The sequence below is a fragment of the Mytilus galloprovincialis genome, chromosome 8 (genome assembly GCF_965363235.1).
Source record: "Mytilus galloprovincialis chromosome 8, xbMytGall1.hap1.1, whole genome shotgun sequence".
NCBI lineage: Eukaryota > Metazoa > Mollusca > Bivalvia > Mytilida > Mytilidae > Mytilus > Mytilus galloprovincialis.
Window position 1 is genome coordinate 77777317 of NC_134845.1, and position 134936 is coordinate 77912252.

Sequence of the window (134936 nt, forward strand, 5' to 3'; positions counted from 1 at the left end):
ATTGAATGAATACCTTTTGCAATGTTTAGTACACTGCAAAATGTCTATCCAGTAACGGCCTTGATCTGATAGTTTTGTTCGGATTTTTTTCTGCCAATTATCATGAGAACTACAAAAACTTTAGATGAATAAATGGACTACCAAGACAAGACATAAAAGAACATCAAATATATGAAATTGTCAGTTGACTCCTTACGGGAATGTTTACTCCTTGTAAATGTTTTTGCGGTTTATGTTTTCAAAAAGATATAGTTGACAGAGATATAATGTAAACAGCCAAGAGGAGAAGCAAATCACAATCGACAATCACTGGGGTAAAGCTGATGACCGTAAATCGATTCACGGTCATCCCAAGATATCAGATGAAAAATTAGTTAAGTGTCTGTATTGTCTGTTTAAGTGTTTCTATGTCAGTTTCTTTACAAAGCATACATTGGTATGATGTAAATGTAAAAAGAATTTACACGGAAATCACAAATTAGTACCGAGAAATGTGCATGAAACCGGCAATACGATTTGATAAAATCGAGATGACCGTAAAAGTATCAGCGATTTATTACAAGGGTGACCGTAATTGGTTAAAAGATGACCGTAATTTCTAAAGGATGACCGTAATTTAAAAAATTGACCGTCACTTTTAAAGGATGACCGTCAATTCTACGAAATATCCGTATTTGTATTACTTCCTTTTTGTATTAAGTAATTAGTATAAAACTTATTTCAAAAGAGTATTATCCTATAGGTAGAGGAAATAAATAGTACACCATATGTATCTTTTTTACTTTAGAGAATATATTTTTTTAAATGAACATACAACAAGACATGCACATGAACAAGTGGTGTAGACAAGCGCGATTAAACGGCACCTTACGGGTGCACAGCCTACAATTACAAGCCAACAGATTGTTTTAATCTGGGGTTCCTTTTATTGACATTTAATAAATACACCTTTAACAAATGCATGTATAGCCATTGATATTAATGCATGTCTGGGAAATTCAAAATACTATGTCAAAGAAAAAATTACTTTTTTCATTTCAAAAGAAATTAGAAGAGGAATTCATAAAATACTGGAAACAAGCTTTTTTTGTGACTCTAATAATGTTAATAGTCATGGTAATAAACTAAGAACATATCGCAAAGTTAAAAATAATTTTGAATTAGAAAAATATCTTCTACTGGACCTTATAAACAAAATTGTTATTTCTAAAATGGTAAAGATCAGAATTAGTAATAGCAAATTACTAATAGAAGTTGGTAGATATACTAGAACACCTTTAGAACAGAGAAATTGTCCAATTTGCAAGGATGCGTTAGAACTTAATAGAAATGTACTCTTTTGTAACTTAAGTGATATAGTTCCATCTTTTGTTAATATGTGTGAACAAGATAAGTTAAGTTTCATTTTGAAAAGTAATGATACGGACATTAGTACTGCATGTGTAGCTGGAATAAGCGATATGTATGATTTGAACATAATTTGAACATTCATTTAAAGCAAACATAATGTTGTTTAGAGCTTTTATAGTAAAAAGCTGATTGTAATAGCTTGAATTAATAATATTGTATGAACAACACCTCCACGCAATGTAAATATAAAATATATATCTTTTATCAGATATGTTTTTTTTTTATTTTTGTTAGTTTGTTTGTTTGTTTGTTTGTTTATTTTTGCATCTGTATTTTGTAAATATCGGCTGGTATCATTTCTGTATAGTAATTTGCACCAATAAAATTATTTGATTTGATTTGATTTGATATTATTACTTTTCAACTACCATTGCAAATGTCCTTTATTTCAGATAAGTACATGTGTTATCATTATACCACCCGCGAATTGACATCATCGAATATAGAGAGCATTTTGATACACAATATAGACAATCATGTTGGTCCACAAACATTTAGTTTTAGAAAGTTTTGGAGGAAAACACTGGTCATTCTCCTTACGATTCGGAGTTGTAGGAACAAAACTTAAACTGATGTTAGAAAAAGGTTATAAGCTAAAAATAAATATAGAAGAACAAACTATATCATTCGAATGAAGTCAGTGAAGGAGGAGCAAAAGATACCAGAGGGACAGTCAAACTCATTAATCAAAAATAAACTGACAACGCCATGGCTAAAAGTGAAAAGGACAAAGAGACAAATAATAGTACACAAGACACAACATAGAAAACTAAAGACAAGGCAACACGAACAGAGGGACAGTCAAACTCATAGATCGAAAATAAAATATTCATATGTTTGAATGATGTTTGATTTCCGTCAACTCGTCGTCGTATCGACGCTGTAAATTTGTCATGAACTCAAAATTCGGAAAAAAGTTCAAAAGAAATTGATTAAACATATTTATATCCGCTAACCGAGCACCTATTGAGATAAACCCAACAAAAGGCTATGAATTGACGGTCATCCTATAAAATTACGGTCATCCTTTTTAAATTACGGTTATCCTTTTCCTAATCTCGGTCATCCTTGTTATATGTTACGGTCATCTTGAAAATATTTTGACGATGATTAACGGTCATCTTAGCGATTTTTTCAAATCGAATTTCCTGTTTCATGCACATTTCTCGGTGGTAATTTGTGATTTTCCGTGTGAATTTTTTATAAATTTACATCATACAAAGGTATACTTTGAATAAAAAATGATATAGAAACACCTTAACAGACAATGCAGATACTGACCTATTTTTTCATCCGCCTTCTTTGGATGACCGTGAATCGATTTACGGTCATCAGCTTTACCCCAGTGAATTATGAAAGTCAACTAGCTTAGATGCACAGATGCACAGTAATACAGGTGAGTGACACAGCTTTTATTAAGAAAAAGTTTCAATGCATGCATGCCTTCAACCTTTTGATAATACTTTTCAATGCATGTTTAGAATTAAAATGACATTTTACATCATATCATATAAATATTGACTTCAAAAGTCGTGGAGTTGTATTTGTAACTTTAAATACCAATTACAAAAGAACATAAAGAAAGCAAAATATGCTAATAAATAGATTTACATGTGAACATGGTGACATAACATTTATCAACATATATGTATGTATTTTACAATTTACTTCCTTTTTTATCAAGTTGGCTATCGTTTCTCATTTGGTCCTATTTGGTAAGTCTAATTTAGTTTGCATCCAGGTCTAATTATATTTGAAATCATATAGAAAAAAGATGAAAGATTAACAAAATTCAATCTGAGTCATTTATTGACAGTAGTGTTTACCTTTACATGCATGGAACATGCTTATGTTTCTTGCTATTGTTGAAATTGAGAAAAGAACGCTTCGATGTAATTTCGATTTTGTCCTTCTAGAGGCAAAATACATATGTAGATTTAAAGCAATTTTTTTCATATATCCGACATTTACAAGAATGTGCTTAGATTGAGTTAAAGAAACTATCTTTAGATGTAGAAACAATACTGGTTTGTGATCCTTTGATAGAACTGTTAGACTTAAACCGTAAAAACTAAAACGAGCTTTCTTTTCTTATATTCTATGTAACTTGCCATGTATGCTAAAAAATATGAAAAAAAATTCCCAATTGATACAATATTCCCGTGCTTGCATTTCCTATCATGATTTTCTTAATAGAGGGCTGCTGCTCACAAGGAAGCTATTAAAACAAGAGTTCCAAATGGTGGATTTGAAATCATCACTTCGTAAAGTTTACGGACGCCATCACGAGTTGGTTGACCGTTATGGAATAACTGTTTCACAAATGATATCAGATATGTTCCTTACGTCGTTACTACAATCCCCTTCTCTTTCATGAATGTGACCTACCGAATTAGACTATTTACCGGATTTGTTATAACATGAGCAACACGACGGGTGCCACATGTGGAAAAGGATCTGCTTACCCTTCAGTTGCACCTGACATCACCCCTAGTTTTTGATGGGTTTCGTGTTTATTCTTTAGTTTTCTATGTTGTGTCATGTGAACTATTGTTTGTCTGTTTGTCTTTTTAATTTTTAGCCATGGCATTGTCAATTTATTTTCGATTTATGAGTTTTACTGTCCCTCTGGTATCTTTCGTCCAGCTTTCATTCAGTTAGGAAAACTGAAAACAAAGAGTTTGGCTCTATTTTATATTTTATATAATATTGAATAGCAAAGATATACGAACATATGGCACAGGAACTAAAAATATGAATAGGAAAAATAATTTTTTCAATCGGTCTGATTAAAAAAAAAGATTGAAGCAAAAGATACCAAAGAGAAAATCAAACTCATAAGTCGCACATAAACTGACTGTGCAATGACATACAACGAACAAACACAAAATCTAAACAACAGTTTACAAAACACAACAGAAAACTGAAGACTGATCAACACGAAACCCAAAAACCAAGGATGATAAACAATAATCATTCAATTTCAGTCCTAATCAGTGGAAAGAGTCAAACTAACTGTTTGTGATATTTTACATAGAATACTTCAAAATCAAACTTCCAACATTTTCCTTAGAGCTATATAATAAATACAGACGTGCATGTAGATACCCTATGCAACATACAGATATCACTAATAAAATGTCAAGATAAAAGAACTGGTGATATACGGACAACAACGCAGTTTAATATAGTTATGTGAACATGGTAAATGAATTAACACTTCCCTCTATAATATTTTCTCTTCCCGCAGGTTTATATGTACAGATAAGATTACTGTGGATTCTTTTAACGTAAAGAACATTTTATATGGATCAGAAAAGTATATGCTACAACTGTTAACAGATGGGTGCAATGCATTTTTAGCTTCACATGTGAATGTGGATCATGCATGTCTTGTTCTACAAGCAGCACACGACTTCAACATGGAAGACTTAGAAACGAAAGTATTAAATTTCATTTTTATCCACGGAAGTGAAGTTCTTGATTCAAAAGATTTCATAAATTTGTCAGCGGAATGTCTTAAATTATTACTTGGTTCTGATCAGTTCCGCTGTGAAGAGGAATACATTTACCAAAAAATGCTACACTGGGGTCTACAAAAATGCAATGACAAAAGTTTAGCGACAACGGACGAGAATATAAGAGGATGTCTCGGTGATTTGTTATATCTCATTCGTTTTCCAGTCATGAAACCACAGTATTTTACAGATGAAGTTTCTTGCAAAAGTTTACTAACCGCGACCGAGAAAGTAAAAGTGTATCAACATTTTAATTATAAGACCACCGATATTTTCCCTTCACACAAACGCAGAAGACGGAAACGGAAAACTGAATATACACCGAAACCGGAACAGAAACCGAAAACGGAAATGGAAATACACATATTTCTTTTCTTTATTTCGCTGTTATATTTTTTCCTAGCCATACTGTCTATAGTATATCTCATGTTTACATATAAATGAATATCTTAAAAAACTTTGAAAGCAGAAAATATTGAAATGAATGGCCCGAGATGATGAATCAATAAGGGCATGCATATTGAACTTAATTTTGCGTAAAGCAGTCTAGCAATTTTTGTATTAGTTCATATGCTAACCTTGCATTGGACGTACGGCGTTAGTTTGTGGAGAATAAAAAATATTTTTCTACATGTATCTATCTACTAGTCCGTTTGATTTTCAGCCGAGTTCCGCCTCTCCCCCCCCCCCCCCCAAAAAAAAATAGAAAGATATGATGGGTAAATATCAATATGATAGTAACACAACAACATGAAATTTATCTACGTACGGCCTAAAACGATTGCCATTCGCCTCGATTCTAGATAGGCGTAAATCATTTGTAGGGGAAATGTTTTTTCATTATCATTCTTTGTTTCGTTTTTTAATTGCTTAAAAAGATTAAAGATGTGGCGTACATGTATCTTGAGTTGTTCTGCAGTGGTGAGTTTCCTGCTATCTTTTTCTTGTATAATGAAAAGAAAGCACAAGAGAAACCCGAAGTGAGAACCAAGAGAAACAACAACAGATATGGGAAAGTAGACATTGAAACTTCACAAAATCAATCGTTTATCAGAGGATCATGCTCGACACTGAAGTAAATTGTTAGTATTAGCGTCAGAAAAGCATTACCATATGCTGTTCAAGTCTAAAAAAAAAAAAAAATTGTGGAAACCAGTACATGGATATACGATTTGCTCAGTGTACTTTTCAAGCTAGTCGTAGTCATCTCCTGGGATTTCTAAAAATCAACCTATCCACCGTGTGTTTTGAATATCATGCCGCTTAATTCTCTGCAAATTCATTCCAATTCAAGTAGCTGTGAAGTTTCAACGTTATTTTATGATTATACAATTGAAAATTTTGTCACTCATTTCGTATAATGTTTAATCATTACTGTATTGAAAACATTAATATAGACAAAGATTCCATCATGCTAAAGGAATATTGCAATTATAAATTCTTATTTCCATTTTACACTATGTATCAGATGGGTTTTTTGTGTATACGTATCTACTGACCCACAAAATCATTGATATGGAGATTAAATAAAACAGGACCTTGCACAGTGCATTGAGGTACTCCAGAATCAACGATGAACCTTCCAGTTGATTTTGTTAAATTTATCATGAATCTGTGCTTGTATTAAGCATAGACCTCAATAAGTCAATCCAACATAATGTTTCTCTTGATATCCACTAACTCTTTAATTCCGATTTAAGTACTGTGGATTCGTTTATTTTCGTGGATACCAATTTACGTGGATTAAATAAAACTTACACTTTCGTGCACATTTGATTTCGTGGTTCTGCCAAAGTCTGCATACAAGACCATGGAAATATTCGTGATTCGTTGAACATTTAAATTCGTGGTTCACCTGTACCCACGGAATTCACTAAAATTAGTATCCAACGTAAAATAATTAATCCGCAGTAGTTTATGTGGGATCATGTCGAAGGTTTAAAAAAAATCTTATACAGGTTTATATGTTTGGTGTCCTTTATCAATGTTTAAATCCAATCATCAATGACTGTATATAGTTGTGTTTTGCGAATGTGATATTCACGAATAAAAGTATAATGATCTGAGTGACTCATTATGCAGGAGTATTTCAGGTATTCGAGCACCTTGCAAAAATGCAAGTTGCTATGAAAAAAGTATCATTGCTAGTAAAACAACTATCAACAAGAGACCGAATGGCACAGAAATTAACAGCAACATTTACAGGTCACCGTACGACCTTCAATGAGGAGCAAAACTAATAAGTATACTTTATAGCAGTAGTTTATCGGTTTCGAATGACAAATATTAGTCCGATGCTATTTATTCATCAGGTATTGAGCTGGTGGAATTGTTGAAAAGGGTGGCTAATGATAGATTGTTAATCATTTGATAAATGTTTTAGTTTTTTAGGCCTTATTTCGTCTCACCAACATGCTCTTGATGTATTGTGTCCTTTTAACATTATTTGTTCTCATCGCTACTCAAATCATTTTAATGTCTTTCAATTTTGTATAAAATGTTTTTTAGTGGTACATCTTAAGTTCACGACTTCTGAGTGGATACACAAATGCATTTTTCTATAAATGCTTCTGGTCTGTCACAGCTGATCAACTCGTTTTTGGAGTTTTTGCTCTTTATAAAATTTTGCCCAATTTTTGGTATCTTGTTTCAACTACGGTACATGTATAGTACTGCTTTTTTTCATGTGCTGATTTATTATGTGTACCTCTTCTAATTTTGATTAAATTTATATTTATCAGTGAAATTTTGGTTGTCTTATACATTTCTCATTTTGATATCGTTTTTGAAAAACATGTCTTTTGATGTCTTACATTTTATAAATCTTCCACATAAACTGTGATCCATTATTATCGATCTTTTGAAAAGTATTCATATATTATTGTTAAAATTGAAATATTCATACTTGTTTTTGTGCTTTATTACAAATGTCTATTATCTGAATTTGCAAATGAATTGTCTAAAATAAAAATAATAAATCAATGTTCATAACTTAACAAATTTGTCTCATGCCAATAAAATATCTATATATTTTCACCGGGCGCTTTTTCTGTTTCCCGGGCGCTATATTGTCTTCTCCGGGCGCTTTTCTTCACCCGGGCGCATTTTCTTCACCCGGGCGCTCCCGGGCGCATTTTAGTAGGACCCATTTTTGTCAATTATTGTGAAAAATATAAAGAACAGATAGAAACTTTAAAACTTTTTTCCCAACGACATCCCCAAATGAGTCTTTCTACCGGAAACGTTATAACACATGAGCATTCTGTTAGATGACACACAAGGAGTGGCATCGGCCTTCCTATTCGATACACTTGAAATAACTATCCACTGGATTTTGGTTGGGGTTTCTAGTTTTCTATGTCGTTTTTAGTTGACTAACGTTTGTCTTTTAAAGGTTTTATTTTGCATTGCAATAACTTTATCAGTTTGTCTTCGACTTATACGGATGACTTTAAAAATATCAAATCATTTAATTGTATTTTCAGTTGCGTCTATTTCGGTTAATCCAGTAGTATATCCGGAACAGCGTCTTACTAAAACATTTTGTTTGGATTAGAACCATCCAATTCCGTGTTAATCTCTTAGATCATCCCTAGTTTTTGGTGGGGTTCGTGTTGCTTATTCTTTAGTTTTCTATATTGGGTCATGTGTACTATTGTTTGTCTGTTTGTCTTTTTCATTTTTAGCCATGGCGTTGTCAGTTTTTTTTTCGAACTGTTAAATGATGATGATGATGATGATGATGATGATTAAACGTTCTGAAAGTTTCTAGTTCAAGCACTGTTATTGCAAATAAAAGTAATGTCCTTAGCCTAGCTCGCCTTACATGTGTAAACCAAAACGAAATTAATTTTTTTTCTTTTTATTGTTAAGTAAACAAAAACCTACTTTAGATAAAAACTCCAGTAAAGAAAGTTGAGTAAAATAAAGACTAGAGGAAAGAGTACCCGAGACACTCTGTCAATTTGGCTGACACTGTTTCTATGCTTTCGTCTTTTGAATTGTCTTCGGTTCTTTATACGTAAGCTGGATAACCATACACGGAGACGACTTTCTCCTCGACAAAGGAACACTCGATTACTAGGAATATTTGTGTCTGGATGGAAAGATTGGTTGTGAGGTTTCCCATTCCCTGTGTACTAAAATTGATAAAAGGCAAGTACCAAATAAATGAAAGGTAAGTAAATACATTAACTTTTACTGCCACTTCGTATGGAATAATACATGGTAAGTGAAATATTTTTCATTTTCTTGTCCAATAATATTTTTCTATATTAGTTGATAAGTTGTATTTACCTGGTTCAAAATAAAGTGTGCCACACGATAGGTGCCACACGTGGAGCAGGATCTGCTTGACCTGCCGGGCTGTTGAGATCATCCCAGTTTTTGGTGAGGTTCGTGTTGCTCAGTCTTTAGTTTTCTATGTTGTGTTTTGTGTACTATTGTTTGTCTATTGATCTTTTTTTAAAGCCATTTCCTTGTCTGTTTATTTTGTACATATAAGTTTGAATGTCCCTATCATATCTTTCGCCCCTCTTAGTTTTCAGTAAATCATCTTTTGATCCAGGCGATGAGGAAGTAAGCAGATTCTGTCGAGGAGACATCATACTTGATATAATTTTCAGTATGAGTCGTGCAGTGTTTTTTTATATCTACAATCTGTTCTGTTTTGTTTGTGTGTTTTGTTGATTATTCTATTAATGTTGTTGATTAGTATTAAATTGAAACGCAAACGATTACGGGAACACATCTTTGTTATTGGACATGGCATTATGTATCAATAGGGATTCCAGATTACACTTTTTCAGTTCCACTATATATTATTCTTACTACAGTTTCGTCTTCAGTTTCCTCATCTTCATCATCGTTATCAGTTGGTGATGGCTCCACATCTCCATGGCCATGTTTTGTGAAACGATGAACTATTGCAAACTGCACTATTGCACTCAGAATAAATACAAAACATAAGGCAATATACAAATCTAATGCTGTAGCATATTTTACACGAGGTAGGTCACTACGACTGTCCAGCGCTAAGAAAGCCATGGTCAGAACTGTCGTCGTTCCTTCAAATTTAAGAAAACAATAATTTGCAGGTTCTATAATTCCTTGATAATATCATCATATATGATAGTAATCATCATACATATGTTCGCACTTTTGTCATTGTCTTCATAGTTTAGATTACAAGGGTTTATATTTGTTTGATATACTGTCCGTTCAGTCTTATTTAACGTCGCAATAAACATAGTTTTCTTGTTCAACTTGTCGAGGCAAGAATCCGGTTCCGCTATCCTCGTACATTTCTCTATAATTAGGAACACATTTATGAAACTGGAACTGCGTTACTTCCATATGACGTTGGTTTCACCTCTGGTTTTTGTACTAAAATGGATTCAAATGCTTGTTCAATAGTTTTTAGTGTTGAATGTAGAGCTAACATCACTTAAAAATTCTGTGTTGTGAATTTTTCTCTCCTGTTTTTTAAGTTATTCAGAGGGGGAAGGAACGTACAAATCGATAAAAGATATTATATGTATAATTAAAGTTTTAATTTTGATTTGAGCGTCACTCTATTGTAGACGAAACGCTCGTCTGGTGTAAATATAAAATTTTGGTCCTGGTATCTATGATGAGTTTATTTATCAAAAAAAAAATACATAAAACTAAATGTATATGATATTGGGATGCATTTTTAGTGTATAAAATCAGATCTAATAACGCGTTTCTTGAGATGAACGCGTTGGATTATATTAGTGACATGTATATAAACTCATCATAGATACCAGGACTAAATTTAGTGTATACGCCAGACGCGCGTTTCGTCTACAAAAGACTTATCAGTGACGCACGAATCCAAAAAAGTTAAAAAGGCCAAATAAAGTACGAAGTTGAAGAGCATTGAGAACCAAAATTCCTAAAAAGTATAATTCTATTGATACGGTTGTGATGTCGAAAAGCAATATCAATATTCTCTACCCTTTATTTGATATTACAAGTACACAGGACTGTTTTGTGTGTTGCTAAGCCAAGTTTTCTATGTATTGTTCTGTGTTCTGTTCTATGTCTTTTCTTCATTTTTTGTTTGTTTTGTTATTACTATGGCATTGTCAGTTTGCTTTCGACTTATGAATTGTAATATCCTTATGATGTCTCTTATCTTTCATTTACTTCACTTACCTAAGGCTATTCTGTCTGATGTCGCTTCTCTATTAATCCAAAATGATACCCATGATAAAATAACTAGTAACATACAGGGTACAAATATATTTATCACAAAGTAACCCGTATGTCGTCTTAGATTGAAATAAACTGTCAGCATGGATTGTCTAACTGAAATTAGATTCATTATAATAATAAATCTTGATACAAAGTTAGATATCACTGCATTCGATACAAACGCGGACATACGTATGGATTTATTTTGCATGATTGCGAAAGCGCCCCATACGTGTTACACTTAAAATGTGCACACAATCAAGATATAAGTAAAACCGGGTATTAAATTGCATTCAATCAGATAGTCTAATCAAACCCCAAGATGAAAACGTGCATGGTTGATTGAAAGCATACTTCGTTAAATTGCTGATTAAATTTTGTTATTATTGTATTTTGTTAATTTGTTGTATTGGTTAAATCGTTTTTGTTATGCCATAGAGTGTTTCTCTTTGGAATAAGTATAAAACTTTTGAAAAGTTAATGCATCGCAAGTCGCCAATTCGCATTCTCTTCGAAAATGAGTTTCAAGTTATACATTGCAGAGTATTCAAATGTACAGAATGCGAATATATATAATTGTTAAGCAATATGCATGATGTATTAATCATGAAAACACGATGAAGTGAAAACACAATGTCCGACCCTGTTCATTTAATACCGAAACGATAGTTTGTGTTTATTTTTTACAGAACATTGCCTTTGATTGACAGCTACCAATTTTATTACTGATATATACAACGCTGTAACATATTGAAAGCAATTCAAATTAAACGGATTGATGTTAAATAAATGCTTTGACTTTGTATCAAATTTCCTTGACACTATTTATTGATGATAGTAATTTTGTGGTCAAAACTAGTAGATATATCACAAGCATGCTCGTCCATTCATCATCGAACTGACTAATCACTTAACTATCGGTTATGCAGAGAGTTCCGAATGGATAACAGTTGACAGGCGCTTGTTATTGAATATATCAATACGCCAATAGTTCACAATTATTCAAAAATGATTTTTATGCATTGAATTATAAGACGATGATAAAAGTGTCTGACATTTTGTGAAATTAATAACAAGGCACTTTGTTTCTGTATTAGAGATAATATATCAATTTGACATCTTCTAGGCATAATGAATAAATGATATAGTTTCTGCAATTAATAGATAAATAGAATTTCAAATAACGTCTGTTTAATTCAGACCTCATTTTCTCATTGATAGAGATATGATCCTCCTAATGAATTGAACATTAGCAATGATCGTGTTGACTTTTACAATTATCAAATTCTATAAAATGGATAGAGCATTATTATGTTGGTTATCGTCAAGTTTTGTTTATTGTGGACTTGAAATTCATAGATGCTTATACAAGCTTAGCATATAAAAATATAAGTTTTGCCAGATACAGCTAAGGTAATATATTCCTGAGATAGAAAAACCTTAGTATTTCAAAATTCAAAAGATTTGTAAACAGGTAATTTATGAATATAACCATATCAATGATAATTCATGTCAGCACATAAGTACTGACTACTGGGCTGGTGATACCCTCGGGGAATTAAAATTCCACCAGCAGTGGCACGTAGCTACAATGAAAACCAAACCAAAATTGAGAGAAACTTAAATGTGTATTGAGTCATTTCATATTTCCGGATATGACCGGTTCCTGAAAAAGAGTTAAAAACACGCAACCAACCGGAAAAGAAAATTGTGTGATTGCTATGCTCACCATCTTTTCTGTATGTAAATGAAGTTTCTGCAGAGAAGTTGATGAGGTCAAACTGAGACATTGTCATGTCAGGCGCTCGAGCTACAGACGCATCTTTCCCAGAATTCCAAGTGTATTTCACATCGTCCTCAGAATAAGCAACTGAAAGTTAAAAGAAACATCACGAATCACAAATATTTTCCAATATGAAAAACAAAAGTGGTATACATCTATTAATAATAATAAAAAAGCTACAACAAATTGCTAGCAGATAACCTTGACCTAATAATGGTTTACTTTTGTTACTTAGATGGAGAGTTTTATCATTGGCACTCATACCACATCTTCCTATATCTAAGACAATTATAACGACTACATGTATCAAAGCGTGACGGGAACTCAAACGTTTATTAATTCATTTACTTCCTGTTTTGGTTGATAAGCTTTTAACTTACAAATTCAGTCTTCGGGCATCACAAAAGAGACATTGGTTGTTATAATGATGGTGTACAAAAAAAAGTAGTTGTTAATGTTATAACTTCTTTCAAAGCGTGGAGAAAATGACTGTAACGCAAATGGTGAATAAAACACTTGTAAAACGACATTCATGGCATAACGGGAATCTTTATAATTAAGTTAAATGATTGATAAGACACTAACGACATTCAAAATTTTACGGGAATCTAGGTAACTGTAAATTTATGGTTGATAAGACACTTACGACATTCAAAATTTTACGAGAATCTAGGTAACTGTAAAGTTATGGTTGATAAGACACTTACGACATTCAAAATTTAACGGGAATCTAGGTAACTGTTAAGTTATGGTTGATAAGACAATTACGACTTTCAAAATATAACGGGAATCTAGGTAACTGTTAAGTTATGGTTGATAAGACAATTACGACTTTCAAAATATAACGGGAATCTAGGTAACTACAATGGTTGATCAGACACTAACGACTATCAAAGAGTAACGGGAATCCCTGTAATTAACTTAAATGGTTGATAAGGAACTCGCGACTATCAAATCGGGACGGAACGTCTGGACCACAACTGGCTAATAAGACACGAACTTTGAAATTTTTAAAGTAAATTATTTATGATACTCAATAAGTCTTATGTACAAAAATGGCGGAATACATAATTTAAAAGGGGATAACAACTTTTTCTCTTTTTTTGGAGGGGAGGGGGGTTCCATTTTTCTCTATTCTTTGTTTGTTTTTCTGTAAACCCCAAAACACTGTAAAACATTAACTTGTCTAATTTTTGTTTATAAATTATTAGACACTTACAACTTCCAAAGTATAAAGGACATGTCTGAAAGTCTAGTGGATAATGGTGCAGTTCCATTTTGCATATTGCACGGACTGTTAACCTGCAAAATTAAAAAATAACCTCTTCAAATGATTTGTCATTTTAACTGTAACAATTATGTTAAAGATATTTCATAATTTATAGATAGTTTGTCTATGTATCGTAATTATACGATAGTAATCCTCGGCTTAACCTCACGACACAATGTCGTGTGAGGTTGCCGGGGAACTTCAACGAAAAAACTATGATATAATTTACGATAAACTGAAAAACTATCCAGAAATATCTTATTAAAATTTTTAACTTGTTGCCTTTTGTTGGCTGTTGTTCGTATGTTTCTTTGTCAATTGTATTCTCCAATTTATTTATATTGTAGTCTTGTGGTGATGAGTTGTCATCTTAATGTTATATTTCACATGGCTATAAAAGGGGAGGTTTGGCATGCCACAAAACCAGGTTCAACCCGCCATTTTTTTCTTTAAAATGTCCTGTACCAAGTCAGGAATATGGCCATTGTTATATTATAGTTCGTTTCTGTATGTGTTCATTTTAACGTTGCGTCGTTTGTTTTCTCTTATTTTTGAGTGTAAATTCACATTGTGATAAGACGTGTCACGGTACTTGTCTGTCCCAAATTCATGTATTTGGTTTTGATGTTATATTTGTTATTCTCGTGGGATTTTGTCTGTTGCTTGGTCTGTTTCTGTGTGTGTTACATTGTAGTGTTGTGTCGTTTTTCTCCTCTTATATTTAATGCGTTTCCCTCAGTTTTAGTTTGTTACCCCGGTTTTGTTTTTTGTCCATGGATTTATGAGTTTGAACAGAGGTATACTACTGTTGCCTTTATTTAACGTATTGAAACTTTCACTGTTATGATTTTCGGTTTTTGTAAGTTTTACTTAAGTCTGCTTTAAAGGTTAAATAGGTTAATATTTGTTATCTGTTTCGTTTTACTTTTGCGTGCCAATTAATCGTTTTTCTCTAATTATAAGAACAACAGAAAGTGCGAATGATTTGAATAGTATTTACACAGTATAAGCGAACATCTAATCTCAAATTCAATTTAGAGAATAAAACTCGAGTACTAAATATCCTTAACGTAAATGAAAATGTTTCCATGTTAAACCTCATTTATAGACAAAACTAACTGTTCTTCTATACATCAAACTTCTCTGAGGTTAACCTTAAACTAATTTACGAAAACTGTAAAAATTGAATTAGATTGATAAATGATCGTTTTATTTTCACGTCTGACTGAAGTCTTATAGATTCCCAGTTCGTGTTAGATAAACAATTCAATATAGACCAATATCAGCAAGACAAACCTTGTCATATATACTAGTATCCCGTTTTAATGGTTTTACGCTAGTAATTTTGCGACCATTTACATCTTGTTGTTCGGTGAGAGCCAATGATCAGTGTTAAAGATCGTACTTTGACCTTTAATGGTTTTTCTTTTATAAATTGTGACTTCGATGGAAAGTTGTCTCATTTTCCTCATATCACATCTTTTTATTTATTAACAGATAAAAGAAGAACAAAAATAAGGATGGAAAGGGTGGTTAGGTTGATGTCAATAGGATGAGTCTGAGAAGGGAAGAAGAGTCAGTTCAAGAACACTGCAGATTAAGTCGTTGCTAGGCAACAGAAAATGATGATGGGGCCATTGATTGCAGTGGAAGTCAAAACTGACTGTTGAATACTCGATATGTACTGCTGTCAGAGTCAAACAAGAAAAAATAAGTCAACAACGCTTCGGTACTTCATAAAATTGAGAATGGAAATTGAGAATATGTCAAAGAGACAACAACCCGATCAAGAGCAAACATTATTTTCTTGAGAATAGCTTCCGTAATTGAGATTTCGTGTTTTGGAATAATTGACCAAGTTTTGTAGAAATATTAACAAACTTTCGTATGATATGTCATAGTTACATTAATGTCAGAATTTGTTAGAGGAGAGAAAGACATATAACGATATCTCTTTTCTTACTTAGTATACTGCATACAAGATTGACAACCTACGATTTAACAAATGTATTTCGTCTGGTAGAAGTCATTTTTGATTTTTAAGTAATTGCAAATGTCTGTCCTCATCAGTGATGGAAATGACAAGTTTACTGCACACGATGGATTATTTGAGGGCACGGCGCGCTAAGTAGATATCTAAAAAATAAAATAACAAAAATACCGATCTATGCGGAAAGTATCTAAGAAATAGGCAAAATCAAAAATTCAAACACATCTTATTTCGATAAATCGTAAGCTTACCGTTGTGAGAAGTAAATAGATCCATTCCGACCAATGCGCACGAATCTGTTTGGCGTAGGAACCATATGTAAATATGATTTACGTCCGTTGTAAAAAACCGTGTCTGGAAACCATATTTTTTCAAGAATTTTTATGCTGACAGAAATATTTTCTTTTTCTGTCGATGAATTAGTTGCTAAGCGTTCGTCCATCCAACGTTGTCTGAAGTATATATCAATCGAATACACCTTTGAAAAATAAGTAGGAAATAATACGCTATTATCAACTTGACAAAGATATTTGTATATTGTATTGTTTTTGGTTTACCTGGAGTGTGTTGCCATGCGTTTAAAAATACCATTTAAAAAAGGGAGATGAAACATTCTGAAGGAATGCGTATACGAATGGTTAAAGTTTATATACAATTCTTCCATAACATGTTTGAGTTAGAGTTAATTATTTGTGTACATGATTAACTGTCGTTCCATTGAGTTGAATGTTACGTTACTCTTTACAAGACGGAAAACAAAATATAAAATATAAAAAAATATGTAAAGTTCGCAATGAAATTGTCTTCGTTAAATTGGAAAAAAAATCGCTTTCGTAATATATTCATTCAAACTATTGGCTTCAGAGGGGAGTTTTAAAGACATTAGGTGAAGAAAACCTTAACAGATCTTAACACTGCAACGCAGAGGTTTTTGACATAAACAGTTTGAATAAGCTAAAAATTTATCGTATTTTTAACTTAACAGACAAGAAAATAAATCAAAACTGTATTTAATTTTAATGAGATTAAGCATAGTTAAAACTATATTGTTACATCCGAAAGACGCAATGCCGTAAAATGTCTCAATAGACAACTCGAGCTAAATTAGATTTTTCCATATGATTGAAATTTTCGACATCGTCTTCTTAAAAAAATATGAAAAATAATAAAAGAGTGAAAAATCGCATGAGTTGTATTGTTGTTGGGAAGAACAAGGTATACTTTTAAGTTTTGCATGATGTCCATAAAATTCATATTCACTTCCCTAAGTGTTAATAAACTAATATTACTTAATCATAAAACGCTACTGATTTTGTTCATTGGTATATTTTTTAGCGGAGAACAAATACAATAGTAAAAAAGACAATATATGTACCATATCTTTTTCCGAAATTGGACCCATAGATCTCAAATATATGTCTGTCAACACCTCAACTGGATTTCCTATTAAAACATAAACACATTTTAATGTTTAAGAGTGTCAGATGCAATAATCTCGTGATAACCATACGAAGACTCACAATCATTCGTTCTTTCTTTAGTGTAATTGGTTTTAACTTTTTTTTCGTCGTCCCTTTCAGACGAAGAACAACAGTACAATAGCGGTTCCCGTGTATTGTATTTTGTCAACCGTGTGTAATTTTGTGACATGAATTGTCCAACATAAAAACAAGTTTTAATTAGAATTCATTATACAAATGGTTTTAAATTGTCAGACTTATATTCCGTAGCATCAATTATTTGATATATATTCTTTAAACAATATGTACATTTAGCACGTCTTTATAGAGAGAAACTGTAGGTGGATAACAACGCCGAGAAGGAAATCAGAATGAATCAACAATATTGCAGAGAAAAAGATAAAGGGAGTCATATCATAATCGTTAATGATAGTCTTGACAAGGCATAACATCCACAGGCACTTGTCTCAGAAAAAAATTTCCTATATACCTTAATATAACACATAAAGGTATATAGGGGAAATAAATTCTGAGACGAGTGCCTGTGATAACATCTGAATGCGACTTTGTCTGCCATATATTTAAAGCATTATTAAACTACAATTAAGTTGTCATAATATAGAGAAATCAGTAAGGAAATACCACAAATGCGTATTTTGTTACAGCAAGGTCACGAATCGCTTAACAAGTTGTGAAGTTGTGGGAAATTTTACAAACGATGATTTCACGTGTACCAATAATCATGAGACCAGAGAAAATGTGATTGGCTTCATAATACAAGTTGTATACGCCTATTTTATATAGATATTATTCATGTTAGTAGATCTCCACTTTTACTATTTGAATGGTTGATAATGAATCAACTGATTACGAGACATTGAATTGTTTTAAAATACTTATATTATAGTATTTTCTAGCAAAGAAATAGATTACCGTAGCTGTTTTTGGCAAAACCATTCGGAATTTTTGGTTCTGATTATCAATGCTCTCCCACTTCCTCATTAATTGTCTCTATTCAATTTACATGATACGAGCGCCATTGATGATCAATTTTTTTTTGTAGTCGAATTACTCTTCTGGCATACACAGTTTTAATCCTGGTACTTGTATCTAAAATGAAATTATTAATTTGTGTTTTTCTCTGTGCTGAGTGTTTTGTGTTTGCTTGTGCTGTATTTCAGTCACGTAGTGTTGTCGTTTTAGCGATATTTTTTTAATATTGCCTTATAAGCGGGAGGTTGGATAGTCATACAACCAGAGTCAACCCACTATTTGTTCTTTAAATGTCCTGTACTAAGTCACAAATATTGTTATTGTTTTCAAATAGTTCGTTTCCAAGTATGTATGTTGCATTTGCGTTTGTTTTTGTTGTACTTCGGTGTTTTTTTTTGTGTTCTGTTTTTTCCTCTTATAGATTAAATAAATTATGTCCGTCGGTTTTGGCTGGTAACCCTGATTTGTTCTCTCTTAATCAATGTATGACTTTACTACTACTGCCTTTATTTATAAGTATGATACGCTCTATAATTTAATTACCTCCAAAACTAGGTCTAAGATCTTTATCATACGTCGACAATATTTCGTCTAAAACTATGGAAACATTACTTTTATAGCTGTCTGTTCCCATACAAACCACCAGGAGATAACTAAAAGTAAATATAAATAGTACATGGTAGTATTGTTTTCTTCATTAAATGTAATTAGAGGACTGAATATACGAAAATGAAAACACCAACTTTAACAGTGTTGTTTCCATTTTGTTTACCTATTCATTTATATTTTACTTAGTTTATACGTAAGGGAAAACGTGTATTATATTTATTGTATGTACTATCTTCAACTACAACAATTTCAGTGCTGTCGTCTTTGTTATTTGTATGGGTTTAGTCAGTGTTGTATCCATATGTCAGTGATGTTGTATGCATTTGTCAGTGATGGTGTATGCATATGTCAGTGATGTTGTATGCATAAAAAATTATGTCAGTGATGTTGTATGCATATGTCAGTGATGTATTTTTACACAGTCATTACAATTTTGTCACTGATACTATAACTAACCGATAAGTCAATATTAGATATCTATGGTTTATAATTAATTTGTTAAATTATAACATTGTATGCAACTAGTATGGTATTAATACCATACTGTTCTTCCATGGGGTATATTTTGAATAAAACGTACCAGAATTGACTTTTGGTGCTTATCCAAAAAGTAAAATCACAAAAATACTGAACTTAGAGGAAGATCAATTGGGAAAGTCCATAATCACATGGCAAAATCAAATAACAAAACGCATCAAAAACGAATGGACAAGAACTGTCATATTCCTGACTTGGTACAGGCATTTTCAAATGTAGAAAATGGTGGATTAAACCTGGTTCTATAGCGCTAACCCTCTCACTTTAATGACAGTCAACAACATGTGATCCGCGCTACATACAAAATGTACTTCGGGCAACGCATTTACTTCATAATAAATTTACAAAAAGAAGCCTTCAATTCTTAATGGCATAGCAACCGCTTTCAAATACTATTTGCGTAGTTTCCGACGATATTCGAAGTTTTCCGAAGATACCCGAACTATAAGACAGTATGGTTTTATGTTAGCTGACTGCTCATGACCTTCTGGTACTTTCTGGTTTCCAAAGTTGGTTCCCAGTACCGATTACATAATAGAGAACTGCACACAGTTACATCACTTTCTATTAAGTATCAGTTCAGTATCTCCCCCCCCCCAAGTTATTTTATATGAACTATTTGTTTCCAATGGAAAAAAAATACAAATTTGTGCAATTCTTCTATCCTAAGGAAAAAATTATATATGCCGTATAAGCACAGTTTTCTGCATATGTTGTTCCCAATGCCTTACAACTTCGTCTTTGGTTTTATATTCAAATGTCTTTCAAGAGCCACAGATGTGTGTTACCTAGATGAAACGCACACTGCTTGAGTAAAAAAAGAAATTAAAAGCATGGTTGAATTAAGGAGGGTTTGTTTAATAATCATCAATCTCTATGAACTGTTGTTCTTGAATAAAGACGGATTATGTTTTATAAAATATTAAATGATATTAAAATGTGTTTTGTTTAAAGTTAATTCAACTAGAACTAATCATTACTAAAATGGTTTGTTCTTTATAATTTCATTGCTGGTATCTATGATGAGTTTATCTACTATTGTGCAACTACTAACTCCTTAATGTATAACTGAGGCTTATTACTTGGAGAAAAGGTATACCATTATAGCGATCTCATACATGCATTTCATTTGATATTTATTTCGTGCTGAATATTTATTATTATCAGATTAATAAGGTTATACTTAGAATAGGGGTCGACCAAATGTTTCGGAAATGAACCAATACGATTAATTGTAAATTATAATCATACACAAGTCGTTCAATTGTCAATATATCAGTAAAATACCACAACGTTAACAAGGAACTATATCCAGCTCATAAGCTATTGAAAGCTCTGAATTGTTTTAAATATATACACATAATCGGTCTCTTTCGGGACAAAACTGTTGAAGAAATTCGAAATTCCGAGGCAAAGTAAAGAGAGAGAGCTGAAAAACTATCATAAAAAATACATTTAAAACAATTTATGTACCAATTAAAACAAGATTCGGTGAATAGATTATCTATAAAGTGTCAGAAATATGACTGACAGTTGTTGTCCATTCGTTTGATGTGTTTTATCATTTAATTTTACCATTTGATTAGGGATTTTTCGTTTTGCATTTTCTTCGGAGTTCAGTATTTTTGTGATTTTACTTTTTATAAAGACTACAATTAGAAAGTGTATTAAGAGAAAATCAAACTTACATTAAAATGAGAAGAAAGTCCATCAGAAGCTCTCGAATGTAAACACCTACGCTGTAATATCATTTTAAGGATACGAAATTATATAATCAAGACAAATGATTGTTCATAATGGACTTCTAGATATCTTTTTTATAAACTTCATTTTATATTCTAATGGAAGCTTATGGTATTCGACATATACATAACAAATTAAGTGGTTTTCCCAGTACCAAATAGTTTATTCCGCTGCAATTTGCTTCAATAAATCCCAACAAATAAATCTTGAAAGAGATTATCTCAGAACTTAGGAACAAACTAAAACAATGTCAGCAAGCCATTTGTTTATGTCAACGTTAAACAAATCAACGTCCCCTTTGTACGTTAAAACAAGTTTTGAAGCAGAAAGCTCTTCAGAAATTACGCATAATTGGAACACTAAAACGCAATCGAGTAGAAAGATTGAACATATTTGATATAGTTAGTAAAATGGCATGGGAATTGTAAACGAACCGAGTGATGACTCTTTGTCGCAGTAGATGACCATGCTTATAGTTTTATAGGAAATAACAACACAACACAATTCTCCAAGAAGTTATAAAGAATCCTCTACGGTGGTTAAGATCACTATTTGAATGACAGGGTAACAACTTGTAATTATTACTATAATTTGAACTAATATCATATTACAAATGTACTGAAAAAGAATACTATTCATTACAGATTGAAATGTGCTTAACAATGCGTTTACTATTTCATTTCGCGTGAGGCAATATAAGTCAGTAGATTATTGTAACCAAGATTTTATTTTAAAAACAAATAAATAAATACGTACATCAATACAATATATGGTGAAACAAATGACAATTCAATTAAACAAATTCACTTCCTCCCTTATTTAGTCGGTTAGCATTGTAACGTCGTCATGGGATTATTCCATTGATTCTACTAATGCGCACGACGGATGGTTCATCAAAATCCGTTAAAAAGTCTATAATAGCATCAAAGACCAGGAGTTTATATAATTAATTTGACGAGAGCAAACGTCGGTTAAAATTAACTTTAATGTACTGGTAATGATACAATCACACAATTCCATGAATGAATGATAACAAACGTATAAACAAAATGTGAAGTTTTTACAATGTGCAGAATTTTTTAATATTTTGGAAGAAATTGTAAGCATAAAAGTTTTGATTAAATCATTTCGTCGACATTATGATTAACATGACAATTACACAATTGATAAACTTGATAGATTTCGAAGCCATTTTCCAGTTGAAGAAGAGTCAAAATGTAGGAAACTAATGGATTCGATGTAAAGTGCCTACAGGTATAAAATTACACAAAAAGGAAGAACATTTATGTAAAATACATTTGAATGCGTAAAGTTGTGTAATAAAGAAGACAGTTTGATGTAAAGTATTGGGCGCAGTATCTGTAGCAGTGATAAATGGCGCTAACTGCAATTAGATGGATAGGGATTGATGATTTACAACACAATAAATATATAAATACTGTTCAGTTTTGGACAGTTTCTGATGCAAAAGTGGTTGAAAAGAAGTGGTTAACAACAAATGACACAAAAACATTGACAGAAACCATGAAAATGCAAGACATTATTGTCCTATAAAATTCAGTTTTCAAACAATTTTTGCTAATAGTTTGAAATTAATGTAGATACATCAACGTATTTAACGACGATACCACGGAGGCAAAAATACGGCAAAAAAACTCTAATTGAAATAAACAAAATAATGGAACAAATGTTAAGAACATGACTTAGTAATTTACATTATTATCATTGTACACCTATGCATGGATGTTATAAGCTATATGGTTTTCAATGCACTTTAACTTCATATTAGAATAAATTTCGCTTAACAACTGATTTTTTTCGATCGTTACTGACGAGTCTTTTAATGGCATTACAAGTTATATAAACCTAAAATCTTAAATGCGTGTTTTCCCCTCCATACAAAAGATTATTCCCCACGTTTTGTAGGGGTTTGTGTTGCTCAGTCTTTAGTTTTCTATGTTGTTTTGTGTACTATTGTTTGTCTGCTTGTCATTTTTTATTTTAACCATGGCGTAGTTAATTTCGATTTTTAAGTTTAGAGTTCTATTTGTCGCCCCTCTATGATTGACGAAATTAAACATAACAACTAAACACGTTTTTATTGCAAATGTGTATAATTTGTTTTTCGTCTCTTTTTATATTTTACAAATATCGTGGAGAATAATTCTCTATTTGTTTCAATTATCATCTTGCTTTGTTCCCCTTAGTAAGGCTATATAGAAAACACGGGCAATAATCATAGTAATTATTTACCAAAATAAGTTTATCTATGTTATACCTTTGCTAACTATTTACACCACTGGGTCGTTGCCACTGCTTGTGGACGTTTCGTCCCCGAGGATATCACTAGCCCAGTAGTCAACACTTCGGTGTTGACATGAATATCAATAATGTGGTCATTTTTATAAATTTCCTGTATAAAAACTTTGAACTTTTTGAAAAACTAAGGATTTTCTTATCCCAGGCATGGATTACCTTAGCCGTATTTGGCACAACTTTTTGGAATTTTGGATCCTCAATGCTCTTCAACTTTGTACTAGTTTGGGTTTATAAATATTTTTGATTTGAGCGTCACTGATGAGTCTTATGTAGACGAAACGCGCGTCTGGCGTACTAAATTATAATCCTGGTACCTTTGATAACTATTATAACCAAATCATCATCAATAAAAGAAAAGCAGAAAATAAATCTAACGAAATAGACATATTGTGCTCGGTGAAACATTGTTAACAGACAACAGAATAACTATCATCGGGATATAAACGTAGAGAAATATCATTGTTAATATCACAGGACATCAGCAACATTTAATTACTTTTTTTGGCATGAGTGGTAAGATTGTAAATTTATTTATTCACAGCAATCACTTTGAGTGTCACTTAATAGGTATAATGAATAAACATTGATCACGATTGCAGAAGAGTCTAAATTCATCCAAAATAAATGAATTTATAACTTAGATTCTACTATTATAACCGTAGTGGATAGTGTGACAATCATACTACATCTCCTTTTTTATATTGTAATACAAGATTTTTCTGGGAGCGTTTGAACTTAAAATTATAACATCAATAGACAAAAGAATAAAAGCACAAAATGACACAGAACAAAGTAAAATGAACGTCTTTTCTTGAGTTTAGATAAAAATTATTATAAAAAACAAAGTAAGAGATTTTTGTATGATAAGTGGTACCTATTTTGACAGATATTTTTTTAATTTAGATAATTATGTAATCTCGTGTATTACATGACAAACCAAAACATTTCTAGTTGATAGAAAGGAGTGATTTTAGTACTTTACAAAATATTTCTTAATGTAAAATGCATGTATGAGTCGGTATGGCATTAAAAAAATTATTCATCATTCAAGACAATATACAGTAACGAACATACAAGAAGGACATCATTTATTGATTTGTTTATCGATGACGTCATAAACGGAAGCCAAAACTAATTGATCTATTTTCTTTCCGCAATAAAAGTGATTAAGGTTTAAACTATTTTAATATTGATCTCCTTAAAGAATGAAAGGAATCGGTTACTTAAAATGTATCGTTTGTTTATGTAAAAATGAGAAGATGTGGTTGGGTTTTTTTTTTGGTCAATGGCACAACTCTCCATCAAAGTCACAATTTGCAAAAAGTAAACCACTACAGGTCTAAGTACGGCATTTACACCGAACGGCGTTAAAAAGTCCCCAAAATTACTAGTGTAAAACCATTCAAAGAGGAAAACCAACTGTCTCATCTATACAAAAAAACCCAGGTTCCTGGTGTAAAACATGTGCAAACAAATGCAGCAAATTTAAATGTTTTTACAGGCGTAAATCCACACCCTAATGTGAAACATGCAGTAGTTTAACATTACAACCTCGATTGAAATTGCTAAACTCAAATCAATTAAATTGGCTAAACTTTATAAAAGACAAATATATCAATACAAGACACTAAACAAATAGATATGAGCTTTGACACAATATAAAAACAATATGTAAAACAATGTCAAATATAACCTGAGACAAAATGGCATTAAATACAACAAGGTACACACGTCAGGTAACTATGAATAAAATAACGTTGTTGTTCATAGAACTAGAACAGAAGTAAAAATATATTGAAATACAAACAATTCTAAACAGTGGTACATATACAACAAAATAGTGAGACGAGATATAACACAAAAACAAGCAACCGATAATTAACACAAATGAACTACACAGTTCAAATAAAACAATATCTGCTGATACTGAAAGCTTTTAAAAAGCCAAAAACAACTAATAAAAAAAATCATGCTTCAGAGTCTAATCAATCAAAACACATTCCATAAATTAAGTGTTTAACGCAATGTTTTATTCGAACGTCACTAATGAGTAACTTGTAGACGAAACGCGCGTCTGGTGCAGGTACAAAATTTTAATCCTGGTATCTATGCTGAGTTATGTGCCGTGTTTGTCACAACTTTTTCAGGTTTTTGGAATTTTTGGTCCTTAATGCTCTTCAACTTTGTACTTGTTTGGCTTTATACCTATTTTTATTGAACATCACTGATCAGTCTTGTGAAGACGAAACGCGCGTCTGGCGTATCAAATTATCAGCCTGGTACCTTTGGTAACTATCATTTACACGGATCACAAAGTGATTTACGCGATTTTAGTACAATATTACAGGATGTATAATACCGTTTTGATTGTCTAGTTTATTATGTACATATTCTACGTACTGTCACTCTGAGATGTATCTTTCATTGAAGTACAATGCTTTGTTAAAGAATTTCGATTCCAATGTCGGTTAAAGTGGTAAATATGGCCCAGGGGAAGAAATTCAATTAAATCATCAGATTAGTCTCATTTCAAGAAAATGAACTTGACAGAAGAAGTTGTCTGGTGCCACCCGTTGGATGCGTCTTTTCTTTAAAACTAGGTTAAGATTCATTTTTTACACGAACATGTCTATCAAATATTGACATGATTGATGTTAAATGATTTTCTTTTATAGTTCTTATAAGATAACATTTATTTAAATGATATTTAGCGTGTTATTTACAATTTGTGTGTTTTCATAGTGATTAAGATTATATCTTAGTGTTGACTGCTATCCCCTTTTTTTGATATTTTTACCTTTTGTGTCTGTTTGTTTTGTTCATACATCGATTGTTGTGAATAGAACGGAATTTATACAAATAAGATGTTTAGCTAGCTAAGACGAAAATACATGTACCATGGCCCAGTAATATACCAGTAATTATCCATCAGTTTTATATGTTTCAGCTTTCTATTTTGCCATTTTATTAGGAATTTTCAGTTATTAATTTTCCTGTATTTTTGTTGTCTTACTTTTAATTTATGAATACTATAATTGAAAACAAAGTATGTAAAATCGGTTGTGAAAACTTGCATCAGTATATACTGTCATGCTAACGTGAAGTGCACAGCTACGATGTCAGAGGAATTGTTAGGGATACAAAAATTCAAGATTTTGAATTTACATATTGTTACTTTCATAGAAACACAACCATTGATTTGGCAGATACACTGATATCCTTCTTTTTTTTAACTGTTTATCTATATTTTTTACATTTTTAAAACTAGATATCTTCGTATTTATAATTTGTTTGTTTTCATAGTGATTATGATTCTATCTTAGTGGTGACTGCTATCCCCTATTTTTTGATATTTTTACCTTTTGTGTCTGTTTGTAAATAGATAAAGCCTTATTACAGATAAATCAAACTTTAGATTACTTAAATCAAATAAATTGAACAATTTCGCTATGGTTTCTTAAAAAATATACATGGGGCTATTTCAAAGAAACATAGACATAATCCTGGTAAGTATGATGCGTTTATAGACACCTAAATAAATTGTAACATAATTGCCACCGGTTAAAATCAAATATTTGGAAATGGCAAGCCATTGATACTGATTCAATTATGTTTACTAGGATTTAAAATAGAGAACTATATTCATTGGTAACTAGTGTAATGTTAAAATCTTCGGTTAGCTTTATGCAAAAGATGTGACTGCAAATCTGTTTCGATGCTGTCAGGAAAAAAAACCGGTGGTTTTCATTCGTTTGATGTGTTTGAGCTATTAATTTTACCGTTTGATGTTTAAAATTTCCTTGGAGTTCGTTATTTTTCTTCTTCAACATTCTTTTGTTAAGGAGAATATGAGTAGGCAAACTAAGATATGAAAATGTCCGCAACGTGTGAGTAAGATACCATTGGTGTGACAAATGCATTTTAAATTGGTGCTTGTCAATGATGAGATGTCAAAGGTATGGTGACCGTAAATGAATCACGACTTGACTTTTTTAACACTGGAAGCCATTTTAAAAACAACGGTATATTGTCTTGTTTATATTTGATAATAGTGCGTTTTCGATGTTGAAAAGCACATTACTTGAAATCATAGAAATGGTAGCTTAAACAGAAAAGTCTATAGATTGCACTTTGTAAATACAGCTGTTTCTCAAACCACGCCTCTTTTGGGGGAGATATAGAATATTCATAAAATAGTTAATTTTGTTTACAAACTGGTTCCCATCTGTTTATGTTTCATCTTATAGAGACATAACTTAGGAATGTTACCAGTAAATATACATATGCATATTGTTTATATTGAAATCTGTGGTAATCCTACAGTTAAGGTAGGGGTAGTTAAGAAATTTAGTGTTAGTTTAAACTCTAAGTTAGTGGCATATAAACGTTGAACAGCCCTATATTAAAAAAAAATAGTGCATATGAACTTTCCATTCTAGGATGACTGTTTTTCTTAACTTCATAGTAAAAGTGGTACAGTTTTAGCCGCGAAAGGAGTTCCTACGGAAAATTACATTGTCAATATTTATAAAACTGCAACCTAATAGTCGAAAATACTTCCGGATCATATGTCTAGGCTTTCTCGTGAAAACGCTACTTGTAGGCAAACGGAATGGTAACTACGAATGTCCATGAGACATATCAGTGACCCCGAATGTAATAATACAGGGCGCAACCTTTACAGCAATAGCAAGACTAAGCATCAAGTTGAACTTGATAGATGCATAAGGGATATTAGTTTCAAGATGTAAACGGCATAACAAAATAGGTGATTTTGTTCATTCATATTCTAGCTTTGTAGTTATTTCAATTATTCGGTACAAATAATAGATTGCAACATATCCTAAACATTGCAAGTTTTTGATTATTATAATATAAAGGGATTATGAGTCATCCTGTACAATAAATGCATTCCGAAAACGATTTTTACGCAATAAATTCTAACAATAGCTATCGGATTTGATAGACACATTCACTGCAACAATAACTTAAACGGCAAAATGCACTAAAGTGACAGTAGATCTAACATGCGTGACAGCTGCAAAGTAGGTTTATGCACATTTCAAAAGCATCATTTACATTTCTTGTCAATGTGGGTGTCCCAAGTTCGGAACAATGTCAATGTTTATATTTTGTGTAATCTAAATGGAATTGCAATTCGAAATCAAATTTAGAAATTGTTATTTCTTCTATATTAATTTACAATTTCCAGTATTTGAGAACGAGTAATAAATGAAAAAAATATGTTTAACATCTACGCCTCATTTTTTACAGATGCAGAATAATATTTAACTCAGATTTTTTCTCAATTTTGCCATAGAAAGGTAAATAATTTAGAAAAAGAAAGTCTTATAAGGGAATGTATTATGCTTTTTCTGTAATTGTTAGGGTTTTCTTTGTAGCGAGAAAACGAGTCCCGTGAACTCAATACTTTTTTTTTCTCTAAAATATTTTGTTAAGAGCTATCTTCTCATATCATATCTCGAAAATTCAATCATTCCTTTTTCTTGATTTCTCGCTTAATAGGGATGTACATTTATTGTGGTTATTTTTTGTATTTTTTGTATTATTTGTCTTTCATTTTTTATCATATGCTTAATCTATATATAGATACAAGACGATATGGTATGAGTGCCATCCAAGTCAGAATTTGTAAACGTTAACCATTAAAAATCGAAGTACAGCCTTCAACACAATATGCCATTTTGTTTTATGTGATTAAGATTATAACACAATGTTGATTATTATACCCCTATTTTAACATGTACCTTTTATGTCTGTTTGTTTGTTCACACATTGTCACTTTACAGGAATTTGTACACGACTGTCTTGCGAGTGAGGGGTTTGGCTAGCTATAAAATCATGTTTAACCAACCATTTTTCAAAAAAATGAAAAGGCTGTTCCAAGTCAGGAATATGACAAATGGAAAACAACTGTCACATTTCCTTGTGTTTAAATGGGAAATTGGATTCGGTTTTATAGCTAACATAACCTGTCACTTGTATGACAGTCTTACCTAATTCAAATATTATAATAATTTGATGTATACTTTAACGGTATCGAATTTGGTTTTGTAATGGTTATTTATGGCATGATACAAGTATCATTATTTTATTTATATCTCATTTTAAATAGGGAGTGATATTAATATACTAAAATGTATATATCCCATTAATAAAGGAAGGACTACAGCATTAGAACCATCCATCTTTTTATATGATGTATGTGGATATTTATAAAAAGTGAATATGAATGGAATTAGTATGTATGTTTCTGTTGGTATTGCTTTGATTCTATTGTTTTATTGAAATTATTGCTTCTAATCTGTATATTTAAACCCACATAATACACCATGGAACATTAATGATACATATGATGATGAATTGTCCAGCCTATAACAGACAAGGGAAAAAGAGATGAAGTCTATATATAATTCTAAGTATAAAAGTATTAAAATAAGGAAGGGATAGCTGTCTTTTTTTGTAAGGTATACCATACTTCGAAATTTCTGTAAAATATCATTATAAATATATATCGAATTCAATTTAATAAGAAGTATGATTTTATTAGGAATTTGGCATTCATTAGAAGAAAAAACTAGATTTTCGTAAATTTGTGTATAAATGATTGTTGATTTGTGCATACTAATTATAAGGTGAATAAATGTAGAGCCATGTTTCAAAGAACTTGCAAATATATAAAGGGAATTAAAGTAAATAACTAAAGAAATACAACAACTTACCTCATGAAATATCCATATAGAAGCCACATTTTTATTAAAACTTAGACATAAATGTATCTACGGTTACTTTTGACTTTAAAACGACAATTCCTTAGTGTAATGCTTCAAATGTAGATGTCAACTGCGCATCAATATATATTATTGTAAAATCTCTATAACAACATTTCTTTCAAGGATTTTTTCGTATATGAGAGCTTCACAGCCCTAATCACTATGCTTATATAATTCTGATCATTTATTGAAAATGTCTAATACATCAATTTAGTTTGGATCAAGATAGATAGTCAAAAGAGCTTGCCAATTTTGTAACGGACAGAACGTCAACGTTATAGGCTGAATTGTAAAACAGATGACTAGATAACTGAAGTGGCATATCACTACATAATATTGATTCAATTTATATTACTGTGGACTTTGCACAAGGATGAACTCGGATGCATTTTCAAACATTAAATTTGTCAAGAAATTAAATCGCCGTAAATTTCCATGGATTCGACGTTGAAGACAAACACCACGGGAATTATAATCAATCTTTGTTCAACGATATATTGTTCTAAGGAAAGAGTTTAAGCCTAGTTTGAATGCTTTATAACTGATTTGTTTAACATTTCTGAATGAGAAATGTCATGAGAGTATAGATTATTTAAATTTCACTTATATAAATTAAACAAATATCGCGAAAGAAACAATTCCTATATTTTCCCAATGACATTGCCATGCCATCTGTTATTCAAAAGATTACGTTTGTGTGTTTATGCAATGATAGTATGAAACCAGCATTTTTCTTTCCCAAATGTAGACGAAGAAATAAGGATAACTGCTATATTTTCAGTGTCAGCAATTGAAAGTTATAATTATAATTTCAACAAAATCGTGACAATAATAAAAAATCTTTCTAATCCTTAATGGAAGTTACAAAGGTAAGTATGTATGATATAAAGGCACCAATACAAAAAAGAGTCATGAATGAAAAAAGTAAAATCACAAAAATACTGAACTCCGAGGAAAATTCAAAACGGAAAGTCCCTAATAAAATGGCAAAATCAAATGGTTGGACAACAACTGTCATATTCCTGACTTGGTACAGGAATTTTCAAATGTATTGAATGGTAGATAGAGCTTTTTTTTTATAGCGCTTAACCTTTCATTTGTATGACAGTCGCATCAAATTCCACTATATTTACAACGATGCGTGACAAAACAGACACAATGGGTAAAATTGTCATAATATGTGTATAACAGACATCACTGTGTCACAATCTAAATTAGAACAAAAACAAACAAATATTTAACAAAGAAGCACAAACAGCATCTATCAAACTTAACAAAGGTTTTGAAAAAGGTACTAGTACACAACGACAAAAACAATCCATAACACACAATATAGAAAAACGAATTCAATAAGATCCAGGAATTAAATCAAATGATCTTGGACTGTCAGCCATCTCATCCGAGACCATTTCATGTTACGCATGCCTAGTAAAGAACGTCGGTGAATAAAACCCCATAGTTGGTCATCATACAATTAGGTTATGGTAAAATCTTCGTCTCTAATATATCATCACATGTATAGACATTAGCCATGCAATTTAGAACGTTTAACATGTATGTCCAATATCTAAAATGAAAATAAAGTATATTCCAATACAAAAGACAGACTAGACTGTATTCGTATCGAAAATTAATTGTTAAAGGTCACAGTTTAGCCAAATTATAACTTGTATCTGATTTTGACATGAACAATAGAAAATTATCACATAAAGCAACTCTTTCAATTTTTGAATAATTTGTTATATTTATTTGTTACATCTAGTCTGTATAACAGTCAATACTTTTTTCAATAACCAATAGTTTTCTGTTAAATTGTTTCTGTTTAGAACAAAAATGGCATTTATATACTAAATGGTTATTGTTAACTGCAGTGTAATTATTCGGTTTCGATTAACTGATCGTAATCCGGTGTCTGTGTTCAGTGATTGGTGTCAGCTTAAACTCTTATTTAATTTGATTCTATACAAGTAGAATTGTTTTTTTTTTCTACGACTATATTTTTGTCTGTGTATCGTACTTACTTTATATGGATTAGAAGTAAAAAAAAATAGTCTGAACAACCTAGAAAAGTATTGTGAAAAGTGGCAATTGGCTTTTAATATTAATAAAACTAAAACAATGATTCTGCAGCAAAATAATAAAAAAGTGGAAACATCTTTTACAAAATATAAAAACGAAAATTTGTCAAAAGTCTCTGAGTATTCATTTCTTGGAATTCTTGTGAAATCAAATGGAAACTTATTGCATAGCTCTGAAGAGCTTGTAAATAAAGCAAGGAAACTGATGTTTGCCATTAAAACTTAAACATACTGGTTCCATAAATAATCTGCCAGTTAAAGTAGCTTACAGTCTTTTTTATTCTATAGTTAAACCAATAGCCACTTATTATGATTATAATTCAGAAATTACTTATATGGATACTTATGTTTCAAATTTAGAGCAGAAACACGTGCAAATTAAATATCTCCAAAACAAATATAGAACCCTTAATTTTACTGATAAATCAAGTTTAGAAAATTTACATTTGTCTTTCTGTAAATATATCCTCGGAACAAGAAAATCTTCATCAAACATAGCTGTGAGAACAGAGCTAGGGAGATACCCACTAGAGATGCATATAAAAACTCAAAGTATACTTTAAAATTTAGATAATTCAGGTTGCTATACCTGGTTTACATATGTTAAAAATATTTTGAAAGAGGTAAACATGGATGCATCCATTCTTGAGGGAAACAAAAGAAAAAAATACTCAAAGTTGTTAAAAAAAAACCCTTAAAACATCAATTCTTAAATTTCTACACGAATATATTTGAGCAAAAATTTGAAAAAATAGATCATAATTTAATGATAGAAAAAGGAAAACATTTAAAAATACCTAGAGAAAAAAGACTATGCGATTCCTGTTATACAATGGAGGATGAAGCCCATTTTATTTTATACTGTAAAATAAATGCTAAACTAAGAGATAACTTTATAGGAAATGTAATTAAACATATGCCAGATTTTATGTCCTGTCAAGAAAATGATAAAATTAAATATCTCCTTTGCCTATCAACCTCAAAAGAAGTAGAAAGCTTAGGGTCCTATTTTAAACAGGCATTAGAACTGAGGACAGCGGACTCTTGATTTATTTATAAAATATATTTATATATCATATATAGATTGTTTTGCTTCTTTTTTATGGTTTTGTTTGTTAAATGTATTTTGTAGATATAGGAAGATGTGGTGTGAGTGCCAATGAGACAACTCTCCATCCAAATAACAATTTATAAAAGTAAACCATCATAGGTCAATGAACGGCCTAGCTATAAAGGCCCCACAATTACTAGTGTAAAACCATTCAAACGGGAAAACCAACGGTTTAATCTATATAAAAAACGAGAAACGAGAAACACGTATAAATTACATAAACAAACAACTACTGTACATCAGATTCCTGACTTAGGACAGGTGCAAACATTTGCGGCGGGATTAAACGTTTTAATGGTACCAAACCTTCTTCCTTTTTCTGAAACAATAGCATAGCATCACAACATAGAAAACCACACGATAAAATATCAATTGGAAAGCTTAACTCAATCAAAAAACGTAAATTTACTCACTATGAAAGAATAAATTTGATCTGCGATATGTGTATGTTTATTTTTTTTTGTCACAAACTTATTGTTCAGAGTTTATATGTGACAATAAATATTTGAATAGAATTGAATTGTTATATTACTGTCGACTTTTAGAGATGTTAAGCATCTTTTATCAGTAAATAAATGAGCTAACTAGAGTCAAAACTGTGGGTCACATAATTTTTGTAATATCTTCTTTTAAATTACTACATATTGATCAAATTATGTTATTATAATCTATAATCTGTATATCAATTAAATTAGTGTTTATATTCTTTCGTACAAAGATGGAGAATCTTAAATTTTGAGAAAAACTCTTTTAATTCAATGTTAAAAGAGGGTCGAAAGATACCAGAGGGACATTCAAACTCGTAGTTAAAAAATAAACTGACAACGCCATGGCTAAAAAAAAGACAAACAGAAAAACGATAGTACACAAGACACAACATAGAAATCTAGATTAAGCAACACGAATCCAAACTTAAAATGGGGGTGATCTCGGGTCCTCCGGAAGGGTAAGTAGATCCTGCTCCACATGTAAAATCCGTCGTGTTTCTCATGTTATTAAAAACCCGGTAAATAGTCTAATTTGGTAGTCACGTTGGTCGAAACTGCATCTGTCGTATCCTTCATCTCTAGATCGATGGGAAGATGAGTTCAACATAGTCACCAAATTTTGAATTATTTAGTGAGAGGACATCATAATATTTAGCGGAAAGTAAAGTTAAAGGGTATTATTGCTAACTTCTTTTCTTTCTTACCATCAAGTTTTTGTATGAAGTCAGCCTCAAAGAATACAAGAACCAGTCTGTAAGAGGGCCACAGTTGGTTCCTATGGGAATGCCGATTGTTTGATTCTTTAATGTAAATTAATTAATGCATACATTTTCCATATTAAAACATACAAATACCTTCACTATGTTCACTGATAATCTTGTCCCTAAATTAGGGGTTAATCATGGATGAGCGCATGTTACACAGATAAACAAGTTAAATAAAACCAACCTGAATTTTTAACTATTGTAAAATTGAAAATAGAAATGGGGAATGTGCCAAAGAGACAACAACCCGACCATAGAAAAAAAACAACAGCAGAAGGTCACCAACAGGTCCTCAATGTAGCGAGAAATTCCCGCACCCGGAGGCGTCCTTCAGCTGGCCCCTAACCAAATATATACTAGTTCAGTGATAATGAACGCCATACTAATTTCCAAATTGTACACAAGAAACTAAAATTAAAATAATACAAGACTAACAAAGGCCAGAGGCTCCGGACTTGGGACAGGCGCAAAAATGCGGCGGGGTTAAACATGTTTGTGAGATCTCAACCCTCCCCCTATACCTCTAGCCAATGTAGAAAAGTAAACGCATAACAATACGCACATTAAAATTCAGTTTAAGAGAAGTCCGAGTCTAATGTCAGAAGATGTAACCAAAGAAAATAAACAAAATGACAATAATACATAAACAAGAGGCTCTCAAGAGCCTGAATCGCTCACCTGAATTTTTTGGTTTAATCTCTCATCAATGATTATTTTGGCTTTTCAATTTATCTAAATGTTCTTTGAATCGTCCTATTTTCTTCAAAAGCAAAAAAAAAATCATTTTCTCCTATGTTCTATTTTAGCCATAGGAGCTATGTTTCTTGACATACAAGGAAATGAAATATAAAATTTATACTAGATACTCTGAAACTCTAAAACTCATTTAGCCTAAGTTTGGCTGAAATTGATACAGCAGTTTCAAAGGAGAAGATTTTTTAAAGTAAGTCAACATGATGAACAAATTGTGAAAAAAGTCTTTAAAGGGCAATAACTCCTTAAGAGGTCAATTGACAATTTTGGTCAAATTGACTTATTTGTAGATCTTACTTTGCTTAACATTTTTGCTATTAACAGTTTATCTGTATCTATAATAATATTCAAGATAATAACCAAAAACTGCAAAATTTCCTTAAAATTACCAATTAAGTGGCAGCAACCCAACAATTGGTTGTTTGATTCATCTGAAAATTTCAGGGCTGATAGGTATTGACCTAATAAACATTATTACCCATGTCAGATTTGCTGTAAATGCTTTCGTTTTTGAGATATAAGCCAAAAACTGCATTTGACCCCTATGTTCTATTTTAAGTAACGGCGGCCATGTTTTTTGACGGATCAAAAATCAAAGCACACACTTTGTGCAGGATAATCTAAGGAACAATCATGCTAAGTTTTAACCAAATCCATTCAGTAGTTTCAGAGGAGAAGATTTTTTAAAGTTAGCAAATATGATGAACAAAAGGTGAAAAATTGTCATTAAAGGACAATAACCCCTTAAGGGGTCAATTGACAATTTTGGTCATATTAACTTATTTGTAGATCTTACTTTGCTGATCATTTTTGCTGTTTACAGTTTATCTTTATCTATAATAATATTCAAGATAATGACCAAAAACTGCAAAATTTCCTTAAAATTACCAAATAAGTGGCAGCAACCCAACAATGGTTTGTTTGATTCATCTGAAAATTTCAGGGCTGATAGATCTTGACCTAATGAACATTTTTACCCCCATGTCAGATTTGCTCTAAATGCTTTCGTTTTTGAGATATAAGCCAAAAACTGCATTAGACCCCTATGTTCTATTTTAAGTAACGGCGGCCATGTTTTTTGACGGATCAAAAATCGAAGCGCACATTTTGTGCAGGATATACTAAGGAACAATCATGCTAAGTTTCATTCAAATCTATTCAGTAGTTTCAGAGGAGAAGATGTTTGAAAAATTGTTAACGACGACGACGACGACGACGACGACGACGACGACGGACGCCAAGTGATGAGAAAAGCTCACATGGCCTTTTAGGCCAGGTGAGCTAATAACAACAGACTACTAGCAGTTAACTGACATGCCAGCTCCAGACTTCAATTAAACTGACTGAAGATTATGATTTCATCATATGAACATCAGGCACAATCCTTCCCGTTAGGGGTTTAGTATCATACCATCATAACATATATGAGATGAACATAACCCGTGTCATGCCAACAACTGGTTTTTGAATAAATGTGTTTAGTTCCGATGCAAAGACCCTATAAGTGAATTAATATTAACGCCAAAATATGCAATCTTTAATGACCTGACAACAGTATCGCAAAGTTCTATATCCCTTCTTAATAAGTCTATTCAAAGGTTTTGTTAGTTTTTGAGGTGAATACTGACACCTTTGTGCTTTATAAAGAATATTTCCATAAAAAATTGGATGTGAAATACCTGAACGTATAAGAAGTCTGCATGTTGAGCTATATTTACGAATGATGTCCTTATACCGATGATAAAATTTAGTAAATGTTTTGACTAGTTTGTGATATCGACAACCCTGGTGTAATAATTTTTCAGTAATACACATAAATTTCTCTCGTTAAATCTAAAACATTGTTACATACACGAGCGAATCGTACAAGTTGAGATATATAAACACCGTAAGATGGTGACAAGGGAACGTCACCATCTAAAAATGGATAATTAACGATAGGAAATTAAAAATCATCTCTTTTATCATAAATTTTAGTATTCAGCTTTCCGTTAGTGATATAGATATCAAGATCGAGGAAAGGGCAGTGGTCATTGTTAGTATTAGCTTTATTTAAATTAAGTTCAACAGGATAAATTTCTTTAATATACATACTGAAGTCGTCATTATTGAGAGCAAAAATATCATCCAAATATCTAAAAGTATTATTAAATGTGTTTATCAGATGTTGTTTCGATGGGTCTTTGCTTATTTTTGTCATGAATTGTAACTCATTGCAATACAAAAACAAGTCTATAATAAGTGGTGCACAGTTAGTCCCCATTGGAATTCCGATAATCTGACGATATACGGAATCCCCAAAGCGAACAAAAATGTTATCTAGTAAAAATTCAAGGGCATATATAGTATCAAAGCATGTCCTATTGACATAGTTTTTTTGTTTATTGCTACTAAAAAATGACCTAAAAGAGTTTGAACATATATATTCACATTCTGACTTTTTAAATGCCCATTTAATTAGGTGTGTGATTTTTTTCTTAATGAGAATGTGAGGCAATGTGGTATACAGGGTAGAAAAATCAAAACTTTGAACAGAATCAAAATCACCAATATAAGCATGCAATTTATCAAGTACTTCCAATGAGTTCTTGACACTCCAAAAGTAATTAATTCCACTATTTTCGAAGGCCTTATTTGAACAATTTATTATCAGGTTTTTAATTGTACCAAGTGTGCTGGTAAGAAAAATAGACAATTTAGTAGTGGAACAATGGCTTGAAGACGAAATAAATCTATATTTGTAGGTGTTTTGTGTAGCTTCGGACGCCAATACATAGTTGGGACTTTCATTGTATTTGGCTCTGCTTGTAAAGCGGTAGCTAAAAGTTTATGTATGTTACAGATGTCGTTTTCTGAAAATGGAGTCAGTTGGAATGTTGGTGAATTGGTGATTTCTTTTTTCAGAACCTCAATGTAAAATTTACTTCAAACAATAATAACATTATTAGCAGCTTTATCGGCCGGGACAAAAACAAATTTCTTGGCTAGTTCTTTTAGTTTATGTTTGATACGAGAAATAGGTTTATTGTGGTTATTGTTAATAGTAAAACGTTCTTTAAAATGTTGAATACTTTTTTGGTGTTAAAAACTACCCTCACAATTTATTAATCCTTTGTCAATAATCTTCAAGGCATACTTAACAGATCTAGTATGTATGCAGTCAAATGAAAAACTTATGACTTTGAATCTATCATCATCTATCTTGTACTGACTATGAGGTCAAGTATTGTTTATCTATTTGGGTAATCAAAAGTCTACCGTGTCTTGTATGTATATATACATATATATGTTGTGTACAAAATGTAATGCTGTACAAATTACAATTTGTACAGATTTTTTGTGAATCCTAACATATCTCACTTAACCTTGTAACTCCTTGGCATATCTATGTCTCACCTGCACGACTGATCATGAATAAAGTAAATGCTATCTTTAAAACCAAAATGACATAAACTTTGCAAAGATCCATGAAAATAATGTAAAGTATGCCAGGAACCTGAGTTCAGAAGTTGTCATTTGTAGATGTGGTTCATCATGTTCATTAATGTTTCTCTTTTCTAATTTTTCAAATATATATTACAATGTTGGTTTTCCTGTTTGAATGGTTTCACACTAGTTCTTTTTTGGGCCCTTTACAGCTTGAAATTTGTGTTGAAGACCATACCTTGGCCTATAATGGTTTACTTTAACAAATTGTGACTTGGATGAGAGTCCTCTCATTGGCACTCATACCACATCTTCTCATATCTACAGATTGGAACCAAATAAGGGTAATCATCCTCATCTTCTACCTTCTAAAATATAAAGTCTGTTGATAATTAATAACGGCACCACTTCTAAAATCATAGCATCCTTACATCATGTACATATCATTTTTTTTATATTCATGGCTTGACAGAAAACAAACACATTTTTCAATGTGGTATTAACAAAGATCTTTTTATATGAAAACAATCAGTCAAGAATCTTTATCATGTTTATCATGTTTATCATGGTTGTGTTTTTTGTGTTTATGTTTAGCTTTGTGACTTTTATGCTTAAGTTTCTTCTTTTTCTGCTTTTTTTCAATTAAATAGTCTGCAAAAATTTCAATAATTTTTTCCTGAGGATTTTTGTCGTCATCACTGTCTTTACGTTTCTTAATATCTTCAAGCAAGCTCTCTTCTTCACTTTTACTTGAAATATTCCTTTTACGATGACCTTGACTTGTGTCCTTGTGATATGCTTTTTCTGAGATGAGATCACTATCAGAGTTGTCACATGTTATTGTTACTTTTTCTTCATCTGAATGAATATACTGTGCCTCTTCTTCCACACTTTTTTCTTTCTTCTTTCTTTCTTTTGCTGTCTTTTTCTCACGATCTTTCTTACCATCCCTACTTTTTTCATTCTTAAAATCTTTTTTATGATCTTTATGCAATTCTTTAGGGTATGTTTTATCATGTTCACTACTTTTCTCTTCTTTCATTCCTTCTTTCTCTCTGTCCTTTAGTCTATCAGATAAAGACATAGTTTGTTTATCTTCCAGAGAACCATCTTTGTCACTCTTCCTTTCATGTTTCTCTGAAGTTCCTTTTTCTTCATTTTTCCCATTTTCAGTATGAGAATATTTTCTTTGGTCGTTGTAACGAAAATATCCACCGTTTATTAACTTTGGTGGATGATGTTGTTGATGATAACTGTGACGGGAACGGTCATAACTGGTTTTTTTATCTACATATTTCCTTCTATGGGATCTGTGATCATGATCTCGTGAAGGCTTTCTCTTATTGGATCTGAGAGTACTGACTAAAACATTTCCTAGAAATTTCTTGTCAGTTGAAGCTCCTTGTCTCTTTACCCTTTAAAGAGAAAAGAAGATTATTGCTACTTGTAATAGTATGGTAAAGTTTTTCTTTTAAGGATAATACAACGACAGCAAACCGGATTTATTAACATTTATTTGTGTCCTGGCAATATCACAAGAACCACTACTGACGAATGATGAAAGAGAATCGTCAATATCAAATTTGACGTCCATTTTGTCATCAGTATCAACATATTAAAATTTGAAAAACTTAGATTGAATGGTTTATGAGTAAATGTAACAACGTGAATGGAAACGCCATTTTACGATCTTTCAAGAACCATAACTCCTGAACGGTAAAAGTCATTATTGAACTTGACCTCTATTTTGTCATCAGTAACAACATATAAAAATTTCAAAAGCTTTGGTTGAATGGTTCATGAGAAAATGCACGGACACGACTGGAAACACCATTTTTCAATCTTTCAAGAACCATAGTTCCTGAACGGTAAAAGTCAAAATCGTCATAATTGAACTTGACCTTCATTTTGTCATCAGTAACAACATATTAAAATTTGGGAAGCTTTGGAAGAACAGTTCATGCGTAAATGCACGGATATGACTGGAAACTCCATTTTTCAATCTTTCAAGAACCATAACTCCTGAAAGGTAAAAGACAAAATCGCCATTATTGAACTTGACCTTCATTTAGTTGTCAGTAACAACACATTAAAATTTTAAAAGCTTTGGTTGAATGGTTCATGAGTTAATGCACGGACAACATTTGATTGCCGCCCGCCCGGCCGCCAGCCCGCTGTACATCCCCAAATCAATAACCGACATTTTTGTCACAAAAATCCGGTTAAAAAGGTCTTGAAGGTGAGGTCAGAACAATTTCAGACTTCTCGTGCCATATCTTCTTATGCTATCGCTACCCTAGGTAAATAAATTTTCAAACTGTCTTTATCTAGATTGTGACTTATGGGGGCTTGAGGTTATAAATCTTCTTTTTTTTTAAATATAGGATTATTTTTTTTCTATAATACTTAATATATCAGTAATAGAAAATAAAATAAAAATATGGCTTCACTGTTCATTTAAGCTCACAATCTTGCTTCAATAGAAGCATGCAATTTTCTTGAGGTACTACCTTTCTGTTGAACTAATACATGTAATAGGAGAAAAAAAGGTAATATCGAAATAAAAAAAGAACTAAATTACAATGTACCATGATTACAGAAATCACTTAAATTTTACAATTGTTTAGTTTAAGAACAGCTTTTTTAGAAAAAATAATAAAAATAGGTCACCATCAAGTTAAAAAAGTTATTTCAATTTCAATGCAAAAATATGTAATTTTTCACCAAAGGGAGATAATTTGGAGCTTTTTCAATGATATAAACATTTTAAAAGTCATCTGGGCCCAGAATGAATTGATTTGTTTGGTTGATTTTTGTACCATATCATAAATTAACAACTAAAAGACGTGTAATAAATAAAAGTTGTAATGAAAAATAAAGTTTTGCTGAATTTTGTACCCTCGAACCTCCAATAGCATAAAGTTAAAATTTCAGTTCAGGGAAGAAGAAACAAGAAATAATTGCAGAAAAAAGAAGAAAAAGTTCTACAATTTTAAATGGCATGTAAAACAGACAAATGTTATAAATTATCTCCCTTGATTTGGAAGTTTTGTTTTACAATAATTACCATATGACATATATCTTTAAATACGAACATGTGGATTCTGTGATCACGAAATCAAGACTAACATGACTAATTTGCATATGTTTCTTACAATCATATTTTAGTCTGCTGCTAGCCAAGTTACAAACTCAAAGACTAACAATCAAAGTTTATCTTTTGGTTTATAATTTTTTTTTATCTCCTGGTCAAGATATAGGTGGAAGAGAAATCGGTTGAAATTTTGTTGTGGTCTGAAACTCTGGATATATAGATAATATAGATTTTTGTGTTTTGAGTCTTTTTCTTTAGTTATCAATGTTGTTCAGATTGCTCTTTCATTCAGACTCATTGACATTGCCCTACATTGCCACTGGAACTTCATTTGAAAGTTAACTTACCATCCATATGCTCCTATCTCCCTGGCTCTCTCGGCTCCTCTTTTAGCCTCCTTTGTAAGTTCTTCCCTGGCTAATCTGCAATGGAAAGAAGATTGTGTGGTGCTGACTGGTTCTGCATAATAAGAGTTAGAAATCCTTTTTGTAAACTAAAAATTAACGAATATATTCTTAACTAATGTTTAAGCAACCACCTAATTCGTGTACTGTAAATTCAGAAATTATTGTGTGCACTTATATTGCGATTTTGTCATTTTAGACTCAAATGCGATTTAAATCTTTGCAATATTAAGGAAAATCCTTTTTTATTCGTATGAAATATTTCAAAATGCGAGTTTAAATTATTGCAATTATAACCCTGTTGCATTTTTCGCAATAATAAAAACATCGCAATAAATTCTGAATTTACAGTCATACAGTAATAGGTAAAGTGTTGACTTGAGTAATCTTTTTTCTTTATTCTGCAGTAGTGTTAAACAAGTGACCGCTGATCATGCCTTTCACTAGTAAAATGTTTGAAACTCTTTTCATAATTTGAGTACTAAAACAATTTTCATTCCAAAATACATACATGTATAATCTTGTACAAATGTACATCATGTACATCATGTACATGTTGTAGTTTAAATATGATGAATTACTTTTTTAATCCCATTGGTTTCTTTAGCAAAATGACTGTAAAGCCTACCAGTTTGTAAGTATAGGCAGGGGCGGATCCAGTCATTTTAAAAAGAGGGGGGGGGGGGTCCCAACCCAGGACAAAGGGGGATTCCAACTATATGTCCCCATTCAAATGCATTGATTAGCCAAAAAAAAAAAAGGGGGGTTCCAACCCCTGGAACCCCAACCCCCTGGTTCCGCCAATCTTATATGATTATCTATAGTCTTAGATCTATCTTCAACATTTTCAAAGTGCATGTATTTTATTTTTTAAATGTCAAAATTTTCATTTGAACAAAAGTATTGGACATTATACATATTATAAGGTAAAACCTATACAAATACAAGATAAACTGATTAATCTAATACTTTAATTTATACACTTTTATAGTGATCATGGTGATTAAGGGGAGGCAATCCTCCCTTCTTGAAAATTTATTTCGTATTTCATTACCATAATTAGTTACATGTAACGTCCATGTGAATTTTTAATAAAAAGATAAATAATTGTTAGTGCTATTTCCCAAGATCTCTTCTGAAAATGATCAATAGAATTCAAAATTTGCCTATATTCAGGTCACGAAAAGAGAAAAGAAATATATTTTGTTATTTTAAGTAACTGTTACTACATCACCATCAATATTTTTTTGCTGCTGAAATTTTTAGTACATTGTATCAGGAACTTATTCCCATCTTTTTTGTTAATATTAAATATAATTGTTATGCTTTATTTTTCTTATATGTGTAAGGCTCTGATATGGCTGTCATGGCTGTGATTTGACATCTTAGAATTGAGAAGCAACTCTTAATTTCTTTTTAACATATTTTAAAATTTTAAACCATAATGTATTTATGTCATGTGAAATACTTTATTTTGTTACACTTATATTTAAAATAGCCTTGCCAGACATCATAATTATTTGGACTACCAGCCCTGGGAACCTAATTTAGAAAAAAAAATTATATACATGTAGAGTTATCTCTCTTTAACCAAAAAGTTAATCCACTCTTCCACCAAAAGGATAGTTTGATAGACAGTAGACAATAGACAATATTTATTAGCACAAACACATTTACATTAAATGGTTATGGCATACAAAATTAAGACAATAAACTGACAATAGTTAAATTGATTATAATTATATTAGAGTGACAGTGGTATTCACCATGTTCACAGTGAAGAAAAAAAGACTATAAATATCAACAGTTCACACATTATTAATGTTCATGAACAATTAAAAAAGGAACACAAAAAAATTTGGTTGCATATTAAAAGAAATACAAGTTATACAGATGTTCTAAATAAAAAACAATCATTAACATACTTTATGGTGATTTTAAAAATATAATGACTGGTTAAGACTGCTATTTAAAAGTGCAGTCAAATGCTTCAGTCTTATAGATAGAGGACTGCAATTTAATAAAATTGAAGATTTTTATTAATATTTTGTATGTAGGTATCCCTCAATGATGTATAGCATGGACAGATTGAGAAGAAATGATGCTGTACCTAATCAACATAATCACAGAGAGCTGCACAATGAAGAGCTGTGTCAAAAGTGTGAAAGAATGGGTCAAAACTTGCAAAAGCCAGAGGAGCCTGTGATTTGGAACATTTAGGGGCTGCTTCATTTGTTCTAGGTTGGGCTATGCCCGGTTTGCCCTATCACGTGACCGGGTTAAATATGGCTGAAAATAAAACGAGTGGAACCGGCTGATTTAAAGATGGCGACAGAAGTTCAAATTTATACTTTTTTGCTTTCTTATAAGCTAGGGAATATAAAAAAATTAATATGTTAATAAAAAATACATGTATATGTTTTTAAAATGCAATCTTTTTTCTGAGGTCTTTTTCACCATCAAAAGGTTTCTCCGAGATAATTTTATAAAAATATGAAAATAAAAATATAGCATGGCAATTTATCACCGTCATAGTGGACCAATGCAGTATCATATAATATAGTCTGATTGAAAAAAAAAATCAATCTGCACCTTTCAAATTCCAACAATTTATCTAAAATTGCGCCTCCCGCCATACTTTTATGATCGGCTGATTGCTTGCCAGTGAGTGAAGACCGGCGAGGGCGTCGTATGCCTATTTCCGACGGCGGCTGATTTTACAGCCAATGAAGCGACTGTGCCTATACTGGAAGCGTCGACTGGGATAACCCGGGTTAAGCCGCTGTGGCAAATGAAGTACTACCTATATCTCATTTTCATTTTGATGTAGTAATCTCTATTTTGGAAATTGTCATTTATAGCAATATATTAACAATGATTGATTATTTTAATTTGACCACACAATACATAATTATTGAATAATATTTTGAACTCGGATTTATTTCGTTTATAATCCAGCGTTGTGCCTATTTTAGTGCACTCTTTCATTATTTTTCTACCCTTTTAACAAATGTATGGCAGAACTCTAAAGCACGAAGCGGTTTAGCAATTTCATTTATGTAAATTGTCTACCTATCAAGTTCATCCTCGTTGGAATCTTCCATTTTCTGTAAATTTATGAATTTTGAGTACAAAACGAAAGCACCTGCTTTTGTTGACGGAAGTGACGTTCGACACGCTTCAAAGCGCAGCCGCGAAGTCAGTTGATTCAGAAGCTTGGATGGTTAGTTCATGTGATGTAAATTTCATTAGAACAACCTGATTCATAGCGAAGGTTGTAAGAAAAACAGCTGACTTAGAAGGGTAAAGTTAAACTTAAATGTTCCACATTTTATTTCATGAAAATCAGCATTTTTCAGGGTCTAAAGTCAAAAGTGACTACTGTCCACAGACACAGCCATCAGCTGATCATGATCATCACTTGTCTCTCCACCATGGTCTTTATTTTTGTCCCTCATAAATGCAATATGTCCTTGGGAAGGTCGACTTAACTGTGACCATGTAGTTGACATTCCCGTGGATAGAAACAAGTGCCCGTTTTTCTGGCATACAGTTACCCAAACACATTTACAGTGGCAATGAGAATCATTAATGCATGTCATGAGCTGATGAGCGGTACCTCGAACATTGTCGAATGACCGAATAACACTGTTAATATCCGAATAACACTTGTAATAACCGAATAACACTTGAATTTAATATAAGCACTCTCATGAAGAGAAGAATGATAGAGGTCAATGTTCAGCACAACAATAAATACCATGACATCTGTTAGCAGTTACATGCAGTTACATGCAAAAGGTCAATGTCTTCGTAAATACAAACTGTACAGTGGCGGATCCAGGATTTACGATTAGGGGGGGGGGGGGCGCATAGTTTTATATTCGCCGAGGGGAGCGAGGTTTGAGGTAAAATTATTGAAATATTCTTCTAAAGGGGTGCAATGTAGGTATTTCGAACTATTGTGAGGTAAAATTAGCGAGAAATGTTAAAAAGTTTCAAGCAGAAGCCTAAATCTACCCTGCCAACAATCTACAATCACTAAAGACTGACTTATGGATGGACGGACAGAGGTAAAACAATATGTTCCTGTTCCGCGAAGAACCTTAGAGTTATGATGGCAAAAATCTCCTAAAAATTAGAAAAATCTACAACAATTTTCAAACACCCCTTACTAACACACTGAGATATTCATATTGCACATATGAGTTTATAAAGCTACAGTTATAAAGCTGCAGCCCAAAAAACAGAAGATCATGCGAACATTTTATTTTGATTTTGCGTTCCAATGCAAGCCAATCTAAAACCAAGACACCAGCACTTGTTGTAAAATTATCTGTATAGCAAAACCAGGTAATACATATCTCAACTTATCATTGAAAGACATGGTGCTGGTAGTTGTCTAAGCCAATTAAAGCCAAGCATGACTTATTACAAAGAGTGGTGTTATATAGACAAGCATGACTCATTACAATACATGGTTTCAATAATGTGAAATGAAACCGGTTCACTAAAAAATTACTCTAACACTCCATAACATCAGCTTGCTTAAGACGATGGAAATGTAAAGAGTTGAGATAGACAGCTCACCTTGACCAATACTAGTATTAGATTTTGCAAAACAAAAATTTATACTTTTCTCCGTGATTTTTAATTGTTCTTTCATAGTATCTGTTTTTACTTTTTTTTTTTATTTTCGGAGGTCGTACCAGACTTCATATTTACTGTGTTCACCACAAACCATTAAAATCAGAATGAGATGCATTTACGTAGTTATGTTTATTTTCTGGGGATCCCATTCATTTAATACATTACATAATTCGGCAAACTTTCAGGTTGCATGTAAAAAATATATAAAGACACAGAGAAACAAATTATAAACTAACATTTCGCTTGAAACAGTATTTCTATATATCTTTCATTAAGGACATTACATGTAAGAAAGAATCTCACATAGACAGCTCCGCTTTTGACACATTTCTTTGAAGTATATAATATTTATAGAACTTGAATAAATCGTAGGTCAGTTAATTAGTTATCACGTTGATTCTATTAACATGATTAAACTGACTGTTTTATATACTTTGAATTGTTCAAAAAGATGGAATGGTCTCTTCTGATACTTAAAAAAGTTTGAAGACAACCCATGCTTTGCAAATTTTAGGGGGAGCGCACACCCCCGCCTAAATCCGCCCATGCTGTATACTGTGGATTCATTGCTATTTGTAGATAAACATATTTTTCGTGGATTTTGGTGGTTTAGGCCAACCATATCTTGAAATAGTCTTTGAAAATACAAATTTTCTAAAGTTTTGTATGCAGACTTTGGTCTAAATTAAAAACTGCAAAATAATATGAGATATAAACCAATTAAACTGCAAAATAATATATTTCAATGAAAATAACATATTTCTAATCCACAATTATTGTTACTGACAAAGTTAAAGGAATTCAAATTAGATACAAAAAGTAACATATTTTATGGTTACACACCTTAAAAAGTTTAAAAGTTTTATTATGCAACCTTGATAACATCATTTTGAACATAGCTAACCTTGTTCAACTGTCTTTGTCCCAAAATTGGTTTGGATTCTCTTAACTTCCTCAAACAAATGCTTGTAAATTTTACATACAGTCATAAAACCGTTGGTTTTCTTGTTTGAATGGTTTTACACTAGTAATTTTGGGGCCCTTTATAGCTTGTTGTTCAGTGTGAGCCAAGGCTTCGTGTTGAAGGTCGTACATTGACCTATAATGGTTTATTTTTATAAATTTTTTTTTGGATGGAGAGTTGTCTCATTGGCACTCACACCACATCTTCCTTTATCATGTATATATATGACAATATGACTTGCAGTAGTTTCTGCAATATAAGGGACCACATGTGACATTTAATTGTACATACAATGTACGAGAAACTTTAGCATGTAGTGCAGTTGTTATACTAGGATATTAAGTTTCTGTGATTAAAATTTATTTGAACAGGTAAGTTGTCAGTTTATCTTTGTTAGTGACACTGAATTTAAGAGGGTCATAGGAATTGTTATTAATTTTTGGAAGATAACTTTTCTATGACATTGTACATGTTGTAGGACACATCTGATAAATAGGTCAGTTGATTTTTGTATTTTTCCTTAAACACTTAGGACGTTAAGTGCCTGTAATGTCACACAGATTTCTTCTTTTAATTTCATTGTTTGTTCTATATATTAATTGTTTCATATTTATGAACTGGTAAAGTGGTTTGAAAAACAGATCACATAAAAAATTATCTGAGCAGAATTGACAGACATTAAAATCAGAATTCTGAAAATGATGTCCCTAAATATATTGTTTGTTCAAGTTTGACAGATATTGATATGATATTATGTCCTGACATAAAGCATTATTTCTCAGTTCACTTACATTTAATCTAGTATTACAATGTATTAGGTGAGGAAAATGTTTTAAAAGCATTTCAGAACGTTGATGTCCTCCTCATGTATCTAGAACATGTAGAACAGAAAATTTGCAGATCGTTATTTTTTTACTTTTGAGGTGAATTTTTTTTACACCTACTACTTATCAAATTTATGCAACAAGCATAAGCTATTTCATGTACAAAAATGTATTATACTTCATGATTAAGATACTTGTTGTAAATCATTACCAATTTGCATAAATTAATATTCATGATATATATACTAAAACTAATGAAGTACAAATGATATATTTAATAATATTTCAAAAAAGCGATAAAATGACTAGTTTATTAGGTCGAATCAGTGTTCACATTCGTCAAAACCATGTAAAATTTACATTGTAAAACTAGGCATGCATAAATTTACTCTTTACTACATCCGACATGCAATTTGAACTTTAGATTTAGATGGTATTTCATTTCTGTGTTAGGTCACTCATCATTCTCATGCATTTAAAACTTTAAATAAAGGTTTTTAGATGAAAAAATGTTGGAATCCTACCATTATGTGAGTATAACAGACTTACATGTAGATATAAATGTAGATGAGGAGAAACTTATTATTTTTTATTGACAAGTTTTTATCAGTTAATTTTCAATGTTAAACTTTTTATTTATGACAGAAACTGTGTAGAGGTAAATTTCTATGTAAGGCATGTAAGGGCAAAACTGATATTAAAGTAAAGCCAGATTGTTTAGTTTATCCTCTATTTTATGTATAAACACAGTGGCGGATCTAGCCATTTTAAAAAGGGGGGGTTCCAACTATATACTCCCATTCAAATGCATTGATCGGCCAAAAAAAAGGGGGGTCTAATACGATCCGAACACACCCCCCACCCCCCGGGATCCGCCACTGAAACAGCTATGATTATAAAGTCACATAACTTTGTTAAAATGATATTCTCTTGGTAGACATGATCGAGGTTGATGCATTTTGGACAGTATTTTTTTGTCGCATGCATGTGTTAGGGGTCTATTGTGATAAATTTCATGGTTACAACTATTTTGTTATTATCTAATGATCACAATGAATTATTAAAGTCATATGAAACGAGTGACCGGTGAAAAATAATGTTATTCAAATTCTTGAACCAAAGGATACAAACATCATAAACAGTCAGGGGACTTATTGAAATAAGTGATTTTTAAATTTTCAATCACTTATTTGATTATCAAATTTGAAATTTTGTCACATATTGTGATTTTGTAGTTTTACCAAAATTTTAACATGTTTAAACACATAGGTTTAAATAATATCTTTTTATTAATAAAATTGAAAAAAATGAACTTTTTGCTTCTTTTATGTAGCAAGGTTTATGCCTTTAATGCTATCATTTATCTATTTTAGTTGAAAAAATGCTATAATAATGGCTTTACATAATGAACTGATACTTTCTTAACAGATTTTTCCCAGCAGTTGGAGTATTTTTCCTGTAAAGTTCAAGGTTTCATCTTTCAGATTATGTAATAAAATTCTACTGTTCCTGAAAATTTTTTACTGTTTGGGGTGTTGAAATTAGTGGGGGTTATTAAAATAATGATACTTTTAATTAAAGAAGTGATTATTGGGAAGGAAATTGAGGTATGATCATGTTAGTATTCTATATTTAAAGCTCAAGTAAAATTAAATCACTTGTTCTAGTGATTAATCTGTACTACTTAAATAGGTGATTATTAAAGAAAGACAACTCTTACTTCCAACCTTTATCAGGGTTGGCAAAGTATTACCCGCCTGGGAATTCCCAGGTGGGAAAACCCGGGTTTTCCCGGGCTGGGCAATACTCCCAGAAATGGGGAATACTGGGCATTACTGGGCAATATGATTTTTTAAGCTTATTTTAACATAAAATAGTAAAGTCTTGGTGTAGTTTTATAGTATAACAGCTAAATATATACCTTTTACATGTATACAGATAACCATTGACAGTCATTTCTAAAAGAATGAAAAATTCAATTTCATTCCCTTCTATGTAGACAGATACAAGATTTGCACATTTAAGGAAACCTTGTTAATTACCAAGCATTGTTTCAATAATCCATACTTTGAAGAAAAAAAATATTGCAATGTTTAAGTGAATTGTTAATTTCAAATGTTTTACATTTATACATTTGTCATATTGCTAAATAAACACCTTAAGGGGTCATGCCATTAATACTGGTATTAACTGGTTAACTCAACCGCCGGTTAAACAAACCGCCAGTTAAATCTGAACTGCTGGATAACTCAACCGCCGGTTAACTCAACCGCCGGTTACCATATCTATATAAATAGGGTGCAAACATTAATCCATCATTCTGCCTCTGATGAAGGTCCTTTTCGGACCGAAACCGGTCAGGCTATAAAACATCACCAGGCGCTGTTAATTATGTGTATTGGTATATATACTATAATGTCATGCCATTAATACTTATAGAATTGAAAGGGCTGATTATTGTTACATAAACAAATCTGCATTCTAATCTGAATAATTACTTACTAATTAGTGACAGTACATATACATTATTTAAATGTACTTTTTCTTACATGTAATTGTTTATTCTTAATAGGAGTTATATTTATTTAAAAAAAAGGTTTTTGCTTTATGATTTACAGTTTTACCAATCCAGACAAACAAAAAAGGTTATATATATATATATATATCTCAAATGTATAAAATTTGTGTTTGATCACTGAATCCTCTATAAAATTCAGACCAGTATTTTATATTACCCACTATTGCCCAGTATTACCCACTAAAACTAAGTAAAACCCAGGTTTTCCCAGTATTTCCCACTGGGCTGGGCAATACTCATAAAACCCGGGTTTTTGCCAACCCTGAGTCCTTTATGGAAATAATGTTACTTAAATCAGTGATTTAGAAAATCACTCATTTAAGTAAGGCCCCTGACTGATAAACTTAGTCTTTTGTGCACGATTTTATCATTTTTTTCGCATAAATTTTGTATAATCGTCAATTGTTTTTTCAATCGGTCAGTGTTGTTGTGAAAATATAGCAGATAATTAAAGTTAGGGTTTTGAAGCCGAAGTTTAACGATTGTCACCTGTTTGTCAGCAATCAACAAAAAAGCATGGATAATGAGCACGTGTTTAACATGTACAATCAGATTATAGTTTATTTTAAGGACATCCATGCGTATTGTGATCACTGGAATTTTATGAGATGGGTCACACTGAGGTCACTTTGCATAAGAAGGAAGCAATTAAAATAAAGTAAACTTCTTCTAAATATGAACAAATTAAAGAATTTTCTTCAGAAAAAAGTATATTTACATAAGTTTTATAATGAAAACTATCCAATCATTGAGTTTTAAAAAAACATATGCGTTATATTTTTTATGGCCCCCAACAAAGTTGTCGGTGCCATCTTTCTGTCATTCCGCAACAAACCATTATGCAGAGTTTTTTCTAAACGCCTTCAGATATTAGGCTGATTTTTGGTATGTGAGTTAACCATGAGTAGTTACAGATCAAGTTTAAGTTTCGTTCCGCTCCACTAATTTTTGTTGAAATTACGGGCTTTGGACTTTGAGAAATTGTTGAAAATCACAGTTATACGGATCTTTTTTCTAAAAGCCTTCAGATATTGGGCTGATTTTTGATATGTGAGTTAACTATGATGAGTTTCAGATCAAGTTTAAGTTTTGTTCCGCTCCACTAATTTTTGCCAAAATTACGGGCTTTGGACTTTGAGAAGTTGTTGAAAATCACAGTTATACATAAATTTTTTCTAAACGATTTCAGATATCGGGCTGATTTTTTGTATGTAGGTTAACCATGATGAGTTACAGATCAAGTTTAAGTTTCGTTCTGCTCCACTAAATTTTGCCGAAATTACGGGCTTTGGACTTTGAGAAATTGTTGAAAATCACAGTTAAATGGACTTTTTTTCTAAATGCCTTAAGATATTGGGCTGATTTTTTGGTATGTAAGTTAACCATAATGAGTTATAGGTCAAGCTTAAGTTTCGTTCCGCTCCACTTATTTTTCGCTGAAATTACGGGCTTTGGACTTTGATAAATTATTGAAAATCAGTTATACAGATTTTTTCTCTATTCCCCTCCAGATTTTGAGCTGATTTTTGATATGTGAGGCTACCATCTTGTTTGTGTCCACATGCGTTTAAATTGAAATTGCAGATTTTTCAACTTTTTGGGACGAGGCCATTCGTGTCACTTTGACACACCTAGTTAATTTGAGATTTGTTATGACTTTAAACAACAATTTCTAAAAAAAAAGTTTAATTATTTATCATGTTCAATTAGCCTAATAAAGGGACTCACAAGAAAAGTGTATTCTGTGTATCAGGTTTTATTGAGCATTCCATGTGTGGGCACTCTATAGCTACATGTAATAAACATGATCATGACAATGTGTTAACTATAATTCATCAGGGGATTTCTTTTTGAAAAAAATTCAGATGTGGTAATAAAAGCAGATAATTTTATAGTTTTAAGCCATTTGTTTTACTATTAAACATGTTTAAAAGTCATGTCCATTTAATAGTCAAGACAGTTTTTGTAAAGGTCATGAGTTGAAAGATACTGTCTTCAAATAATTTAAAGAGACTAGCGGTCAATGAATGTAAAATATTCAAAATTTTGTTTGCGGATGGATTTGAGTAGATAACAATCTTATTGATACATGATGATGTAAACATAGTATAATAATAGAAAAAAGTTTAATGTTGACCATCCATGATAGATTGATACCTTATAATACTATTTGACCAAATATCGTCTTAAATGTTGTGGCTATATAATAAGCAGGTCATTTTAGTGAGACATACAAACTTGTTGGAATTTCTTACCATGTAATACTGAAAGGTAGACCAGAGGAAGTTTTTCAGTGAAAAGGTTCAGTTTCATTTTATATATTTATACAATTAAGGATTTTCTAAATTTTAATTTTGATATATATGAGGGGGGATAGGACCTTTATCGGGACTCCGGGATCGGGTGTTTTTAAGCTCGGGATTTTGGGATTGACCCTTTCGGGATCCGGGAATTCTTTTTTTTGAATTTCGGGACCTCAGGATTTCGTGTTTTTAAGCCCGGGATTTCGGGATCATGACCCCTCCTACCCCCTCTCATATAAATGTAAAAATTGGAAAACATGTGTAAGAAAGTTACATTATTCATGTTGTTTCTTTTCAAATTTTAATTTCAAATCTCAAACATTGTCAAAAAAAAACTAAATGTGAACATGTTGAGGATAATTTTCATAAATTTATAAAAAGAAATTGACAATGTACATAACATGCATGATGCAATTGACAATGATTGAATGAAGATTTGAATCATGGTGGTTGTAAATTTATGTAAACTTTTTTCTGCAAATTTAGTCATAAATATTTAGCTTTTTGTTTCACTACAGTAGATTTATTTAATAGCATGTCTTAATGCTTGTGTGGTTGCCATTGATGTCTGTCAGTCAACAATGTATGTAATTACTATGTTCCTTAGGCCACAATTAAAAATATTTTGGTTTGTCCAAACCCTACCCAAGGTTGAGACAGTGTGTAGGTAGGTAGGCATTTTTTTTTTTCATTTTTTTTTAAGAAATTGAAGTATCGGATGTAAATTAGTCTTCATGTCTATCTGATTAAAAAAAAACTTTTTCAAATCAGGACAAGAAAAGAATTTGAGTAGACAGCTTTTTTCTGGGTAGGTAGGGTTTGGGCAAACAAACCTATTCTTTTTTATGGCCTTATGGTACAATACTGAATTTAGTATTATATAATCTTGATCATGTTGATTGAGCAGTCTGTCAAATTTAAATTTTTATACATTTGAACTTTATTTTTAGGCCCCACATAGGGGCATTATTTTTTTCAGTCTGTGCGTCCGTTTGTTCATTCATCTGTTTTTCCCGCTTCAGATTAAAGTTTTTTGTCAAGGTAGTTTTTGGATGAAGTTAAAGTCCAATCAGCTAGTATTAACTAAGTACCTATGTTTTCTATAATATGATCTTTCTAATTGTAATGCTAAATTAGAATTTTGACCTCAATTACATGGTACACTGATCATGAATATATAAAATGATATTGCATGCAGGGCATCTGTGTACTATGGACACATTCTTGTATCTATTATCACACATTTTAAAACATGTAAAACCCAATGATGCATACCTACAGATTTGTTAACACTTTGACTTAAAACTGATTCATCATGTTGATAGAATCTCTCATTACAGAATGATGTAGACCTATGCCTGTACACATAGAACAGATATTTAACTTGAAGGATCGGCACATCATGGGAACATTAAAAACACAGATGTTATGGGACAGTATACGGAGAGGAGATCTATCTGCCTCGGTTACACTCTTGGAAAATGGCAACATTAACCTTGAGGAGAGAGACGAGGTAGGAAATTGTTGTACTTGTACTCAATATGCATGCTTATAATAACCGTGATAACATGTAAGCAACAAAATATTCTGGACTTAATCTCAATAGACTATTTTCACATTACCGAAATTTTGACTTCAGATTTTATATTTTTTGGACAGGTAATTATATAAACTTCTCTGTGGTAGGACATTATGGTACAAGTTCAAGTAAGAGCAATGTAAAGAAGTACAATTATAAAAAAGAAGATGTGGTATGATTGTCAATGAGACAACTCTCCACAAAAGACCAAATGACACAGAAACTAATAACTATAGGTCACCTTACCGCCTTCAACAATGAGCATAGACAGCTTTCAATTAAGCTTTCAATCTACTGTGAAAGTACTTTTATTCGTGGGGAACCAATTTTCATGGTTTTCATGGATGACTGTATCCACGGATTTAAGTGTCCAACGAAATAAAACAACCGTTGTCCAAATCAAGACATGGAAATCCCCATGTAGGTTTGACTACTGATATGATCTAGAGAATATATTGAATATTGCCAAATCTGAGAATAATAGCAGTCATAGGGCAAACAAACTTTTAACTACAACTGCAAGGCAGGATTATACTCTTTTAATCTTTAAAATCGTAAATTGTACAACTTTTGATCACTTAATTCTCATAAACAAATATTTTTGATCGATGAAAGTCACAATTCCGGTATTGATATGCTTTATCATTGATAAAGTGTTCATTTTATAACCTCATAATTCTTGTAGGTATGGAAAATAATAATTTCATGCTGGGCTTGCTTTTGATAAGAATTATTTACAATTCAAGATACATTAATAGTATTTGTTTATGAAACTGTTTTCTTTAGGTGACATGTTTATAGCCTACTGTTTATCACTCTATCTCAGGTTAATAAGGTGTAGACCTTGCAAAATGCATTTGCCATATAAAAAGAAAATATTTTTTAATTTTCTAAGTGGTATTCCAGACAAAGGGTTGGATGACACATTATATTTATATTTACTTCGCCATACACATAGCTAAGAACCAAATCTTGCACTGAATTTGAATTTAGGCAGTTAGTCAACTACTGTTCTACAGTTGTGTTCCTTTATAACTTGGAAAATTGCAAATTGTCTTGTTTCCGTACTCTAACTTAGATTTTCCTCATAGAAATTGTATAAAACTCTGACATGATCATACACAATGTTTATAACCAAAACTTACTGTTATAGAGTGACAATGTATGGCCCTTTTTAACTTGGGGGGGAAATTTGCAAATCTTTTGTTTCACTCTTACATGTAACTTAAGTTTTTTCATTCAAATTTTACGAAACAAGTAAACAATGCATCTGTTACACACAGACAAAATATGAATTTGAGCAGTGAGTCATTTTCAGTTCTGGAGTTATGGCCCTTTTTCACTTGGAAAATTGCTGAACTCGAACAGGAACAGGGACAATTGTATAGGGTAATAATATTATTATCGTAATATAGAAGTAGAAGCCTATAAAGAAATAAAGAAAAAAACAACATTTGTGTTATATGTTGCAGCTACACAATTATGTTTTACTTTCAGAATGGACAGACCTTTTTAATGTTAGCCTGTGAACTAGGGGAGATAAATATAGTCCGTGAATTACTAGATGCCGATGTAGATCCTAACGCTGTAGATAGTGTAGGTATTTTTATATGATTAGCTCATATGAGCCCAAAAGTAAGTTAAGTTGTTAACATAGTTTAAACCCCCTACCCAAGAATAATCTTGTTTAATTCTGCAAAATAAATTTTGAACAATCCCATTTTGGGGAATGTGAATTCCAATAATTAAATTCGCATACTTTTATCATCTGAATTTTCATTGGAAGCATCTATGGCTTTTAATGCAAGTAATTCTTAAGAGAATGCAACAATATGGAGTAACAACTTAACATGTTTGTTTATTTTACAACATAACATATAGAAAATGGCAACCTTTCAGCAAGGATGTGTATAATACAGGAATCTATGAATGCACAATTTTTTTCAGGATTTTAACGATTAAAAAAAGGATAAAATGCCTACCTACAAAAATGTACCATTTAGTTTTTCAAGGATCTTATTGGAACCACACAGTCATATATTTTTTATTTTGGCCTTATGATAAAATTTAGAAATTGATGAATGCATAGATATGTAATAATGAATCAGTCTGCGACTTTTACATCTACTAGTCCAGAATCTAAATACCAGAACTTGTCCCTTTATGACTATATAAAATTTTGAAAATTTCACTAGTCTGAAACTCCGAATCAATATTTACTAGTCTGGGTCATCGGACTAGTGGTTAACGGTGCAGACTGTTGAATTACAATTATTATTAATTTTTACCCCAATTTGTTTTCTAATTCCAGGAGAAATGGTGTGCCCTGCTGTGTGCTGCAAAAGAAGGTCACCTTGAAGTGGTGATAGAATTATTAGAGAGAGGAGCAGACATTGAACATAGAGATATGGTAAGGTCACCTTGAAGTGGTGATAGAATTATTAGAGAGAGAAGCAGACATTGAACATAGAGATATGGTATAAATCATTAAAATTTTCTTAAATCGGATATCTCTGCTTTTCAAAAGGTAAACAATGCCAGTTTGAATGATAGTTATTGATTGGATCAAGGAGGCCGCACAGGAAACCTAAGAAGTTAAATGTCATACAGGTTTACCCTTATAAAATTGAGAATGGAGATTGGGAGAAGCAGAAAACAGCCGAAGGCCATCAATGGGTCTTCAACATAGCGAGAATATTGCACACTCGGAAATTATATTTGATTCAATTGATACCTACTTCTTGTTTGCAATACTTTGAATTGTTGGGGTAGGATTAGTACGTCAACACATATGCAGTCTAGTTTGCACATAGTTTCCCTCTGAACTATGAATATTTTGTTTGATCATATTTATGATATTTATGCAGTTTTTAAAATGTGGATATTATTTTAATCTTTTTCACAATTATGTTTTTAGAGTGGCTGGACTTCACTGATGTGGGCCTGTTATAAAGGAAAGAACCTTGTTGTGCAGGAACTGATTGAAAGGGGAGCTAACTTCAATGTCAAGGCAGAGGTGAGCAGAAATCTGAATCATTCAGATGTTAACAATATATAGAAGCTTTTTTGTAACATTGAACACAGATTTTTCATTTTTTTTTTAGAAAATATTGATAGTGATTTTATTTTAGAACTCAGATATTTCAATATTCATGAGATTGCGGCAGTTTCGACTTGTATGGATTCTGATTGGTTAAAAATCTGCGTTCTTTCGAGTGTCTCTTGACTTTAAATCAGGTATAAGCGATAAAACCGAAAGTGAAAATTTTTGATGAAAAAAGTGACAAAATGGCGGATATTATTTGGAGAAATGGCCAACACGTTCAGAAGTATTTCAATGATAACAATTTAACAGCCGCGGCCGATAAAAAGGATTTGGATGAGAACAGAAGATATAATAGATGGAAATAGAAATATTCTATCAAAACTGCGAACAGAAGACTTTTAAAGCGAGAACCACCGGGATTCCCAGACCTTGTCCAAAATGGATGACATGAAACAGGAGTTGCGATGTTTATCATTTCGCCTTTCAAATGTGAATCAATATTGACTGACATCGATAGATCCGAACTTTAAGTTTGTCAAGATTATTTATTGATGAAAGCTATAACAATGAACTTGTCGTATAAATATATTTTGTACATGGAAGTAAAAGTCGGCGCAGTGAAGGTCGGAGGAAAATACCGGAAAATATTTGCATCAAAAAGGCTGTTGGTTCTAAAAGAAACTTTTTTTTTTTGATAATCACAATGGAACTAATTCATAAAAGAGATTTTTATATATTGGTTCAATTTTGAAGTCATGGATACTTTTACATTGATGGATTCGTTAATAAAACATGAAAAAAATAAGTTTACCTTTGTTTACCTCTATTTGCACCTGTACAGGTAAAAAATGACCAGAGACTCAAACAAAAATAAAATAAATAAAAAATACATAATCTAACAATACTTTTTTATATAACTTTTATTGATGAATATTCAATATTTACAAAGATACAGCAATTGTAAGTGAACATGTTTATTTCATCAGTGATCAAAATTTTATTCAGCAATACACAAAAGTACAATAGAAATGAATGCAGCAGTCTAAGGGTTAATTCGTCAAGATGGTGATGAACTAAAAACTAATTGTTGAATAAAAAGAGATATTATACGCAATCAAAGAACACAATAAAACCAGAAATTATATTTCAATTCATCAATTATGTTAAGCATGTCAAGACAAAATTTCAACCAAATTTATTGGTTGATATATATTTGAGGTTGAGTGCCACTTTCAACACTATTGACTATTTAGTGGCAGCCAGTTTTATGTGTTGAGGAATTAATATAAAAAAGAAGCTGTGGTATGATTGTCAATGAGACAACTCTCCACAAAGAACCAAATGACACAGAAATTAACAACTATAGGTCCCCATACAGCCTTCAGCAATGAGCAAAGTCCATATTGCATAATCAGCTATTAAAGGCCCCTAAATGACAAATGTAAAACAATTCAAATGAGAAAACTATCAGCCTAATTAATGAGCAGAAAAAAAATGAGGAAAAACAAATAAGGAACACAGCAACAAACAACAACCACTGAATAACAGGCTCTGACTTGGGAAAGGCCCATACATACAGAAAGTGGCGGGTTAAAATATTAAGGGTGTTGGAAGAGAACCACTGACATGCTAAACAAAATTGACAGAAGACTACCAAACAAATGCATGATATGCCATCAATATCAAAGGGAAAAAACATGTTTTCTTTTTCAATGTTTTGTTTATTTAGAGATATATTTCATAATAAAGAGAAGAGACAGTGTTTTGATCGATTAATTCATTAAATAAAATCACTACACACCCATGCCATGTAAAAAAAAAAGCAAAGGAGCAGTATTTTTAAATTATAATTACTATGCTTGAATAAAAACAAATATTTGTTTACTTTTCAGTTTGGCATGTCATGTTTGGCTTGGGCTGCTGGCAGAGGGCATAATGAAGTTGGCAAGTACCTGATACAGAAAGGGGCAAAGGTTAATGCTTCTGATAAGGTGAGAAGTCAAGGTCAAGATTGTATTTTCTTCAGGTGCAGTTATCCATTCAGAAATAAGCCAAGTTCTGAGAATAGAAAAATGTCACTTATTTCATGATCAATATATGATGAAGATATATTCACTAATAGTAAATTTGAATTTTATGGAAGATCAGGGAAAAAAACTGGTGAGCAGGTTACGTCCTAAAATCATGAAATTGAATTATTGAACTGTTCCCAAGAGAGTTACTGTAAATGTGAAAATAAATTAGTATCTCAATTGTTTGTAAAACAATTGAAAGGTCTTTCCGGTAAAAGTGATGTTTTCGTAATGTACTTGTTACCACCTGTCATGTGGTATACGACAAGCATACCTTCTGAATCTTTTTTTTTGGAGGACAGGAATTTGATATTGGAAATGTACACGTAATGACCTTTCATTTGATATACAACAACCTTATCTTCAAAGAAAATTTATGTTTTGCACTCAATGACCCCACCTAACCCATTTTTTTGGAATGTCATTTTGATATTTGAAATGAACGCTTTATGGACTTTCATTTGATATGCAACAACCTAACCATCTGAGAAATTTGATTTTTGGCACTAAATGACCCCACCCTTCCCACTGGGATGAAAAAGGAGCTTGAAATTTTCATTTTTGAGTAAAGCTCATTTAGACGTTCAATTTGATATACATGGTGACCAGCCAAGTTCAAAAAATGATGTAATTTTAATTATATAAATAGAACTTATGAAACTTGCAAAGTCAATGTAAAAGATGACAATTTCAAATTGATTTTTTTTCTTGTTTTAATTGAAAGTTTTTGGTAATTTGTCAAATGTATAACCATGTTAAACTCTTCAATTTCTGAAAATTTCAGGTTGTAAGCTGTTGTCGATTCAAAAATACATGCCTCTGCTTGCAAAATTTCAAACTGCATTACCTCTAAAATGACAATAAATATCTCCAATCTGTTAAATGATACATGGACAACATTGTAAAAACAAAATTGGGACAATTCCAAAGTTCAACAAGGTCACATTGAATCATCAAATATATGATGCAATACCAAACTTGAGAACCGAATGTAGTAGAGACATGAGACTACTACCATTCAACTCAGGACCACTTGACCTTTCAAATGTTACATGGTCAGGGTCATAGTAGACTTTAAAGGTCAAGGTTAAATTTCTTCATGACCTGACATTGACCTCAAATTGAAGGTCTTAAACTACTGACCATTTTTGCAGTTTATAGTAGGTTGATATCTGTTACCATTAAAAAGATATACACACAATTCTATACTTTTAAAAATCATCCCGTCATAACTTTTGAACAGACGGTCGGACATTTTTTTAGCTTGATGTATAAAATGTAGAGCCCGTCAAAAGGAACATTACAATAACATACGCAGTATGTATGCAGCAAACTCTTAACGTTTTCTTAATATGCAAGCTTGAAATTGCAGCGTTATTTTTTTTTTTTTTTGCACTCTGTGACCTTTGACCTTGGATGCAAATTAAAGGTCACATGAATTTAAGATTGTTGGTGAGGGTCCCAAGTCTCTACAACTTCTGGTTCTCAAAATACAAATTTTCAAAAATTGTGTATAATTTGTCAAGAAAAATAACTCCTTACAAGGGTTGATAGCAAAATAATTGTTTATGTTTATTAACATTGCCATCTGTTCTTGTACATGCTGCCATTTTGAAATCGATTCTATCTCAAAAACTTTTTAAGAAAAATGCAAATAAAGAAATGTTTCAAGGGGATATAACTCTCAAAATGGATGATGAAATCCTACACAGCCTCATACTGTAATACATCATGATGAAATCTACCTATCGTCCAAATAAGGTAATGATATCTTTAAAAACAACGAGAGGGGGCCATATTGAAAAAAAAAACAATAAAAGGGAGATAACTTATAAAGGGGATGATGAAATCCTTAACAGGGTCATCTGGTAACACCTCATGATGAGGTCTATCGATGGTCCATATTTGGTCTTGATAACTTTGAAAGAAACGTGGGGAGGCCATGCCAAAAAAATGTTTGAAGAAAAAAAAGAAAAAACTTTAGAAAAACAATAAGGTCTTTCCTCACGTAGGGGAAAGACCTTAAAAAGAGATGTGGTATGATTGCCAATGAGACAACTCTTCACAAGAGACAAGATGATAAGTTGTTTTAAAGATTGGAGAACGTCTGAGTCAGGGGCCAGTTTAGATATTGATGTTATTTTATTATGAGTGTATTATTTGTGTTATTTCAGTATGGTACGACACCACTGATCTGGGCCTGTAGGAGAGGGAACTTGGGGATGGTAGAAAGTTTGTTTATTTTGTATAACATATATTTGTATTATTTCAGTATGGTACGACACCACTGATCTGGGCCTGTAGGAGAGGGAACTTAGAGATGGTAGAAAGTCTGTTAGAGGCTGGGGCCAGTGTAGATGTTGTTGGAATGGTTAGTTTATGCATGGTTTATGTCAGTACAAATGAGTTTGATAGAATGATCATCAAATTAATAAGCCATTGATGTTCTTTGCCTCAAATTACATCAGAAATACGTCTTTTACCCCTAAAAAAAATTACCAATTTAAAAAAAATTACTAAAAATTCCTCCATTTTTCCAGAACAGTGATGGCATCAGTAGTAATGTGTGTAAATTTGGTATTCATGTTATTATTTTGATATAATGAAAGAACTTTTGAGATCCCAGTTTCTAATTAGAATCACGGTGTTTGTAACACACATGGTTTTCAGTATATAAAGTACCATCATTGTTTCCGTTTCTTTCCCCTCCTCAAAAAATTACCTTTCATGTAAAAATGTCTGACAATCAAAATATTCATGAATAAACTGTACAAAAAAGACAGAAAAGGTCAGCAAAAAATCAGAGTGGTGTTAAAAAAAATTGAACAAACTTCCGGATTTCAATAAAAATTAAGCATTTTTCAAAAAAAAAACAGTAGAGGTAGTTATACCCCCGCTTTAAAAAAGGGGGGGTATACTGTTTTACCTCTGTCTGTCAGTCCGTCCGTCCATCAGTCCGTCCGTCAGTCAGTCCGTCCCATAAAACTTTCGTCACATTTTTCTCAGGAACTACACATCCACCCTTTCTGTAATTTGGTATCAACATTTATATATGTCAGCTATACGGTGTGATGCGTTTTCAGATTCATCACTTGACAACTTCCTGTTTACCGAACACTTGTCTGATTTTACACATGATAGCCAAGTTGAAAATTTTCGTCACATTTTTCTCAGGAACTACAATACAAGGATTTCTGAAATTTGGTTTCAGGATTTAGATAAGTCAGCTATACCGTGTGATGCGTTTTCAGATTCATCACTCGACAACTTCCTGTTTACCGAACACCTGTATGATTTTACACATGATAGCCAAGTTGAAAATTTTCGTCACATTTTTCTCAGGAACTACAATACAAGGATTTCTGAAATTTGGTTTCAGGATTTTTATAAGTCAGCTATACTGTGTGATGCGTTTTCAGATTCATCACTCGACAACTTCCTGTTTACTGAACACTTGCATATTTTTACACTATTAATATTATCCACTTGCGGCGGGGGTATCATCAGTGAGCAGTAGCTCGCAGTTTCACTTGTTTTAAAAAAGACAACAATATATATCACTGTAAAATCTCACAATAATAACATAGAAATAATGACAATAGAGGAGGTTTGGTGTGATAACCAATAAGACAACTGTCCAAGTTTTCCCATATCTTTTTTAAAAACAAATTATTTTGATACACTAAAACTTGCTGAAAACTTGGTGCTTATCTGCATTTGCATATTTAGAAATATTGTGTATCAAAAAATAGTTTAATAGAGAAATGGAGAAATATTTTTTTGAAAAGGGAATTCAATTATATAAAAAAAAATATGAGGTTCATTGTTTATGGGCTACTGCTTCCCATTCTAAGAATACCTATTATTTGCAATTCTCAAGAATTTATTGTATGGGAATGTATATCAGTGATTTATAGTTAATCTCACACTAGTTTTATGTGTTATACTCTTAACTTTTAAAAGATTATTTATGTATATGTTTGTATAATTTAAATGTTGTTGTAGAATTCTTGGACAGCATTACTTGTAGCTACGAAAGGTGGATTTACAGAAATAGTACAGAGTCTGTTAGAACATGATCCTAATGTTAATGCTCTCGACAAGGTATGAAAAGACTTCTGTAAATACACTGCTCTTGACAAGGTATGAAAAGACTTCTGTAAATACACTGAGCACTCTCTACAAGATACGATAAAATTTCTGTAATTACACTGCTCTCGACAAGGTACAATAAAATTTCTGTAAATACACTGCTCTCGACAAGGTAAGATAAAATTTCTGTAAATCAACTGCTCTCGACAAAGCATTTGAATAATTTATTATCAGTCCTAACTTGCAACCATGTAGATAAATCACAAAATTTCAGAACACAAACATAAAAAGAAATCAATTGAATTATTTTTTTGATTTTTGGAGATCTACAGTTATACTTTTTATTACATTGAGCCAGACTTTTTAATGACAAAAAACTATATCTTTTTTCAACACATTCTCATTTTGTTTTCATGCAATGTCATAGGCCATGTCTTGACAACGCAGTTGAAATTATCTTTTTTTTTTATTTTAATGAAAAATTACAGAAATTCATTGCAAACAATTAAAAAACATTCATAGATACCAGGGTTAAAAGTTTGTATATCAAACACATTTTTCTCTACAAAAGACTCATCAGTGCCAAAACAATTTTCCCCCAAAATCTATACTGTTATCCTTGACTTCTGTTAAAACAGGGACCCAGATGATACATATTATGCTACATGTGTTCTGATTGGCAAGATGACAGTTATATGAAAACTTAAACCAATCAAAATCTGTTTTATAGATAGACATATTTACTTTCACTTTCCTTTTGGCAATGTAAAATTTATATGTTTTGAGGATTGAAGCAAGAGTAAATTTCTTATAAACTGTAAATAAAACTTATTTCAATTATAATGAATATTCAAATGAACAGCATCAGTGGAAAAATAAGATGCTAATTATTAATTCAGTTTTTGAATGAAAATTTAACAAACATAATCTTAATAGGTTGTACATTGCATATTAATCCAGCTTTTAAAGTATATATAAATAACATGGAAGGAAGGAAAAGGTCAGCCAAATAATCTTAACATACATATCAGAACAATATTTGTTTTTCTCATAGCGTAAATATTGAAAAATGCATTAATTATGGTATCAGTAGCAACTTTGGAGCTATTTCTAAAAATGTTTAATCCATACAATAATGTCTAAATAAGATGGCAAGTTAAAAAATTTAGACACTCGCCAAGCTGGCAAGTGGGATTTCAATTTGGGGAGTTGAAATGAAAATCTGCTCGCCAATTTGGCGAGTTACAAGAAAAAAAGGTTTCACACACTGATGCTCAAAAACGGCTCCTTTAATTTCTTTGACCTGTCCTTTTTGCTTAATTGCATCTTTTTATATTTCAGGATGGTTTCACTCCCCTTTGTATTGCTGCTAAAGAAGGCTTTGCTGACATAGCACATGAATTGTTGTCCAAAGGAGCATATGTCAACATTGCTGATAAGGTAAACAATATATTTAAATGATTGATTTATAATTATTATGATTAAATTGTACTTTAAATGATTAAATTTTAATCATAAATGATTGAATCGTAATTATTATGATTAAATTGTACTTATTATGATTAAATTGTACTTTAAATGATTGAATTGTACTTTAAATGATTAAATTGTAATCATAAATGATTGAATTGTAATTATTATGATTAAATTGTACTTTAAATGATTAAATTGTAATCATAAATGATTGAATTGTAATAATTATGATTAAATTGTACTTTAAATGATTAAATTGTAATCATAAATGATTGAATTGTAATTATAATTGATTAAATTGTAATTATATTCTACAGGCTTCTGATACCATACTGATCCATGCAGTGAAAGGTGGACATCTAGAACTGGTCAGAGCTCTCATTAATAAATATGCTGATGTTGATGTAGAGGGCGCTGTAAGTTTATATATGATAATCAGACATTAATTAGCTATATTTTTTTAATTTCAACTGGGTTAGCAAAATAGTTATCAAAGGTACCAGACTTATAATTTAATATCCCAGACGTGCATTTCGTCTTTATTAGACTCGTCAGTGACGCTCAGATCAAAATAGAAAGCCTAACAAGTACATGTTAAAAAACATTGATGACCCTATGTGAAAACTATGTCTGTCAGTGACAAAAGTAGTAGTTTAATAATTGTCATCATTCAAAATTCCTGAAAAAATACAAGTAAAAGGAGATTTTGCATAAACATTAAAAAAGCACAAGAAAAATACTGAACTCAAAGGAAAATTCAAATAAGGGAAGTCCATAAAAACTTCCAAAAATCAAACCATCAATAACGGGAACAAATGAAAAACAACTGCCATTCTCCTGACTTGGTACAGGTTTTTTCCAAAGAAAAAAATGAAAGTCAAACTGGTTTTAGAGCAAGCTTAATGCTTGACTGTTGATTGTTTTACTTAGAAATCTATGGTGTACACTGTTTTACTTAGAAATCTATGGTGTACACTGTTTTACTTAGAACTCTATGGTGTACAATGTTGTTTTTTTTTATGGGGGGGGGGGGCATCTTTGTACTATGGACACATTCTTGTTTATAAGACTTGAAAGAAAATTTCTCCTTACAGGATGGTAAAACAGCATTATACTGGGCAGTAGAGAAAGGCCATACAGCTATTGTGTATTTACTGTTAGATTGTGATCCTGACCTAGAGATTTGTACAAAGGTATGAATAATTGGTTATACGGCCAAAAAAAAAATTGTTTGATATTGCCTACTGACGCACCTAAAGTAGCATTACCAAAATATTTTATGACAAAAGTCACTTCAATTTTTATGCCCAATTTTTATTCCCCATTATGGTCATTATGTTTTCTGGTCTGTGTGTGCGTCCGTCCATTCGTTCGTTTGTTCCTCCATCCATCTGTCCAGCTTCAGGTTAAAGTTTTTGGTCAAGGTAGTTTTTGATGAAGTTGAAGTCCAATCAACTTGAAACTTAGTACACATGATATGATATTTCTAATTTTAATGCCAAATTAGAGATTTTCCCCCATTTTCACGGTCCATTAAACATAGAAAACGATAGTGCGGATGGGGCATCCCTGTACTGGGGACACATTTTTGTTTTTTATGTTTTAACCTTTCTCATGTCATTTACATGCATAATCTTGGCCAAAGGAAAAAATTCTACAAGTCATGGGTATGCAACATATAACCAAAAAAAATTGTTAAAGGTGGCCTTATAAACATGTCAATTGGATAATGATAATTTGAGGATACAAATACTCAGTTTAGACCAATGTTCTTTAGCAGAAGCTGAGAGGACCCAGAAAAACTAAAACCATTTCCATACAAGTCAATATGTAAAATATTGGGGAAAAAAGGGAGATAAGTGGTAAATGTCAATGAGACAGTATAAACTGAAGGATATTTATAATCGACACTCATTATTGAGTATTTTTAAGCAGAAAAATCAGCTTTTTTTTAATGACAACTAATTTTAAGAAACATGTTGGCCTTTTAGAGAAACATCTGGTACTATTCCACTGCATGTTGATTTTTATAGCGAAATCAACATTTGATTGGTTGAAACGTTCACATGTGACGTCGAACAAAACTTCATATTCACTTCTTAGTATCATATTCCCCTCTGAAATGTCGGGGCTAAATCATGCGACTTTACGAGCGGTTAATGTACATAACGTCTTGAAATTCTTATTTTTCTAAAAAGCTTTTGCAAATGTCATTATCGTGTTCAAATTTATTTCAGACGTTAAAACAAAAAGACTAATTAAATAATTAATGTTTATCCGTACTGTTTATCAATATGTATGTTGTGTTTTGTAATAAAAACGAGCGAATAAGAAAAAATGCTAGTATGCAAACTGATATTTGAAGTTCAAATAGTATGCAAAAGCTTAGGCAGTGGAATAAAACATTCATTTCCCTTGGCCATGGGAGATATGAAGATTTGGTAACCCAAGAATATTCATATTTCACGAGGGCTCTCAGGCACGGGAAATAAATGTTTAATATTGACCCCTAATTGTGTTGCTTATGGAGAAGAAAAACCACATAATGTCTATAAATTTCTTTTAGAGTGACAAAACTACAAAATGAAGGATCAACCTAAAATAAGTTTTCTTCAATCCACAAAAATTCAACCAACAAAAATTATGGAATCAACTGTTTAAAAAAATATTAATTTCTATTGAAAGTGATACTAATATGTGGAAGTGTATAATTTTTCATCAATCCACCAGAACACTTTAATTAAATTTAATTTGGCTCGTTTAATTTTCTTAATATTTTGACAAATTATTTACTTTGATCCTTTGACAAAAATATAAAAATTTCAAAAAATTTGAACCAACCGTTTAACCAGAAAAATTACACTGGTTATATAGCAGTTTGACAAACACTTTTTTGGATTATTGAGAAGCTTGATATTCCCTTATGAACACAACGTCATTAAAACATTCTGCTGATTTTACAGAGTTATCTCCCTGTAGTGTTAGGTACCACCTTAATCCACAGTTGGAAAGACCCATTAATTTCTATTCTGATTATGTTGTATCATGTGAATAAAGAAAAGTAAACGATATGAATTAATAAATTGAAGACCCATTGGTTGCCTACGGCTGTTGTCTGCTCTTTGGTCGGGTTGTCTCTTTGACACATTCACCATTTCCATATCTCAATTTTATGATTTATTTTACAGGATGGTGATACAGTGCTACTGAGAGCTGTTAGGTCGAGGAATGAAGATGTACTCAGAATGTTACTCGATAAAAAGGCCAAAATTTCTGTTGTTGATAAAGTGAGTAGTTATTTTTGGTAAAATTGGTAAACTTTGACTCTATATTTCATTCTTAAAATGAAATTGAAGCATCAAATGTAAACTTTAGTATTGGGGAGGGCTTATGTCACCAGGAAAAAAACTTTTTACTTCACTTAGTGGCATCATGTTGTTTAGTCTGGGCTTTATTCCAGAAAGTAGAAATATTAACAAAATTGATTTTCTATGATTATGAATCATTTATACAGTGCAAAATATGAAATTTGTTTTTTGAGGCGATTACAGGGCTACATACATATTCAACCTAGCCCCCAGGTACCCCTTTACCAGCCACTGTTCAGAATTCATTACTTGAAGAAACATCAATGGATTTCAAAGTTTTAAAAGTGTTAGTGTAAAGGATAATTTCATAAATAATGGGGAGTTAAAATTAAGTGCCATTCATTTGTCGGAACAATATAAGAATAAACCAAACATCAAGTAAAGACAACATTGCATTAAAGTTGCAGATTTGAAAAAATTTCTATGAAAAATTATTTTGTAGAAAGGAGATACTGCATTACATATAGCTATCAGAGGAAGGAGTAAAAAGATTACAGAATTACTACTTAGAAATCCCAGGAATAGTCGTCTGTTATACAGACCTAATAAAGCTGGAGAGACGCCGTATCAAATAGATGCTTACCATCAGAAGGGAATTCTGTCACAAATCTATGGACATCGTAAGTATAGATATAAAAATAGGGTACTGTGAATTTTCATGGGTTTTGGTTGGTGCAGGTAACCCATTAATACAAATGTTCAACAAATAGACAACTTTCGATGTTCGATGCATTTCCGTCAAAAACTCTGGTTTTATTGAACGTCATTTGTGCGTTTAGGGGCGTCGTCACTTCCATTCCAATGTTGAGCGAGTGGTTGGAAAACTATAATTCTATATAGTACGAATTATTCGGCAAATTTAATTCTCAAAATTGACAATCAGCATTGCTGTCATTAGGGAATTGTCATTAAGTACCTACAGAACAACCATTATTTCTAGTTTATCCTGCACAATGACGATCACTAAGACGCTTGATGAACGTAAATAGTGCAGTGATACAGGCAACCCCCTCTATCTGGTAAATGACGTCATAAAGGCGCGTATAATTGACGAGTTTTTTCCGGTGACGGATGAACTCGAAAGTGGTCTATTGCAAATTATCTATAGGCTTTGTAAGCAGAGCTTATTAAAACCTCACAATCAAATACTGTTGAAAATGCAAATGTTCCTCTATCCACGAAAATTGATACCCATTAAAATAAATTAATTTACAGTATATACCTAATATTTTAAATATAAATGCTTACAATCAAAAAGAAATTCTGTAAAAAATCATTGGACATCATCAGTACAATTGTAAAAATAGGGTATATACCTAATAAAGTGGAAGAGATGCTGTATTAAATAGATGCTAACCATCAAAAAGGAATTCTGTCACAAATCTATGGGCATCACCAGGACAAACATGTAAATGGTGCATAGTTTGTATGCTAAGAGGCGGATTTTTCAAGAAAATATGTACTCAAACATGAAGTTGTTTAGTACTTTTTCAATGCTATAATTCATATAAACAAAATAGAAAGAATTTAAGATCACAATTTACATGCTATAAATGATCATTTCTTTTATTCATTTATTTTTATGTTTAACAGGAAATTTGAATGCCGCTGATGGTGAAAATCTCCTTGGTTACGATATATACAGCAGTGCATTGGCTGATATTCTGAGTGACCCCTCCCTCAACACACCAATTACTGTAGGACTGTATGCCAAATGGGGGAGTGGCAAATCTTTCTTGTTAGGAAAACTTCAGAGTGAGTATATTCAAAGAAATGAAAAAACACAAATAAAGCTTGCTGTATCGATGTGAAATGTTGACATTAAGTTTTAGCATTAGCATGGAATTGTATGGCTAAATAAAATCAAGCATAAAAAGAAAGATATGAAAAGGGCTAAAAACTAGCACAGAAAATGAAGGGACAAAAAGAATAATTTAAAGGCAAACACATTTATTTTAGGCATAATTTTTTTTACCATGTGCGAGTTCAAAAAGTTTGCTTGATTTTGTATTACTAGTATTATCGATTTTGAAAAAAAAAAGTTTTTTTTTGAAATAGAAAAAAATAGTTATATAAAAGTTAATGAAAATAATTTTTAAAAAAAATATTTAGGAAGTGCAAAAAAGTACCCAAAATAAGAAAAATCTTTTCATCCTTTTAACGCTATACACGGCATATGCAGCGATGCAATACGCCAGCCGCCACTGCAATTCGCAGCATATGCCGCGATGACAATGGATTTTACCTCAGGACTCTTTAAACATTCGGTTTTCATTCGGGTCCTCTCTAATTTTTCCTCATATGAATCGAGGATATTCAAGGTCTCATTTGCGCTTAAAATCCCGGCAATTTTTATAGTAAAATCATTCAGTAGAAGGAAAATAAAAACAAATATTTTGACAAATGCAAATTGCGGAAATCGGAAACAGAGCTGTAAATATGGAAATATTTCAGCGTTTCTATGGCGAAACTGACAACGAGGATTAGTTAAAAGGTTTCTTGTTATCTCAATGTGTTTATTACATTTAATTTGTGTAGGATATGTGATTTGATCGATCATTACGAGACGTAGAAAATAGGGAGAAAACGGAGGTTGACTAAAAATTTTGAGGACGGAGCCATTTATTTGTGCCACGATTACATAATACGCTGTGTATGGTGCAATATGCTACGGAATTGAGGAACTGGTGTCTTATCTATTATATGGCAGATAAAACAACAAAATAAATGAAGACTAAAAGTAGTTTTTATTCAAAATTCAACACAAATGTAATAAATTACACCTTTTACTTGTTTATTACCTGAAAATGCAGGTAACCTGATAAAAAATTTACTGAAATAATTGCCTAACATTACAGTTCATGCTCTCCTGATCATTTTTCATGCAATAGCTTTCTCTGTATCTCTTATAATAAAAAAGATACAGAAGTCTGAAAAGGAATATACTGTTCTAATGAATGAACACATAAAAAAATGCAGCAGCAGCACCCATTTTTCTATTTTTATGCCCCACCTATGATAGTAGAGGGGCATTATGTTTTCTGGTCTGTGCGTCCATTCGTCCGTTCGTCCGTCCGTTCGTCTGTCTGTCTGTTCGTCCGTCTGTCCCGCTCCAGGTTAAAGTTTTTGGTCAAGGTAGTTTTTGATGAAGTTGAAGTCCAATGGACTTCAAACTTAGTACACATGTTCCCTATGATATGATCTTTCTAATTTTAATGCCAAATTAGAGTTTTTACCCTAATTTCACGGTCCACTGAACATGGAAAATGATAGTGCGAGTGGGGCATTCGTGTACTGAGGACACATTCTTGTTTTGTGTAGCGTTGAAAGGGTTAATTCTGTTCTACATCAAATAAGAATAAATAAAAGTTTTCCATTAAAGATGCAGTATTGTATTTGAATAGAAAAAAAAATCTTCTGAAAAATGAAATTCTATCTTTGAAAAATCTTTGAATTAATTAAAAAAGCAGTGTAAATATAAAACACAGCATAACAATAAATAACATAAAATAGAATTTACAATTTGATTAAACTAATCAATTAGCGTTTATACTTCAGTATGTCAGTAAACACCAAAAGTAAAGTTTTAGGTTAAAACAGGTAATTTTACTTGGATTATATTTTTTTTATCTAAACACAATGAGTTATCTCCCATATGCCTATAAAAATAATGATTTTTTTTTTTTTTCAGAGGAGATGAAATCTTTCACTAGAGCCAGTGAGGATGAACATTTTACATTTTGCTGGCCTCTGTTCTTCTTCTTGTTACTGATTAACAATGTTATAGGTCTGACTTTAGCGTTAGCAGTTCAATGGCAGATTGGACTAGGTGTAGGTCTTGGCCTATTTGCTCTGGAATATGGATTTTTAGGTAGGTAAATGTTTATGAAATTTGGTTACATAAATTTTTGAATAAGATTTGGGATATTTATTAAATTAATGAAACACAACTTTTTTTTTGCTCACCTGGCCATAAAACCACATGAACTATTGCCATCACTTACAGTGTTCCGGCTAGGATTTCAAAAGGGCAGGGTGCCAATCCTGAAAAAGGGTATTTAATACGTGATATGATATTATGAAAAGGGCATCTTTTAATAAAGATATTAATCAAACACTGTGTTTATTCATTGAAGTCACTGGTTATACAAGAACTACATCATTAGCCCATATAGAACTCTATCTTTTTACTTTTTAGGCGGAAAAACTTGTCAAGCAGCTTGCATTTTTGTCACACAAGTTTTTAAATCATTACTTGGCACAGTTAAGCTTTATATGCAGTATGTTTTGAAAGGTGACCTGCTTCATTCTGTTTCTATGGTCTGACACACTTTACCATTTTCACCTGTCTACCTCTGTTGTGCTTAATGGCAATACAGCACAAAACAGCTGTGCTCAGTAAATGCTCAATGTTAGGATATAGCAACAGTGAAAACTTGTATTAAAAATAAATGAAAAATGTTACGGTAAAACTGGTCACCAATACAAAATCTACAAAAATGCCAAATGGCCAAAACAATTGGTTGCTTCCATAAAGAGTTATTGTTCGTAAATGACTATTTTGATGAATGTTAACCAATTATTGTCATAACTATAACAGATAGATAAAAACTGTAAATAACATTAAAAAAATAGAGCTACCAAAATGTCAAAATCACTGACTCCATTAGGAGTTATTGCCCTTTACTAACAATTTATTACTATTTTTTGTGTGTTAGCCAATTATCTTGGAAAGAAAAGATATAAATAAACTCATCATAGATACTAGGATTACATTTTGTATTTACACCAGACGTGCGTTTCATTTACAAATTAAAAGACTCATCAGTGACACTTGAATCCAAAAAAGTAAAAAATAACTCCAAATAAAGTACAAAGTTGAAGAGCAATAGATTGTTACAAACTGTTCTACATGTACTTCAATTAAAAAATTATCTATCTTGTCTAAAAACTTACATTCTTTGTGTTATCATCTTTACAGCTGCCATCTTTGTACTTGTGAGGAAAAACAACTTTAGAATATCTAACAATATCAGCCTGGTGCTGGGAAAAGAATTGAGATCATTGACTTTACTCATCAAGGTGTTGTTCTGTAATCCAAAGCTATCCTCAGCCAAGAAAGTGGATGTACCAACAGTTAAGTAAGTAAAATACAAGAAAGTAGATGTACCGACAGTTAAGTAAGTAACATATAGTGAAACCTGTCTTATCTGAACTCTGCCAAGAATTGAGATCATTGACGTTACTCATCAAGGTGTTGTTCTGTAATCCAAAACTATCCTCAGCCAAGAAAGGGGATGTACCAACAGTCAAGTAAGTAAAATACAATGAAACCTGTTTTATCTGAACTCTGCCAAGAATTGAGATCACTGATGTTACTCATTAAGGTGTTGTTCTATAATCCAAAGCTATCCTCAGCCAAGAAAGTTGATGTACCAACAGTCAAGTAAGTAAAATACAATTAAACCTGTCTCATCTGAACTCTGCCAAGAATTGAGATCATTGACGTTACTCATTAAGGTGTTGTTCTGTAATCCAAAGCTATCCTCAGCCAAGAAAGTAGATGTACCAACAGTCAAGTAAGTAAAATACAATTAAACCTGTCTCATCTGAACTCTGCCAGGAATTGAGATCATTGACGTTACTCATTAAGGTGTTCTTCTGTAATCCAAAGCTATCCTCAGCCAAGAAAGTAGATGTACCAACAGTCAAGTAAGTAAAAAACAGTGAAACCTGTCTTATCTGAACTCAACCAAGAATTGAGATCATTGACTTTACTCATTAAGGTGTTGTTCTGTAATCCAAAGCTATCCTCGGCCAAGAAAGTGGATGTACCAACAGTCAAGTTAGTAAAAAACAGTGAAACCTGTCTTATCTGAACTCAACCAAGAATTGAGATCATTGACTTTACTCATTAAGGTGTTGTTCTGTAATCCAAAGCTATCCTCAGCCAAGAAAGTGGATGTACCAACAGTCAAGTAAGTAAAAAACAGTGAAACCTGTCTTATCTGAACTCAACCAAGAATTGAGATCATTGACTTTACTCATTAAGGTGTTGTTCTGTAATCCAAAGCTATCCTCAGCCAAGAAAGTGATGTACCAACAGTCAAGTAAGTAAAATACAGTGAAACCTGTCTCATCTGAACTCTGCCAAGAATTGAGATCATTGACGTTACTCATAAAGGTGTTGTTCTGTAATCCAAAACTATCCTCAGCCAAGAAAGTGGATGTACCAACAGTCAAGTAAGTAAAATACGAGGAAATCTGCCTTTAATTAATCCCTTTTAAACTGTTTAGGTAGGGTAAAATGCCGAAAAATATTTATTATAGCTTGCTGTTCAGTGTGAGCCAATGCTCTGTTTTGAAGTCTGTATGTTGACCTATAATGGTTTACTTTTATGAATTGTGACTTGGCAATCATAACACTGTACACATTTCCCTTTTTACATGATATGTACATGCTGTTATAAAATCTTTGTGCATAATGATCCTACTTGGATTCAGAATTCAAATTATTAAATTAGATAAAACTCTTGAGCGACTGATTAAAAAATGGAAATAAATATCTTATTTCAAAACTAAAATGCAAGATTTTATTTTTGTAACACATGTACATATTCCCATACAATTTTAGCAATAATTTCTATATGTGTTGAATAAGTTCACCGTGTTAGACTATATATGCACAGAATTTCTTCGCAACAATTCATGTGTTGATATGATTTTCTAGCTCATAATATTTGCATTTGATAACGGAGTTGTACCGGAAACTTAGAACCAAATAAAACCAGATAAAGACAACCTAATCCTCTGGGTGTAAAGGAATAAGATGTTGGACTTTTGTCAATGAGAAATCTATTGATGGCAAAAGACAAATAAGGCAATATACAGTCTTCAACAAAACATGACTAATAATAATAAATAAACTCATCATAGATACCATGATTAAAATTTTATATTTAGGCCAGACGCAAGTTTCGTCTACATATGACTGACTCATCAGTGACGTTCGAATCAAAAATGCAAATACAGTTAAAGTAATCTATTCCTGAAGTAGAAAAGCCTTAGTTTTTCAAAAATTCAAATTTTTGTTAACAGTTAAATCCATAGTATAACTTTTAGTTATGAATCTTATTTTTTTTTAATTTGTGTGTTTTAGGTTTCTATTCAGTGAGAGTACAAGATTAACAAGTGTTGGTGGTGAAAAAGCCTTAGCATCAATGATTGGGACTTTGGGGGATAGTTTAGAACAAGAATATGGTACCCTTGTGGCACGCTTGTTCAGGGTGTTTAAAAAGGAAGCTGACACTATCAGTAAGTATTACCTTCATATGCTAATTACAATGCAAAAAATTATTATTTTTTTTGGTTACCACAGCATAATGAAAAGTTAAATCACAAAAATACTGAACTCTGAGGAAAATTCAAAACAAAAGGTCCCTAATCAAATGGCCAAATTTAAAAGCTCAAACACATCAAACTCATAGATAACAACTGTCATTTTCCTGACTTGAATGCCAGAATTTTTTTGAGTTTTTGGGTGTCTGTCGAATGACATATACATGTACTTAGTGAGAGTACAATATACAGTGCAACCTGCCTAATCCTACACCGAAGTATTCCAACATCCTTCTTTAACTGACATATTTTCCATAGTTCCAAAATATGCCTATCCTTGCAAATAAAACCTGAGTATTCTGACACCCTGCTTAATTTGACATTTTTTTCTGGTACCCCAGTGTGTCAGATAATACAAGTTACACTGTATTTCCTTGCATTCATAATTTTAAAGGTCTTTTCAAGTTATGTAGCTGGAAGACAATTAACTCATCTTATTTTATTATATTTCAGATACCTACACTGGAAGATTCAAGACATTTTGCTGTGTACCATATTTTGTGTATTTGTATATAGTTTTGATATGTTTAGAAGCGGGGGTGGCCATGTTAGTTACTTTCGCCAAAGATGATGATGTGTATTTCGATCCAATACATAATGTGACAACTACAGACTTTGGAGTAAAAATCAGTAGTAATATACCCGTGTTTGTGACCTTGATTGTATTTTCCGTGATAATAGGTGGTGCTTTTTTCCTCAATATATTCACATGGGGACAGGCCGTCATTGCGGTCGTTTGGTCACAGAAGAGACGTGTGATGAATGCTGGGTCACAACTAGATAGGATAAAATTAGATGGATTGATGCACAAATTGAAACTTGAAGTTGACATCATGGCGAAAATGGTGACAAGCATGGATGGATTTACCGAAAATCAGACTCGACTTGTTGTCGTTGTTGACGGTTTAGATAGCTGTGAACAAGATAAAGTGTTACAAGTTTTAGATACGATTAAGACTTTATTTTCAGACGAAGACTCACCATTTATCACCATTTTAGCTGTAGATCCACAAATCATTATAAAAGGAATTGAGAGCAATATTAAGACGTCATTTGTAGATACGAATGTAAATGGGTTTGATTATTTACGAAATGTTGTACATCTGCCCTTCTATTTACAAAGCCAGGGAATGGCTATACCTAAACAGACCATGACCAAAGGCTTCTCACAGTATGATGTGTCAGAAACTAGGCCAAAGGTTGGTATTGCTACATTGAGGAACAATTAAATTAACCATGTATAAAATCTTGTGAGGTCTTATGATTTGGATTAATCTCATCTATAGGCGCATGTCAAGTACAGTGAAAATGAAAGTGACATTCTAAATTGCCTCTATAGATAGTAATCCCATTTCAAAAGTGCCTTCACTTGGTACCATTACAATAAGAAGATGTGGTATGATCTCCAAGAGACAACCCTATAAGAAGAACCAGATGGGAAAGCAGTTAATAACTATGGGTCACCATGACATTAGGCTACTAAAAGCCTTATAATGACTTATAAAACAATTGAAACGAGAAAATAAATTCAAATGGAACTGCCCTTATACTCATTTATAAAACTGATAAAGGAGAGAGGGAATGTGTCAAAGAGACAGAGCAGTAAACAGCACAAGGCCACCATTAGTCGGTCTACAACACAGCAAAAAAAAAAACAATCACAAAATACAATGGGCTTCAGCTGGCCCCTCAAATTTATTTCCATGATTACCAACCCCATGCAGTTACATTTCATCTACTCATTAGAACAAAATTGCATGTTGAAGTAGAATTTAGTTTTCATTTTAAAATTTTAGTCAGTACAGCATCAGGAGTCAACTGTATCATCTACAACAGTTTATGAGATGAGAAAGAAGAGTCGGAGGAAACAAGGTCGGTCTGACAGTCTGTCAATAGCTGGAACATCAAACTTTGATATCACAGGAAACTTCTTCAGCAAGAATGACTACTTTAGTGATGTTAATCCACGTAGTATGAGACGATTGTTAAATATTGTTGCAGTTACAGGTAAGTCAATATCAGTTTCTTTTAGAATTAACAAAATTAATATTTGACAAGTTTTCACAAAATAACTTGTTGTAGTTCATCACAAATATTAAAGCCAGAATTCTGCCCCAATTTCATTTTAACAAATGTGAAAAAAACAAATATAAATTACAAAATATTGTTTAGGTATTAATAAAAGCAGATCTAAGTGATTAATATGTAAGACAGAAACCTATCAAACAACACAAAAACAAAAGACATCAGTCATCAACGGGAGGCAACCATCAATAACATTGAAGTGGAATACCAAAGACCATGTATTATCGGTCGTCCAACTGTCTATATCAATCGGCTCAGCTCTTAATAAAACTCCATATCACGGCTTTGTGACGTCAAATACGTTGACCTGGCCTTAATAACTTTGACCTGGACATATCAGCGACGTCATAATGTTTGAACCCACGTTGATAAGTTTGAACCGAACTTATCAAGTCAACTTCCGGTTGCTGGTGAAACTAAGACAATACTTCCAAAAGACACAAATACAGCCCGATAAATCGATTATCAGGTTATCGGCATATTAATATTGTAAAATATCAGCTGCTCGACATAATATGAAGGCTTTTTGATCTTGTTCGCTGCGCTTACTCGACAAAAGCTTCATATTATGTCTCGCAGCTGATATTTTACGATATCAAAATGCAGACAACCTGATAATCGGTACTTGTCAGTGGCTGGAATTTCAGAAACAAGTACAGATAGACATAATCTTGAGCAATACTTGGAACAAATTTGAGCATAATTTCAATGTATAAAATGTAAACAAAAGAAATAATATTATTTTTTTTTCAGGTCGTTTGTTGAGAGCATACAACATAGATTTTAGTTGGTATCGTCTGGCATCATGGATCAACATTATAGAACAATGGCCGTACAGAACATCATGGATTATATTGTATTATGAAGAGAAAGAAATGATGGATAATAATTCTACATTGTTTTCTATTTATCAGAAGTAAGTTTGTTGTTGTAAAGAGAGGGTGCAGGGGTTGGACCCAAAAGATCTGTACTTTATACCTTTCTTACAGCAAATCCAGTTCTACATCATGTATATATGTAAATGATAAGACAAATATGTGTACAGAATGTTTTTTATGCCCCACAAACGATAGTAGAGGGGCATTATGTTTTCTGGTCTGTGCCTCCGTTTAACCGTCCGTCTGTGCTTCCGTTCGTCCGTCTGTGCGTCCGTTCGCTTCAGGTTAAAGTTTTTGGTCAAGGTAGTTTTTGAAGAAGTTGAAGTCTAATCAACTTGAAACTAAGTACACATGTTCCCTATGATATGATCTTTCTAATTTTAATTCCAAATTAAAGTTTTGACCCCAATTTCAGGGTCCACTGAACATAGAAAATGATAGTGCGAGTGGGGCATCCATGTACTTGGGACACATTCTTGTTTGAAAATAAAATTGTTATAGCTTACACTACGTCATCAAGCATGAATAAATTTAATTTCAAGATGTAAATATATATATCTGTGTATTATGATCAGTTTACAGGATGAAAGCATTACTAAATTCATCAGCAAATAAAACTTATGAGGGAAAATTGGGGAAAAATACAAATCAGTTTCTTAATTTCAATTGTATACCATTTTTATACGACCACAAAAAAAAAATTGGGATCGTATATAATGGTATGATGTTGTTGTCATCATCTGCGTCGTCGAAAGACACATTGGTTTCCGGACAATAACTTCAGTTTAAGTGAATGGATCTCTTTGAAACTATTAAGAAGGTTCAATACCACAAAAGAAAGGTTGGAATTGATTTTGGGGATGATGGTCTCAACGGTTTGGGAATTAAGGGCCCAAAAGGGGCCCAAAACAAGCATTATTCTACTTTCATGATAATAACATGTGTATAAGTATTTCAATCGCTCTGAAATTGTTCCACAATGTTTAATACCACAAGTAGAAGGTTTGGATTCATTTTGGGGGTTATGGTGCCAACAGTTTAGGAATTAAGGTCCAAAAACAAGCATTTTTGATGTTTCTGGACAATAACTTGTATGTAAGAGTATAGATCTATCTGACATTATACCACAAGGTTCCATATTACAAAAGGAAAGGCAGGGATCGAGTGTGGGGATAATTGTTCCAAGGGGATATTCAAAAAGTTTTGGGGGGTTCAATTTTTTTAAGGGGTTCAACAAATTTTTTCAAAATTTTTAAAAGTTTCAAGAAAATTTTTTAATTGCACAGTATTGCGCAATAGATTTGCAAGATCTTGATATTTGTTTTGTGTCAGAAACCTCTATTATGTCTAAAATTTGATAATCCGAATTCAGACAGTATCAAGCTTGAATATTTGTCCAAATTTGGCCGTACTGTTCAGGGTTCAACCTCTGTGGTCATATCAGGCTATGCTCAGCGAAGCATTTTATTACATAACTCATATAAATCATGCACATATAAATGGCATGTTTAAATTCAAATCAGAAATAAAAGGAATAATCTGTCTATCTGGAAACATATCAATTAATTTTTTTCTATGCTTTAAAGAATTAATTGTGGTTCATTATTATTCAGGGACTAATATATTGATTGTCATGGATTGTGTGGGTAAAGATGAACCATACAATGGAAAGTTTTACACAATATAAATTTGTATGTAGGCTTACATGTAGAATGTGTCAAAACCCAAAATGTTTGGTATCAATAAAAATCACAATTATACTTGGCTGACTGAATTAATAAGTAGTTAAATACTGTAAAATCAAAATTATTGTGTTCATTTATTATTGCGATTTTGTCATTTTAGACTAAAATGCAATATTGAGAAAAGTCCTGTGTAACTCATTTAAAAAAAAAATCAAAATATGAGTTTTAATAATTGCAATTATAACTCAGTAGCATTTTTCGTAAAATAAAAACATCACAATAATTTCTGAATTTACAGTAAGTAATACATTGTTTGAACTATGACTTATTTGCAAAAGCTAAACAAAAAGAATATCAGAAAAGAACAAAATGGTTAGAAAATAGAATGAAACAAAAGAATTTTCTGACTGATAAATGTATCGTGTTATTTTATATTTTTACCAGAATTGCAGATAAATTACCAATTTCAAAAGAAGTTGAGCCTCTGCTTGAGATAGATAGAAATCCACGAAAATTAGAAGCTTTCTTATCTAGTAAATCCTCGTCATCCAAAAGTCAAATGTTGACAATCGCTGATCTAAAGAAATTCCTGCCGTGTACGATCAATCTGGATCCATACCTCAGGAAACTTATCAGAGGTAATTATTATTGTGGTACATTACAGGCATGGTGGATTTTTGTGTATTTCAACTTATTCCAAAAACCCAGTTATTTCTTAATGCATTTCATTTAGACAACAACAACAAACAAAAAATCACAACTACTCTATCCAAAAAAGATTTTTACCGTGTAGTTCTTTTGGACAAATAATATCAAAATTATAGAAAAAAATCTATGAGCTATAAATCAAAATACGGATAATTAAGCAGTTAAGCTGCTTTATGCAAGCACCCTAGATTTCTGTTCTACCCAATAAATGCTGAAATATGTGCCACTTTTATTATCTGGCTGGCTATTATGTTATTTATAACTAATTGGACACTTTTTTCATACTTTTTATTCTGGAATATAAAAAATATTACCATAAAAACCTTAAATGATCTTCGAATCACCCATAAGTTTTGAAGTTGCACATAGGAAGTTGTTTTATAGAAATCCTTCTATAGTTTATTATCCCCTGTGCTGTTGGCTAAGATGTCAAAGAAAATTATATGAAATATTTGATCGCCGAAAATCTATAAAGATGAGTTGTTTACATTTCCCAAATGGCAAAAGTCGTAGGAATATTGTTTGTCATCGAAACGTATAACATACGTCAGTAGTCTATTAATCAGCTGATATAAGTGGGCGGCAATTTCAAATTACATACATTGTAGAAGACGAAATTTACATACCTTTTAAATTGGGAGGATTCTGATGATATATAGGTACATTATTATTAATCATTTCATTCGTTTTTTGTCTGAAATGATTGAGATTATTTAAATTGTCTTAATTGAGTAATCTTAAATGTATGCTCATTTGTATTCTTGTTAATATTATTCCGTTATCTCGTAAATGACCTTCATGCTTGTCAAATAAAGTTGTTGTTATTGTAGTTTTCTCATTGGTCAATGTTAACAGGTCAAGGTCATTTCAAGATTGTTTCGCTTTGGTGTTACATAATGCTACACGTGCTTTGATTTAGCTCAATGTGCTTCAATAAATACTGAGATTAAAGATTTAACAACCGTCCTAGGTCCTGTAAAAATATCAGTTCAAAGAATATGATATGCTGACATTTTGTTATTTAGAAATTAAAGTTTCCTTCATAGAAAAGCAAAGGCCATTTCTTTTCTTTGATCATATTATGCTTTTGAAAATTCAATTAAGTGTTTTTAATAAAAAAATTTATTAAATATCTGAAATTGAATTTTGAGTTGGCAGTACTTTATTTAAGGGTTATTATTCATTTTTTTAATGGCAAGACTATCAATTTAATGGAAATTTACCGCATTAAATGTAACCATAATTAACAGACCTAATTTAATGGGTATATTTTATGGCTCATTAATGCCAGGGTATTCTCACAGTAGTGAGTGCACATTGAATCCAGTGATCAGTTTGAAAAGATTTGTGAAAAATGCTAAGGGATAATGAGAGATAAAAAAAATAAAACATACAACAAAAGACAGTAATAACTGATAGACATATTTTATTATTTCCAATCATGGTGTAAATAGAGCAGTACAACCATACATAACTAAATTAACAGATTCATTAATAAAGAAGAAAAGTAATTTTTATAATTTAATAGATCAGAAAATAATACATATGAAAATTATAACCTGTTTTATTTCTAATCTTAAAATTTTTAACCTTTTATCCAAATCTGATTTTTTTTTTTAGCTTTTTATTCAATACATTTATAAGATAATTCCATATACTTGTTCTTGTCTTTACATTTGTGGTCTACAGACGCCTTACCAGGTAAACAGTGTTGTCATATCAAATTTTAATGTTTATTGTATATTTTACATTAGCGTGAATTTAATATACACTAGTAGTGAAATCTGCTTCATTTGCTGCTTTTCACATAGAATCATATTCAAAACAGTGTGGCTGTGGCCATTGATTGACGACCTAAATTATCCCATTGACTGGGACAGATTAGGTGAACGTTTGTCTGTAACGACCACTGCTCACTATGTACTTGTTAAAGATACTGAAACTATGGGGTCACCAAAGGTTGTCAACACCTAAAAAAAGTAATTCGAAAAAACTAATCAGGAATAATACGATGTTTTGATTTATATCAATAATATAAATCAAAACATAAAGGTTATTCCTGATTAATTTTTCGAATTATTTTATTATTAAAGGCGTTAAGAACCTGTGGTGAACCCACAGTTTAAATTCTATAATAAGTAAGTAGTGAGCAGTAGTCGTTACAGACAAACTTCACCTAATCTGTCCCAGTCAATGGGATAATTTAGGTTGTCAATCAATGGCCACAGCCACACTGTTTTGAATATGATTCTAAGTTTAATACCTGTGTTTAATTTGATATTCATTGTTACATGGTTTATACATATGCTGTGAATTAAATATCCACTAGTTATGCTAGATGTGAATTCATCTCTATTTGCTGCTTTTCACATTAAGTTTAATACCTGTGTTGAATAAAGTTTTCCTTTAGAACTGATCACCTAAAATAATAACATTGTCTTTTTTTGTTTTTTACATAAATAATACTTTGAATTTAATATCCACCAATTGTGACATCATCTTTATTTGCTGCTTTTCACCTAATTTTAATACCTGTGTTTAATAACATTTTCTTTTAATAGATCACCTTAAATAATAACATTATCTTTTCGTAAATTTTATTTTAATTAACAAGCTTCATTACCCTCGGTAGTTGTGTAGAAGTGTGAATTTTTTTATTTATCAGTGTTTAGCAGCTTTTGTTGTTTAAACATGTATGATGCTTAGCGTAAATGGGCTAAATAAAATATGTGGTTCATTTTGATTTGTCACAAGTGAAATATTAACCTAAGACAAATGTTTTGCAAATAGTGCAAAACTGGCTTGTGGTATTCTAATGACAGTAAAATAATTGCATTAAATGTTGCATGCAAATAGTGTTATTATAAATGCATAAAAAGATTTACTAAGTTAGAAAACTGCAAACAAAAAATATTGTCTTGAAACAGCTAAAATGAATGGAAAAAAAAACAAGTCTACAGTGACATTAGCTGTCAAAGAAAAATTGCAATTTATAAAATTTATTCTATTTTTAGAATTACAGAAGAGTACTGATGTCTTCAGATCTGAGTTCCCCATGTTTCCTCCTGCGTCTGGCATGTCTACCTCCGTTTTAGGAGTACCATCATCCATGGCCACAGGAATGATTCCAGATCAATATGCCACACCCAGACGATTGAGTAACATCAGAAATCAAAGTGCCTCAAATCTGTTGCAGACGGATAGGCAGATGCCACCTGCAATGCCACAGTATGGAAATATGCCGTATTATCCACCACATTTTTATGGCATTCCATCCTATATGCCACAGTTATCATCTAATGCCAAACTATTACCAGAAATGACAGCAAAACAAGCTACTCCTGATACTTTTATAAAGGTAATAGATACTCATTGTAGGCAACAAATTTTAAAGAGACCTCAGTGGTCATGTGGTCTTCTATTTATTCGTGTTTACAAATTTTCATGGAAGGATTGAAAATTGCATTTAATTTTTAGATATCAATTTTGAGTATTTATCAAAGACAACATACAGGCTTATAGAAAATGTATACTTTATTGAACTTTTAAACTTGTGGTCGCCCTATAACCCTCAAAATCCTGGATAAAATAGTAATGAATCCAAAGAAAGTGGTGCTTCTTCTGAATCAACCTGTCAACAGAAATCATACACACTGACAGTCAACAAAATCTCAACTCTCAATAGAAATTTAAAAAAGAAATGGTTTGATTGCCAATGAGACAACTCTTGAAAAAAAAAACCAAATGACACAGATATTAACAATTATAGGTCACCCTACGTGTCAACAATGAGCAAAGCCAATACCACATAGTCAGCTATAAAAAGCTCCAAAATGATAAATGTAAAACAATTCAAACAGGAAAAGTCACAGCCTAATTTTTATGCCCCACCTACGATAGTAGAGGGGCATTATGTTTTCTGGTCTGTGCCTCCGTTCGTCCGTGTGTCCGTCCGTCCGTCTGTGCGTTCGTCTGTTCGCTTCAGGTTAAAGTTTTTGGTCAAGGTAGTTTTTGATGAAGCTGAAGTCCAATCAACTTGAAACTTAATACACATGTTCCCCATGATATGATCTCTCTAATTTCAATGCCAAATTATAGTTTTGACCCCAATTTCATGGTCCACTGAACATAGAAAATGATAGTGCAAAGTTCAGGTTAAAGTTTTTGGTCAAGGTAGTTTTTGATGAAGTTAAAGTTACATCAACTTGAAACTTAGAACACATGTTCCCTATGATATGATCTTTCTAATTTTAATTCCAAATTAAAGTTTTGACCCCAATTTCACTGTCCACTGAACATAGAAAATGATAGTGGGAGTGGGGCATCCGTGTACTATGGACCCATTCTTGTTGTACAAATAAATAACTAAAAACAAATATGTAACACAGCAACAAACAACAACCACTCAATCACAGCTATGGACAGGCACATACATTAGAATGTTCTCATAAAACATGCCAGGCAAAACAATATTTGATCGAAATTTTGAAAAAAGAAAGAAAAAATCTGACATGTTGGAGAAAGACATACAGTTGTTGTGGCCTTTCATAAAAATGTTAGCATGAGATAATACAATTAATGGGGTTTTAATACCCCCTCTTTAAAAAAGTGGGGTATACTGTTTTATCTTTATCTGTCTAACTGTCCCATGAATATTTGTCTTCACATCTTTCTCAGGAACTACATTAATATTACTATCTATTAAAAGGATTTCTAAAATTTGGGTTTAGGATTTATATAAATCAGCTATACTCTTGTCACAATGTGATACATTTTCAGATTCATCACTCAACAACTTCCTGGCCAGGTATCATTAGTGAGCAGTAGCTTGCAGTTTCATTTATTTTTTTATTTTTTTCAGGGTTACAACAATGAAAGATTGAGTTTGATGTCTGTGCAGGATATTTGTAGTCTGTTATCCAAACTCGATGGCATCAACAATACATTCCTACTGAAATACCAAGACTGTGTGATGGATAACAACATCAGTGGGCGTGTCCTTGTCAACTGTGACCTTAGTGAACTTGGACAAGTCTTAAATATGAAGTTTGGTGATTGGCAGTTATTTAAAGCGGCGGTTAAATCGCTTATTGAGAGAGAGAATAATCTCACAGCTAGAAAAATGAACCCCGTGAGAGAAGAATCAGAAGTGAATAGAAATTCACAGAATAGTTTTGGATCAGGTTCAACGGTTGGTTCGAATGTTTCTAACGGAACAAATAATAAATCGGAAAAGTCACAAAAAGTGTTCAGGTCAACGAACTCTGAAGGTTCAGGATCCTTGAAATATAAGCTCCCCAAAAATGACATTGCTGATGATTTTGAGACGATTACGGAACACGAAGAGCTGGTGGCCCTTAATAGGAGAAGTAAAATGCCTCGTAACGATAGTGTTATACAGCAGATGAGTTACGAATCTAGTCTACTTCACGATGCCATTCATAGCTTTTCTCAAATGGATGAAGAAGATGAGGATGAAGAGTCGGATAGCGATTTAGAAGAAATTGATGCGGACGCAACTCCATCTGGAAGTCTCTCAAGCGTTTTAGAAATTGGATCTGAAGTAAAGAAGAAGAAAACTCTTCCTGTTCAATTCTCTTTGTCATCGGAACAGGACAATGATGTTTCACTTGATTCAGCAAGAATTTCTATAACTGGAAGAGACACTGAACCGTTACTAGGGGCAACAGCCTTTCCACAGGTGGAATCAGACAGCAGTTTATACAGAGAAAGTCATCATGAAAGTTTAGATGAGATAAGACAGATGTTATCTCAGGATTTAGGACGACAGAGCTCACCAAATTTGTCGAGGACTAAATTGAAGTCAGCGCTGACTGTGGTAAGGAATGAAGACATTTCAAAGTCCACCGATTCTGGCGGTTTCACTCCTGGTTTCACTCCTGGTCTTGGTGCAGGAAATCGTTCCCCACAATTTTCAGCCGGATCAGGATTGAACAATGATGAAGTTGAACTTGTCAATGAAGTGGACCATCATCATCATAAGTTGACAAAGGAAAATTCTATTGAAGATAGTATACACGACTTTGTTATAGACTCAGCACAGAATAGGTCAGGTCAGAGGTCGTCTCCAAGCAGTGTGGATGATATACAAATGATTATATTAGACCATAGTAAAGACAAGGGACCAGAAGCTTTTGTATAATACAGGGAACCAGTTTGCTTTAATTTGATACTGTGGATTCATTATTATTCGTTGGATACCAATTTTCGTGGATTTCGCGGGTACAGGAGAACAACGAATTTAGATGTTTAACTAATAACATATTTTCTATAGGCTTTGTACACAGAAATCGGCAGACCATAAAATTCAAATATCCACAAAAATGTAAGTTTGCCTCAATCCACAGAAATTGATACCCACGAAAATAAATGAATCCACAATAGTAGGAATGAAAATGCAAAAAATTTGATCAAATTTGATCAAATTACTATGGATTATAACTCATTTTCTGTTTAATCTCCGTGTGGTGAACCAACGCCTTATAAATCATTTTGGTAGAGTCCCTGAAGTGGATACCTTGGTATGCCGGGTTGTCAAATCATGCAAACGAATGCAATACTTAAATAATATTAAAATTGACAACAACACTTCAAATGGTCTGCAATTTTATTATCTAAGGTCTACATGTTTCACCTGCGAGGCAGGCGTCTTCAGGACAATTTATATACAATTTACTCTGCCTGAGGTACTCAAAGTGGTGAAATAAAGTGACGTTATAATTGACAATGGTAGGTATTAGTAACGTAATGGTGGTTATTATTGTACAAATAAAAATAGAATAATTAAAAATAGATTTGAAAACGAAAGTGTTCAAGTTATAAATAGATTGATATTAAAATGTTCTGTATATGGTTAGCATACGGTGGTGTTACTGGTGCATAGGTCAATTATGCTATCATCTTCAGTTAGGTCTATCATGGATGTCTGGATTTTCTTTAAAGATGTGTCTAAATAATTATAATTGTTCGTTGTGTACTGGTCCCAGCTTTCATAATGATGGTACGTCTGTTGGTGGTAGGATTTCTTTTCTGTTAAATAGCTGTAACTATTGGTACGATATTTGTTCCAGTCTATTGGAGTGGTTTGAATTTGAGAATTAATTGTGCTATTTGAATCCGATAGGTATAAATCACTTTCCAAAATTTCTGATGTTTTTTCTTTCTTTTCTGGGTAGGTCACTGATGATTTTCCGGAGATAATCCTAAATGTAGGTTTCTTTGTACTGTCCCATTTTCTTGCCTCGAAAGGTGGCACCCATTTTTGAACTCGGGTGGCCATCTGTTTTGGTGTTCCTGTAGTTTCTGTGTAATTTTCTTGGTCTGTTCCATTATGTTTTTCTCGGATATGTTTTTTGATATTATATTTCCTGGTGAATTTCGCTTCGCAGATGTTGCAGTTAAAATTCTGTACGGTTCCTTCATGAAAAGTTCCGTTGTGTCTTTTCAGTGTTCCTACGTTGGCAAAATTCTTGTTGCATTTGGTACAATTGATTCCTATTGTTCCTTCTCTGTTTTTCCTTGGTGTAACTTTGGTTTTCGCCATTTTAGCGTCTTCTATTCAGTCCCCAGGGTTCTGCTGTTGAAAGTTGTCGTATGGCAGCTTCCTCCGTTCTTAAGTGTATGTTGACGTCTGTTGGTGTCTTGGTAATGCGAAGCGAAATTCACCAGGAAATATACACAATGGAACTTTTCATGAAGGAACCGTACAGAATTTTAACTGCAACATCTGCGAAGCGAAATTCACCAGGAAATATAATATCAAAAAACATATCCGAGAAAAACATAATGGAACAGACCAAGAAAATTACACATAAACTACAGGAACACCAAAACAGATGGCCACCCGAGTTCAAAAATGGGTGCCATCTTTCGAGGCAAGAAAATGGGACAGTACAAAGAAACCTACATTTAGGATTATCTCCGGAAAATCATCAGTGACCTACCCAGAAAAGAAAGAAAAAACATCAGAAATTTTGGAAAGTGATTTATACCTATCGGATTCAAATAGCACAATTAATTCTCAAATTCAAACCACTCCAATAGACTGGAACAAATATCGTACCAATAGTTACGGCTATTTAACAGAAAAGAAATCCTACCACCAACAGACGTACCATCATTATGAAAGCTGGGACCAGTACACAACGAACAATTATAATTATTTAGACACATCTTTAAAGAAAATCCAGACATCCATGATAGACCTAACTGAAGATGATAGCATAATTGACCTATGCACCAGTAACACCACCGTATGCTAACCATATACAGAACATTTTAATATCAATCTATTTATAACTTGAACACTTTCGTTTTCAAATCTATTTTTAATTATTCTATTTTTATTTGTACAATAATAACCACCATTACGTTACTAATACCTACCATTGTCAATTATAACGTCACTTTATTTCACCACTTTGAGTACCTCAGGCAGAATAAATTGTATATAAATTGTCCTGAAGACGCCTGCCTCGCAGGTGAAACATGTAGACCTTAGATAATAAAATTGCAGACCATTTGAAGTGTTGTTGTCAATTTTAATATCATTTTCTGTTTGTACTAATTTTTGTGAATTGAGAACAAATTGTATATTTGTAGGAATTTAAAAACACTAAATCTAGAGTCTGTGTCAAGAACATTAATTTTAAAAATACTTAATGATTACTTATGCTGTAGTCAGTTTTGTTTGAGATCAAATTGATTGTTATTATTTATTCCAGAATTTTGTTTTGTGAATGTTTTAAAGACATTTTCATGTTTTGCTTTTTTTAATAGATAGGTTTTGACATAATTTGAGATGAGTTATTTCCCTTGCCCATCATTTTGGAGAGATTAATTGTTGATTTTCTTATTTGACTAGATCTGACAGTGCAAGAGCTTTATAGCCAGTCATGGTCGTTAAAAACTCAATACAGTATCTATTTGACTATGGTCTAGTTCAGTATGTCATGTTTATGTAAGCAGTTTATGAACATTAGTAGACAGGTCTCAAACTATAACTAAAAGGAAGTAATTCTTTCTCAAATTGTGTCAACGGAAACTTTAATCTATAAAAGACATTCCTTTTATCAAGTTTTGTTTTTTGCCTCATTATATTGACCCTAAAGTATCATATGAAATATATTATCCAGTATTTGCAGAATTTACCCAACATTCATTTCTCTGGAGTAACATGTCTCTGGTATAAAGCAGCAATTTAGTGTATAAGACTTCAAAGATTGCATCATTATTACAATATTACAATGAATAGAGCATAGAAAGAGGGTTGTAATAGAAATTTCTATCATGAACTTGAAGAAAAACAGTAAAAAAGTCTTGCCAAATGATGTTAACAGCAATTTTTCATGCCTGAAGTTTAAATATACATTTTCTTTAAGAGGATTAAAAAAATAAGGTTAATTTTTTTCCAAAATCCAAAAAATAACGGTAACAGATAATTATTTGAGAAGACTAATCACGACAATGATATTTTAATGAATCACGATAAAATGCTTTATGAATTTGAAGCAGACGTATCGGTAAGGGCATCATGCATACCCTCTACAAAAGTACTAAATTACCAAAGTACCTATAATTTGATTTCATAAAATACCACCTGCAATTCATAAATGTTTTTTGTTATATTTCTATTTGTCATCTACTGATTTGTCAATATACACTATTAATGAATATATTTTGTTGATTTTATTTGTAGAAACCTCAGGATTTCATCCTTTTGTTGATAAGCATCCTACATTTATATATATGTAACATTATTCAGTTTTATTCACTTGGTTATGAAAAGCAGCTTTAAAAAGGTAGAATCAAAAACTATGATTATGAAATATTTACTGTGGAATATTGTTCATTCAAAATATATTACACAATACATTTAAGGATGTACTTGAGGATTTGTGATATTCAAAAAATCAAGAATTTAGAATTGATAGTATAAGTCAGAAAAAACATTAGTTAAGGAACAAAATAAGCTAAAGATATTGATAAGGTCATGGCTTTCTCTAGATATATGATTTTTTAAATATGGCAGGAAAAGGCTGACTCAGACTTTTACCTTATATTTGCATTGGTATTATTTGGGTCTCAAATCAAAAGAAAAAAATTTTAAATTTAAAATTTTGGCAAATGAACCTTTATGAGCTATTAAGTCTTATATGAAAAGATATATGGGTGTTATGGGGCAAAATATTTTACATTGTATTGTATGGTAAAAATCTAAGAAGTCTGAACATTTGACACAAATTCCAAATCCTCACCTAAGTACATCCTTAAACAAACGTTAAATATCTTTTTAGGTCCGAACTGATTAATGTTGTTTTTTATGTGTATTTTTTGTTGTTTATCTTTGTTGTTTTTTTTATTTTTCTTTTGTTTATTTGTGTAAAAATAATGAAAAATACACATCTTTATTTATGGTACCAGTTTGTTCAAACATTTGAGTTACTCCCCCTTTAACAATGTTATTATAGAAAACAATGTATTTTGAATGAGTTGGAGGCCAATTATTAATAATGTATTTATTTTTTGTGTAAATATATATTATTACCTGTGAGTTTGACCACATTGCCAAAGTGATTAAGTGCTATCTAAAAACTTTACTTATATCGTGATTAAGTTTTGAAATCCAAGCTACCTATTAGAATTTTTCAAGCATAATATTATTGAATGAATTTTAGATATATATGAATATTATGAAGAAAAAAAATCTTTGTATATATTGTAATACACAGAGTTGTCAATTAATTTGTCTTATAAAAATAAGGATGTTTGGTTGTTTTTTTTCTTCAAACACATATACATAGGCGGATCCAGGGGAGGGTGGGGCCCAGGCCCCCTTTCGTGGGAAAAATTTGGTTGATTATATAGGGAATCATTGAAGCATGACTGGAGCGGGCCCCCCTTAGGTCAGTCAGTGGGCCACCCTTAGGAAAAGTTCTGGATCTGCCACTGATATACCTGGTAGATTATTGTGATATTTCGGTATATATTTCATGAATAGAGGCAAAGTGTGTAAATTAAGCTTTATAAAGACACAAATAATTTAGACTTGTTATGGTTGAGATAATTTTAGTCAATAAGATTTTAGTATCCTTGATATATTGACTAAAATTTTCTTTGGATTACTTAGCAACTCAGACTTCTTTGAGAATACTGTGGATTCAGTATTTGTGGCGATCTAATTAGAATTAGTTCCCCGTTTTGCTCCTCATTTTCCTTCGGTTGTTTTTTTATTGTAAAGAAATTTAGGAGCAAGTGTGGAGAACTAATTTTATTTACAGTAGATTCTCTATGTTGGGATAGCAATAAGGTTCCCACAGGGTATCCCCCTCAGGTCGCTTTTAAATTCGTCGAGAGGTCGTTTTTAAGGGAAATGTACAGGTCGCAGGTGGTTTTTCCCAACACAGAGGACGGAAGTCAGTCAGAGGTAGTTGTTTTTCCAAATTTTACAGGTCGCTGGTCGTTTTTAGAAGGCCCTCAGGTCATAAGTCGCCTCTAAAAAGCCCAGAGGTCGCAGGTTGTTTTTGACCCTGCGAGAGCCTCAGCAATTGTCTCAGATTTCATGAGTTCTCAATTTTCTAAGCACAAGTAATTTGTTGTTTTGTTGTTTTGTTGTGTTTGTTTATGTATTTGTATTGTAATGTTATGATTATAAAATGTCCCGTGTATTATATGTACCAAATAATTTTAATATTCAAAAGAATTTTATTTTCTGTGAAAATTCAATTTGTTTTATATATGAATATTCCCATTATGAATTTAAAATTGTTTTACAAAAAATGTATTTGTATAATCTTGATTAAACAGAATAACTTCAACTACAAACTGTTTTCATTTTGATTAAAAGTTAGGTCTTTCTCGTTTGTATTGTAACTAGTAACAGTTTACCTTTCTGAAGGATGAGAAATCATCCCTGCTTTTTGTGGGAGTTTATGTTGTTCTGAGTTTATTATGTTATATTTTGTATACAGTTGTTTGTCTTTTGGACATTTCTGTTTTACTATGTTTTTTGGTATGTGCAGCGTCATTTTGTCTGTCTGTCTGTACAGCTTCAGGTTAAAGTTTTTGGTGAAGTTGAAGTGCAATCAACTTGAAGCTTAGTACACATGTCCCTATGATATGATCTTTCCAATTTTAATGCCAAATCAGAGTATTTACAGACACATTCTTGTTGTTCTCTCTTTATACCCCCGCTTCAAAAAAAGGGGGTATACTGCTTTACCTCTGTCTGTCCCTCCATCCATCCGTCCGTCAGTCCATCCATCAATCTGTCAGTCAGTCCTGATATACTGTGTGATGCGTTTTCAGAGTCATCACTCGACAACTTCCTGTTTACCAAACACTTGCATATTTTTACACTATTAAAATTATCCACTTGTTGCGGGGATATCATCAGTAAGCAGTAGCTCGCAGTTTCGCTTGTTGGATATGCTAGTCTTGGAAGTAGAATATATTTAAATAAATGTTTTTCATAAAAAGGAGATCAAGTTTCAGTAAATGTTGTTTACAAAGATAAATAAATGTAAATACAGTAAACAGATCAATTCTTACTGATACAAAAAAAGAGTAAGTTGTGGTGACATTACCAATGAAACAACTATCAATCAGAGTTCAAATAATAATCTTATTGGCCTTCAACAATGAAAAAAATGCTAAAAAGGCTCATGTGAAACAATTTCAACTAGAATCTCATGGTCTAATTGTAACAATTAAATTTATGAGAAGAAAAAACAATTGACAGAAATGCTTAAATTACAGGCATCTGACTTCACAGGTACATAAACATTGTTGGCCATGTGGTATAAGGCAATGGACACTGAGGGATGTAGATGCCTGGAATCCTGTTGAGCTAAAACAATTAATGAATATTGGGAGAAAATGAAGGACTGATAAAGTGTTGGTCTGAATTCCAAGATTAACAAGGCTAAAACTGTTGGGACCTGCAGCATACTGTACTTCTTGGAAAAAACAACCTTTATTTGAAAATTCTTAGGTAAAAGAAGAGGTGTATTGGGATTTTTTTGTGAAATAAATTGGATTTACGTTATTTGGAATACACAGATGATTATCCATTGTGTTTTAGTGGCAAGATTTGTGAACTGATACTAGACTTTCAATTTTCAAAAAAAATATTACTCATTGTTTCCGAAAGTAATGTAAGGGTATGGATGGGATTTACAGAATTATAGAGAAAAATTGGCTATTCCTCCAGAATTAAGTGCAAAAGGGCAGTATAATGGGCAAACAGGGCAAAGTAATGGGCAAATAGGGCAGAATAAAGGGCACACAGGACAGAATAATGGACAAACAGGGCAGAATAATGGGCAAACAGGGCAGAATAATGGACAAACAGGGCAGAATAATGGGCAAACAGGGCAGAATAAATGGCAAACAGAGCCGAAGAAAGGGCAGAATAATGGGCAAACAGCCGAATAATGGGCAAACAGAACGGAAGAATGGGCAAACAGAGCAGAAAAAAGGGCAAACAGGGCAGAATAAAGGGCGAACAGGGCAGAATAATGGACAAACGGCAGAATAATGGGCAAACAGGAAAGAATAAAGGGCAAACAGGGTAGAATAATGGACAAAAACGGAAGAGTAATGGACAAAAACGGAAGAGTAAAGGGCAAAAAATAAAAAAGACGAGAAAAGTTGTTAAAAAATAAAGAAGTTAAAACAATGGACAAGAATTAAAGAATACAGAAACTATGCGCCTCCGTCCTCAACACACGAGAAAGCTGAAAGAAAAATTTAATTGTGTCCAAATTTTGATTGAAACTTTCTAGACACTGGCTACGGTTACATTGAAATATAACAATAATAAAAATATTATTGTTACATTTGAGACTAATTGCCGGAATGCAAAGATGGGTAAGGAACCGATTAATTACGAATGTAACAATAATTACTGAGGCTACGGTTACATTACGTTATTGTTACATGAAAAACAGCAATAAACATTAGATTTCTTAAACTTAAATCTTCTATAGTTGTTTTGCTTAATTCTTTCATATGTACTAAACAATACTTGTAATACTGATAAATAATAAATATTATTATTCAACAATCAAATGGTGTATAACTTGAATAGTTTTACGTATTAATGGTTTTGATGTTCTTAAATATACTACTCAAGATTAGGAGTGTCAAAGGCGAAACATATAGTTCAATGGTTTCACTTTTTTAAAGTATTTAACTGCACACCTAGTACTCTTATTACTGTCATTATACTTTGAACCAATTTTGTTTAGGGTGAAAAACTTAACAAATTGGGATGCGTTTTAAACCGGCGAAACTTAAACAAAATCAAGACATAAATTTCATACAGCTATACAACTTGACCCAAATTGATACATCAAAAGCAAAGTTTGCTAACTTAGCTTAAATACTAAGAACTTCTGTATGTACACGTAACCGTGGAGGACGTAATTTCGTTCTTCAAAAATGTGTCGGACTTTAAAAACCACTTACTTGATTTGTAGAAATTATTGTAAATAAAAAAAATACAGTAAATAAATTGTATGTAATAAATGTATGTATTGTAAATATAAAATAAATGTCTTCATTTTTATACGACCGCAAAATTTGAAAAAATTTTCGTCGTATATTGCTATCACGTTGGCGTCGGCGTCGTCGTCGTCGTCGTCGTCGTCGTCGTCGTCGTCGTCCGAATACTTTTAGTTTTCGCACTCTAACTTTAGTAAAAGTGAATAGAAATCTATGAAATTTTAACATAAGGTTTATGACCACAAAAGGAAGGTTGGGATTGATTTTGGGAGTTTTGGTTCCAACATTTTAGGAATAAGGGGCCAAAAAGGGCCCAAATAAGCATTTTCTTGGTTTTCGCACTATAACTTTAGTTTAAGTTAATAGAAATCTATGAAATTTTGACACAAGGTTTATGACCACAAAAGAAAGGTTGGGATTGATTTTGGGAGTTTTGGTTCCAACAGTTTAGGAATTAGGGGCAAAAAAGGGCCCAAATAAGCATTATTCTTGGTTTTCGCACAATAACTTTAGTTCAAGTAAATAGAAATCTATGAAATTTAAACACAAGGTTTATGACTATAAAAGGAAGGTTGGTATTGATTTTGGGAGTTTTGGTCCCAACAGTTTAGGAATAAAGGGCCCAAAGGGTCGAAATTAAACTTTGTTTGATTTCATCAAAAATTGAATAATTGGGGTTCTTTGGTATGCCGAATCTAACTGTGTATGCAGATTCTTAATTTTTGGTCCCGTTTTCAAATTGGTCTACATTAAGGTCCAAAGGGTCCAAAATTAAACTTAGTTTGATTTTAACAAAAATTGAATCCTGGGGGTTGTTTGATATGCTGAATTTAGAAATGTACTTAGATTTTTAATTATTGGCCTAGTTTTCAAGTTGGTCCAAATGGGGGTCCAAAATTAAACTTTGTTCATCAAAAATTGAATAAATGGGTTCTTTGATATGCCAAATCTAACTGTGTATGTAGATTCTTAATTTTTGGTCCAGTTTTCAAATGGTCTACATTAAGGTCCAAAGGGTCCAAAATTAAACTAAGTTTGATTTTAACAAAAATTAAATTCTTGGGCTTATTTGATATGCTTTATCTAAATATGTACTTTGATTTTTGATTATGGGCCCAGTTTTCAAGTTGGTCCAAATCAGGATTCCATATCAAGTATTGTGCAATAGCAAGAAATTTTCAATTGCACAGTATTGCACAATAGCAAGAAATATCTAATTGCACAATATTGTGCAATAGCAATTAATTTTCAATTGGAATTATCTTTCTTTGTATAGAATAGAAGTTGATAATATATGTTGGAAATTTGCCAGACATGACTATGATGTCATTTTCTATTTTTATTTGCCAATAACTTTATGTAAATAACTTCATTGGAAATTTGCCAATATAAAATGTTGCTGATCAGTGGCGGATCCAGAAATTTTCATAAGTGGGGGCCCACTGACTGACCTAAGAGGGGGCCCGCTTCAGTCACGCTTCAGTGATTCCCTATATAAGCAACCAAATTTTTTCCCAAAAAGGGGGGGCCCGGGCCCCCTGGGCCCCCCCTCTAAATCCGCCTCTGCTGATGAAGCTTTTTTTCCTTATCTTATCTAAAATGTTTTTAGATAATGTATGTTGGACATTTGCCAGACATGACTATGATGTCATTTTCTATTTTTATTTGCCAATAACTTTATGTAAATAACTTCATTGGAAATTTGCCAATATAAAATGTTGCTGATGAAGTTTTTTTTATTGTTTTATACAATAAACAATGTATATTCACTTTTAATACCAACCAATCTTTACCATTCAGTGATAACAAGCACTTTATTTTACATTTTAATATTTTATGATGTATTTAAAAGAGTAGTTATTGTTGCAAACTCCATTAGAAATTTGAATTGATATCAGTTTTGGAAAAAGGGAAACGGGGATGTGAAAAAAAAGGGGGGGTTAAATTTTTCTCATTTCAGATTTCATAAATAAAAAGAAAATTTCTTCAAACATTTTTTTGAGAGGATTAATATTCAACAGCATAGTGAATTGCTCAAAGGCATAAAAAATATTTTAAGTTCATTAGACCACATTCATTCTGTGTCAGAAATCTATGCTGTGTCAACTATTTAATTTTAGATTTAAAAAGTTTGAAGAAGAAATCTTTAATTGATTTGTAAAATCTTGACATTTGTTTTGTGTAAAAAAAAACATGTAATGTCAAAAATTTGATCACAATCCAAATTCAGAGCTGTATCACGCTTGAATGTTTTGTCCATACTTGCCCCAACTGTTCAGGGTTCGACCTCTGCGGTCGTATAAAGCTGCGCCCTGCGGATCACCTGGTTTATTATTTAGTGCATATTACTAGTCCCATCGTACATTGCTGTTTTTCATGTAACAATAACGCTATTTAACCGTAGCCTCAATAATTATTGTTACATTCGTAATTAAACAGATCCTTACCAACCATGCATTCCGGCATTTAGTCTCCAATGTAACAATAATATTTTTATTATTGTTACATTTCCATGTAACCGTAGCCAGTGCCAACTTTCTATCTATGTCCACAGTTCGTTGTTCGTTTAACTTAGAATTAAACCCATTAAAGTTGCACAGGACACAATCTGGTATCTCAAAATCATTAATTGACAAATATGACTTTGGGAGCTACCATTTGAATTTTTTAGAGCGTTGGGGGTCTAGGACAAAAAATTTAGTCCTGCATTTTTTTAGTTGTAATCTAGGTGTTGCATTTTTAGCAAAATGTCTCATCCTGCCTTTATTTAATCAAAACTCCTGCCCTGTCTATATAATTTTCAAATGTTAATCTGTCATAAATAGGAGGAACTCCTTTGTTTAACCCCGCCACATTATGTACTGATGTATGTGCCTGTCCCAATTCTAGATGGTTGTTTGTTTATGTGTTACATATTTGTTTTTCGTTCATTTCTTTTTGTACATTGGTTCGGCCCTTAGTTTTCTCGTTTGACTGTTTTACATTTGTCATTTCGGCGCCTTTTATAGCTGTCTATGCAGTTTGGGCTTTGCTTATTGTTGAAGGCGGTACGGTCACCTAAAGTTGTTAATTTCTGTGTCATTTGGTCTCTTGAGCAGAATTTAATTATAGTTAAATTGTTCACTTATTTTGTATGTTACAAACTTAAAATGATTAAAGTTTATATGCTACATAGTTGAATTGAATTGAGGGTTAACAGGGTTTTTATTTGGATGATATTGCTTTTGCTCCAAGACTCTTTTTGTTCTTCGTTTTATTTACAATTTCATTTTTTTCTAGGTATACGTTGAAGAAATTATTTACACCAATTGGATTTGAATACGTACATGAAATTTGACATGGTGGTCATGTTGGTAATCATGGTCGAGCAAGTCCAACATGTAAATTGACAACGATCGACACGAATTATTCTTTAAAAAAATAATTGAAGCGTATAGAACAGGTATGCAGAAATATCTTTTGTTAAAAAAAAATAACGAATACACTTTTAAAGAGGTTCTCGAGTAAGCATTGTGGGAGCATACAGAACTTATTTGAGTTAACTAAAAAAATCAACACATAATATTTTACTTTAAATTTAAAGCAGTTTCTAAAGAAATTTTCGTTTTTTTTTTAATATATCGTTTTCTTTTAAATCAGCTGCTTACAGGTTTTATTTACTGAGTCACCAAAATCTGTAGAATACAGTACGCCTACCACTTTTATGTTATTGAATACCAATTTTATATCTTATTAAATACTAGTCCTTCGTGTATATTATATAAATGCCAATGCCTATGCTAATCTATAATGTAGGTCTATTGTTAATTTCTGATTAGCTATTTCCGGCCTAGTATACTTTTTAGAATTATTTGGAACCATGGTTTAGCTTACTTGGGGACAATATAAAAAAGAAGATGTGGTATGATTGCCAATGAGACAACTATCCACAAAAGACCAAAATGACACAGACATTAACAACTATAAGTCACCGTACGACCTTCAACAATGAGCAAAGCCCATACCGTATAATCAGCTATAAAAGGCCCCGATAAGACTATGTAAAACAATTCAAACGAGAAAACTAACGGCCTTATTTATGTAAAAAATGCATTTTTTTTACCCTCCACCTTTTTCAAATCCGTTAGTTTTTGTTTTCTTTTAATTTCAGCTATGTTCGCATTTTTTCTGTATTATACGAACACTAGATCACACCCGCGAAATCGCGTGCATACACAGTTGTAAATTGTTGTAGGATGAATTTTTGTAAAAGATATTATGTCTGGAGAATTTCATAAAAGGTATCAAAAGCCCCCTCACTTTTGTTCCTAAGTCCGTTATCTGTTTCCTTTCTGTTAAATTCAATTATGTTCATGTCTCTGGCCTCTAACCACAATTATTCTTCCCCTTTGCTACAATGCATTTTCTTTGTAAAAGTCAAATCAAATTATCAAATTAAAAATTTGCACCGCTTCAAACATAAAATAAATGTAACTTCTTATAGACCATTATTATTCTAACAAAAATAAATATGCTTCTAGGAAAATCCATCAGTGCTTTTTTTCTTTTGAGAGCCCTATTAACATGCCAATGGTAGGATTTGAATCTTGTATAAATGACGAAGGCTAATTTGAGGGGTCACGGGTCGGAGGGGTCCTCATCACGAAATCCCGGACTTAAAAACATGAAATCCCGAGGTGCCGAATTTAAAGACATTCATATCCCTACATCCCCAAATTCGAAAAAAAATATTCCCGGATCACGAAAGGATCAATTCCGAAATCCCGAGCTTAAAAACACCCGATATTGACGTCCCGAAAAAGTCCTGCCTCCCTCAAGTTTCCACATTACTTTCATTTTGGCCAAATTAATACTTTCACTTACAGCAATAAATTTTTATGCTCCATTTAAGGGCATTATGTTTCCTAGTCTGTGCGACCGTTCGTTCGTTCGTCCGTCCGTCCGTCAGTCTGTCCGGCTTCAGGTTTAACTTTTTGGTCGAGGTAGTTTTTGATGAAATTGAAGTTCAATCAATTCGAAACTTATTAAATAATTATGTTCCCTATGATGTAATCTTTCTAATTTTGAATGCCAAATTAGAGATGTTACTCAATTTCACGGTCCACTGAACTTAGAAAATGATAGAGCCGATGTGGCATCCGTGTGCTATGGACACATTCTTTTTTCCACATATTTTACTTATTTCAATATATATGCAACTGGTATGACCCCTTAAATAGTCATTTCAAAGAAAACAGTAGACAGAATTATACAGAAAGTCTCTATATATCATAGTATTATAATCGTAGCTTACGTGTAGATAAACGCCAAAAATAATTGTCCTTTATAAGGAGGTATAATAGTTGTGGTTATTGCGATCCAAAAACCATTATATGGAGAACGCTCTGATTGGCTTATTTATTTTTCATTTTTGTTATCCATCATACGATTGATCCATAAACCATAATATGGAGAACGCTTTGATTGGCTTATTTATTTTTCATTTTTGTTATCCCTCATACGATTGGTTGTAGTTGTGCATGTTTAAAACCGGAAAACCTATATATGACCAAAAGTCAGTCTGATGACGGAATCAATATCCGGACACCCTTTTTGTCGTTTTTCTCCCAAAATAACTCAATCTGAATAATCATAAGAATGGATGACAAATGCGACTATGCATGTTACCTGTAGGACACAAAGGCATGATGATTAATTTATTGTGGAAGGAAGAGAAGCGACACACAAAATGAGGTCTTCTCGTTTAAGAGGGTGGTAAAGGGTTATTTTCGTGCAACGTGATCACCGTTTTTTATTTCACGTTCAACGTGTTTTTACTTTTTTATTTGACGTTCAGTCGTGCAAGACAGGTGCCTCGTTCAACGTGTTTTGCTTATTTAATTTTACGTGCATCGTGATTGTCAAATGCTTATTTTGCGTGCTCGGTATTTTTCAAATAATATTTTATCAAACACTTTGCAGGGATCGTCAAGAAATACTTTTTTAAAAGCCTAAACCATTTATATCATAAAGGTTGGTGTATACTAAATCGGGAACATCAAGTAAAACAGAGAGTTTATATATACAAGAATACAGTGACTCAGTCACAAAAGGTTCATATCAAAGTCTTTATTTTTCGTGCAACGTTCATGACAGAAATTATTTCACGTTCAACGTGAAATTATGACTTATTTTATGTTTTTTCCGTGCAAGCACCCCCCTTTACCACCCTCGTTTAATAGTATAGAAATACATGTAGGCTACTACAAATAGCTTGTATTGAAAAAGGGGGAGGGCAAAAAAATGTCCTGTCTTCAAGTACCTATGTGAACTATCATGAAACACATTCTTTTAATTTAATTTAGCACGTTTAAAAGGGTGCCTAGAATGGATGAATAACGAATCAAACTATAATTTATATTCAGGGATAAAACTATTTTTTGATAATTGATCGAGTTCGTATTCCATTCATTTCCATTCCACCTTTCATTTTAAATTACGTTTTTGTGACGTCATAACGCCTTAACAACAAAATGGCTACTTTGGCAAAATTTTGGGAGTTTGATTTATGCAAATATGATTATTAAATACCATCTAGGAAAATGATTAAGGCATTTAGACGATTTACCATTGCACGAAAAATCTGGTCAAAGGATGATGCTCCGGAGTCCGAGGAAACAGCAAATAATGAGCCGGGCAGCCCTAAAACGCCAGCCTTAAAAAATAAATGGGGAACAGCTGTCAAAAGTGTGGTAAGCCTGGATATGACGGCGTAATTCAACATTGATGCCAATTTTAAGCATTTAAAATAAGAGTGTGAATTACATAAAATGAAATAAAGGTCGGGTATAATAGTCGAAAAAGGTTATTAACATCTATAAATAGATACATTTACATTTCAGTCATTAGTTCAAGTTGAACTGTCAAGCTTGAGCATAGTAGTCCAAATAATTATGACGTTAAAATTTATAAAAAAATTTCCAAACTTGTTTCCGAATCCCATATTTGAACTTTATGTAACATTGTAATATTATCTTGTAATTTACTAAGGGTAATTTTGCAGCACCAAAAATATACATGCAAGTATTATGTTACGTATGATAGAAAGAAAAAAATAATAAAAGGATGGTGAAAGGGGAGGCACTTATTTGATTTTATTTGAAATAATCCCCAACGACACAAATCAGTAGTCCATCATTTGACTCAGTGACTTGCTTACAAATGGGGGACGGCACAATTGATATTTACTTTTTGAATAGTGCAATAACTGAAAAAAAAATAATAACTGGCCTAGCTAGCAATTTGAACCAAGGTAGATTGAATAGCATAAAATAAGGAGAGGGTATGATTGCCAATGACAACTATGTTGGTAGGAACATGGAAATATACATGTACTCTTTACCGTAAGGCATCAAACTGTCATTTCGGCTACTTTTAGCGTCAAATTTGTTAATATTTACTGTGATTCGTCAAAATATCCGTAATCGTGATTCGTCAGAGGCCTCAAATAATTATCGCTTACGTTACGGTTATTTTTGGGAAAAATATAACGTGATTCCTCAAAATTAGTCGATTTTGTCATTTGGCAAGAATTTTTACCGTTATTCGTTATAAAGGTACAACTATTTCGACTCTCAACTATCCATTACTGACATTTGATTTAGAGCTTAAATGACACAGAATCAAGCAGCTCTATGTCACGGCCGAAAATGGCCTTCAAGAATGATCAAAATCTTAACCATATAGTAGGCTATAAGTATAAAATATAATAGCCCCCGACATGACAAATTGAATCGAAAAATAATTTGAAACAAGACAAAAATAAAAGCGGCATTTAGGCCTGATTTGTAACCAAAATGGTCGGAATTCAAAACGTTTACCGGTCAGTACTCGACTAATATCCGACCATTTCCCGATCAACGACAACCTGTACGATATGTGGTCCAGATTATCTCGACCAATGCACGATCGCTTCATGATCACTGCGACTTCTATATTTTTTTTCATCCCAGACCAACTCGATAAATCTCTACGCGACAACACTCGACCACTCTTCGATCTCTACTAGGCCATTCACGAGTATACATGACTGCTACACGATTCTCTGCTCTAATTTACTCTAATAACTTTGCTTCTGCAAAAATATATTGTCACTATTTATTTTTTAACTGTACACAGATTCCTCCATGTTCAGTACGCGTCTGTTCTTTTGCAAGGAGGTCTAAAATTTTAGAAGAGAGAACAAAGATACCAAAGGACCAATCAAACTCAAAGGTCGAAAACAAACCGGCAAAACCTTAGCGAAAAACGAAAACCGATGAGAAGACAAACAGATGTCTACATCATTCAGCATAGAAAACTAAAAACTTAGCAACACGAAACCCTATAAAACCTTGGGTGATCTTAGGACTGGTGTTTCGGAATGGAAGTAGATCCAGCATTTTGGCCCCAGAGCATTTTTCAAATACGAAAAGTAATTGTCCATTAAAATTCATTATCAAATAGCTGATGACTAATTTAGCCTTCAAAGTTAGTTTTAAGAACATCAAAATTATATTTTACCTGTTTAATGGGCTATTTTTGTTTGAATGTCCGTATTTTCAGTATGTCCAGAAATTTTGTAGTATAAAAATAAGAAGATTTTGTATAATTGCCAATGAGACAACTCTCCACAGGACACCAAATGACACAGAAATTAACAACCATATGTCACCGTTCGGCCGAGTGTTTACAAACACTTTTTTCCTACGCTTTTTGATACAATTTTATATGAAAAAAAAGTAAGACGAAAGACAAATGGTTTTTATTTGAATTCGTGATAGATATAAACAGTTTCAGAAAAGGTATCCTCCAGGAGATTGAACTTCTATTTTTTTGCCACATTTTGGGGAAATATGTGACATCTTTACCCCCTGTTTGCAATAGTATTCGTAAAAACAAGCAGGTTGTTGCCATGGATACAATAAAAATAATATCTTGAACTATTCAACTACTGGGTATCAGACATATGCACATATATATATGACACAAACAGTAGGCTTAATTTTAAGAAAGCAAGGAAAAGGGGATGGTAAAATTTATGTATATCGCTATCTTATCAGTACTAATCCAGTGACAAATCTCATTTTGAAGAAAAGTGCAGTAAAACTCCCGTTGGGCGTTACAAATCAGCGTCCTACTTTGCTTTCAGGAAGTTTTTTATAACCACTGGATCCTCTTTGTCCAACTCCTGCAAGTCTCTTATATTTTCGATTTTGCCATTTGATTAGGGACTTTTCGTTTCGAATTTTCCTCGGAGTTCAGTGGAGCAGTATTTTTGTGATTAAAAAATATACCGACCACGCAGTAGTCGCCTTCTCAGCCTCTGCATCACCTAAATTTCTCGGCACCCTTTGCTGTCTATCCCTTCTCCGCTATCTACAAGCTCCGTCACAGCTATTAAACTGTCTATCTGAGCTCTAACCACCTTGCCAAACAATCCAACTGCTTTATTTCCATGTAGATATTTTAAATGTATAATTTTACTCAGACCTTCTGTGAACTACTGAATCTATCCAGATAAACGGGTAACGTATCCATTGGACACAGATAATGCCCCTGTTTGCATATAACGTTATCAAGTGAAGAGTCATAACATAAGAACGGTATAAGTGACACCACCCAAATTCGCACTTGATCTGTGTTTTATGGTATTATGTTTCACACAATTTGTTTGAGGCAAAATAAAATTAGAGAACATACAGAAACTGATTGCTGGAACGTACGTATACTAGTGCGTACTTACGGACGGACACGGATAACTCTTGATGCATCCTCCGCTCCAGCGGGTGATAAAATTTTTAGATGTTTTATACTGAAATTGTACATACCCGACCAATGTCCGACTATCCCTGCGACCCCTATACGATCAAGTCGATCTGGTCTGGCCGAGATTAGGCTGAGATCGAATGTAGTTGATTTTGTGTGGCCAGTCGAGTTAAGATCGTGTATAGATCGTGAATTGCCAATTGGTCGGAATTATCGAATAAGTATTCAGTTATAGTGGTAGGGTTGGAGTCGTGATGGAGTCATCAAGGAGTCGTGAATGGCCGAGTTAAGTTCGTGTACAGTCGGATAGCAGTCGGGTAGTAGTTATTCACGCTTGGTCGTGGAAATTTGGACAATCGGATTCATCGACTTGATCTGATCGGCAGTGTGAACCTAGTTTAATATATATTTGGGTTATTTTCATATTGTTTATGTTTCTACTTTTTTCTCTTTTTCAGAATCGTAGACAATCGGTAAGTACGAACTTTTCTTAATTTATAAATTCAAAAGTTTTAAATTTCAACCTGATTAAAATTTCGAACATATGTCCAAGTTTTGCCTTGTAGGTAAACTTGTTCCCATTATCTGTATTTTTATTCAAATTTGTTGAAATAGTGACGCAACACTATGCAAATAACCCTGCCTTTAAAACAATGATATGAGGTTTGATTGCCAGTGAGACAACTATCCACCAAATTTGAAATTATTTAAGCTATCATAGGACACTGTTCGACCTTCAACAATGATCAACAACGTTACATGCATACCGTAGTGTCTCTGACATTTGATGGGCCCTATCAAATTTTAAAAAGACAACCATACGTTAGAGCAATTTGCCACAAAATAATGAAAGTTGAATAATTCAAACAAGGAAACCAGAGGCATGAATTATGACAAAACATTATTCGACAAGCACTCAATCTCAGGCTTTAGACTTGGAACAGGCACACATAGTATGTAGCGCTAAACCCGTCCCTCACCGGGCATAGCAACGTAACACTTACAACGCAAAGCCTACTACTGTACAGAGTAAAATCCTGTAAAACATAATTGAAACATGAATTGCCTCGTTTGTTTGGCACGAAGCGTCCTCTTAGGATCTTTACATCCTTTACCATGTTTATAGAGTAACCACATTTTCGTATGTAGAACAGTTCCACAATCAAAAAATTATCAACAAAATGAAAATTGAAAATCACAACTACGGTAGGCTTAAAGTTTTTATACACGTTTTACATCAGGAAGTGATAAAAGTTTTTGGTCTTCTGATAATAAATTTGAAGCGCAAACAGACATTTGTGACAAATACACACACACACACACAAAAATAAGATAAAACACACAATTTTTGTTTTGTTTCACAATAACTTACCAGTTAGGCAGGCCAGTTTAGACAGATTTATAAGATCCTACCAGATCTTTCCACAAAACTTGAAAAGAGAAGATTGCTTCAAGACGTCTTAACAAACTGCCATAAAAAAATATATTGACCAACCGCATCTACATTGGTAGTGGACTGTTCGTCATTCTATATTTGTTAGAGGAAAGTATATAACATTATTTTTATTATTTACAGTTAAGAAGAAAGAGCGAGGTAGAGAAAGACCCGTTTCTAGATAAATTTACAGTCACAGGAAGAGCATTCGAAAAAGACGAAGATGACCATTTTGAATGTTCTAAATTATTTACCAAAAAGTAATTATATTAATTTTTAATGAGTTTTAAAGACACCACCAAATTATGGTGGCGCTGCTTGCTAGTTGGTTTAAAAATTAGATTGAAATTATGGATCTATATGATGGTGACTGTTATTCTATATGAATGCTTCTATCCGTCTGATATGTTCTATTTCTGAAAAAAAAATCTTTTGTATATTCTTGTTATTTAATTTCTGCCTTTTTTATATGAATTATTATCTGACTTATATAAGACAAGAACCACATGACGGGTCCAATTAGCAGAGCAGGCCCCGGCGCCATAAAACTTTTTTTTTCTGAGTAAAAAATATTCTCAGAATGAATTATTTTACTCAGCTAAGAATGAGAACTTTTTTATCCGCCATAAAAAATATTCTCAACGTTGAGAATATTCTCAGCTGAGATTTTTTTTTCTTTGCTGAATTTTTTTTTCTCAGTGATGTAAGCGGTAAAATAGATGTTTTCAAACTTAAAAGTATACCAAACTTCGCTAAAACTCAGTTTTATCTGTTTAGCAATAATGTAAAACATGAAAATAGATGTTTTGTCTGTATCAACGACAAATATATGACGACACTACCCAGTTATCACCTTCCCCTTTTACCCCCTCCCCCGAATCTGTCACTATACTGCACAAATGATATATTAATCAATTTTGACTACTATCTGTTTAAAACCAATCAGGGGGGAAATTATTTAACTTTCTTCGTAGTAATTTGGATACCTGAGATAATAAACAGTAGATATAGTACATTATGTATATTTGATTATTATACATGTATTTCGTAAATGGACATCAAGTTTAGCACCCCATTACTCAGTCTTTTTTTCTTTATCTTTTTTTGCACATTTCTTTCTTTCTTTCTTTTTTTTTTGGGGGGGGGGGGTATTTTTTATTCTGAATACCTTGTATATCTTTGGTAATTTCAAATAAAGATGATATTCTAGTGGGATATATAATGCACAATACATCTAGTGTAGGAGTATCTACAATGATTCTATGAATATCAGATGTTGCTCAAAGGATTTTATTGGTTCTAAAAGATATTGGATGCTCTCATGATTAGACTATATTAAATAACTTTTGTAGTCGTTAGATTGCTTTGTTTAAAAAAAAACACACTTCCATTTCTGTTGATAACATATTTTGTGTCTACAGAAAATGAAGACAAATTTGATGTTGCGTATTTATCCTAAAGAATATGTATGAAAAAGAAGACGTTAACCAATCAAAAAATGTTGGACTGAGTAAATATGTGTATGTTTTATCGATACAATTTCATTTAGAGTCAAAATTTTAAGATTTGAAATGTCAAAATTTCAACTTTGAAAAAAAAATTCAAAACCAAATTTATGTTTTCTATGTCCCTAATACGCTTCGGAATCCGTAAAAACCCTATTGACATTCAATTCTATATCAAAATACCCTAAAAAGCAACATGTAAGATTTATTTTTTTTATACAGTACTTAAGTATGGTTTTGGCTTTACTCAAATATCTAAGAATATTCTTAACTTTGAGTAAAAATAATTCTGAGAATTTTTTTATGGCGGTGTTTTTGCTGAGAATAAAAAATCTGAGAAAATTCTCAGGCTGAGTAAAAAAACTTTACTCAAATAGTTTTATGGCACCGGGGCCAGGACTTCTGAAGGATGTTTGCTGCTCAGTTTCAAAATAAATAACTTACCATAAAACTAGTATTAATTGATAGGCGATTAATTGATGAATCAAAAAAGCAAAAAAAAAATATAGGGGTCAATGTGCTTGTGTTCGAGATATTTGCCATTGGAATTTTGGCGGGAAAATGTTCTCTCTTGAATTTTCTTAGCTTTATCATTGACATGTTCAAGTTCTCAAAAACTATGAAAAAATAAATAAGATTTAATAAGACTTCTACAACTGAATTGGCTTATAATTATACATGTATGTAAAAGATTTATAAAAAAAAATAAATGGGGGTCCATGGGCAATTTTTTTTTTTTAAGGCATTCAGATGGATAAAACCAAAGGATTTCGAAAATCTGACAAAAATTCCAAAACATGACAAGCAAACATCCTTAAAGAGTACTCCATTAGTGTAACTTATCGAGGGCGGCTACTTTATATTTATTGATAGAGAAAGCACCACTACAGTAACTTGCATGTGCCGTGATTGGATCGGATCAAACTCAGTACCTCAACCCTGATGTCATATTTTATGTTAGCTGCATGTCAAACCCCTATTACACCATCAATCGATGACCTCGATTGGTTTGAAATATTTATAGAGTTGACATTAATGATTATGCCGTAGACGTAGAAAAATACTACCAGTTTGATATTTTGATATTGTAACTTGCGTAGACGTTGATAAATACGAGAATTTTGATATTGTAACTTGCCGTAGACGTTGATAAATACTAGAATTTTGATATTGTAGCTTGCCGTAGACTTTGATAAATAATAGAATTTTGATTTTGTAACTTGCTGTAGACGTTGATAAATACTAGAATTTTGATATTGTAACTTGCCGTAGACATTGATAAATATGAAAATTTTGATATTGTAACTTGCCGTAGACGTTTATAAAGACGAGAATTTTGATATTGTAACTTGCCGTAGACTTTGATAAATAATAGAATTTTGATGTTGTAACTTGCCGTAGACGTTGATAAATACGAGAATTTTGATATTGTAACTTGCCGTAGACGTTGATAAATACGAGAATTTTGATATTGTAACTTGCCGTAAAAATTGATAAATACGAGAATTTTGATATTGTAACTTGCCGTAGACATTAATAAATATGAAAATTTTGATATTGTAACTTGCCGTAGACGTTGATAAAGACGAGAATTTTGATATATTGTAACTTGCCGTAGACTTTGATAAATAATAGAATTTTGATGTTGTAACTTGCCGTAGACGTTGATAAATACGAGAATTTTGATATTGTAACTTGCCGTAGACGTTGATAAATACGAGAATTTTGATATTGTAACTTGCCGTAGACATTGATAAATACGAGCATTTTGATATTATAACTTGCCGTAGATATTGATAAATACGAAAATTTTGATATTGTAACCTGCCGAAGACTTTGATAAATAATAGAATTTTGATATTGTAACTTTCCGTAGACGTTGATAAATACGAGAATTTTGATATTGGAATTTGCCGTATTAGTTGAAAATTCTCGAATTTTAATATTTTGATATTGTAATTTTAAATATTTCTATTTTTAGATTTTGGAAGGAATTGGTTTTTGACCCTGCTGATTTCCCATATTATTATTGGTCGATGTTGGTTGCATCGGTCATCATGTACAACATCGTGTTCATCATCCTGAGAATAACCTTTCACGATCAAGTCGAGTCTGACCACAATATACCCATCTGGTTCGCCTTCGATTATCTCTCAGACTTTTTCTATCTTTGTGATATGTTTGCCAAAAGCAGAATCGGTTAGTATTTACTATACAATGCTATAGTGGTAGCATAAATATATGGGTATTGTTCAGTGGCGGATTCAGAGGGTGGTTTCCAGGATTAAAATCCTCTTTTTTTAGCTTTCGATTATATCTCAGACTTCTTCTATCTTTGTGATATGTTTGCCAAAAGCAGAATCGGTTAGTACTTACTATACAATGATATAATGGTAGCATGAGTATATGGGTATTGTTCAGTGGCGGATTCAGAGGGTGGGGTCCAGGATTGAAATCCCCTTTTTTTAGCCTTCGATTATATCTCGACTTCTTCTATCTTTGTGATATGTTTGTCAAAAGCAGAATAGGTTAATACTCATTATAGCAATAGCAACTGTTTCGATCATTAGTCCTGGAGTTCTCTGACGTCTGATAGCTTTTTTAAAGGCTTATCGGGCCCAAAAACTAGTCCTCGAAAAAGGCCGTCACACGTCAGAGCAATCCGTATGACTAATTGAACATGTGCTTATAAGTTAGAAATAATGCGTTAAGTAAGCTATAAAATGTCTCGATATGAAGAAAAAAACCCGTAAAGCAATTCATCAGCCTAATACATACTTCAACAATGAACGAAAATTATATATTTAGCAGACCGTTACCAACGGCAACCACTGGACGACAGGTTCGTGGTACTAAGTACAGTCACCCCGCCACATATAATATGAGCACTCACAACTCCCCTCATCTTAAACATTAAAGGTGTAACAGCACAACATAAGAACATGTTTTGATATGTTGGGAAAAACTTTGCGTTAGATTCCAGTTAATTTGGTGTTGTCGGCGGCGGCTTTCGTGTCATACCACCAAATCACATTGTCTTATTAATTATTTGGTATTATTTAGTTACAAAATATTATGCCTTTGCTAAGACACAAAATCTGTCTTTGTTAAAATACGTGTATGTGGTGAGATTGTCAATAGACAGTCATATAATTGAGTCTTAATAACATGGATTTAAGCAATTAGGCAGCAGTTCTTTTGCGCCAATTACTGTTTTTTCAGGGGTATCATTTGCGCCAAATTTTATTTTCCAAATGTATCAATTGCGCCAATTTTCGAAACTCATATGCGCCAATTTATCTGTACACATAGCTATCATAAATAATAATGATTGTATATATTTATTCTTTTTTTTTGGCTCAAAAAGTATCATATATTCGGCGATATTTCACCATGAAGATGAGCATCTGGAGAGAAATGACTTAAAATGCACTAGACCGTCAATGTAAAGATAGAGAATAAAACTTATTGCTTTGCTGAACATTTAATAAAGATATACTAATGGAGAAGAAAATAAAAGCTTTTGCTGATTATATTTTAGCCACATATGTTGATGACACAGTGCTTTGTTCCCACCATGCGTACGGGCTTTATTATTATTAGAATTATTATGAACTGTTTTATGCATTTTAACCTTCAAAGTTTGTGTTTTTGGGCAATAAAGTGAAGTTACAAGCTACTACATACATTAAATTGGGAAGTACCCATGCAGCAACAGTAAGAAGAATATATATTTCAGAAAAAGAACATTTGCAGTGTAAACTGCCGGTTCAAAGTCCGAATAAAGGAGTAGGGAAGTAATTTTTCTTCTAATTGGCGCAATCGTATGTTTTGATTTTGGCGCAAATGATACCATGTAATTTTAAAACATGTGGCGCAAACGTAGCATTGACGAAAAAAAGTTGTGGCGCAAAAGGACGCATTTTTGGCGCAAACGGATCTCTCCCAGCAATTATTAGTTATTGTACGGCCCTAAACGATGAGCAAAATTTATACCGTTTAGTCAGCTATGAAAGGCTCAGACATGAAAAAATGTAATAATTCAAATTCAAATAATAAAAAAAAAACAATGGCCTGATATTACAGTCAGCAATCAACGAAAAAATATCCCAAAAATTACAGATCTATACAGAAGACACCCAGCAGTATACATGTATATATCAGTCATAGGACAAACTCAAAAATTGTCCTATCATTTCAACTAAAATCGATATTTTTCAAACAAAACGTTACCAAGTAGCTACGTTACTGATTATTTCAAAACTAATAGGATATTAATACTTATCAAAAGATTTAATTAGAGTGTCAATATTTTGAGTTTGCATGCTGTGGTTAATTTGTATTTAATTTAATTTTTAAATATCAATTTTCTATTCTCAATTTATATACTAAAAATCTTAGTGAAGACCAGCAAGATAGCAAAACTCTATATAAATCGCCATGGAGGCTATTATGCCGGAGCCGGTATAATAGCCACTGCCTAAATAAATATATGAATATTAAGCCGAATTTATTTAAGTTATAACTTATATCTACGTTTACTTCTTTTTCAGGGTTTCTTGAGAGTGGTCTCTTGGTGAAAGATGTTGGTCGCCTGACCAACGTATACTTGAAGTCTTGGATGTTCAAGGTCGACATATTAGCCATCTTACCAACCGACTTTTTTTATTTTCTACAACGAAATACAGCCTTTCGTTTAAACAGAATTATCAAAATTTGGAGAATGAGGGAGTTTTTTGGCTTGGCTCAGACTCATACAAACTTTCCCAATCTTTTTGGTGTTGCTCAGTTGATTTTATACATTATCATCATTATACACTGGAACGCCTGTTTTTACTTCTCAATTAGCCGTTATCTTGGGTTCGGAAGCGATGGTTGGGTTTACCCTGATCCAACCACCGAAGATTACGGGGATTTCTTTAAGCAGTATGTAACCAGTTTTTACTGGTCTTGCTTGACGTTGACTACAATCGGAGACACGGCTTATCCGGAAACAGTCATGTCCTATTGTTTCTGTATAGTCGATTCACTGGTTGGTGTGTTGATTTTTGCTACTATTTTTGGAAACGTTGGTGCGTTGATTAACGGAATGGATGCCGCAAGAACGGAATATCAGGCCAAGGTAGATTCAGTGAAGAGATACATGGAATTAAGAGGTGTGTTCGGAGAACTGCAAGTACGTGTCATCAAATGGTTCGATTACACGTGGAACAACAAACAGTCGTTTGATGACAAAGAGGTACTATTTTACCTTCCCGAAAAACTACGCGCCGAAATTTCGGTGCACGTTCATTTAGGGACATTAAGACGAGTCGCGATTTTCCAGGACAGCGAGCCAGGATTGCTTGTCGAACTTGTGTTGAAACTTCGTTTACAGGTCTTTAGCCCTGGTGATTATATATGCCGTAAAGGAGACATCGGGAAAGACATGTATATTGTGAAACGCGGGAAATTACAAGTTGTGTCAGACGATGGAAAGGTAATTTTTGTTACACTTAGCGATGGTTCCGTCTTCGGCGAAATCAGCGTTCTTAATATCTCTGGAAACAAGACCGGAAATCGTCGAACTGCAAGCGTGCGCAGTGTTGGTTATTCAGATTTGTTTTGTTTGTCGAAAAGGGATCTATGGGATGCTTTAGAAGAATACCCAGAAGCCAAGAAGAATCTGATGCACAAGGGTCAACAACTCCTTCGTAAAGACAACCTTCTCGACGAGGATGCCGCCAGAAAAGAGGAGAGACGTCTACAGAATCTGGACAAGAGGATTGAACTGATTCATGACGCAGTTGATGACCTGCAATTTAACGTCAAAAGACTGGCTAAACAAATACAAAATCAGCAGAACCCAGGCCTTCTACAAGCGAAATCTAAGTCACGTATCGAAGTCATGCCTACACCACTAGAGCAACCGAAGTCTAAATCACGTATTGAGGTGATGCCTAAACCACAAGAGCAACCGAAAGAAGATGCTAAAGACCAACCAAAAGTTGCTGCACCGAAAGAGGAATATAAAGACCCAACAAAAGCACCTGCTCTGAAAGAGGAAAGTAAAAAAGAACCAGAAACAAAACCAGAAGACAGCGAAAAGTAGAACATTCAAAAAGAGTTTCGTAAAATCAATGCAAATCACAATTTTCTAAAACTGACATTTTCAGTGTTTCAAATATACTTTGAAATTAGTATGACTGTAAAACTGAAATTTGGAATGCCTGCAATGCACGGGGTGGTGTATGATTGTTGGGATTTAGAACTTCAATAATCACAAATGTCGTTATCATGACCTAATGGCTTTATTGTTTTTAAAAAACACATATTTAATATTGAAATATCATATAAGACTGTCATACTGATGCATTTGAATACTATTAATTTAATATGTATTATTGTTATTTATCATATTTTGTTATTATGTGAATTGTTAGTAAGAAGTAAAAATGGACAAACACTACTAAGTTTAATTTCAAAACTATGATGGATTTTCTTATTTGTTTGTTACATGTATGATTAAGATTTGAGAATGTTGTGATTGTTTGGGGGCAAAAACCTGTGATAAAGTGTTGAAAATTGATGTTATTTTTATCATATTTTATTTATTGAGCGTTTTTGTGTATTTGATTTTCATTATGTCGTAATTTATATGCTGTTAATGTTACTGGATTAGGTCGTCTAAATACGGGTGCCACGTGTGGAGCAGGATTTGCTTACCCTTCCTGAGATCCTGATATAACGCCCGTTTTTGGTAGGGTTCTTGTGTAACAGTTAATTTAAGTCCGCAAGACTATTTTTCCTAGTTAATCGAGTCCATGTCTATGATTTTACTAGGAATATAAGTCCTAGGACAATTTTCCTAGGAAAGTAAGTCAATAGCTAGTAAAATATGTCTGGCACTTATTTTCCTACGGAAAATTGTCCAAAAACTTGTTTTTATATAAGTTTTCATTATATTATAAAATTAATTCCAAAGGAAAAATATTTTCTTTACTGGAGATTGGAAAGTTTCATTACTTTTTCTTATCAAAATAAATGACACTAGAACACACCCGCAAAATCGCGGGGGAATAGAGCGTACTATGTAAACTGTAAAATAAATTATAACTGGAGAATTCCAGGAGAGGTATCAAAAGTCGAAGGAACTTGGGGACTGGGCACATTTTTTTTGCCCTTCCTATTTTTTCCAAATACTGATTTTTATTCCCTCTGTTTTTCTGTATAAACATATACATGATATATACATACTATAAGTACTATATAAATCGGTCACTAATATATTAAAAGTCACCCCAGTAAAATATATGGACGCTTATATTTTTGTTTTCCTCCCAAAATAACCCAAACTGAAATACTTTAAGCAAGGGTGATAAATGCTGGAACACACCCGCGGGCATCCAGAACGTGGTTGAAAGTATGTAAAGTGTTGTAGGATGAATTTTTGTAAAAAAAATAATGACTGGAGAATTTCAGGATAGATAATTAAAGTTATAGGTTCTTTGGGACAGGACAATTGTTTTTATATGCATCCCGTCATACTTTGAACGACAAAATTATTTCATGTCTACCTGTGCGAATTTCAAACGCGCAATTTTACACTAGTACTCAAAACCCTCCTTCCTTGATGGGTGCATTTTACATAGACAAATAAAATCGTATAATATAATCAAAATGAGGATGTTAATTTGATGTATGCCTTTTTGTGCTTCTTCGTTACATTTGTTGTTTTTTATAGTGATTAATATGATAACACAATGTTGACTACTGTACCCCTATTTTTGACATTTTTGACTATTGTGTCTGTTTGTTTTGTTCAAGCATCGGTGACAATATAATGTAATGTGATACGACTGTCATACAAGTGAGAGGTTTAGCTAGCTATAAAACCAGATTCAATCCACCATTTTCTACATTTGAAAATGCCTGTACCAAGTCAGGAATATGACAGTTCTTGTCCATTCGTTTTTGATGCGTTTTGTTATTTGATTTTGCCATGTGATTATGGACTTTCCGAATTGATTTTCCTCCGAGTTCAGTATTTTTGTGATTTTACTTTTTTCTAGCCCGACTCCTATTTTTTCCTCCAAAACTTCTATATTTTTTTTTAATTGATTTAAATAATGCGTTTATGTGTATGTTATGAACATACATTACTATAAATAAAGTGTATTTGCTTTTTACTATATCAACTCTCAATTTACTAATCGATCCACGGCGGTCATTGACATATTATATAGACCCTCTCTATTTAATAAACCCAGTGACCTTCGTGGATAGTAAACTTGAAAATGATAGCAGATAGCAAATACACGTTATTCATAATCCTTGGTATGTACAAATTACAGAAAAAACGAAAACCGGATGTCCAGTCAGACTTGAAATTTCGTCCAATGACGGAAAAATTTCCGGACGCAGTTTTTATCGTTTTTCATCCAAAATAACCCAAACTGAATAATCATAAGAATGGATGACAAATGCGACAATACGTGGTACCTTTAGGACACATAGACATGATGATTAATTTATTGTGGAAGGAAGAGAAGCGACACACAAAATGAGCTCTTCTCGTTTAATAGTATAGATAGATGCAACTGGTATGACTATGACCCCTTAGATATTAAACGTTAACATTTCAAAGAAAACAGTAGACAGAATACAGAGAGTCTCTATATATTGAAGTTGTATAATCGTAGTTTACATGTAGATAAACGCGAAAAATAATTGTCGTCTATAAGGAGGTATAATAATTGTGGTTCTTGCGATCTAAACACCATGATATTGAGAACGCTCTGATTGGCTCATTTATCAAAAGTTTTCATTTTTGTTATCTATCATACGATTGGTTGTATTTGTGCTTGTTTCAAACCGGAAGTCTTATCTATGGCTAAAATTCAGTCTGATGACGGAATCATATCCGGACTTCTTTCTTGTCGTTTTTCTCCCAAAATAACTCAATCTGAATAATCATAAGAATGGATCACAAATGCGACTATGCATGTTACCTATAGGACACAGAGGCATGATGGTTGATTTATCGTGGAAGGAAGACAAGCGACACACAAAATGAGGTCTTCTCGTTTAATAGTATAGAGATAATGGAGTTGTGTATTTATATCTTGGATAAAATTAATGTCCCCAGGCTAATTTTTCTAGGAAATCATGTCCATGTCTTTAATATTCCTAGGTAAAAACGTCCATGTCCTTAATTCTAAAAGACGAATAGAAATATTATTAAAGAGTTGTGTATCATTTTTTTTTTTAATAAAATTTATGTCTCCAGACTTATTTTCCTATGAAATTCTGTCCATGTCATTAATATTCCTAGGTAAAAATGTCCATGTCCTTTATTTTAAAAGGAAAATTTTATAAACAAAGGAAACGCAATATTTATGTTTTAATATTGTTAAAAAGTTGTGCATTCAAAACATTTAATAGGATTCATGTCCCCAGACTAAAATTCCTAAGAAAATCATGTCCATGTATTATATTCTAGGTAAAATGTCCATGCACTTTGTTTCAAAGGTAAATTTAACTTTTATGTTTTAATATTATTTTGCAGTTGTGTATCAATATTTAGTGAAATTTATGACCTTGATTAATTTTTTCAAGGACATCATGTCCATGTCAATAATGTCTCGCGACATTGCAGACCCTTTGTTGGCCTTTGGCTGTTGTCGTCTGCTCTATGTTCGGGTTGTTGTCGCTTTGACACATCCCCCATTTCTATCTCAATTTTATTAGGTTATAACGTATATCTATACTATTAAACGAGAAGAGCTCATTTTGTGTGTCGCTTCTCTTCCTTCCACAATAAATTGATCATCATGTCTATGTGTCCTAAAGGTACCACGTATTGTCGCATTTGTCATCCATTCTTATGATTATTCAGTTTGGGTTATTTTGGGTGAAAAACGATAAAAACTGCGTCCGGAAATTTTTCCGTCATTGGACGAAATTTCAAGTCGGACTAGACATCCGGTTTTCGTTTTTTTTCTGTAATTAGTACATACCAAGGATTATGAATAACGTGTATTTGCTATCTGCTATCATTTTCAAGTTTACTATCCACGAAGGTCACTGGGTTTATTAAATAGAGAGGGTCTATATAATATGTCAATGACCGCCGTGGATCGATTAGTAAATTGAGAGTTGATATAGTAAAAAGCAAATACACTTTATTTATAGTAATGTATGTTCATAACATACACATAAACGCATTATTTAAATCAATTAAAAAAAATATAGGAGTTTTGGAGGAAAAAAAATAGGAGTCGGGCTAGAAAAAAGTAAAATCACAAAAATACTGAACTCGGAGGAAAATCAATTCGGAAAGTCCATAATCACATGGCAAAATCAAATAACAAAACGCATCAAAAACGAATGGACAAGAACTGTCATATTCCTGACTTGGTACAGGCATAATGTTGAAAATGGTGGATTGAACCTGGTTTTATAGCTAGCTAAACCTCTCACTTGTATGACAGTCGTATCACATTCCATTATATTGTCACCGATGCTTGAACAAAACAAACAGACACAATAGTCAAAAATGTCAAAAATAGGGGTACAGTAGTCAACATTGTGTTATCATATTAATCACTATAAAAACAACAAATGTAACGAAGAAGCACAAAAAGGCATACATCAAATTAACATCCTCATTTTGATTATATTATACGATTTTATTTGTCTATGTAAAATGCACCCATCAAGGAAGGAGGGTTTTGAGTACTAGTGTAAAATTGCGCGTTTGAAATTCGCACAGGTAGACATGAAATAATTTTGTCGTTCAAAGTATGACGGGATGCATAGAAAAACAATTGTCCTGTCCCAAAGAACCTATAACTTTAATTATCTATCCTGAAATTCTCCAGTCATTTTTTTTTTTTACAAAAATTCATCTTACAACACTTTACATACTTTCAACCACGTTCTGGATGCCCGCGGGTGTGTTCCAGCATTTATCACCCTTGCTTAAAGTATTTCAGTTTGGGTTATTTTGGGAGGAAAACAAAAATATAAGCGTCCATATATTTTACTGGGGTGACTTTTAATATATTAGTGACCGATTTATATAGTACTTATAGTATGTATATATCATGTATATGTTTATACAGAAAAACAGAGGGAATAAAAATCTGTATTTGGAAAAAATAGGAAGGGCAAAAAAAATGTGCCCAGTCCCCAAGTTCCTTCGACTTTTGATACCTCTCCTGGAATTCTCCAGTTATAATTTATTTTACAGTTTACATACGCTCTATTCCCCAGCGATTTCGCGGGAGTGTTCTAGTAACATTTAAATTTGCATTGTGTATATGTAACCGAATTCATTTATAGGATATTATAGGACATGCTTTCCTAGGAAAATTAGTCTGGGGACATAGATAACTAACATCAGACTAAATGTACTAGTAAATTCTGTAACATGGACTTTTTATACAAGTAACATTTGTCCGCCCAGACATATTTTACCAGGACAAATTTATCACTTACACTTGTTGATCAGTCTTAACTTTTCTATGAGATATTTTGTGTACTGTTTTTTTGTCTTTTGACCTTTTTTCAAACAATAACTCCTAGACTGCGACTTAAGACTACAGGGTCCTTGTCCCTCCCTTTAAAGTTTAAACATAAGGACATGTGGTAAAAGCATTGCCAATGAGACCACTATCAATTAAAGTTAAAATGAAGTGAATTTAAGCAATAATAGGCCAACGCACGCGGCCTTCAACAATGAGAAAAACACAAAGCGTACAATTAGCTATAAATATAGTGAAATACAAATGTACACCGAAAGTGTATAACAATATAAAATGAGTTGAAGTTTCAATCCTTATGAGACAATGCTGGAAAACGCAAAGGATATAGGGTGTCAATCCATGACATTGAACATTAAAAAAGCAAAGAAACAGTGCTTTTATTGAGATTCACACCGAGCAAAAAACCTCACCTCACTGTAAGTTTTAAACGGCCCCTAGCACTGGTTTGAGTGGAATCCTTGGAAAATATGATGTATCACCCCCAAATCGAGCCCGGTAAAAACAGCCATACTGGAATTTGAAGAAAATAAAAAAGACTAGGATGTAAACGTGCTGTATGGAGGCAGTAGAATGTTTCCCCGTGCCTGTAGTGTATAGATAAGTTATAAGAAGATGTGGTATGAGTGCCAATGAGACAACTCTCCATTAAAGTCACAATTTTTACATGTAAACCATTTTAGTTTTACGGTTAGGGCTTTTTGCTTGTGCCACGGAGAGAGCTGTCTAAGCTGTGTGGGTGCAATAGAATGCATCTATCTCCGTGTATATGTCCTTATATTTTTACAGTTAATAGTTTTTTTTTGCATGTGAGAGAGCTGTCTAATTGTTTTAGTTTGTCATTTTTAAATGCTGACTATGCTGTATGGGCTTTGCTCATTGTTGAAAGCCGTAAGGTAACCTATAGTTGTGTATTTCTGTGTCATTTGGTTCCTGCTGCAGAGTAGTCTCATTAGCAATCATAACAAATCTTCTTATTTATATATTTTTAACAAACACACTACAAGAGAGATGACAAAAAAAGCAGATCACTAATGTTCCATAAAATCACAAACAAAATTTCCATTATTACATTATCTTTATTAAAAGACAAGCAAAGCTTACACCGTGTTGTGTACCAATGATGGGAATAAACATAGGCTAACCCAACCGTCATGCAACATTATTTTTTCTTCTCCCAGACGATAATAAGAATTAAAAGTTATAACAGTTATCTCAGATGATCGATTATCGTTTTTATTTTATTTAAACGATGTTGTTGAGTAGATTAGACTTTTTTAATTACGATATTTCTTTCGTTCCAATGTCTTTAAATGACAAGTTCGTGTTAGATAAGGAGAAAGAATATTGTTCTCAAACAAATGTTCATCAAATATAATTCAAATGAATTATAAACGATTTTAAACAATACGATTATAGACCTTCAATCATCGATTACGGTATTTTTATTCGATTCATACTGTCCTGAATAATAAATATAGAAGGATTAAGAGGGGTTACCATGGTGCCCCCCTCATTTTGTGGGAAGTTTTGATTGACTATATATGGGAATCGCTGAAAGATGACTGGAGCTGGCCTCTTCTTAGACAGTCGATGGCCACTCACGTGTGAAAATATCTGGATCCGCCACTGAAACCACAGAGAAAACACCCTTGTTTAAAGAAACTAGTTTATTGACATATGTATGACTATATTTTATATATGAATAATACATAGTATTACACAAAAAGTATTTATAAGATTTAACAGGTAAAGAAACGGTACTAGCATAGATTTCTAAGCACATCAAATTATCATTTTAAAATGGCATCACAGATTGCTTTGAACTTTAAATAGTTCATATAAACAAACAACAAAGAAAAGAGAGGCTCATATAAAGGTCCTTTTATTTGGTGGTATGACACCTATACGAGACCGGATACATGAACGTTCACATACTTTATTTTTCCATCCAACATATATACATTCACAGTGCATAAAGCATATTTACTAAACAGTAATCATGGCAACATACATTTACCCGCCGCTGCTCGTAGATCGAGAGCGGGGCGAACCGGTGCGTCACATGGTTCTCTCTATGTTTTTCTCTTCGTTTTAAACGTAACCTTTTTAAAACATGATCATAGAAACGTTTTTACCAATGAAAATAGAAAAGGGTACTTATAAACAAATAGTTTCCAAACAATGAAACATTGAAAAGCAGATTAAATTAAAACTTAGTGTTAATTGACATTAATCACTCTATATACAGTTTGGGTGTTGACAAATAAATTACATTGATGACCATTGTTGTCAAAAAGTATTCTCACGACATAATCTTAATCTTAATTCATAAATATTTCCTAGTAACGCTAAAACGACTAGTACATGTCTTTTTCAAAAAAATATGAACTCAAAGTTCAAATCAGAAAAAAAATGTATGTATTTGATACCATTTGATTACAAATCTTCCAAAACATATTAAAGGATATTTTGTCAAGATTTAAAGAAACGAGCCAGTATATGGCAAAAGGTTATTGGTTATCTTTAGAACTGTATGCCGAGCTCGTATTCCGGCAAATTCGACCCGTTATTATTTTGCAAATCCTTTTATTAAATCCATTGGTAATGGGAAAATAATGGTGGAATTCCTCTCTGCTGCTATGCTGTTCAAGGTTTGTAAATAACGGAGCTGAATGGCAGCCGGTGATTGGGCCATAATGTCGGCTGCTTCCTTCAGCGCACGTGAAGCACGTTGTTCACCTTCGGCTGCAAGAACCTGAAATCAGAATTTAACATAGTGTTATACTGTTTTCGTTAAAATCAAAGAGGTTTCGTCAAATTTCTCTTGTATTTGTTTAATGTCGAACAGGATATAAATCGTAAAGTTGATAAACGTCAGCGGGATTGGAAAATAAAAAAAATAAAAATGAAACAAACATGCACTTTAAGTCCTATACATTAAATAGAAAAGGTAATAAACGTGTAAAACTTTACAATTCTTTAAATAAACAGACAAATATTGTTTAAGAATTTCATCGTGTTGGAACCTTTTATTTATTTTTTTTAGTCACAAAAAAAAATACTTAAAGCTTCGCAACTTTCCCGTCAAAAACGGTTATAACTAAAACGTTTTAGTTTTCGAACCTCAACGTACACAAACGAATATGTGATCCTGTATTATCAGTTAAAAATCACCAGTTCGGTCTTTTAAAACTGACTATACGGTGTTGGATATGCTCGTAGTTAAAAGGCCGTATGGTGACCTATATATTATTGATATTTTTTGCTTAGATCGACTTTTATTTTGACTCTGCTGGATAGTTTTCTTCATCAGGTCATTTCAAGACGAAATGCATGGTAAGTCAAATATGAATTGATGGTTATAACAAAATAATTACATTAGATAAAATTGAGAATGGAAATGGGGAATGTGCCAAAGAGACAACAACCCGACCATAGAGCAGACAACAGCAGAAGGTCACCAACAGGTCTTTAATGCAACGAGAAATTCCCGCACCCGGAGGCGTCCTTCAGCTGGCCCCTAAAACATTAGATGTATGTTTCATTATAAAACGTTTTTCTGATTGGCTAACTGCATCTATGTGTTATTACTTAAGCAATTGCAAAACTCAATAAAACTTATCATTCATGATAACACGAGGTCCCACAATAAAGTGCACAGGTGAATTAAATTAAAAAAAAAATGATAAAATTCGTTATTTCGTGATCCTAGCTTAAAAATGTATTTATTATAAGTATTGAATGCTTCTTTTTGTGACTTCATTGGGTTGTAAAAGCTTTAACCATGCGCATATTTCTAGAATGAAGCGCTTCTGCGCTTCATACAAAATGTACTTCGGTCAACGCTTTTACACCCCAATGAAGTTACAAAAAGAAGCATTTAATTCTTAAACAAAATGGCATAAACAAAGCCTCGAAATAAATTTAAATCTGCGATATTGCTAGTACCAAAGAATCGGCATATAGTTCTTGCGTAATAAAACGATTATTATACCTTAGCGCGTGCTTCTCTTGAAGCCTCTGCTTCGGCAGCCATTGCTCTCTGGAGTTGTACCGGAAGCCTGACATCCTTGCTATAAATCACAAAATTTATGTTGCTTAAATATTGAGAGTAAGTTTTGAAAAAAATGTGAAAATTACTATTTTTGTTTGAATTTATTACGAAAAAAAAAGTTTTAAAACATCATTTTGACTCTATTTTTCTTATATAGATTTTTCGTGCATTTATTACAAATGTTGATCAGTTTAAGGATTTTCGTTCAATAATAAATAAATAAAACAGTTATTTTTTGTCTCTCTCGATTCGATAAACATGATAAAGTTCAGCGTGCACAAGTTTTATCATATTCTGCCACAGAACTATTTTCCGTAACTTGATTTAAAATTAGTTTTACATACATTCTGTAAATTGGATAGATGGCAGAAGTTTTTATTCTGATAAATATATGTATTATAATAGCAATTCAAGTTAATAAATTTTTCAAGGATAACATTCATTTAAAATAATAATATTATAAAATGTAACATCACGTTGGGAAAATTCACTATCATGAAATACCGTAATTCACATTTAACGAAATAAGCCATAACTTACATTTCGACCCTTTCTACCTTGATTCCCCAAGGATCTGTCGATTCATCCAAAATGTGCTGAAATTTTTAAAAAAAATATTATAATTTAGATCTACGAACGAGAAAACATAGAATTTTAATTGACATGTATACTATTGATACTGAGGGATAGACTGGTGATTGTTAAAATACTTAGTCTGTTATTCCTATTAGGCAAATGTGAATCATGAAAAAAGTCGTAGTAAATGCCATTTACAAAACTTTGGCAAACATTTGTGTTTTTCGCCATAGAATAACCGTTGCAGTTTTTCAAAGAAAGTAAACCTTCTTCATGTACCTGATTGAGCAAACCCGACAATACAAAACAAAAAATATAGAGGAGAACAATAAAAACGTATATCATATAAATCTAAAATAAACTGACAACGCCATGGCTAAAAATGAAAAAGACAAACAGACAAACAATAGTACACGTGACACAACATAGAAAACTAAAGAATAAACAACACGAACCCCACCAAATACTAGGGGTGATCTCAGGCGCTCCTGACAGAAGGGGCGTAAAGGGCGTATGGTTTGTATACGTCTATAGGTATTGTCTTACCTGCATTTGAGCAGCAATAGAATCTCGATCAGTAAGAATTTCAGACATGTTTTTTGTTCCGAGTACATTCCGGAGAGTAGTAGCTGCCAACAATCTTGTAGAACTGTCGGCGTTTTCCACGTTACACACAGACATTGTAGGGTCAAAAATACGGCTGTAAATTACAGCATCTACGGCTACTGTAACGGAATCTTTCGTCAAAATCTGTAATAAACACGTTCAAGAAAATAAACAATACAGGGAAAATAAAGGGACGGTTTCGTAGGTTAGTGGATGTACTTCAAGTTGTTACGAATGTCATTTACTGATCTGCAGTTTGTTTAACAGCTAAGATATTCCTGTCTATCAGAAAACATCTGTGTTGCTGCTTTATATTCTTTTTCCGTTTTCAGCAAAATTGTAAAAAAAAAAAAGTTAAATTGTCATTGAAGGAGAGAAACTTATTTAAAAACTGGAGTTCACACTGTGTACAGTAAACTACAAAATCGCGACTTCTTAACAACTCTCACAGAGAGTGGCATACTGCAAATGCCATTGAATGACATTTTCCATTCGTTCGTTTGTCCATCCTTATTACAGTTAAAAAACGTTAACTATTCTAGAATTATTTTTTTTATAATCATTACCACTGATAATCAAGTTTTTGTGTGAATGTCGACAACTTGTAGCTGGATGTGTAAGACCTAAGCACGACATTTTATGCAAATTTTGTTTAGGGCATTCGTCACAACTCGGCAGATTCCGTACGTTCTAGAAGACGAGGAGCGGATTCACCCGAGGATAGCCGATTGTTGTTTTAGAGATGAAAAAACAGCTTACCTCCTGAGGTGGAACATCATAGGACACGGTTCGAAGATCGACCTTTTTAAACTCATCAAGACAAGGTAATATAAAGAACATTCCTGCAAAAATGTTAAAACAAAAAATCTGCTTCTTAAGAATCAAAAGTTGTGGTATAATTTTTTTTATAACAACTAAATAGTATTTTTTGTTCTTATTCAATGTCGTCCTGAATATGCATGAAATATTTGCCACTGGACGTTAAGCAACCAACAATCAATCAATCTTATTCAATGGGTTTTCCACAATTAATGGAGGAACATACAAGAATCTGAACTGCATTCTTTTTATAGAAAAAAACTAACTACATTATATTTATTCAAATATTTCGGTAAGGCAATAGATGATGCAAGGATGAAAGTAGTTACCACACATATTGAATGGACAGCAAAGGTTTTTAACTATATAAATACATGTTTATGTAGAGCAAAACTTACAGCGGTTAGCTGATTGTGGGATAATTATGACTAGATCAACAACAACAACAAATTTCAACAATAACCCTTCTGTTGAATATGAATTCAAATTTGTAACAATCTTACCTGGACCTTTAGCTCCTCCAGGAAGTACGCGTCCAAGTCGAAAAATGACAGCCCTCTCGTATTCTTGCACGATCTGAATTTATTAATAATTACAGTAGACATCACACTTAAATCATATGTACATGTTAAAATCAGCATGACAATTGCTTTAATTCAATTCATTAACCGTGTTATATATAACCGAAAAGTCAAAAATTGTACGTATTTGCAAATGAGTAATTAAATCATAAATATAATTAAATGGGGATATTGGATAGACGATGTAAGACACCAACTTAACAACAAAGACAGGAAAGTTTAACAAAGTATTTGGTGTCTTAAATTTTAAGCAACGTGTATATAAATGATAACTACAAAAAATAAGTCCATATATCAGTTAGATACTGGAAAAACAAATAATTGTCTTTTCAAAATTTTAATTCAAATGTTATCTCTTTTGCATTAAACAAGCTTTATATAGGTCAGTGTCATAAATTTCTATAACAGCGGAATATTCATGTCTAACCAATCGTACATCGGTCATTTCCGCCTTTGTCGGAAGTAGCCGAATAGTGACGCCGCGTCATGTTGTATTTGATGCTGCTTACCTTTATCGTCATGCAGAGTGAAAATGGGAAAAATAAAACAACTAGAACATATGATAGTCCCATTAAAATGCATCCACAGCATCCTATCCCACCGTCATCTCCTTGACTATTGTCCGAATGTTTAACTGAAATGACATGTGTATGTGCCATGGTTATAATGAATTGTATAGAACAACAGTTATTCGCTTAAAGTTCACTTTTTCATTATTATTACTAGACAGTATATCTAACTATTGAATAAACACTTCCATAATGGTGTCAGACCACCAATTCACTCCCTCCAATTTAGAACGTAAAGGTTGCCCTACTCTGAAACAAAATAGTGTTTCTGGTGTCATTGTTTATATACACTAACCAATAAATTAACAGAAATGAAACTTTTGGTGAAATAAAAATATATTCATAGGCGGAACCAGGTGGGGTCTTGCCCCCCCCCCCTTTTTCGTTGGAAAAACTGGTTGATAATATAAGGAATCACAGAAGCATGACTGGAGTCCCTTAAGTCAGTCAGTGCCCTCCTCCTATATGAAATGTTCTGAATCCGCCACTGATATTTTGAGCCAAAACTTACTTGTCTGTGAGTTTGCATTAAAAATTGAGGCTAAATACGCTCCATGGTATACTAATTTAAGATTTCTAGAAAACCAGGGGCTATTTTTAGGAGTACTTGTCTTCCGAGAGGCATCTCTTTCTTATAAGACTTTAAAGGTGGGTTGAAATTTGGCATGTACAACGCAGTTACAGTGATACCTTTACAATTCAGAATATACCTGGTTTCTGTTAAGTTAAACCTGAGGTAAATTTTTAAGAAAGATGAGAAAATTGCAAAATTTTGTTGAATAGATAGGGATTTTAAATGGTGTTCTGACACCTAATAAGTTGTTGACAATAGAAAAGAGACGGTTTCAAACAGACAGCTTTCAGTTGTATGAAACGCTGTTTATGAAAAAAATAGTTTGAAAGAAAATGTAAAATCATTCTAATGATACATGCCTACATCACTAGCACAGCATTAAAACTAAAAATTAAAACAGAGCAGCGTAAAAGAAAGTAGGTGAAATATTACAGAGAAATATTCAAACTGACAACGCCCTGTGGCTAAAAGGAAAAAGACCAACAGACAAACAATTGTACACAAAACACAACATAGAAAACCAAATAATGAGCAACACGAACCCAACCTTATATTGGGGTGATCATAGGTACTACGGAAGGATAAGAATATCATTCTCTACATGTGACACCCGTTGTAAAAATTCAGCATTTGAAAAAAAAGCAAATCAAAGAATTATAAATTGTGGATCAAATAAAATAAACGAATGTAAATATTTAAATAAATGACTCTTCGTCAACATATGTACATGTACACACAATTGCACACCGTATTATCTACCCAATCATACATTGTAGACTGCAATATTTGAAGTTTAAATATAAAGTACTATCATATCGTATTAAATCATCATATATAGGGGTGAAAAACTAATCATATTAGTATACGAAAACATTAAGTGACTATTATAGGTTGATAATCTCCGTACAACACGCACACATCAATAAATTAACCCCTTTAAAAAACAAGAACAAAGTAAATCAACCTGCGATTCTATTAATTAACTGCGGTTTGTTGTTGTTGTTGTTGTTGTTGTTGTTGTTGTTGTTGTTGTTGTTTGTTGTTGTTGTTTGTTTGTTTGTTTTTTTCTTTTCGTTAATTTTTTGCAGAACCATCTGAATATCTATTGATAAGTAAATTATCATCAAAGATATATACATGTGTCTAATATTTTGCTAATATAGTCAAGCATGTCGCACCTCATTTACATAACAGTATAGAGGAGGTTCCAAAATCCTCACTACCCTTCATATAGACTTGCTACATGTCCCTTCCTAATTATGTTTTTTTTTAAATTTTGCCCCTTTAACAATTTTACTGCTATAACTTGCAGAATACCATTATACTGACATCCAAGGGCAATCAGTAGACTGGCACTTATCAGTAAACATATAAATGAGTAAGAAAGAAATAAAAGAAAGGGAATTGTAGCAAGTCTACCCTTCATACCAAATCAACCATCACTTTTGAAACAATGTTTTGAAATTGAAATAGTCTTACCTCTATTTCCATCCATCTTTTGAGTCGAAATTATTCCAGTTATGGATTTGTTTTTTCTACATTAACGTCACGGGTAGATGCAAAATGATTCCAAATCGGGCTTGTTTATTATCTGACTTAATTTATTTTAAATAATATAGTTTTATGAAAGACGATATACTCCTGTGACGTTACACACAGCACATGATCAATTTCGTCGACGTTATTTCGAAATTAGCAAAGAAATAATTACGAAATAGGATCTTGACCTAGTTGCCAACACAAGTATTCAATACACATTCAGGTAAAAATCTATATGTGAGACAGGTAAACACAGAATAATAAAGTCCTTGAAAGTTCAAAACGTATTTACATATAGTCCTACTTATTATATGCAAGTAATTATCCGAGTTACAAATTACTACGAAAAATAAATAAGATAACAATAAATAACAATTTTATACTACAACAGTGCTATCTGAGAAGTCAAATCGCATTGACCGTATATTTATTTGTAACATGCAGGCCCCTGATAAATGGTCACGTTTCAGGTAAATAATGATCAATTACATTAAGGTCGGGATGGGGTTTAATATCTTCACGAGCCAAGGGATACGATGTGGTTTTTCCCTCTACAGTATCCTATATAGTGACCCTTGGTTAGCAAAAGTGGGGGTTTGCAGAATAGGTATTAACCAGAAGGGATAGAGAAGGGAGAGTAATTAAAGGACAAAAAAGGAAAGAGTAGGGGAATATTGTTCGAAAAATAAAGAATACAGAATAAAGTGGTGCTAGAAATTAAAGAATACAGAATAAAGTGGTGCTAGAAATTAAAGAATACAGAATAAAGTGGTGCTAGAAATTAAAGAATGCAGAATAAAGTGGTGCTAGAAATTAAAGAAAGCAGAATAATGTTAGAAACTTATAAAATTACAGAAAAAATGCAATAAAAATTCAAGAATGCAGGAATAAATAACACCCATCATAATCCTCATATATCTTATATTGCTCTTGGCATAATCTATCTAGAAATATAATAATGCATGTTTCTTTAGTGGTTTGATAGCGCAAATGTCTAAATAAAAATTATAAATATGATAATAATGCTTGTTTGATAGCGTCAGTGTCTATATGAACATTCTATTAATCTTAAATCAAAATTAAGGAAATAACTTGTTTACTAGAATTTTTAAAAAGCTCAAAATAACCATCTCGCAGCACACTTATTATGCGTGAGAACGTAAATATCTATATCGATGACATGATAGAATGCGGGGTATTTCCGCCAGCCGACGGTCAATGGGCTTCTGTGATAGTATTGATAACGAAGGACGAAACTACTCGTTTTTGTGTAGATTTTCGCAAGGTTAACGGTTTAACAGTAAGAGATGCACATCAGTTGCCCCTCATCGACGACTCATTAAAGCTAACATTGTACATCTAGAAAATAATTGGTTCTTTACTTTATACTTTAGTTTGGGCGTACCGACAGATGGAAATGGAAAAGAAATAGCTACCTAAATCGAAGTTTGCTTCTAGAAGGGAACCGGATTACATTTGGTCTGACTTGCGCACCAACAATCTTTAAAAATTGATGGAAAGGGTATTGGCGGGTCTACAATAGAGTATATTATTGTAGTTTGAAAATCATCTCATGAGATGCATCTAAACCTCTTTTTGATATATGAGTTTAAGCCCACAAAGTGCACACTATTTGCAAAGAAAGTTAACTTTCTAGGTCATGTCATCACCGAGGATGGGAAAGCCACGGAACCACAACATTGTTGACCAAAGTAATTATCACAAAGAGACAAATTACACGACACGGCCGCGCAGGATGACCTAGCAGCTTGTGTCGCTACATGATTGAAGAAAATACTAGCACAGCACTGTACTTCTTCTTGTCTCCGTATAAGCATCCTTTATAAGGATCCCCACCATGAGTTATGGCGTATAAAGGAAGCATTTTGAGCCTGTATCGGTACAGATTAATGTGAGCATTTGCCTACCCAATTCCCCTGCCAGGCCGTGAGGGGTCTTATTACCAGAAAGTTAACCTTCCCTTAACATAATACAATATAACAAAATAAAACATACCAACTCACACACTCACCTGATTCGCTCAGTCCTCAAAGTATAAAAAGTGTATTTTTTCTAATATCAAATACCCTTTTTTTTTTTAAATATCTGTGTGTTTTAAATGGGAAAGGGTCACCCCTGATGCCCCACAAATGCCTTGGCAAAATACGTCTAAGGTAATAACGAGAAATCGGTTAGGACAAAATCTACCAAAACCGACACAGAAAATGCCCTGTACTCAATTTCAGGTCAATTTTTATGTATTCTAAAATTTCGAAATTGTTCTAAATTTATATCTTTTTTTATGTTAATGGAGTATATAATACATCATAGCATGTTTCAATGAAGACAGTCTATTTAAACTCCACAACAAAAGAACAAATCTTCATTTGTGTTTATGTTTCAGCAAATGGTCTGGTTATTTTGTATGTACGATTATGATTAGAATGACGCAATTTTGTTTAATTTACCGACCCGTTGCTTATCTATTTATAAATTACACTAACCAATAATAAATAACCGCTTAACGCTGAAAATATTGCAATCGACTAGGGCACGGAAATGTTACATGCGTTTCGTTCTAAACATGCGGTTTTTACCTTCTCTATAGACATGAGAAGATGTGATATGAATGTCATTGAGACGACTCTCTAACCCAGTCACAATATGTAAAAGTAATCCAATATAGGTCAAAGTATGGTCTTCAACAAGGAGCGTTGACTCACATCGAATAGCAAGCTATAAATGGCCCAAAACATAACTAGTGTTATACCATTTAAAAAGAACAAGAGTGCACACAGTGAAATGTCTCGCCTTCTTTACTAATCATTGATATTATGTTGATAGTCCTAAGTATAAAGCGTTATTACAACTGTCACATAAACTTAACATTAAACAAGATAGTTAAACAAAGACCAATGAACCATGAAAATGAGATCAAGGTCAGATGAACCATGCCAGGCAGACATGTACAGCTAACAATGCTTCCATACAACAAATATAGTTGACCTATTACTTATAGTTTAAGAAAAATAGACCAAAACACAAAAACTTAACACTGTCCAATGAACCGTGCAATTGAGGTCATGGTCAAATAAAACCTGCGGGACTGACATATAGATCATAATATATTTCCATACACCAAATATAGTTGACCTTTGGCATATAATATTAGATAAAAAGATCAAAACTTAAAAACTTAACTTTGACCACTGAACCATGAAAATGAGGTCAAGGTCAGATGACATCTGCCCACTAGACATGTACACCTTACAATCATTCCATACAACAAATATAGTAGACCTATTGCATAAAGTATGAGAAAAACAGACCAAAACACAAAAACTTAACTATAACCACTGAACCATGAAAATGAGGTCAAGGTCAGATGACACCTGCCAGTTGGACATGTACACCTTCCAGTCCTTCCATACACCAAATATACTAGCCCTATTGCTTATAGTATCTGAGATATGGACTTGACCACCAAAACTTAACTACTTATAATAAGAGAGAATTCAACGTTACAAAAATTCTGAACTTTTTTTTCAAGTGGTCACTGAACCATGAAAATGAGGTCAAGGACATTGGACATGTGACTGACGGAAACTTCGTAACATGAGGCATCTATATACAAAATATGAAGCATCCAGGTCTTCCACCTTCTAAAATATATAGCTTTTAAGAAGTGAGCTAACACCACCACCGCCGCCGTAGCCGCCGCCGGATCACTATCCCTATGTCGAGCTTTCTGCAACAAAAGTTGCAGGCTCGACAAAAACTATCGGTCTTGTTTTTTTATAAAAAACGATAAACAAGAAGCACTTATGAACCACATCAATAAACGACAACCACTGAACAACTAGTTCACGAGGAAACAGTCAACAAGAAGACATGGTCCCTATCTCAAAATCTCATAGTATTCTAATTTCGAGCTGACAAGTTACTCCCCCATCTTTTAGATGTCGAAGCTTAAGCAAGTAGCAAATACCATACTCAAAGTGTTTTGGTCCAGTGTTTGAATCCTGGACCTCTGCATTCGGAGTAGCACGCGCACGAGGCGTGTAATGTCAAGTGTTAAAATTGAATCAAGAATCAAATTACGTTTGCGTTCAGTGTCTTACGCATTACCCATTTGTTCCAAAAAAAAAATTAAAGCATACATGATTTTTTTTTTTAATTTTATTATTTTTGTCTTACGATATATTATATAATACAAATAACAATATAGAAAAAATAGAATATATGTTTTAAAATTTGGGACAGGAACTTTATCATTTTAATTTATTATGTAATTAAGAAATATATAATGTACAAACAACAAGTAAAAACAAACATGGAATATGTATTTGCATGTCTCAATTAATCAACATGT

At 32.5% G+C, this 134936-nt stretch overlaps 4 protein-coding genes and 1 pseudogene across 5 annotated transcripts; 2 read left to right on the forward strand and 3 right to left on the reverse strand.

Annotated features, from left to right (window-relative positions):
• Positions 1-8812: 8812 nt before the first annotated feature.
• On the reverse strand, positions 8813-19277 carry LOC143043784 (gamma-aminobutyric acid receptor alpha-like). The gene is made up of 9 exons (XM_076215963.1): positions 19187-19277; positions 17566-17633; positions 16442-16668; positions 14150-14232; positions 12873-13017; positions 12517-12519; positions 11109-11257; positions 9759-9994; positions 8813-9067 (listed from the first exon to the last, which is right to left on the reverse strand). Exons 1-9 carry the CDS (start codon positions 19275-19277, stop codon positions 8813-8815), a joined length of 1257 nt encoding a protein of 418 aa, XP_076072078.1.
• Positions 19278-39797: 20520 nt separating this feature from the next.
• On the reverse strand, positions 39798-45960 carry LOC143043785 (uncharacterized). The gene is made up of 3 exons (XM_076215964.1): positions 45836-45960; positions 42707-42781; positions 39798-40680 (listed from the first exon to the last, which is right to left on the reverse strand). Exons 1-3 carry the CDS (start codon positions 45865-45867, stop codon positions 39798-39800), a joined length of 990 nt encoding a protein of 329 aa, XP_076072079.1. The 5' UTR covers positions 45868-45960.
• LOC143042617 (kinase D-interacting substrate of 220 kDa-like) lies at positions 45944-90273 on the forward strand. 2 transcript variants are annotated; one of them, XM_076215020.1, is made up of 23 exons: positions 45944-46066; positions 55423-55595; positions 57159-57257; positions 57973-58071; positions 58579-58677; positions 60600-60698; positions 63052-63150; positions 64785-64883; positions 66213-66311; positions 66662-66760; positions 67439-67537; positions 69533-69631; positions 70155-70332; positions 71306-71467; positions 73404-73583; positions 74694-74853; positions 76872-77026; positions 77564-78309; positions 78907-79117; positions 79949-80111; positions 82203-82396; positions 85481-85824; positions 87328-90273. In XM_076215020.1, exons 2-23 carry the CDS (start codon positions 55437-55439, stop codon positions 88627-88629), a joined length of 4944 nt encoding a protein of 1647 aa, XP_076071135.1. In that variant the 5' UTR covers positions 45944-46066; positions 55423-55436; the 3' UTR covers positions 88630-90273. The 2 variants fall into 2 exon arrangements, with proteins under 2 accessions (XP_076071135.1, XP_076071136.1); XM_076215021.1 differs by lacking the exon at positions 45944-46066 and adding an exon at positions 54031-54080.
• A 13214-nt stretch (positions 90274-103487) lies between these two features.
• LOC143042619 (cyclic nucleotide-gated channel alpha-3-like) lies at positions 103488-116286 on the forward strand. The gene is made up of 5 exons (XM_076215022.1): positions 103488-103723; positions 107237-107251; positions 108355-108473; positions 111700-111917; positions 114272-116286. The coding sequence occupies exons 1-5, from the start codon at positions 103574-103576 to the stop codon at positions 115807-115809; spliced, it is 2040 nt and encodes a 679-aa protein (XP_076071137.1). The 5' UTR covers positions 103488-103573; the 3' UTR covers positions 115810-116286.
• Positions 116287-122895: 6609 nt separating this feature from the next.
• LOC143042621 (stomatin-2-like) lies at positions 122896-130805 on the reverse strand (annotated as a pseudogene).
• Positions 130806-134936: the final 4131 nt, after the last annotated feature.

Excerpts from the sequence above, each read along its gene's own strand:
- LOC143043784 (XM_076215963.1), bottom strand. The coding sequence starts at position 19,277 with ATGGGAACAGACAGCTATAAAAGTAATGTTTCCATAGTTTTAGACGAA. Across the intron at positions 16,669-17,565 it reads CAATTTCGGAAAAAGATATG|GTGTATTCGATTGATATATA; the intron begins GTACATATATTG and ends TATTTTTCAAAG. Across the intron at positions 13,018-14,149 it reads TCCTTTATACTTTGGAAGTT|TTGCTTATTCTGAGGACGAT; the intron begins GTAAGTGTCTAA and ends TTTAACTTTCAG.
- LOC143043785 (XM_076215964.1), bottom strand. The coding sequence starts at position 45,867 with ATGGAAGATTCCAACGAGGATGAACTTGATAG. Across the intron at positions 42,782-45,835 it reads AACGAGGATGAACTTGATAG|ATTAGCCAGGGAAGAACTTA; the intron begins GTAGACAATTTA and ends TTTCCATTGCAG. Across the intron at positions 40,681-42,706 it reads GAGATAGGAGCATATGGATG|GGTAAAGAGACAAGGAGCTT; the intron begins GTAAGTTAACTT and ends TTCTCTTTAAAG.
- LOC143042617 (XM_076215020.1), top strand. The coding sequence starts at position 55,437 with ATGCCTGTACACATAGAACAGATATTTAACTTGAAGGATCGGCACATC. Across the intron at positions 55,596-57,158 it reads ACCTTGAGGAGAGAGACGAG|AATGGACAGACCTTTTTAAT; the intron begins GTAGGAAATTGT and ends TTTTACTTTCAG. Across the intron at positions 80,112-82,202 it reads TTGTTTTCTATTTATCAGAA|AATTGCAGATAAATTACCAA; the intron begins GTAAGTTTGTTG and ends TATTTTTACCAG.
- LOC143042619 (XM_076215022.1), top strand. The coding sequence starts at position 103,574 with ATGATTAAGGCATTTAGACGATTTACCATTGCACGAAAAATCTGGTCA. Across the intron at positions 108,474-111,699 it reads TCTAAATTATTTACCAAAAA|ATTTTGGAAGGAATTGGTTT; the intron begins GTAATTATATTA and ends TTCTATTTTTAG. Across the intron at positions 111,918-114,271 it reads GTTTGCCAAAAGCAGAATCG|GGTTTCTTGAGAGTGGTCTC; the intron begins GTTAGTATTTAC and ends CTTCTTTTTCAG.